At 43.8% G+C, this 109,122-nt stretch overlaps 3 protein-coding genes across 3 annotated transcripts; all 3 read right to left on the minus strand.

The window, feature by feature from the left end:
* Positions 1–13,908: 13,908 nt before the first annotated feature.
* RAX (retina and anterior neural fold homeobox) lies at positions 13,909–18,951 on the minus strand. The gene is made up of 3 exons (XM_089895264.1): positions 18,663–18,951; positions 18,121–18,410; positions 13,909–15,308 (listed from the first exon to the last, which is right to left on the minus strand). Exons 1-3 carry the CDS (start codon positions 18,949–18,951, stop codon positions 14,802–14,804), a joined length of 1,086 nt encoding a protein of 361 aa, XP_089751390.1. The 3' UTR covers positions 13,909–14,801.
* A 13,548-nt stretch (positions 18,952–32,499) lies between these two features.
* CPLX4 (complexin 4) lies at positions 32,500–64,715 on the minus strand. The gene is made up of 3 exons (XM_022584362.3): positions 59,131–64,715; positions 54,059–54,146; positions 32,500–37,075 (listed from the first exon to the last, which is right to left on the minus strand). Exons 1-3 carry the CDS (start codon positions 59,295–59,297, stop codon positions 36,848–36,850), a joined length of 483 nt encoding a protein of 160 aa, XP_022440070.1. The 5' UTR covers positions 59,298–64,715; the 3' UTR covers positions 32,500–36,847.
* Positions 64,716–64,831: 116 nt separating this feature from the next.
* Positions 64,832–91,576, minus strand: LMAN1 (lectin, mannose binding 1). Its single transcript, XM_022584360.2, has 13 exons — positions 91,317–91,576; positions 87,939–88,093; positions 87,748–87,855; positions 86,694–86,755; positions 85,639–85,738; positions 79,577–79,700; positions 77,703–77,761; positions 77,162–77,294; positions 75,554–75,747; positions 75,351–75,421; positions 67,022–67,175; positions 65,336–65,457; positions 64,832–65,028 (listed from the first exon to the last, which is right to left on the minus strand). Exons 1-13 carry the CDS (start codon positions 91,552–91,554, stop codon positions 64,992–64,994), a joined length of 1,557 nt encoding a protein of 518 aa, XP_022440068.1. The 5' UTR covers positions 91,555–91,576; the 3' UTR covers positions 64,832–64,991.
* Between the last annotated feature and the right edge of the window lie 17,546 nt (positions 91,577–109,122).

A 109,122-nucleotide genomic window follows, 5' to 3' on the forward strand; every position in this document is an offset into this window, starting at 1 on the left:
TTCACATACGAATCTCCCTGTGGCAGGGAGGGGCTCACATTCTCCACTTTGCCACAGTCCCCTCCACGCCCTAGTGCCCCCCAACCCCGCCTGCTACATTTGTTTACATTACCTGCCTGCCCAGTGAGAGCTGAGAGGATGCACAGAACCTGTCAGTCCATCATTCCTGTGCTAATCTGTGACACTCAGCATGCTATTTGGTATTTCAGCATGCCCCTATTAAAAAGCAACTAGTCTGGGGAAAGAAAATTATTTGCCCTTAATGTGTTAACCCCATAGCCCAGGCGGAGAAGACCTGCAAAGGTAAGGAGGTCGCCACGGGAACAGGCTGCCTCTGCCGCCTTCTCCTGCCCGACACTTTCATTCTCTGATGAGAGCCTTCTTTCTCAGTCCCCACTCAGCCTCCAGGATGAGCTGCTCCCAGACTCGCCTCCTGTCTGCCTCTCCATCTTCCTGACATACACCTGACTGGGTAGCTCCCTTCCCTGTTTTTACTCCTTCCTTTTTCCAGCACCAATCCTCCTGTCTCCTCCATCACTAGGGTCACAAAGTCGCCTTCTTCGCCATTGGGCACTTTACCATGAGCTACTTCCCCTTGGCTTCTGGCCTCATCATTGTCTTGGCTTTCTTCCTGCCTCTCGGCCTCCTTCTCTGTGTCTCCTTCACAGCCTCCTCCTCCTGCGTCCTGTTGAGTCCTGGGAGTTTCCAAGACTCCCTTTCAGGCTTTCTTCTCATCTTTGACCTTCTCTGTAGCAAACTACTCCCAAGACGCCACAGTGACCCCAGATTCCTGCCCAGCACAGATTTCTCCTCTGAATTTTCTTTTAAACTGAACAAGGGTATTTGACGTCCAGTTATTACATATAAAGTAAGCCTCAAATTTACTCTAGTTCTGGTCTTTATTCCTTCATTCTCTCTTTTTTTGTTTGTTGCATCATTTCTTTTTTTTAAAAGATTTTTTTATGTGGACCATTTTTTAAAGTGTTGAATTGTAAATTTACAATTGAATTGTAGAATTGTTACAATATTGCTTCTGTTTTACGTTTTTGGTTTTTTGGCCACGAGCCATGTGGGATCTTAGTTCCCTGACTAGGGATCGAACCGTTACCCCCTGCATTGGAAGGCAAAGTCTTAACCATTGGACCACCAGGGAAGTCCCACATCATTTTGATAATATTAGTGTAGATGACATTAAGTTCTGTTTTGTCATACTAAGTCCCACATTTGTTTCATCCTAGTTATATAGATTGCATATATTCATGCTCATCCACAGTTCTTTTTTTAATTGAAATAGTTGATTTACAATGTTGTGTTAATTTCCGCTGTATAGCAAAGTGACTCAGTTATAGGTATACACAATTCTTGTGCTGTGGTTTTCTCTGTTATCTCTTGATTAGATGAAATCCATCCTCTAATATTTATCTTAATAAAGGCTCTTAAGAAAGAATAATGTTCCTTGAATTCTTTCTCGTTCAAAAACTATTTGTCCACAGCCTCTATTCCTGGAGGAAAGTGATCTAGACTCAAAATCTTTCCTTGAGTATCATAAAGAGATTCCTCACAGCTTCCATGACAATCTCAGCTATTTGGAGCAGTATTTATATATTTTCTTTTCATCTTCAAGTCGTAACTATCTTCTAGTGACATTGCCATTGGCGTTTGAAGCTCTTGTTTCTTTGCATAATATCTAGGAAGAGTAGTGAGGAAATGGGAAGATGCAGTGTCCCAATACTAAGTTCATACAAGAAGTCTAGCCCATGGGACTTAAAAAAGAAGGTAGAGTGGAGTTCCCTGTCGGTGGATCCAGTGGTTAAGACTCGACGCTTTCACTGCTGTGGCCCAGATCCAATCCCTGGTCGGGGAATTAAGATCCCACAAGCCATGGGACGCCGGGGGGTGGCGTTTGGGGGGAGGAAGGAGGGCAGAAAGACATGCCTTTGACTTTTCCTTTACCGGGGTGGGGGGAGTGGGGGGTAGATACCGCTTTAGCATGAATAGAAGTCAAACTTGGAAACTCCAAATAGATTATCTTGTTCAGTTTTTCAGAACAATCCTTAACATAGATGATACTGTGCCAATTATATGCAGATTAGTTACTTGTGGGATACAAGTTAACAACTAGCTCAAGGGCACCTAGCTTATAAATTGGAAAAAGCGGAATAAAACCCATCCTTTAAACTCCGAGCCAAGTTCTTGTTTAATATACCACAGCTGTCTCCTACAAATACCCCAGAGTCAAAATGATAATTCCCTTCCTGGCACGGTTAATGTCTGTTCTTCTAGGAAGGAAGAATGAATAGAACAGTTCTTAATCTCCTTTCCCAACTCTGAGCCTTAAGTACCATCAGCAGCTCTGTCATTGGAGGGTGGCCAAAAAGATCACAGAGCTTCAAAGTATCTCCTCACCAGATTTCTTACACACTTAAATTCTGTTAATTTTTTGGGTTGGTCATTGTACCCCCAGAAATTGACTCTTAAAACATAAATATTTCTAGGTGGGTGATATATTAGGATATTTAAGTCATTAATACCCTGGTATTAAATACCAGGTATTAGAAAATAACCTGAGTGGCAATCCTATAGCATATAATGTCTAATGGTAGGACTAAACTTATTATCTATTTGTTGTCATTTGAAGGATACCAGGAAGAGAATACCATGTATCAAATATTTTTTACTGCATAGGCAGTAAAATTCTAAAATTTTACTTTTAGTATAATTCTAAAATTCTACCTTTGGTATAATTTTTAATTAACTAAATTTGAATTAAGAATTGCCCTATTTCAATATCGACAACAATATTGTACTACAATCGTCAAATTTGCTAAGAGACTAAAACTTAATTATATCAACCACTAAAAAGAGAGGAAATTATGTAATGTGATAGAGGTGCTAAATATCACTACGATGGCAATAATATTGCAATAATTAAATGCATCAAATTAACACATTGTACATCTTAAATTTACACAATGCTATATGTCAAATATATTCAATTTAAAAAAAAAGAATTTCCCTACTTCAGGGCTCAATTTATTAAAACACGCAAATATTTCCTCACTCATGCTTTGAATAAATTGATTTAGAACTAATTCCTTCCTAACCTGAATTATGGAGGGGCATGAGAAACTTGAAAGCATAACATTTCTTGGCCTTCCTAGTGGCTTTAATGACATAAGAATCCCCGGGGTTGGGTTGACTTGGCCTAAGTGGGAATCTGAGCAGAAAAGTAAGGGCTTTCCATCACAGGGGCAGCGTGAAGCCCATGGACTTGCGCAGACTCAGAAAGGAAGGCCATTCCTTGGCTGAGAAAATGCTTCTCATAGCTGGCGGTTCTGGGGAGTAAGGTTCTGTTGGAAAACTCCTAGTGCCCAATTAGAAGGTGAAGTTCTCAAGATGACCACCAGATGGCACCCTCAGCCAAATTACTGAAGTACTCTGCTGGATCAGAATGTTGCAGCTGGGAGGATTTTTGAAATGGTCCAACCATTTCTATTCTATTCTATTCTATTCTATCCCATTCCATTCCATTCCTTTTATGTTTAGGCCGTGGCAGTGAAAGTTCGGAATCCTAACCACTAGGCCACCAGGGAACTCCCTGGTCTAACCCTTCTATTTTACAACCAAGGGACCTCGGCCAGGGTGAAACTACCTTGCCGGAAGCCACATATCAAGTCGGCGGCAGAACTGGGGTTCCTGTGACCCCTTGACAAGGAATCCAATCATATCTCTATGACAGTAATCTCAAGGGATTCTCCTCACCCCAAATGGAGCAAAAGACAAAAACGACACAAGGAGCTGCTGTTTGAGTCTGAGGACAAAGTCTTGCTTACGCAGATTTTTGGCCAAGTGTCAGGCAGTCCGATTTACTGTGGGCTTGTTTGCTCTAGAAATGAGTCTGGGGTGGGGTGGGGCGAACACAAAGCAGTGGGATTTGGAGATACAACAAGACAGACTGCTCCCGGGAAAGTAAGAGGACAACAGGCAGGGAAAACCAAGGAGAGATGCCTGGAGATGAGCTTTTTTTTTTTTTTTTTTTTTAACATCTTTATTGGAGTATAATTGCTTTACAATGGTGTGTTCGTTTCTGCTTTATAACAAAGTGAATCAGCTATACATATACATATGTTCCCATATATGGAGATGAGCTTTGCACTAGGGACAGAACGATGCAAGGAGGGGAGAAAAGGCAATTTAGACAGAGGACGCTCAGTGAAAGAACAGGAATGGGTGCACCACTGCAGCAGGGCAGGCCCGAGGCAAATGGCATGTAAGCCCTGCTTCCCTGGGGCCCAAGGCCTCTCTCCCGTCACACTTGTCCCTCCCCATCCCTACCTCACCAACCTATCACTGCAGAAAACGTTCTCCAGCCAGGAGCTGACATCACAGAGTGAATTTCAGTGAGCGTCCTCTTTCCCGGGAGAGTTGGCATTTTAGGCTGGTCTCTCCTTTTGGATAAAAAGGTGTTGTCCACCTTAAGCAACAGTATAGAAGAGGGGCTTGGGGAGAGCGAGATGCTGTCAAAGTCACCGGTTTAGAGCAGAGGTTTTCTATTAACCAGAAGGTCAACAGGAAAGGAAGTGGATGAGTGAGATATGCGGGTGGAGCCTTGCAGGCAGAAAGAGAAGTTGAGATTTGAAACTGCAGAAGAAGTGTGTGGATGTATTGATCACTGTGCCTAGGACAGTAGGCACTCATTATCTGTTAGCTGAATTGATACGTCCTTATTGAATTTGAAAAGGCTCCCTGGCAAGGGAGCAACACGATGAACATGGTATTTAGGAAAATTCTTCCAACGTGAGTACCTGAAATGGATGGAGTTTAGTGGGAAGACTTAAAAAAAGAAAAACAAAACAAAACAACAGCTTTACTGAGATATAATTCACATACCATACAATCCACCCATTTCAAGTGCCTCATTCAATAGCTTTTAGTATATTCAAAGATATAGGCAACCATTTATCACCACAGCTGATTTTAGAACATTTTCTTCACATCAAGAAGAAATCCCATATCCTTTATCCCCCGCTGTGTCCCCATCCCCCTGTCCCCCAGCACAAAGCAACCATGAATCTATTTTCTGTGTGTATAGATTACCCTATTCTGGAATTTCCTATGAATTTCCATTTACGTGGTACGTGGTCTTTTGTGTCTGGCGTCTTTCACTTAACATAATGTTTTCAAGGCCCATCCATGTTGGAGCATGTATTAGTATCCCATTCCTTTTTATGGCTGAATAATATTTCATTGTACATATATATCACATTTTGTTTATTAATTCATCTGTCAATGGGCATTTGGGTTGTTTCCATTTTTTAGCTATTATGAAGAATGCATGTTATAAACTTTCATGTACAGGTTTCTGTGTGGATGTATGTTTTCATTTCTCTTGGCCAGAATTGATGGTTCCTATGGTAACTCTATATTTAATCATTTGAAGGACTGCCAGATTGTTTTCCAAAGTGGCTGCAACATTTTTACATTTCCCCATGAGTGTCTGTTGGGTTCTGATTTCATCACTTTCTCACCAGCATTTCTTGCTGCTGACTTTCTGATTCTAGTCATCCTAATGCATGTGAAGTGGTATTTCATCGTGGTTTTATTTTTCATTTCCCTGATACCTAATTATATCAAGTATTTTTTCTCTATTGTTTTTCTCTTCTCTATTTTATTCATTTCCACTCTAATCTTTTCTATTTCCTTCCTTCTTCCTTCCTTTCCTTTCCTTCCCTTCAAGTTTAGTTTGTTCTTTTTCTAGTGTGTTAAAATGGAAGGTTAGGTAATTGATTTGCAATCTTCTTTTTTTAATATAGACAGCATTAACAGCTATAATATTCTCTCTAAGCACTGCTTTAGCTGCATCCCATAAGTTGTGATATGCTGCATCTTCATTTTCACTCACCTTAAAGTATTTTCTGTGGGGGAAGATATTTCAGGTAGAAGGAAGAGCTTGGATAAAGGCATAAAGGTAGGAAAGCTTGGGTCAAGCTTCGTGGTCAGTTGAGTTTGGCAAGAGCAGAGGGTGTGTGCAGAAGAGTTTGAGTGATGGAGAAAGTTAAGTTGGAGTCATCTTGTATGAAGGACCAAAGAGTTTATTCTGAATGGATTTTAGATAATCAGTTGTCATTTCTAGGACAATTGCCTTATTTCACTTTCTTTCTAGATGTGGAATGAGTGGCTTTCTGAAGGTGCAGAAGACAGGCGGGGGAAAGTTCAGAAGGAAGGACAGGAATAGGGTCAATACAAACACAAAAATCGGCGAAGTCTGTGCAATTCCTGCCCTGCTGTCGCCATCTTAGAGAAGTGGCTGGTGGGGTCCAGCCACCACTGTGACTACTTCCCAGGCAGGAGGAAACACTGGCAGTGTTTCCAAAATAGCTGCATCCCATCCCCCTGTAGGAGGAAAAAATTGTATATCCTTGTTTCATCACTGGCTAAGTTTTAAGTTTTGAAAATTCTAACAGTCTTGTTGCCCATTCTTTCCCTTTTGAAACTCTCATTCTTTAGCTTCCATGTCACCACGCTTTCCTGATTTTCCTTCTCTCACTCCCCTGCCCTCCTCCAACACTGTCCATGAAACGCTGGAGCCTCTCAAGGCTGACTCTGTCTGCTCTTCTCACTCCACACTCCGTCTCTCTTGGCAAATCTCATCTCATCTCTGCCCATGGCTTTGATTATCATCTGTGCACCGATCTCAGAGCCCGGATAGCAGCCAGCTCTGCTCTGAGCTCTGAGTCCCAAGCCAGTCCTAGGAGTTGCCTACCCAATATCTCTACTCAAACTCATTTGATCAAGACTGAACTCACAATGTCCTCATTCAACCTCAAACCTGGCCTCCTTGTCACCACAGGAGGCGTTCATGCTCTTTCCCCTCAATTACTGCAATAGCCTTCTAACTGGTCTTCTAGAACGCTCTCTCGCCTCCTTTCCAGCTCTTCATACTGCAGACGAGCTGATTTATTTGAAATGACCATATCCCCACCTATAGCAGACATTAGTTAATTTTTGGCCATCCAGCAGGTGAAAACACTTCCTATGTTGGAAAATTCCCTTCCTTATGAGTCTTGGTTGGATGCAGAACTTGCCTCCTAAAATTGTTTTTAGCCACGTAGACTCTTACTTTCTCTTTCCTTTGGCCTCTGCCAGACCAGCCTTGTTCCAGAGCGTCAGCCTGGCCCCGGTTCCTCCTCCTTCGCGCATGCCGTGCCCACCTCCACCCCTCTCCTCTTGCCTGGCTAACTTGTTTTCCTTTCAGAGTTCAGACTGAGTGTCACTTCTTCAGAGAAGTCTTCTGTGACTGCGTGGTCTAGGGCCGATGCTTTGTTATAAGCTCTTACAGGATGGAATGCTTTCTCTGGGCCTCACATACCCCTGTACTCGTTGCGGTGCATCAGTTACTGGGTGCTTCTGTTGGGTCAGGCACTGAATACGCAGGGCAGGACCGGAGAGCTGCCTTCAAGGAGCCCACAGTCTCCCTTGGGGCCGTGGACATCACTATGGGGTGAGTGCTGGGGTAGCACTCCCTCAACAAAGTGCTCGGGGCGGGGTGGGGGGGAGAAGAACAAGGAACCGACTGTTGCAAAAAGGCAGGCCAGCTGCACAGAAGGCAGTAGCATCTGGGCCAGGTCCGGAAGGAGTCTGCCGGTGGGGGAGGGGGGAAGTCCTTCCAGGCAGAAGGAATATTCATACTCAAAGCCATAAAGTGAAAAAGCACGTGGTGGACCAGTGACATGCAGAGAACTCTGGTGTCACTTAAGCAGAGGATGAGGAGGGAAGGGGGTTGAGGAGGAAGGCAAGAGACAAAAGCCTGGAAAGATGGGTCGGGTCAGATTCAGAAGTGGCTCAGACGCCATACTCCTCAGTTGCACGGCTTTTGTCCCATGAGCCACAAGGAGTTGTTTTAAGCAGAGGAATTACTTGAAGCACCTAATTCTGACTACAATGTGAAGGACAGATTGAAAGGATTTAGGGACAGGAAGATAATATGGAAGCTGTATCTTTATAGCTCCAGAGCTTATCAAAAAGAGAACCCAATAAATATAATAGGCAGGGCTTCCCTGGTGGCGCAGTGGTTGAGAGTCCGCCTGCCGATGCAGGGGACACGGGCTCGTGCCCCGGTCCAGGAGGATCCCACATGCCGTGGAGCGGCTGGGCCCGTGAGCCATGGCCGCTGAGCCTGCGCGTCCGGAGCCTGTGCTCCGCAACGGGAGAGGCCGCAGTGGTGAGAGGCCCGCGTACCGCAAAAAAAAAAAAAAATATATATATATATATATATACATATATATAATAGGTAAATGAATCAATGGTGAAATAGTCCAATAAATGTAATGCGTAAGTGAATCAATGAAGAAGTAACCATAAACTGGGGCCATGAGGAGCACTGCGTGCCATGGGAGGCCATGCAGCCTGAGTGAGAGTTGAAAAAGCCCTGAGCTGGGGAGTTCGCTGGAAACACAGGGCTGGGTGAATTTAAGAGACATTCTGAAGTAAAATCAATGGGGCTGAGTAGTTAACTGCCTACAGGCATTGAAGAAAAGGGATGAATGAATTAGGGTTAGGTCTGCCTAACAGTGACCAAAAACTTAGACTTAAAACAGAGAGCCCAGGTAGCGGTCAAGAGCTAGCATGGTGCACCAGTGTCAGGGACTTATCGCATATGGTCCCTTCCATCATGTCACTCAATGTCCTCAACATGGGGCTTCATGATATGGTCCAAGATGGGGGCTCCAGCATCACACCTAACTTGTAGCCAACAGACTACAGGACAGAGACAAGAACAGGGTGTGCTGGTGACCTTTAAGAACTTACATCCTAAAAGTGTTTTCTGTTCCACGACATTAGTCATTATTTAATCATATCCAATTGAAAGGGAGGCTGGGCGATGTCTCTGTTCTGGGCAGCTAAAATTTGGAAGATGTATGGCTGAGAAATAAGGTAGAAAGGAAACTGGTAAATATCTTGCCTCAAGGGGTCAAGAACAATTTCATCGCATCCGTCGGGTGGCTACGAATGCAGAAAGAGAGAGGAGAGTTTTAAGAAGGTTTTTTAGGAAGCCACACTGTAAAGACAAATAAGTTTTGTTTTGAACATATCTGTTTTGGGGTGGCCTGTGGGACGCCAGGTGGAGAAAACCAGTAGGCACTTGCAAACGTGTGTACAGTTTCATTCTTATTTCCTCTACTTAGGCTATGCTCCTTGAGGGTGGAGACTCTTGTTTATTCATCATTACATGTCCACCACACCTTGCAAGTTTCAGGAATGGATAAAGATGACAGGAAAATCAAGAAGGTGAAAAAAACTAACAGCTAAGTTTTTAAAGTACAAATGGGGAGAATATAGAACCCAGCCACTGTTAGCACTGGAAAGAACTTTCTCAGACCACTTTGGACAGGAAGGTAGCCTCCTACGCAGTTCATTCAGAACCTACTAACCTAAACACACACACACACTTATACCATGTACAGAGCAGAAGAATACTGCTTTTAAAAATGAGGTGTTCCGGGGACTTCCCTGGAATAGAATAGAATAGAATAGAATAGAATAGAATAGAATAGAATGTGTTCTGTTTCAGGAGTCTATGGTGGGTGATGAGGGCTAAAGGGGGATTTTGGAGATATAGCTGTACAGGGGGACCTGTTTGGGGTCACATGACCAGGCAGTGTCACAACCTTGACTGGACCAGAGATCTCCTGACTTCCAGGCTGAGGGGTGACACTGCACCTGCCTTTAAGAAGATGACCCCATTGTAAAGCAATTATACCCCAATAAAGATGTTAAAAAAAAAAAAAAGAAGAAGATGACCCGCCAAAGGTAAGGGAACACGGCCCACTCCGTGCCTTGCAGGCCTGTGAGAGACGCGGCCAAGGGTCTAGACTATTTAACCCAGTTTTAGGAAAGGAGTTTTACAGAGAGCAATTAAGGCACAGTTAAGGAATTAATCACTAATGAGTCATTAACTCTGCCTCCTATTGTACAGCTAACAAGCTGAGGCCAGATGATTGGAGCCAGTTCCCAATTAAGGGGACGACATTGGCCAGAAAGCGCACCATCGGCCTCTTGAAGAGTCAGGAGTGCCTGCCTGCGGCTGCCGGCCCTCCCCTTTCCCAGGCGGGTCAGGACGCAGGCAGAGCTCGCGCTTGCAGAGCGGAAAGGAAAGGCCAGCTTTACATTAATATTATCTTCCCTGAAAATCTTTTTTTTTTTTTTTTTTTTTTTTGCTGGCCTCCTGGAGGCTGGAATTCCATTCGTGTAGTAAGGTTCTGTTGCCGGAAAGGCGCGCTTGGACCTGAGACCGAGAAGGGTGCGCAGCGAGGCTGGGGGTGCCGGAGCGGGCGGGAGGCGTCACGTTAAATGCTAGGTTCCTGGGGGCGGCTGTGTCCGGACTCCTGGTGTCCCTTCCGTGCACCTCCCGCGGGGAGGACGCGGCTCACTGCAAGCGGAGTCCCGCGCTGCCCTCGCTTCCCAAACCTGGCTACACCGAGGGCTCTCCGCCTAGGCTTTCAAGTAACCGATGAACTTGGCCGAGAGCAGGAAGGATGAGGATCCCCTGCCTCCTCCCGCCGGATTCTAGATTGTCGGGGACGGGCAGGGACTGTCTCCCCTGGTGTAACATTTCCCATCTCCCCAAACAGTAGCTATACGTTTAAAATAAGTAAAGACAGCGGGGCCGCCCCCGTTCAGTTGCTGACCTCTGGGCCGAATCCTGCCCCTCCCGAGGGGTCTCTCCCAGCCCTCCCACCCCCTCTCACCCACACCCGTCCCGATCACCCTCCCGGCAGCAGAGGTGGGAGCTCGGGCCCGCAGGAGGCAGAACTGGGTTTCGAGAGCGGGAAACCCACGTCGGATGAACAGCCGGGACCGGCCTGGGGTCGCAGCGCGGGGCTCCAGGACACCGAGCGAGGAAGACCCTCCGCTGCTGCGGCCGCCTCTGGACCCCGTGACTCTGGAGACCGGCGGTCTGGAGAGGCGGAGCCCTCAGTGCCCTGCGTGCCCGAGGGAGAGAGAAATCACCACCAGAAGTACGGAGCCGCGGAGCGCAGGACGGTCACGTCACCCTCACCGGCAGGAAGAGACTCCTCCATAAAGGGAGAAATGCCAAAACTGAAATGCCGCCAACGAGGCGGGGGTAGCTGATGGCGGCTAGGTTAGCGGGGCGCCCAGCTCCGCGCCGGCCCGGGATCTCTGCATCAGCCCTCGGTCCAGGGGGAGCGCCAGACAGTCTGCGCCCGCTGCACCGCTAGCCGTGCCTGACTCCGCCCTTCCCTCGGAGCCGTCCAATCCGAGGCGCCCTTCTCCGCCCCGCCCCCGCGGTCACACAGCCTGGCCCCTGGTGGCTCCTACCCCAGCTCCCAGGAGCCCGGAGGAGCGGTTTTGACGTCCCACCTTCTTTCCACCCCCCCACCCCTCCGCCGGCTGCCGTTCAGAACAGGGGTCGTCTTCCTGCGAGAGGGCCCCCAGGGCCTCCCTCCTAGTCTGACAGGATCCACGTCGGCCTGAAGCAAGGCCTGCTTAGAGCAACACAGTGTCTTTTCTCCCCGAACCCCGTAAGACCACTCCCAACTGGTTCCTGTTTCCCTTCAGTGGACAGTGGTAGCCTGAACCAAACCCGCAACCTCATCATGGAAGACTCAAGAACCATTTCCCAAGTGATGAGGATTTACTGGGGGAGTCCTTTCCCCCAGAGTCCCTGAAAGGCGTGTGTCCGCCCCAAATCAGAGCCAGCACAGCCCAGTTTCGGAAGGCAGTGCCGCACCTTGACCGGCACCTCTGCAAACTGCTTTCCGTAGCCGTGAGCTTGAGCAGCGGCCCCAGGTGTTTCTGGATCGTCTGGGGCTTTAACGCTCTTTATCACAAGCCATTCTCACCTCCTACCTGAGTTAAGTACAGTACCGCCTGCCCGCCTCACCTGCACCCCTCCTCCTGGAGCTGGGAGCTTGACTCACCGCGGGCCCAGTGGAGCTGCCCTACTAGGCAGCCTTTAGGAAGAGGGCGGAGAGGGATGCTGGGGCTGATGCTCTGTCCAGGCCTCCCCCAGGTAGCCCAGGAAGGCACTCACAACGAGCACCCATTCCTCAGCATCTCAATTCCCAATGTGGCCTAATGAGCTGTTCTTGGGAATTGGAATTAAGGAGCACTTATTCAGCAACTATTTCCCGAATATGCAATATGATCGTGAACGGACGGGACTTATAGTTATTCCAGCTCCAACGCTTACAAGCAGAGTTAATTGGTGCAACCTCTCTGTGCCTCAGTCGCCTCATTTATAAAATGGGGCTAGTTGAATCTTCCTAGTAGAGTCCTTGTGAGGCTTAACTGAGATGAAACCACTTCGAAGAGTGCAAGCACATAGTAAGCTTTCAATGATCATTAGCTATTAGTATTTTGATCATTTTCCAAGGACTTGTCCCTAAGTCCAGGTATGGTTCACTCTGTTGGTGCCTAAAGAGATGGTTTAGAATATCCCTTCTCAGACTAAACTAGTAAAAGAGGAGACGAAAATGGTGGAAAGCTGCAGATGCAAAAAGATAGGAAGAAAAATGGCAGAGAGAAGGAGACAGAATGAAAAATGGAAATGATCTAAGGGAATCGAAGAAGTTGCTGATGGTGAGATGCACAAGGTCAGAGGTGCCCAGGACTAAGGAGAAAGAGGGCAGAGCAAGTGTGAACAGCCGGGACCGGCCTGGGGTCGCAGCGCGGGGCTCCAGGACACCGAGCGAGGAAGACCCTCCGCGGCTGCGGCCGCCTCTGGACTTCCAACTTCAGGGCCACTGAAATTGGAAGTTCTCTGAATAAATCATTCCTAGTAAAACGAGGGCATTAAAGGATGAAAGAGAAGATAGGCCAAAGTGAAAGAAATTTACTTACACATCCATCCTGAGTTTACCTATTTTTTTCATGCCAAGATCTGATATTGCTTGGGCCACTCCATTCATTTCCCTATGGAACCTCCTTGTCAGAGAAAAGCGCAAGTATCAATATATTACTCCCTACCTATTGGGGGAAATAACCCATTCAGTAAATTCTTCCTGACCAGCCTACTATGTGTTAGGCTCCAGGTGAAGGTCTAGGGGTACACAGCTCTGGTTATGCCACAGGCTCTAAGGACCCACATGGCAGGGACTGAATCCTGTGACGACACTCCCTCTACTCCCAGCCCCGGGATAATCCTCCTTTTCCCAGGTAGGTTTCAGGAACCCAAGAACAGCACAGGGATACTCGGGATCAGAGAATCGGGATCACAATGTGTTTGCTTCATACCAGATCATTGGTATAGTTTACACAATGTGGTAAACTACCCATCTTTCCCACTTCCCAGGGAGGTGGGGCTCATTTACAGGAGGAAAGTGGGCTGTGGTGGTTCACTAACGTGCTAATGACCTATAGACAGTAAGTAGCTGGTTGACGCTAAGGCTCTGGCCGCGCCTTCCCGGGAGCACTCAAAGATAGGAGGCCGGAAGGACCTGCGTGGCGGGAATCCGGACGATTCATACCGCGGCCTCTCAGGCTGGGGGTTCCGGGCTCTCCTTCGCCCCGGGGACGCCGCTAGTACCCCGGGAGCTTCTGAAGCCCGCGGAGACTTCTGGATTGCTTTCCCGCCCCCCAGAGACGGCGCCAAAGAGCCACAATACTGTCCACAACGCGCCCGCGAGAATGTGCCCTCCGGGTCGCGGCTCAGAGCGCCCCAGGACACGCTCCCCGAGCGCGACTGCTAGCCCGACGCGCGTCAAGCGGAAGCACTGGGCTGCCGGGTGCGGAGCGAGCTGGGGAGGCGAGAGGGCGGCGCGGGGCTTAGAAAAGGAAAAGTCGCTCTGCCCCAGTCTTCGGAGCACTAATGTCATCAACCCTGGGTAGCAGGGGCGGGCCCCGAGCCGGTGACCTGGACAATGATCTGAGAGGGGCCTGGGGCCGCGGCGGGCTGGAAAGAGGGAGGCGGGGCCGCCAGGAGCTTCGGGGAGTTCAACTCTTACCCTGGGAAGATGGTGTAGAAGCTTCCTAGGGTCTGGCCTTCAAAGTAGCAGCTGCAGCTCGGCTTTTGGGGTATCGAGGGGCTGGGAACGCGCAGGCAGCTGAGCCTTCGGCTCCAGACACCCGGAACCCCACACACTCGCAGGCGCCCGCCGTGCCGGTAGAGGGGCGCTCTGGTCTAGGGCGTCGCTGTGTCTGGGACGCTGGCGATTCTCTGCTGCAGCACAGCTCCCCGAGGAGGATGCGCAGGAGGGAGCCCCAGCTCCTGCGCAGCCCTCTGCTTTCCCGCGCCCTCCACATGCAGCCCCTCCAGAAGCCGCCTTCATACACACATCTTCCTCCCCGCCACCGCAGTCCTGAGCGCGCTTAACCAGAGTCAAACCAAAACAGGTAAACCTTTAATTCTCCTCCTCAATTCTTCGAAACTACCTGTACAGACAGTCCCTCAAACACTTTCTCCGCCTCCCCTTCCTCCCAGTCGGCCTTTTCTGGGGTTGCCACGCCGCCCGGGAGCGGCCGAGGTCAGGCTCTTTGGGTGCCTTGAACTTGGAGGCTCCGGCGCCCGCCGGGGTGGCAGCAGCGTGGCCGCCTGTCCCCCTCCAGCAGCAAGGCCCGGGGTCCGTGGGAGTGTGGGTGTGGCCAGAAGGTCTCGGCTGGCCTGGGGGGTCAGCCCTCCGCGGTGAGTCGGGCGCAGATGCACATCCTAGACCCAGGTCTTCAGGCGGCGCAGGGCAAGAGTGGCCGAGTCCGGGGGACCCAGGGAGAAGGCGTGAGCGCCTGTGGCTCGGGGTCGGCTCCTAGGACGGGCGTCTGGCCTGAATTGGTCCCCGGTGCCCTTAGAGGGCCTGCCACGGCTTCCCGATGGCCTGGATGTGCTCCTTGGCCTTCAGGCGCAGCGCCGCGATGCTGCTGTTGCGCGGGTCCGCCTCGTCCAGCGGGAACTTGTCCCCGAAGCCGGGCCCGCACGGGTAGGCGGGCGGCGGCGGCGGCGGCGGCGGCCCGAGGGGCTGCAGGCCGGGCCCGAGGGGCGGGGAGTTCAAGAAGGGCGGCGGCGGCGGCGTGTAGCTGGCGGGCAGGCTCTGCGCCGGCGGCCCGAAGCCTGGCAGGCTCTGCAGCGCCGTGGCGCCCCCGCCCGGCAGCGGCGGCCCGAGCCACGACTCGAGCGGCAGGGCGCCCCCCGCAGGCCCGCCGCCTCCGCCGCCCGGGCCCGCCCCGAGGGGCGCCAGGGCCGCGGCGGGCGGGGAGCGGCTGAAGGAGAGCAGGGGCGAGTCCTGCAGCTTCATGGACGACACCTCCAGCTTCTCCTGCCGCCGCCACTTGGCCCGTCGGTTCTGGAACCACACCTGCGGAAGGCAGCACAGCGCCGTCGGGCTGCGGCGGGGGCAGGACTCCCCACCCCCGAGAAGGACCGGGGCTCGACTGTTTCACCTGCTCCTTTCATCCCCGCCGCCACCCCCCGCTCCCCACCCGCCTTATCCTTCTTGTCTGTCCCGTTTGCTCCAGTCTCCTCCCTCCTCCTCTCTCGCGCCGAGTCTCTTTGTCCCATCCCTGTCCTCCGTGGTGTTCCCACCCTTGTCCCTGTTTACCTCACCCTTAGCTGTGGTTGTATCTGTTTCCAACTCCTGGCACCGAGCAGGCAGAAAAAAAATGAAGTTAACCCTGGAATCGGACAGTGGGACTTGGGAAACCAGATCTCACCAAATTTCTGTGACCTGCTGGTTGGCGGTCCCTCCCGACCCTTCACTTTAGACCCGGCTTCCTCCCTGTGTGGTACAGTGGCTGCGCTTTTGTCGCAGACTTTCTGTGCTCTACCCACATTTTGCCTGTTATAAACATATGTATAAACAAATACTCTAAGTACTGTAACTGGAAACATTGGCTGTTAAAATAGAGCTATTTCCACAAATTACTGATAGAACAAAGTGGGTTGATTTTATCCCAGGCATATTTAATATGCATATTACTGTTCGTGAGATTTTCATTTTTATTTAATCGATATCTGACTAATATTTCTGATATTTCCTAAAAATGGCTTTCAATGATTACAATAGTTCAAGTTTAATAATCTACTTTTACTCCGTGGAGTTAGTTTTGACGTTAGCCTAAGATAAATTCAATGAGTTCAAGTTTTTCTTTTTTTCTTTACATAGAGAAAGTCCACACCAAGAGTGAAGTCTGGTCTCTTAAGGCTGCAACTTCCATTACTGATTTGATAAAAGCACAAGAAAGGGTGTAATTAAGGTTTCACTACCAAGTTACCACCCTCAGGAACAGAACAGAGCGAACTGGTCTAGTTTAGTGGAGAATCTAGAAAGAACTTTGGCCAAACTGGGGGGGGGGCTTCAGTGTTAAATTTATGAAGGAAAGTGTGGGAATAATTACCACCTCAGAAGGGAGACAGCAGTTCTGAGTTAATTATAGGGAGAGGGGACCTCATAGGAAAACTGAGAAAAAACCATCCAGCACCTGAGCAGAGCAGGGCAACTGTCTGCAAGGCTGGGATTTGGGGGGCGGGGGGGGGGAGAGAGAAAGAACAAAAATGCAGGTACCCCGCGTCCCTTTCAATAAAAGATTCATCAGCATATCTGAGGCCCTGATTTTCCCAGAAACATTAGCTATATAGAGAAACACTGGCACGGGTGAGGGCTTCCATACCACTGCCTCTCCCTCCCCCACACCAACATCCCACTCCATCCCCCAAAGTATCAGCTATAGGCTTCAGATCCAGTATCCAGAGTCAGAGGGCTAAAACCTGGGATAGTCTGCTCTTCTGCTCTACTGCTGTCCTCAACACAGTGGGAGACTCTGCCTACCCCCCCCCTGCAACCTGATTACATCATACCCATGTGTTAAGAACCCACCATATGCTGGGCCACTGTGCTGGACCTGTGATCACAGAGAAGTCAGACACTGTTCTCAAGAAGCTCACATCTTAAACAAGAAGCAAACATCCCCAAACAAGTAGAGAGGGAAGGAACAAGTAAAGAGGAAGGAACGTGGGACAGAGGCATGAAGGGAGCCCCTGTATTCTGGAGGGGCACTGGAGGGCTTTGCCCTTTCCTCTTTCTTCCTCTTCCACTTGTTTTCTTTCCCTCTTCCTACCCCATCCTTCCTCCCTGAAAAGCAGGTGCTAAAATGTCCACCCCTTCAATGAAATCCTTGCAGCTCTACTGCCCCAAATTAGGAGAAATTGAACTGTCCTTGCCAGTTAATCCTGAGTCACATTAGGGAACTATTTTTAAAACCATGACATTTACTCATTACTTTAACCCCTTAAACTAAACAGAAAAGACAAAAGGCAGGAGCCTGTCCGCTTTTACTTTTAAGACAAGGCTAAAAGCCCCAAACATCTGAGTATCCTCACTTCCTGGAAATCTAATTCATTAGACACACACAAAAATCCCATCTTAGTTCCACTGCCTTTCAGATGCAGTGAAATTTGTTCCGAATGTCTCCCTTTCAGGCCTCTGTAAACTCTCCCAATTTGGAAATTCTCCCGGATTTTTCACAGATGACTAGCAAATATTTAAGGCTTTCAAATATTTTAATGATCAGGGATTAAAGATAATTCAGCTTTAATTAAAGCGAAAACCCCTTTAAATAAAAAAGAAAAGGCCTCTGCTGCAGTGGGAAGTTTGGTTGGATGTGCACCCGAGAAGCAAAAGTCAGTTTCTTAAACAAATCCACCGAAAGTTTCAACTGCGAGGCGCCAGGCTCTCGTTAAGAAGATAGGGTTTTCGTTTTCAAGAAGGTGAGCGCCGTAACTGACTATGGTGGCATTTGGGGCCGCAATCCGGTTACCCTCGAGCCGCTGTCTACATTCCCTCTCCACTCAGTGCTTCCCGCCCCCCGCCCCGGTCCTGGACGCTGTCGCCTCTTCAGCTTGCCAGCCATTCCCAGTTCCTCTCTTTTAGCTTAGAACGAGGGAGACCTCAAAGGGGAGATGCTACTACAAATTGGAACAGACTGTCCAAGGGACGGGGCATGGGGCGCATGGAAAATCTGTGACGCTCCTGTGGGGCTCTGGGCGAACAAAGCGCAGGAAGGCCCGTGGGAAAAGTGCCATAATGAATGCGTGGACGCCCGGGGATTCAAGGGAGCTTTGGCTGCAGCTTGAGCTTCCGGCCTTCCCGTGGGCCCATCTGGGCGTTTTACCTGGACCCGGACCTCGGGTAAGTTGACCTTGCCGGCCAGCTCCTCGCGACTGTACACGTCGGGGTAGTGGGACTTCTCGAACGCGCGCTCCAGCTCGTGCAGCTGGTATGTGGTGAAGGTCGTGCGGTTCCGTCGATGCTTCTTCTTGGGCTGCTCCTCCTCTGACAGCTTCGAGTCGCTGGGGGCTGGGGGTCCGACAGGCAGCCCAGGGCTCGGCCGCCCCTCCCCTGTCTCCTTGGGGCAGTAGGGGCGAGGGGCTGGGACGACGAGACCCCGCACGGTCAGAGACACTCCTCGGAGTATCCGAAGGCCACCCCGCCCACCCATGCGGGCTCCGAGATGGCCCAGGGAGGTCGGGGGTCAGGGCTGCGAGGGTCCCCTTAACTTTCCCTGCACGCAAGTTGGAAGCTCCTGCTACGCATATAGCCCCCACCCCTGCGCCCAGATGCCTTAATAAAAGTTAAGGCAGGGCTCTCTCCTCTTGCAGAGCTCCTAAGTTTGGGAGCCCTAAGGGTCTCGGAGCAGCCAGGGTGCGTACTCACCTTCGTACTCGGGAGCCGGTGCCGGGGCGGGCGGCGAGGAGGACTCGGCGCCTCCTGCAGGCGCCTTGGGGCAGGAGGTCCGCGCGCCCGGCCTCCTATCCCGCTCTTTCGCACCCCGGGCGACCCGCTCCTCCGGGAAGGAACCGAGGATCCCGTCGTCCTTGGTAAATCCCAGGATGGCTTCGATGCTATGCAGCCGCGAGGTGCTTCCGCCCGGGCTGCGGAGCAGGTGGCCGGCGAGCGAGAAGCTGCCGTCGGCCATGGCTGGGGCGCAGCCGGGCAGGTGCATGGGGAGCGCCGGGACGCCGGAGGGCGCGGCCCGCGCTCTCCGCAGCGCCGCCTGCTTGGAAGACCGAGAGCAAGAGGCTGGAAGTCTGCCCCTCCCGGGTGCGGTCGTCCAACCCGAGGGGTCCTGACTCAAGGTCAAGCTCCGCGGGCGATGCGGGCCCCGGCCGCGCGCGCTAGAGGAGGGCGAGCGCTCGGCCAGCGGCCGCCTAGATCCCGGCGGGAGTCGGAGTTTCAACTCCCGGTGACTGGGTCTCCGGGAGCTGAAGGCTCCAAGCCGGGTCGCCCCGGCTCCTCCCCTCTCGCCCGGTACCCAGCCTCTTCCCTGGTCCCTCCCCCCGCAGCGGGGCGGGTCCTTCCCTCGCCCAGCCTCAGGGTCCTCGCCCACCCACCCCGGGCTGGGCCGGCACTCCGAACCTTCCACCTCCCACCTCTCGATCAGCTCCGAACACTGCTGAGACCGCTGGGGCATGTTTGACGGGCCCGGGGACCCGGGTCCGAGGGCCCGCTCCCCGCAGTCCTGCCACAGTGGGGCCGACGCCCTCGGTCCCACCTCCCCCTCGGGCTTGCCTCCCTCCTTCGGCTCCTCTCCCTCGGCCCAGGCTCTCCTTCTGCCCCGAGGCGCGCTTCCTGCGCCGGGCTGAGCGCCAGGAGCGACCCTTGGAAAGACCGAGAGCAGGCTCCCCGGCTTTCTGGCTTTGGAAGTCAGTCCACGCTTCTTCCCAGTTTGAATTTTCCCCTCTTTCTTCCTCTTTTTAGCCCCACCGGCAATCCTCTTTGGGCTCCGTAGTCCGAAGCCTCGGACTTCGGGTTTATTTTGTTTGTCTGTATCTGACTTAACTACTCCTCCCTGCCCCCTCGGACTTGCGCGCCCGCAGGCCCCCTGACCCCGGCGCCCGCCCCTGGAGACGGTGGGACCATCTGTGCTCGCAGGCCTGGCGACTTCAAGGGTCCCACGGCCCAGCAGGAGGCTGGAAGGCGCCGAATCGGACACGCTGCCGGGCTCAAGCCGGTGGGAGACCCGCTAGGGGTTGTCACCCTCGCAGACTATTTGTCCTGAGGGAACCCTCCCTCCAAACCATCTTCCAGGCCAAGGAGATGACCCAACCTCAGGCTGAGGGGGGAAGGACCTTCGTCAGGGTGCAAGGCCTCGCGCTTCTCTGGGGGCTATAGGCACAATCCGCTGGCAAAGGGGACCCCGCGAGGCTTCCGAGGCCCAGAGTGACTCATAGGCCAAGTGGGAAGATGATTTGTGCGGGCGGATGGTTTTGTTTTGTTTCTTCACATCCCCCCAGTGCTGTGAACTGCACTGTAAACGCCGGCTCTTCTCAAAGCTGATGCCAGACCCGAGGCAGCCCCTGCCCTCACTGAAATGTTGGCGGGAAATGTGAACCCAAATGCTTTCCTAATAAAATCTGCAGGACTCAGAGATTCTTTTTCTTTTGTTTCCTGGTTTTATTGAGATAGTGCACTGTATAAGTTTAAGGTGTGCCGCGTGATGATTTGACACATATACACACGTAAATGATGACCACAGTAAGTTTAGTTAACATCCATCATCTCATGGAGATACAAAACAGAGATTTTTTAAATCTCCTTTGCAGAGGCCCTCTGATCTCCACGCAGGGGCGTCTCCCCTTCCCCCCACCCCTGCCTCTACAACGTTGGTTGACTTCATTTTGCATTGAGACAAGCAGTTCATGAGTCCCTTCTGAGGGTCGGGCACTGATGTGGGCCTTGTCAACATCACAAAAGAAAAGAGAGGCTGGGGCCACAGGCCTTAAGGAGTTTAACGTCCAGCCTGAGAGACAAGACAAAGGAAACCAAAGAAAAACCTGTATCTTAGGGTCCTCCACCTTTAAATTAATGTTAGAAGGACATTTAAAAGGACATGTAACTATGTTAAGGATCTTTAAATGGAAATGGTTATTTCTCCGTGATGGGCACATGGGTGGGGTTCAGTACACCAATTTCTCTATTTTTAATAAAACTGTAAAAAGGTGTATTAAAACAGCAAATGTGAGTTTACAGTAGGTAGAATTAAGCTACTGGTTTAAGTGAGAAATTATTTTTCAAGTAAAAGCTAAATTAATGAAAATCAATACACACTACAGTTTTTGTGTATCACTTTATGGTATTCAGCACATTCTTCATGCCATCCTAGCCTCACAACCCTGTGAGGTGAGCAGGACAAATATATTTGTCCCCATTTTACAGAAGAGAAAACTGAGGCTCAAAGTGATACAGCTCTTAAGTGGAAGGGACAGGACTGGAACTCAGAGTGACCAACTCCTTGTCCAGTGCTCTCTGGCTGCCCCACATTTGTAATTCTTACGGCAGGGTGTGATATTTTTGAACAGAATCAAAACACATCTTAGTCTGCAGTCCGTCTTTAATCCTTCCTGGAGACTGGATCCTGCACGTAAGAGGCTGAGGAAGAGGCAGCTTAGTTTCCCAAAGAAACGCAGTCAGAGCTTGTAGACAGTGGTCTTTGGGCACTGGTGTCCAGGACGACAGGACAAACCCTCTGGAGGTTCCCGTCCCAGGGCAGGGGAAGCCTGCCACTTGGCCTCTTTTCGCATTTTCTAGGCTGTCAAAGACACTCTCCCCCCAAACGATCTGGTGGCACCCCACAAGGTCCCACGAACCAGTTACAAAGGCCAGGTGGTTGAGATGCTGCCGCCTTGGTGACCAGAGGGCAGCCATAGGGATAATTAATTGGTATTTGTTGTTTCCCCTCTGAGTATGCTTTTTATGTAAACTCCCCCAATATTAAATTGATCTCTATAATCACTGCTAAACAAAGATTGGCAGCATTTTCTTAAGCTCCTGCCCACACGCTAAGGGGCTTATGGCCTTGTTTTCCAAAGTTAATTCCCTCTGGAACTGCCCAGCTCTCCCTAATAGGTCCAGGTGAGGTTAGCTTTTATTTACTGTTTATTTCAGAGTCTCAGGAGAAAAGCAGCAGACTTCAACAGCCAGTGGCGAGGGACCACGGGGGAAACAGGGCAAAGCAGGACAAGGGGAGGTTGGGACTTCTTTTGTACATGACATAAAGAGCTAGTCAATACTATTGTGGGCACAGTGGAGGGTACTCCAAGCAATCAGCCGGGGGTCATTGTTAGGGGCTAATCTACATGTGTATTTCCCAAGAACTCGATTAGGGAAGATGAATGGGTTCGGCCATGTCCTTAATTCTTCTAGCCCAAAGCTGCATTTTTCCAGCAGTTCCGCCAGCTCATACCCAACCCAGCTTCGGCAAAAGCAAGCCTGGCTTCTGAACTCCACCTCTGTTTAATTCATTAATTCATTAGGTGGATCAAAGAAAACTCCCTCCTCACAGCTGCCAACACACGGGCTGAACTTTAGGCAGCTAGAGCCCCTTTCAACTTGGCATGGTTTGGAGAAACATTTCCAGAAGTAAGGAAAATGAGAGTGGTTGAGGCTTGCAGGGATGTTTAAGAAGGGGAGGCTCAGTTTGATGTGGGGTAGACAATCTAGAATGACAACTGGATTGGGGAGATTTTGAGGAGAAAGGGGCTAGGGACTGGCTAGCACGAAGAAAACAAAGTCTAAACATAACCAGCCATCAAGGTCGCTCTTTTATCTTGGATGTATACAGGAGGTCCCTTTTCTAGAAGCATTCTAGGTGGACTGCTTCACCCACAGCACTCTTGAGAAAATGGGCATATGTGGAGTGAATTTTCTGTACCCTGGGTGGGCAGGGTGCATACTCACAAGTGAGCTCATGGCATTTGAGTCTAGTAATTTCACCTTGAAGCAATGTTTTAGGTTTGGGCGAGAAAAGTGTCTATTGGAGGACTTATGGGTTATCACTCCATAAAGTGTATAAAACCAACTCGATGTCTGCATGGAGACTATCCTCTTAGTAGATGTATTTTAATCCTGGAATAACTCCATCTGTCTCATACCACACTGGAGGACCATCTCCTCCCACAAGCTAATACACGTTCATTCGGCCAAAGCAACTTAACTTTAGTTGTAACCAGAGCAAAACTCAACTCATGCAATCATTAAACACACACACACACTGAAGTTCAACAAATTCAGCTGTCAAGAGTTAAGCAAAATATATGTCTATATAATAGCAGTTATTATTTATTGAATACTAACAATATGCCAGTGGGCACTCTTCCAAGTCCTTTATGTAGATTACCTAATTAGTTCTCACAATAACCCTGTGAGGTAGACACGATTATTATCTCCACTTTACAGATAAGGAGTCTGAGACTCAGAGAAGATAAGTCACTCACCTAAGGTTGTACAGCTGGTTTCAGGTGGAGCCAGGACTTGAACCCTGGTGTTTTTTCAGGAATATCCATCTAATCACTGCGTATACCACCTCCCAATACGGTGGGTGCATATACATATTCACAGTTGATTCTCCTGTGGCTATATGAGAACTAGCAGATAGAGTAAAAAAATTGGAGTCAAAGGGCACAGGAATAATGTGGTTCAGAGTTTGAGGGAGGTGGGAATGAAAAAGGTGTGATGGGCAGTTAATAATTTATTTGGTCAATTATAATGATGCCAGATATGCTTAAAAAATAAGTATACCATTCAACTTCCCAAGGCTGCCTTATAAAGTTTAAGGAATTCTCTCTCTGTTCCCAGAGTTCCAATTCACTTTTAGGGTTTTGTGAACAATATATGTTTAAGCATTGATTCAATGTATTCTCCTCTATACTCTACTATTTTTTTAAATTAATTAATTAATTTGGTTGCACTGGGTCTTAGTTGCGGCTCGAGGGCTCCTTAGTTGCAGCTCAAGGGCTCCTTATTTGCGGCTCAAGGCCTCCTTAGTTGTGGCACACAGGCTCCTCAGTTGTGGCATGCAAACTCTTAGTGGCATACATGTGGGATCTAGTTCCCTGACCAGGGATGGAACCCGGGCCACCTGCATTGGGAGCGTGGAGTCTTAACCACTGTGCCACCAGGGAAGTCCCTTTACTGTTTATTATCGTATGTCATGAGCACAGTATACAAGCTGCTGACAGTCTTTGAAAAAAAAAATCAATAGCTAAACTCTCTTTAATATTGACATATTGAGTCCAGAGATAAAATATACTATGCTTGTTCATCTCTCACTATCAGATCTTCCCAATTGATGAAACATTTCCCTACTAGAAGCAGGACGGAAGGTATATCAAGAAAATGTCCTTGGAGATGCTTATCAGAAACTCCATATTTATAAGTAGACAACTTATATCCCTTGTCACTTCCATAAAATTGGCACAAATGATCAACACCCTTCCTATATACCAGTTTATTAGTCAATATGGACACCTGAATCTTCTCTACCATTTTCAGACTAAATTGAAATAAGTATTGGGAATTCCCTGGCGGTCCAGTGGTTAGGACTCCAGGCTTCCACTGCAGGGGGCATGGGTTCGACCTGGGAACAAAGATCACACAAGCTGATCTGCAGTGAATAAAAATCCCATAACATAATTGTGGCTAAAATACATAAATCAGTGAAGAGATGGGCCTCACAGGTATCTCTGGCTGAATTGAGAGCCCTATTGGAAGGGCATATGGAAACAGACATTTCATCTAAAAACAAAAATGAAATGTAGGTTAGTTGGGAGTGGTTGTGTTTTCCGGCAGTAATGCCCTGTTTGCAAGGCTTCCTTTTTTTTTTTTTTAACATCTTTATTGGAGTATAATTGCTTTACAATGGTGTGTTAGTTTCTGCTTTATAACAAAGTGAATCAGTTATACATATACATATGTTCCCATATCTCTTCCCTCTTGCGTCTCCCTCCCTCCCACCCTCCCTATCCCACCCCTCTGGGTGGTCACAAACCACCGAGCTGATCTCCCTGTGCTATGCGGCTGCTTCCCACTAGCTATCTACCTTACGTTTGGTAGTGTATATATGTCCATGCCACTCTCTCACTTTGTCACAGCTTACCCTTCCCCCTCCCCATATCCTCAAGTCCATTCTCTAGTAGGTCTGTGTCTTTATTCCCATCTTACCCCTAAGTTCTTCATGACCTTTCTTTTTTTCTTAGATTCCATATATATGTGTTAGCATACGGTATTTGTTTTTCTCTTTCTGACTTACTTCACTCTGTATGACAGACTCTAGGGCAACCTAAGTGTCCATCAACAGAGGAATGGATAAAGAAGATGTGGCACATATATACAATGGAATATTACTCAGCCATAAAAAGAAACGAAATTGAGTTATTTTTAGTGAGGTGGATGGACCTAGAGTCTGCAAGGCTTCCTTTGATGTAAGAACAGGGACCACAGCTCTCTGCAGACCAGCCAGTAATTAGCAAGATGTCTGTCCTCCTCTGGCACTCCCCTTGTTGCCCAATTACAATATTTTGGGAACAACATCCTTAAAATTCGCCTCTGATTTAGTTTTCTGTTATTTCAGAGGACCGTAGGCTTAAGAATTATAAGAGGAAGCTTGGTGAGGATCGTGTCTGCTCTTTCACTTCTAGCCTCCACTTTTCCTTTGTTGACGTGGAAATGTGGACCCAGAAAAGTTAAGCGATCTGCCCCAGATGAGACAGGGCATCTGCAGCAGGGCTTGGGCTAGAGGCCAGTCTCCAGACTCCGCCAGGCTGCTGCGGCTTTCCCACTGCTGCTCAGCCCTCAGGAGCCTCCACTGGATGCCCCATGCTTGCACGCAGACCAAGTCTGTGCTTGAACCCTGAGCAATATGCTTGTTGCACACATACAATGAAGTTACTCCTCACACTACTCCCCAGTCATTTATCAACACAGTTACCTTGGTCCTGAGCTTGCTTTTGCAGCTGACGCAGATTCAAGTAGCCTCTGTGGAGGAGAAAACTTCCCTTGGCAATAGATTTGCAGGGCGTTTGGGCAAACAACTGATATTTCTACCCACTGGTGTGCCGGAATCAGCTCGTCCTGGCTTGTGAGAGCCAACAGTTAGCATCTCTTCCCAGCTCTGAGTTCATATTAGTAGCTTGAAATCAGCCATAGTGGGAGTATTTTTACCACTGAAATTAGCAAGCGCTAAAAATCAGGACATTCTCCCCCCTCCCCAACCCCCATTAACGTTTTCAAAATATTTACTAGCGTATCAATATTCCTACTCCATTAAGGAGTGAAGAAATCAGAAAGTGCCATTACTATTAAAACTAAAATATGATCTCTTGGGCAAGAGATGGCCACCTTTTGCCAAAAAATGGGACATTTACATCATTATCTCAGAATATGTAAATAAGGGGAAACTTGGATTTCTGCCAAAGAAATGGCCTTTTTTGAGTTGTTAGAAGCAAAGCTATATTAAGATAATTCCTCTTTACTTGTTTTCTAATTAAACTAATTGAATTCAGAGTGACTGGGGGAAGTACAAGAGACATTTATCTCCAGGGGATGATGGTCTTGAAGGCCATCAATCCTCTTAGAGTGCTAAGAACGGCAAATCTGAGAATGCCCATTTTGCAGCAGTATTGACCCATCTCCCACCCAGAGTTTGGCCATCTCCAGGATTCTTCTCTCCTCCTCTTTTCGAAAGGACAGTTACCAGGGAGCCAATTCTCACTTTATCTTCACAGCACCCTGTAAGGTCAATATTATTATAATGCTTTCTTCCCCTGTACCACCCGTAATCCATAAGCCCTTTTAGCTCTGTAAGACTTACCTCTTCCCCACTTTTCACATGGCCTCCTTGAATACTTCTGACCACTCTCCTGTCTGCTCCAACTTGCTCACTGAGCTATAGCCACATTGGCCTTTTTTCTCTTCTTGAAATCGCCCAAGCCCCTTGCTGCCTCAGGACTTTTGCACTGACTATTCTCACTGCCTACGATGCCCTCACCCAAATGTTTACATGATCGTTCTTGTCATTTTATTTGTCTCATAGCACCTCTCCAAAACTATTTTACTTATTATTTGTTTATTTGTTCGTTACCTGTCTCCCCTCATTAGAATCTAAGCTGCATGAGAACGGGGACCTTGTTTTTAGATCCCTAGCATCTAGAACATATGTGGCGCATAGAGGTGGTTGACGTAACGAATAACTGCAAGGAACTCTATTTCACAGATGAGGAAACAGATTAAGTAAGTTGTCTCATTTCACACAGCTATTAATTAGCATGAGTATACATTTTTTTTTCACATTCTTTTAATCAGTCCTCTGGAGTTTTTCTAAAATACTATTTCCCAGATGTTTGGAAATGTCAAAGTGCTCTGCTCTCCTTCCCAAATAGTCCACAGAAATCATCTGATCACTTTCAAAAGTCAGTTCAGTCCACTCCAGTCTTGTTAGCATCAGCTCTGACCGGGGTTGCCTCCAAGGCCTTTGATGTGAGTGTTCATCACATGAGGAGACAGGGCTCTACGCAGTGCCTCTGCCGTCTGCTGAGAGCCCCCGCCACCCCGCTTCTCTCTTGCCGGGGTGCACCATCTTAGGGAATGCCATTCTTTTTCCAGAGTGGCCCCTGCATCTTTACTGCAGACTATTAGCTTTTACAGTTGACTGCAACTTTATGGACACTTGTTTGTCAATTTTTGTTGTACTTTCTCCTTTGACCCCTTAAGCCCTAAAAATGCTGATCTTATATGTCCTGACCAACCTAATTAGCCCCTTTTAACCACCAGATGCTTTCAATAGGGTTTTCAAGATGCTCCCCAGAAGTTATCTTTATTCAAATGTCAGGAGCTGACCCACACTTACTGCAGGGTGTATGTGTTGTAAGTTAAAGGAATGAGCTTTAAAGAAACACAACTTGGAAATCTTTTAAGCTTTCTAAAATGACTTAAGAAAACAAGCAAGCATCACTGTGTACACTTGTGTTATCCTTCTATAGCTCAAGGACTTAGACCCCATCTAAGAATGATGTCTTCAGTTTATAGATGAAATTGTGACAATATAGAGTTTTCCAAGAATAGCAACACTTTAGAGTAGGGTAAAGAGGCTAAACTTGGGTCCAAGTGGATTTGTTATACTTATATTTCTACTTTTGGTTAGGTTTGAAAGTTTTCCATAATAAAAGATTTTTGAAGAGGCAAAACAAATATCAAGATTTCTGAATCTGAATTTAATTTCAGATTAAATTTTCTTACCTCCTCCAAACAATTTTTGTGGCTCCCCAAACTGCCATTTCTAATGTAGACAAAAATGTAAGGAAGATCCAGCAATTCCACTTCTGGGGGGAATTCCACCCAATTTCACTGAAAAAAAATGAAAGCAGGGACTAAAATAGATATTTATGTTCATAATAGCATTATTCACAATAGCCCAAATGTGGAATCAAGCCAGTGTCCATCAGTGGATGAATGGATAAGCAAAATGTGGTATCTACGTACAACAGAATATTATTCAGCCATAAAAGGAAGGAAATTCTGACACATGCTTGAGGACATTATGCTAAGTGAAATAAGCCAGTCCGGAGGAAGTGGGGCAGGAGGAGGGAGGGGAAACAGAAAGACTGCTGTAGCCACATTCTGCATTTATCGTTGCACTGCATCTGAAAGTCCACACAAAACACGACTTTTGACTTGAACACCTAGAAGTGCTAGTCTTTTAAATCCCTAAGAGAACAAGAAGACATGATTTTTCCTTCCAGAATTCCTGTGGTTAGACAGTGAGTATATTTATTTTATTTTAACATATATATATAATGTTTATCCATTCTTTCATCAAATGTAACTTGAATACCTGTTATGTAGCAGACATATTCTACTCAGATTCTACTCAGGACCCTTCATTTATCTCTTAGAACCCTTTCTTTCTTTCTTTCTTTCTTTTTTATTTTTATTGGAGTATCGTTGATTTACAATGTTGTGTTAATTTCTGTACAGCAAAGTGAATCAGTTATACATATACATATATCCACTCTTTTTTAGATTCTTTTCTCATATAGGTCATTACAGAGTATTGAGTAGCACATTCCCTGTGCTCTACAGTAGGTTCTTATTAGTTACCTTTTTTTTTTTTTTTTTTTGCGGTACGCGGGCCTCTCACTGTTGTGGCCTCTCCCGTTGCGGAGCACAGGCTCCGGACACGCAGGCTCAGCGGCCGTGGCTCACGGGCCCAGCCATTCCGCGGCACGTGGGATCTTCCCGGACCAGGGCACAAACCCGTGTGACCCTGCATCGGCAGGCGGACTCTCAACCACTGCGCCACCAGGGAAGTCCCAGTTATCTATTTTATATACAGTAGTGTGTATATGTCAATCCCAATCTCCCAATTTATCCCTCCCCTACCTTCCCCCGCAGTAACCATAACTTTGTTTTCTACATCTGTGATTCTATTTTGTAAATAAGTTCATTTGCATCATTTTTTTAGATTCTACATATAAGCGACATCATATGATATCTGTCTCCCTCTGACTTACTTCATTTAGTATGATAATCTCTAGGTCCATCCATGTTGCTGCAAGTGGCATTATTTCATTTTTTTTATGGTTGAGTAATATTCCATTGTATATAAGTACCACATCTTCTTTATCCATTCATCTGTCGATGGACATTTAGGTTGCTTCCATGTCTTGGCTATTGTAAATAGTGCTGCTATGAACATTGGGGTGAATTAACTTTTATATTTTAATTGCATTAAGAGATATGAAATTCTTGTAGAAACTTTCATTTTTTGTGGGAGCAATATTTACATATTGTTCAATGCTTTGAACTCTTAAATGAAAGTCCTACATATGAACACAAGAGTATGAAACAAATATCTGTCCTTTATTTGAATACTTAGGCAGAGAAGAAAGTGAAAACTTAAAATGCACGGAGAATCCCAAACTTTTTTTTTAATTTAATTTTTTTCATTGAGTGTATTTTATTTATTATTTATTTATTGGCATATAGTTGCTTTACAATGTTGTGTTAGTTTCTGCTGTACAGCAAAATGAATCAGCTATATGTATACACATATCCCTTCTGTTTTGGATTTCCTTCCCATTTAGGTCACCACCTCAGAACTCTGAGTAGAGTTCCCTGTGCTATACAGCAGGTTCTCATTAGTTATCTATTTTATATATAGTAGTGTGTATATGTCAATCCCAATCTCCCAGTCCATCCCACCCCCCCCACTTCCCCCCTTGGTATCCATACGTTTGTTCTCTATGTCTGTGTCTCTAATTTTGCTTTGCAAATAAGTTCATCTATACCATTTTTCTAAATTCCACATATATGTGTTAATATACGATATTTGTTTTTGTCTTTCTGACTTACTTCACTCTGTATGACAATCCCTAGGTCCATCCACGTCTCTGCAAATGGCACAATTTCATTCCTTTTTATGGCTGAGTAATATTCCATTGTATATATGTACCACATCTTCCTTATCCATTTCTCTGCTGATGGACATTTAGGTTGCTTCCATGTCCTGGCTATTGTAAATAGTGTTGCAATGAACGTTGGGGTACATGTCTCTTTTCAAATTATGGTTTTCTCTGGGTATATGTCCAGGAGTGGGATTTCTGGGTCATATGGTAGTTCTGTTTTTAGTTTTTTAAGGAACATCCATAATGTTCTCCACAGTGGCTGGATCAATTTACATTACAACTTTGTTTCACTCGTTTGTTTCAGCCTTTCTTCCCATCATACATCTTTCACTAGAGCTGCTAAAGTAGAGAGGTTTATTCATTCTGCCCCCAAAATTTAAATATAAAATATGAAACATATATTTAGAAAATTTAAAAACATATAATAAAGTTGAAGGGATTGTAAACACCATGTATCCACCACCTAGATTTTAAAATTAATATTTTTCTATATTGTTCTATCATATCTATTCATCTACCCATCCCTCTATCTACCCATCAATCTCTTGTTTTTTGTTTTGTATTTCTTAAAGTAAGTTTCAGGTTTCAGTGCATTTCAGCCCCAAATACACAAGTGCAAGCATATCACTGGCTAGAGTTCAATAGTTTGTTTTTTTAAAAAACTTTTAAAAAATATTTATATGTTTTTATTTTTAAATTTATTTTATTTTTGGCTGCGTTGGGTCTTCGTTGCTGCATGCGGGCTTTCTCTAGTTGCACAAGCGGGGGCTACTGTTTGTTGCGGAGCACAGGCTCTAGGCACGCAGGCTTCAGTAGTTGTGGCACCTGGGCTCAGTAGTTGTGGCTCATGGGCTCTAGAGAGCAGGCTCAGTAGTTGTGGTGCACAGTCTTAGTTGCTCTGCGGCATGTGGGATCTTCCAGGACCAGGGCTCGAACCCGTGTCCCCTGCATTGGCAGGCAGATTCTTAACCACCGTGCCACCAAGGAAGACCTAGAGTTCAATAGTTTTTAAGGATTCTCTTTTTCTTTTTCAGTAAAACATACATATGGTGAAAGACATACATCTTAGTGTACTATTTAATGTTTCACAAAGACATATGGCTTAATATGCTTTTTTATACAGGGTGCATTATCATCACCCCAGAAAATTCACGCCTGCCCCTTCCCAGTCAGTGCTCACCACCATTCCCCTAGAGGCAAACACTGTTCCGGTATTTTTCAACATAGGATAGTTTACCTATTCAAGAACTTCTTACAAATGGAATAGTATAGCACGTACATTGCCCAAGACGTCTTTCATTAAACTTGATGCTTTTGAGATTGATCCGTGCTGTTTTATGTATCAGAGGTTCATTCATTTTTATTGCTGAGTTGTAGAATATTCCATGGCTATTTATCCGTTCACCCATTGATGGACCCCTGAACTGTTTCTACTTCCAGACTCCTATGAATAAAGCTGCTGTCAACATTCTTGGACACATCTTTTTTTTGAATTTTATTTTATTTATTTTTTTATACAGCAGGTTCTTATTAGTTATCCATTTTATACATATTAGTGTATACATGTCAATCCCAATCTCCCAGTTCATCCCACCACCCACCCCCCCACCACTTTCACCCCTTGGTGATTAGACACATCTTCTTGAGGACATGTGCTTTCAAATCCTGCGAGTAGAACGCTAGGTCAGATGCAGTTTAGTTTAGTATGTTACTTTTATATGAAACTTCCAGAACTTTTTTCAGAAGTGGTTCATTAGTTAACACTCCCTCTAACAATATACAAGTTCCAGTTGCACCACATCTTCACCGGCACTTGGCTGTTGTCAGTTTTTAAAATTTTAAATACTCTAGTGGGTCTGTGGTAAAATGTCATTCTGTAAAAAAAAAAAAAAAAAAAAAAAGGAAAAAGGAAGAAAAAGGGAATTCCTTGGTGGTCCAGTGGTTAAGACTCCATGCTTCCACTGCATGGGGCACAGGTTCGATCCCTGCTTGGGGAACTAAGATCCCACAAGCCAAAAAAAAGCAACACAAGCAGCGCGGCCAAAAAGGAAAAAGAAAAAAGGAAAGAAAATGTCATTTTGTGATTGGTTTTAATGTTAACTGACAATTACAGCGGGCATCTTTCTATATGCTTAGCCATTTGTGTACCTTCCTTTGTTAAGTGTCTTACTCAAATATTTTGCCTTTCTATTTCTGTTTTTAAAATTTTTATTACTGAGTTGTAAGAGTTTCAGATATATATGTTTATATAAATTATATAATTTATATCTGACAAAAGACTCCTGGAATCCAAGATATATATATGTAATTTATATAAAATACATAAACTATATATTTATATATAATTATACCTGAAAAAAGACATATATATCTCCCAGATTCCAGTCTTTTGTCAGATACACGGTTTTTGTGGGTTTTTTTTAAAATTTTTGACTCTTGATGGTGGGATTGTGAGCGATCCTTTTTTTAAATATAAATTTATTTATTGATTTAGGTTTTTTTTGGCTGCGTTGGGTCTTCATTGCTGCACGCAGGCTTTCTCTAGTTGTGAGCAGGGGCTACTCTTCGTTGTGGTGCGCAGGCTTCTCATTGCGGTGGCTTCTCTTGTTGTGGAGCACGGGCTTCGGTAGTTGTGGCACGCGGGCTCAGTAGTTGCAGCTTGCAGGCTCTAAAGCGCAGGCTCAGTAGTTGCCCATGGGCTTAGTTGCTCCGCAGCATGTGGGATCTTCTCCAACCAGGGCTCGAACCTGTGTCCCCTGCATTAGCAGGCGTATTCTTAACCACTGCGCCACCAGGGAAGTCCCAGTTTGTTCATTTTTAATCTTACTCCTCTCCCTGTCTCTGATGGTTCCGTTTGTAAGCGGTGATTTGGCAGATTTCTAGCATCAGGAGCGAAAACTGAAGTGCTTATATAACTCACAAACTGGATTAGTTGGCCTCTGAATGGCTGAGCTCACTATGTCAATATTCTTTCAAAAGAAGACCTCCTGTTTCATTATGCTGTAAGAGTGCATATCTAATTGAGGACTAGACTAAGTCCTGGCAAACTGGAAAATCCATTTAATTTGTCTTCTTGGAATTCGTTCTTCTGCACCTCTCTCCAGAGCCACTGTGGTTCCTTCCACCCGGCTAGAAATGCTACCTGACCTCCAGATTTCCTCTCCACAGGAAACCCTCTGTGTTCCTGGCTCTTCTCCCTTCTAGTACCTACCAAAACTCTGTCCCCTCACCACCCCTGGGGCCTGTTGTCTCTTTGCTCAGCTGGCGTTAGTAAAGGGACAGAAACCTAGTTCTGTGACGGTGACTGTTGCCAATCTGCATTGGATATTGACCAGCCCCGAAACCATAGCATGAATCATAGAATGTAAAGTAACCCAGCCCCTTCATTTTTACTATTGAGAAAATGAATTTCCAGAGACGATCAATGACTTGTTCAAGGTCTCACACTAGCAGAATTTGTGCTAGAATCCCAATTCCTGACTACCAGTTGGCTCAAAGGAATGGCTGCAAGCATCAAGTCCGGTGGCAAGGTGTGGAGAGCGATAGCATCAGAGTCTTCTGCAAGGTTGCCTTCACTAGTGGACAGTGGCAATCAGAGCAGGATCACCTGGTGGGTTAACAGTGTCGATACTGTGTGATGAGAATTGAGAAAAGAACTGAGGATGTCATCACTGGAAAAGAGGAAACTGAGTGAGAACTGAGGCATAGCTGTGGAGCGCCGTACAACAGAATCATGACCAAGGGGCCGAAGAAGCAGCCAGTTTCAGCTTAAGACAAGGAAGGATTTTCTAACAATTAAAGGTGTCCGCAGATGGAAGGGGTGGTGGCTGAATTCCCTTGGAGCAGCAGATGGTGAATTCTGTACCACTGGGAGCTTTCAGATAAGCCTCAACTAGGCTGTTGTAGAAGAGGCCCCTTTACTGGGTGGGAGTTTAGAATAGATTCCCTCCTGGTCCTTTACAGCTGTTGGAGTCTGTGCTTTTTGTCCATCCCACGGCATAGACACATCTACCCTTTAGAGGGAAAAAGGCCTTCTGAATGCCCTAATACAGGCCCTTCCCTGCCCCGACCCCATACACCTGAGACACTGTATTGATGGTGTGGGGCTGTATGGTGTAAAGTGGTGTGGTGTGTTGTCATATGATAGGAATCAGATAACCATGGCCAGAGTCTTCTAGGAGTTATACAGCCTCACTGGGGCAGGGACCAAATGGTATTGGAGCAATTTGGGTTGTCAAGGTGAAGTGCCAATTTAGTGATTTTTCTGAGCAGCATTGGCTACATCTTTGACAAGAAAGCAAGGCTTCTATGTCATCCTGCAACTGGTCTGGGAATAATTTGGCAGTCACAGTATTTTATGTCCCAACAAATTGTACAGAGTAGGGTCACGTGCATCACCCATTCACCAACGTTGTCAATTACAGGGCAGAGTCAGGTATTGAACTGAAAATAAATCTTATCTATTATTTATAGTTTTAAAATTGTGAATGTTTTAAATGTCTGCACTCTGAGGATGCTGATGTGGGGGAGGCTGTGTGTCTGGGGGTGGGGCAGGAGGCATATGGGAAATCTCTGTACCTTCCTCTCAATTTTGCTGTGAACTTTAAACTGCTCTAAAAAATTGTCTTTAAAAAATTGTGAATGTTTTAAAGTTTCTGGTATAAAACAAATCACAACTCACATGCCAGTTGTGATAAAAGATGAGCATGATTTTAAAAAAATGTTCATGGTATCTGGGGCTTATGGTCTGAATTTGTGTCCCCCCCCAAATTCCCATGTTGAGTCGTAACCCACAAGGAGAAGGTATTAGGATGTAGGGCCTTTGGAAGGCGCTTAGGTCATGAGGGTAGAGAACCTTATGAATGAGATTAGCGTTCTTATAAAAGAGATCCCCCTCATCCAAAGCTCCCCTGCCCTTTCCACCATGTAAGGATAAAATGAGAATCCTACTACCCAGTAGTAGGCCTTTACCCAACCATGCTGGCGTGCTGATCTCAGCCTTCCAACCTCAAGAACTATGAGAAATAATGTTTGTCATTTATAAGCCACCCAGTCTATTGGTATTTTATTACAATGGACTGAGCCTGAATGGACTAAGTGGACTTGAGGGATAATTATCCTTAAACACTGTACCAGAATTCTCCCAGGAACTTCTGAGAGGGGCTACACTTTGCCCAAGACCATGGATTCTGGACCCCTAATAATCTGTTTTATTTGCATATTTTCAAAACATGAAACTTGTTCTTACACAACACATTCAGGAACTCTGGGTAGAGAACAGATTAGCCCCTAACTTTTTGGTCTTAGTTCCTTTTTCCTCTGATAGAGCAGTTCTTCTTGATAAAATTGGTCTTTGAGAATTATTTATTCTGTGAAGGTTCATGGAGAAAACAGTATTTTGTTTTGGTTGGGTTGGGTTTGGTTAAACAGCTCTAAGTGCCTCAGAGGTAAAAGTTCTAACTCTTTTGGGTAATTTCCTTTGAAAGAGAGCAAACGTTAGGCAAAAGAAATCCATGTATACGGTCGTGCCTGGGTATCTGCCAGGGATTGGTTCCAGGACCTGCCGTGTATACAAAATCCAAGGATGCTAAGTCCCTTATATAAAATGGCATAGTACCGCCGGCTTCCATATCCCTGGGTTCCGCATCCACGGGTTCCGCATCTGTGGAGACGGAGGGTTGACTGGAGCCTGGAAGACTGCGGCACAGAATGAAAATAGCATGGTTTATTGGAATCCAGTCTGAAGGGGTGGGATGGGGAGGGACAGGAAAGAAAAAGAAGGAGGAGAGGTAGAGAGAGGAACAAGAAGGGGAGAAGAGGTTGAGAGAAAAAAAGGGGAGGAGAGAGATAAAGAGACACACACACACAGATGGGTGTAACATCTCAACGCTATTTGTCCACCCTTTTGGTCCCCATGCTATCACCAAGTTCAAGAGGAGATGACACTGAATACAGAAACAGCGGTAGCCTTTCCAGTTGCCCCCCTGCCTCTAGCTTCCACCTCCCCTTCCCCCCAACTTCCCACCTCCACCCAAATCCATTCTTCACATGCTTCTAGAATGATGGTCTCCAACGCAGATGCCGGCGAAGTCTAGTCTCTGCCTCCTTCTCATCTTCTACCCCATCCCTGCTCCTTGGCTTCACGCAAAACTTGACGAGAAGCATCAACGACATCAAGAAGCCTGGAGTGAGAGGTGGTGTGATCTTTGACAGCCCTTGAGCCTGCAGCCTGGGCTCCCCAGTGGGCGCCCTGACCTTCCACATCTTCCTCTGAAGGGACCTGGAGTCCTGCTAATTGTTGGACAGGGTGAGACCTTGCCCTCTAAGAAGGAAGTCACGGATGAAATGCCACGTGCTTTTGTTTTTTCCTGGCTATCCTGAAGATCTTTAAGCAGAGGTATGTTCTGCATCATTCACGGCTGAAAGGTCATGCTTGACCACATTTATAACTAAAAGGACAGTATGATTCCTGCTGTAAGGTGCTAGCTAATCGTTCTACCAGGAACATTTAGAACAACCAAGCTATGTGTCTGTAGAGAGCTTTTCATACGGTTTTCCTAACTGTTCACTGCGTTAAAGCCTACGCGGTTTGAAATGCTCCACGGGGGAGGGGTCCCCTCCACCCTCACCTGGCCGCCTCCTCCATGCCTGCCCTGCCCCTCACATCACAGAGCACTTCTGCTCCGCTGTCTGCCTGATCTCCGAGAAGGTGGCCTGGGCTTTTTCTTTGATGGAATCCAAGTCCATGTTCTGGAGATTCTGTAACTGCCCGAGAATAGAACCCTTATCTTCTTCCTCTTCTTCATCCTCATCTACCATTTTCCGGAGATCTTCGGGCAAATCCACATCATCTCCAGCCATCTGGATTTGGTTCTCGTCCATTTCACTCTGTGCGGCAAAACAAACACGGAGATGGAGAAGGCATTCCAAAACAAACACACAAATCCTGAAAGCAGCAGGGAGATAGAGGTCTGTTGCGGATGGATGGAGGGAATGGCACATTTGGCCACCTCGCAGCAGAGCCTGGGCCTGGTACCACCAGTTATGGAGGCCAGACATCCCGGTTGAGACCCCCCCCCCCACCTTTCACTGCACTTGGGTCGATTGGAACCTTCTAGCACAGTGGTTCTCAAAGTGTGGTCCCTGGACCGGGCACGTTAGAAAGACAAATTCTCCGCCTCCACCCTAGGCCTACTGAATCAGAAACTCCGGGGTGGGGGTCCAGCAATCTGCATTTGAAGAATCCCTCTCCTATCGTGCTGATGCCCAGAAAGTTTAACCAACTCTGCCTCAGGGCAGCTCTGCAAGCTTTGCTGTCTATCAGCCCCAGGCTGTTGTGACTCAGGGATCCCACTCTGGAGGGTGGGGTTTGGGTTCACAGGGCCAGACAGTGCTCCCTCGATCCAGCCATCTCTCTTCAGGGGCAACGTCTGTTTAACCATCGCCCCTTCCCTCCCTTCTACTAGACACAGAATCACCTCAAACTCAACTTTACATCCTTGTCACCTGGAAGCGAGTCTGGCGCACAAACCAGCTTATTAAGTGAATCGTCCAGCACCGCCTAGCCTTGCGTGTCGCCGATGCCTTACAATTTCCTTTTGTGGTCCTAGTTGTGGCTGTCCCACGATCTCTTAGTTCCTGCTGCCTGGCCTCTGAAATCCCTTTACCCTTAGGCTGCAGAGCCCTTTGTTTTGTAACAGAGAAGAATCTAGAGAAAAAGTTTCTCTGGGAAAGGCAAGGGTTTCCTTTCTCAGATGGCTGCTCTTGGATATAATTTTCTGAGAGGTCTCAGATATAAATTTCTGAGGTCGTAACGTGAGGGAAACTGGGCTTTGGGGACACAGAAGTTTAAAAAGAGCACCAGAAAAGCGAGTGATGGGAAAGATCTAAGTGATCTTGTGGTCTAAGTGGTGGGAAAGATCTAAGCAGACTGTAGGGCCCACCTCAAGGGTGTTGTGACCAGCCTGGAATTTGTTACCAAAGGGCATGAAAAACCACACAAAGGCAAAATGGTCATCTCAGTCTTAAGCAGACTGCATTGATTTGATTGGAGAAAGATTTGGGCACCTGCCAAGTCCCCACTTCTGATGCTCTGTAGCTCCAGACTTCTCCAATGGCCTTCGAGAGGCTGGAGACCACAGCCTTTCCCCAGAGCTCCTTTTATTTGGTTCTCTGGGTAAAGTGACAGCAAGCCTGGCTCCAGAAACAGGTTGAGAGACCGACTTTTTTTTCTTTTTTTTAACTCAAAAAGATTTATTCTAAACATTAAAAGTTGACATAATTTGTTACAAAAAGGGCTTTTGATATTTTCCGCCCAGAAAACTTCAGTTTAGGCAAAAACAATGTGAACTTCACTCAGGATGAGGTTGTAAAAACCCCCTCTGGGCAGGGTATGCCATCACGTTGGCAGCCCCAGGGCACCATCGACAGGTGAGGATGTGAGGCACCAGGGCGGATGCCTCAGCTCAGCCGTGATGGACAGGTTCCCCCATCGCTGGCCCCTGCTCAGTTATTTTCCTTTTGCAAACACAGTGGAGCTAGCTTCACAGAGGCAGTTAGCCAGCCAAAGAGAGAAGTCTCAGTTTTGTCTGGAATGATCTGACGTGGTGTCTCTGCCGATCCCGTTCAGCACCTCTGAGCTCTTTTTTTGTGTTGTCCACACGCCGTCATGGAGCTGAGCGGCTCAACTTCCAACGTGAAACTTCTAGATTACCTGCCCTGCCCTACACAGAGTTCCCTCTTCGTATTTACTTCCTTGCTTTCTTTCCCCACCTCGGGAGGCCGACTTCTGATGCTGAGAAGACGAGGATGCCTTTGGGCGGCGTGGTCTTCACCAGGCCCTCCCTGGAGACCCCTGGGAATGGCGACTCTCAGTGTCGACTCCCCAGGTGAGAGAAGCTTCTCTGTGCACTTGGCCAGGCCTCTTCCCCTCAAGGCGCTTAACGGATTAATTAGTTCCTCGTCAAACTGGTGTGGGGATTAATTAGTTAATCCCCAGGGGCTCCCAGCCAATCCTCCATTTCTGTTTATTTTTTATTTACCTACCCTCCAGGTTGCCCGAGGCATCCCTTTGAGGATGGTCCTCAGGGCATTTTTACAGGGACGGGAGGGAAAGCAGGGCCTCCTGGTGATTCTCAGTTCATGTAACTGCGGGACCCCTGCCCACACATACACGATTTGCAAAGGCATTGCTGGGAATTCTGGTACCCCCGCCCCTCTGGTTCGTAATAAGATCTCTGCACATGGACAGAGTAGCTGCTGGGGGCCTGGAGGGACAGGCAGCTAGAGGGGCCAAAGGGCCAGCGAGCCAGCCAGTTGGTGCCCAAAGAGACCCGAGGCACTCAGGAGGGCTCCCGGGCCAGTGCTCCCCAGCACCCTCTTCACCAGGCAGCTCACTGTTCTGCCTCTGCTGCTTTGGACCAGTTCGGGTTTATTTTTACCTCCTTCCACTGGCCCAGGGAAGGGAGGGTAGTGGGGTTCCACTTTGCCTCCCAACTCACAGAGGGGATCTGGGTCGGCACAACTTCTAGCCAAGTGGTTCTCAAAGCGGGATCCCGGGGCCAGCCACAGCAGCATCTCCTGGAATCTTGTTAGAAAAGCACATTCTCACCCAGACCTGCTGATTCAGAAGCTGGGGGCGTGGGCCGAGCCACCTGTGATTTAGCAAGCCCTCCTGGTGATTCCGGTGCTTGCTAAAGTTTAAGAAGCCCCACTCCACCTCCCTTGAAGACAGGGGGCTGTAACTTACTCATCAGTAAGTCTCAGAACCCAGCGGAGTGTCTGGCGTGTCGCCACGGACAATAGAAGTTTATTGAATGACTCGGTGAGCCCGTTGTCAGGGACTATAGCAGCCTAACAACACTTGAATGTGCAGGCCCTCTCTACTGTCAAGAGCTCTGTCTCATAGCTACTGACTTGTTTATCTTTACGCTCCGCTGGAGGCAGTGCAGCCTAGAGGTCAAGTGTTGGTTTGAGAATCAGATTACCTGAGCATGAAGGTTACTGCCACCACTTACAGGCTGTGTGACCTTGGGCACCTAACACTACCTCTCTGAGCTTTATTTCCTTATTTATAAATTGGGGTTATGTTATTTGCCTAAGAGTTACAGAAGAGTAATTAAATGATAACTGAATTATCTGGAAAATATTAAGCATATATATAATTATATATAATTAAAGGTAGATACTCCTGAATGTAATGACCTTCAGAGAGAGGGGGAGGGGGATTTGCACTGGATAGTCTTGACTCTGCACGTGGTGCTCAGCCCCATCAGAAGGCCTCGCTCTCTTGGCCCCTTACCTCTGGCCTGGGAATGAACCCTCCCTACCTTCACTCCAGAGGCTCAGCATTCCTAGCAAACTGGGCCTATTCATTTCCCTTTTAGCACTAGGCCCTCAATTTTGGGAGAAACCTGCCCAGAGGGTCCAGCTCCCCTTACCCCTTGTCAGGCTCACCCTAATGTTTGTGGGACACAGAGGATAAATACTGATAGAGGTCCCTGGCTTAGACCTGTACCTCTTTTTTCCCCAGTCCCTGGTTCCAGCCTTCCATGGCAAGCTTGTGTGTATGGTTTCCAGTATGCAGACCGCCACCCTACTTTTCAGGCCCAGTGGTACTCAGGCCAGCAGCTCAGTGTACCCTCGAGAGGACAGACCTGGTGCAGAGGCCTGGGCAGGCCCCAGAATGCATTTAGGCAGGGAGTTCAGGGCATTGGGCAGCCAGAGTGTGGTCTACAAGAGGGGTGTGGGCAGGCCTGTCCCTTTGGCCGCAGACTTCTCACCCCTTGTGAAGGTGTGGCCGGTGGAGGAACAGAGGAGAGTCTTCTAAAGCACAGGGCCCGGGGCAGGTGGTGCTGTTTGTCCGGGCTCAGGGCGGCACTGGGTGTGGTCAATGGCTGTGGTCAGAGAGTCCTGTGACCAGCATCCTTCCGGAAGGACAACGCTACTGACTGTGCATCAAAGCACCATGGCTGCAAGTGACGAGTCTAGTCCTGGAAATCAATTTTCTTGGGCTGCAGCCTGTGCCCTGGGCACATCGTAACTAAGCGTAAGACAACCAGGCAGGTCTAGAGGACAAAATGAAGTCCTCTGGAACCAAACCTGAACTCCCGGACTCGTTAGCACTGTGGGTCAGCTGTAGACCTAGGACAGGCCAAGGGTTAGGGTCCCTCCCATTTGCAAAAAGCTGCAGCCAACCCCGACCCCTATCCTGCAGAGGTGGCTATGACAGTGGGAAGACTGTGGGATTTAGAGTCGGGAGACCGGTTCTGTCCTTCGCCCACTGCATGACCTTGGGCAAGTCACCTTACAATTTGATGCCCACCAGGTGGGACCCTCAGAGGATTACTGAGCAGATTGAACGAGACATATTGTGAAACGGCCTTGTAAGCGTCTCAGCTCTGGACAAACAGTAGCTGTGGTTATTAATATTTTAGAGGAAAAAGCGCAGCACGGCGTCAAGATCCCTGCTGAAAGGATCCCTGGGAGAAAGGAGGCGTGCACAGTGAAAGACAGGGTGGGAGAGTACCAGCCCTTAAGAAAAAAATCGGGACAGAGCAAGCAATTCAGGCCCGTCTATGGGATTTATACAGTGGACCCTGGGCCTTGTCTCTCCCTTGCATGACAAACCACCCTGCCGATAGGACCTTGTCTACCATCCACACAATGAAAGTCTTCTCCTGACTTTCTGCTGCTCCAGGTTGGGAATGCTAGGAATATTTTGACAGAGTTCACGCATCAGGAAAAGGCAGCAATGCCTCATCACAGCCCACGAGCACAAACGCAGTTACAGCCAATACAAATCAGCTCCAGGGAGGGAGGGGAAGTTTGGCGCTGAGAACCGTGGTGTAGGTGAATAAATGAATGAATGAATGAGTGAGTGAGTGAGGGAAAAAGTGAAGTGACCCAGCATATAAAGAGGAACTATAGGCTATACTTCATTCTTCGGGGTTCTGTTTCAGAAGTCTCCTCTTTTCTAGAAAGCTTATCAACTTGCGCTATTGTTTAATGCAGTTAAGAGCTAATTATTTTTATGCTGGCTGACCAGAATCAGTTTTAATCTCTTGCTTTTTAACCAGATTTATAATCTTAATTGCCAGTGCTGAATGCCCCATTATTTAAATAGCCCCATAGCTTGCATTGCTATTCCCTGTGACTGATTTCTGACCTTTCTCTGAAGGGTAAGCACGACCCTGGATTCAGACTTCCTACATCCTCATCTTGATAAATTGGACTTCATCTTGTACCAAACTGGAGATATGATGATAAACTATCTTACACGGTTATATGATCAAAAGGCTGAGTATTTACCACTTAAGAGCCCAGTCAGTCAAGCTTGGTGTACAAGCACATACCAGTCTGTTTGATACAAGGTAGATTTGGTTTTGGTTTGTTTCCTTGTTTTTGGTCTACAGGATACCAAACCGCTGGATTAATGGATTTCTTTCCCATGGACGAGTGGATCTGATATTTGATGCTTTACCTATTCTGAGGATCTCCAATGTCAGCAGTTACCTGTTTTCACAAACCACCCCTCACTGTCCTGGTGATGAGTGAGGCAGCCACGCTGGCCCCTAGGCAAGGTGACAGCATCCCCTGGCTCCCATCCTGCCAGAGCTTACAAGACATTGGGAGGGTGGCGTGTAGATCGAAGGATACAGCCAGTCAAAAAACGCCCCTATAGAGAGGAAAAGGGAGCATGGCCTGCTTTGCCGAAAGCAAGGAGGAATTCGGGCTGGACCAGGAGGGAGGTGGGTGTGAGGCCCTTGGGGGCTAGGCTTCAGCAGAAAGCCTCATCCTTGCTCTGATCAGATACTGCTGAAGAACTGAGTTCATGTTTTCTCCCTGGGGACAGTGGTTCTCGCCCCTCTCTGTACCTCTGAATCCTTTGTAAAGTGTCGAAAACCACGATGGTCAGGCCCCACCCCCATATTTGGCTCTAGGGATCTGTGGCAGAGACCCAGGCAATAGAGTTTTTAAAAAGCTTCCCTGGGTGATTCTAACGCATGAGTTGGTGTTGAGACCTTGTCCCGGGCTTGCTAGCTGCAACTTCTGCTATACCACACCGTCTTTCCCTCTTTAGCTACTTAAAGAGCCCTCAGCACACCCAGAATGGGACAGAGGCTGTGGATTTGACTCCTCGAATACAGTTTTCAGTTTTTAAAATAATTACTTAATTAATTAGGTTGTGCCAGGTCTTAGCTGCCGCAGGCGGGCTCCTTAGTTGGGGCATGAGGACTCTTAGTCGCGGCATGCATGTGGGATCTAGTTCCTTGGCCAGGGAATCAAACCCAGGCCCCCTGCACTGGGAGCGCGGAATCTTAACCACTGCGCCATCAGGGAAGTCTCCCAGCCGTCAGTTTTTAATGTTTGATTGAGAGGGTGCACACATAGGGCCCCTCGTGGGATGAAATGTTCCCACTGTGTACATCTTAAACTTCTTTCTTTTACGCAGATGTTCCAGAGGAACTCAAGAAGCTCTTAGAGGCCGCTTGTCCAAGCCTCTCCTTTACAGATGAGGAAACCGAGGTCCTGGGAGGTGAAGATACTTGCATAAATGTCATTCTGCTTGTTAGGGGACAAGAAACCAGCCCTGCTGCCAGGTCTCGCAGGAAAATGTGGCCAGTGGGTCGGATTGGCTTGGAGTTGAATCTTGCCATTTACCAGCTGTGTGACCTTGGGAAGTCCCATTCCCTCTCTGAGCCACTCTTCTTATCTATGGAGGGGAGATGATATCTACCTACCTTCCAGGGTGGCTGTGAGGATTAAGTGAGAAAGTGCGGCTAAGCGACACATCCAAATCCGATGACTTTCTTCCCTTCCCAGGTTCCCCCAGGACCTTCAATCCACGGCTCTTTCAAGGGCGTGAGTAAAAGGAGCAACTGAACTAGGGCAGCAAAGGGAGGAGCAGGAAGGGACAGCCCCTAACGGGCCTCTGATGGCCTCCCTGTGCTGCCACCAGAAACAGCTGCTCAGAAGCAGGAGGTTTCAGTGTCTGGGACCCGGCCAGGCAGCCCTGAGAGCCCCTGATCTGAAGGAGGTGGGCAAAGAAAGCTTCACAAAATCCAATCTGTTTATAAGAGGCAACTTTCAAATTCAGTTCTAATGGAGCTTTCAATGCACTACATTTAAAGAAACTCTACTGATAGATTTTCTTCTATCTTCATCTTTGTTCAAAGTGAACGATGCCCTTAATACAGCAGACAAACACCAGGTGTAACTAAATCGTATAGCTCAGCAGGGAGCATGACATTATTTTTCAATGACTAACCTAGACTGACAATTCTGTTAATAGGATTAGGGTTCATTGTGGAACTGTTTTCTCTTATTAATTTGGCTTGACTTACATATACATTTTGAATTGGCTAGAAAGAGGGGCACCTTTGTTTTCAGAGAAAAATCTTGTGGCTTTATTTAAAATGTATTACTGCCTCTATTTGCAAAAAAATATGACATCTTAATTATTATATAAAGTAATTCTGTATTTTATACAAAATCATAATGTCGAATCCAGTCGTGCTTTTTTCATGAAAATTGATTTTAATGTAACTCTTATGGCTGATAGATTCCTTCTGCTGTTTTTGATACTTTGTTCTTTGGGTGTGTTTCTGTTTTCCTTTTTTCCCTATGACATCAATCATTCAGCAAGCCTTGTGTGTGTGTGTGTGTGTGTCTATGTGTTTGTGTGTAGTATGTGCATATGTATGTGTGTGTGCGTGCATGTGTGTGTGTGTATGTGCAGCTTCTACATGTCAGACACCATGCAAGGCCCTGATGACAGAGACAAAACCTCAGCCCCTTTGTTAAGAAGCACACAATCCAGCAGGTGAGACTATTCGGGTTGGAAAGATGGCATAAGAGACATGCACTCAGGTATTACGCGAGCATGGAGGAGGGGGAGGGGAGGGAGGTCATGGAAGTTTCTGGAAGAAGTGGCACTAGACCAACGTCTTACAGGAAGGAAAGAGGTCACAGGGAGCAGGGTGTAGGGGACGCGAAGCAGGAGAGTAGTATAGTCCAGGCAAGGGGTAGCAAGAAGTGAGGCTGGAAAGTTAGGAGCCACATCATGGTGTACAGGCCAAGGGGGTTGGACTTTATTCTGAAAAGTCATGGTAAACTTTCATTGTTTTTTTGTTTTTTTTAATAAAAACAGGGGAGGAGGGGACTTCCCTGGTGGCACAGTGGTTAAGAATCCACCTGCCAATGCAGGGGATACGGGTTCGAGCCCTGGTCTGGGAAGATCCCACATGCCGCGGAGCAACTAAGCCCGTGCGCCACAACTACTGAGCCCGCGTGCCACAACTACTGAAGCCTGCGCGCCTAGAGCCTGTGCTCTGCAACAAGAGAAGCCACCGCAATGAGAAGCCCGCTCACCGCAACGAAGAGTAGCCCCACTCGCTGCAACTAGAGAGAGCCTGCGCGCAGCAACGAAGACCCAACGCAGCCAAAAATAAATAAATACATAAAATAAAAAATAAATTAATTAAAAAAATATATATATATATAAAACGGGAGGAACAGAATCAGTTTGCATCTTGGAAACCTCACTCTGCAATTCTGAGGGAAGCAAGAGAAAGTCAACGACCTACTTGACGTATTATAGTAAAATTGCTGAGAAATGACGAGCCCTGCACTTGGGGATGAGCTGAGAATGACTTATGAGGTGAAATGACGGTGACCTGGTGCTTTGCTGCATGTGGGGCTGGAGGAGGAGGGACAAGGCAAGCGTGACTCCAGGGGGAGTGCTGGGGGGGAGCCCTCGGTGGAGGTGGAGCCTGCAGGAGGCGCAGGGCTGGGGGAGGATCGGTGTCTGTTCTGGATCTGAGCTAAGAGGTGCCCGAGCAGAGGTGGACGCAGCGGTGAAATTTAGGGAGAAGGTCTAGGAAGGCGGGATAGATTGGAGTCATCAACACCTAAGTGGCAGCTGAAAGCAATAGAAGACGCAGCCATTCAGGGAGAATGTGATGGCTTGAGTGGGACAAAGGGCAATGGAGGAAGCACCCTGGGATATTCGGAAATTTGGGGGCAGTCAGGGGAAGGGTAACCCTTGAAAGAGACAGAGAAGGAACAGTTTCAGGAGAAGGAGAATGAGAAGGATCGTATCCAGAAGCTGAGGAGAGAGAGGGCTCCAAGGAGGAAGCAATGAGCTAAAGGAGGCAAAGAAATTTCTGCCCCAGGAAGAGCTGCTCCAGGAGGAGGTCCCCAAAGGAAAGAGAGGAACCATCTACCGCGTTGAGACCGACCGCCGAGCGTCGGCAGGAGGCAGCCTTCGGCAGAGCAGAGAGAACAAGTCATTTAGGAAGATGCCCAGAAAGCCACGTTCAAAGTGCTGTTTGCTTTAGTTGGGAGAGACTTGACCTCTTTTAAAAAGGAGAGGCCCATAGGGAGGAAACCCTGAAGACACAGGACAGACGATCATTAGTGGAATGAGACCTAAATCTAACATGAACATCATGGGTTACTTTAGGCAGTTGAAGTCCCCTGATTACCTGGAATTTGAAAACCAGAGGAAACCAACATAAGGGTGGATGTGAACGTCCTCACGACACATATACTTTCCCACAAACACGTCCGATTACTGTGATTTGATGCTTGCGTTTATTTGACTCCTTATGTGATGAGTGCAAAGTGGTCATCAAAAGACAAGGGTACGACCAACGGGGTTGACCTTGACGGTGAACAATAAACCCGGAGAGGAGGCCTGTGCTGTTTGCCGGACACCAGGGCTACACTCCTCCTTTCAGAGGTCACATTTCCTTTGCTCCGTTGGCAATCGACTGAAACTCTTTTTCACAGGAAACACCAGCCAAATAATTTCTTTAGAAAATACAGCTCTAATTCCAAAATGTGACACAGTTATCCTCATTAGACCTGACGGCTCCTGGGAAGACATCTTCCTCAAATCCGCTCTCTGTTGGGCCTGGGTGAGGGGACGGGCCCAGAATCGGCTCCTGCCGGTTATGTAACTGCTGCAAGTGACCGTGAGGAACTGTGAATGAGGCCCCCAGGGGTTCCCCCTTGTTAGCTGGAGGACCTGGTGAATGTGTCCAACCGCCTGTGGGCTGTTAATACTATTAGTTCGGCTGTTTACCCAACATGGATTTTATAAGATGGCACCAGGGCTGAGGATTCTGCAAACCACGAGGGGAGGGAAGGTTGTTATCAGGAGCCCAATAAGGTCCTGGTGAGCCTTGCTTTCCGCCCAGCACCATTTTCTTTGTTAGACGGTTGTGTTCAGTTCTCAAGTCTGCCATCCTGGGTGGAGACACACGGTTTGGAGGGGGTGGGGGAAGAATGGAGCATGAAGAAGTACTGGGAAAAGACCAAAGAGGCTCAGGGGAACTTTGAGTCCTTGGGCAAGTCCCTTGATTTGCATGAGTTTCATGATGATGCATTGAGTGTACACCCATGATATGTGCTTTTCTGTATATCAAAAATGTTTAATAAAAAGAGAAATGCAGGGCTTCCCTGGTGGTGCAGTGGTTGAGAGTCCGCCTGCCGATGCAGGGGACACAGGTTCGTGCCCCGGTCCAGGAAGACCCCACATGCTGCGGAGCGGCTGGGCCCATGAGCCACGGCCGCTGAGCCTGCGCGTCCGGAGCCTGTGCTCCGCAACGGGAGAGGCCACAACGGTGAGAGGCCCGCGTACCGCAAAAAAAAAAAAAAAAAAAAAAAAAAGAGAAATGCAGCTCAGACCCTGGGACCAAGCAGCCAAAGTGCCGCGGCAGTGTAGGAATCCACACCTGCCCTGGGAAGAGTTTAGAGAGGCCAGAAGAAGGGGCGGAGTGTGTGCTTCTCCCATGTGCCCGCCTATCCTGAGGTCATGGTCGTTGCTAATGACGATACCATGTCTGTCCTACTCATGTCTTTTGATGACCTTTTTAAAAAAAAAAAAAATTAATTTTTTTTGGCTGCGTTGGGTCTTGGTTGCTGCACGCGGGCTTTCTCTAGTTGCGGCGAGCGGGGGCTACTCTTTGTTGCGGTGCGCGGGCTTCTCATTGCGGTGGCTTCTCTTGTTGTGGAGCACGGGCTCTAGGCGCTTGGGCTTCAGTAGTTGTGGCTCACGGGCTCAGTAGTTGTGGCTCGTGGGCTCTAGAGCGCAGGCTCAGTAGTTGTGGCACATGGGCTTAGTTGCTCTGCGGCACGTGGGATCCTCCTGGGCCAGGGCTCGAACCCGTGTCCCCTGCACTGGCAGGCGGATTCTTAACCACTGCGCCACCAGCGAAGTCCCTTTTTTTTTTTCTTTAAACAGTCACCATGCTATACATTACATCCCCAGGACTTATTTACCTTCTAACCGGAAGCTTGTATTTTTGACCCTCTTCACCCAGTTTTTTCCACGCCCCCCCCCCACCCCCTTGCTTCTGGCAACCACGAACGTGTTCTCTGTATCTATGAGCTTGGATTTTTTAGGTTCTCCGTATAAGTGAGATCTCCATTGATCTTTCTCTGTCCGACTTATTTCACTTAGCATCGTGTCACCAAGGTCCATACGTGTTGTCGCAAATGGCAGGATTTCCTTCTGTTTTATGGCTGGATAACAATCCATTGTCTATATATACCATGATGACCATCTTTTAATCGTGGTAATCAGATGAGTAATCCAATAAGTGCAGTAATCAAGATGGCAAGCCCCATGAAGGGGATACAAGGAATGACTTGGGAATCTGTTTCCCCACCTCCTCGCTGGCCCAGGCCACCCTCAGCCCTGTCCAGGCTGCCATAAGGGTCCAGTACTGACCAGCCAGCCCCTCATCCCTTTCCCTCCAATTCACTGTACACATTGCCATGGCCTTGGCCTTTCCCAATCACAGTGATGCCCATGGGCACTGCCTGGCCTTCCTGGGCCTCTTTGCTCCTTATTGGAATAACTAGGAGATGAAAACCTACCACTTATATTCCCATGATGCTTTTAAGAAGGCTTTCTAAAGGTTCCACTATGAAGGGTTCCTCTGAATAATTAAAGAAAGACCTAAGAGTTACAGCCGGTTCCATACCAGCCAGCAGCATGGGCCCCTCTAGAGAAGCTGGCTTGATACAAATATTAGAACCAAAGCATGACATTCTGGGCCTGGGAAATGACTATCCCCCATGGTCGTCATTTCCCCAAAGTCATCTCCTCTCAAGGCTGAATATTCCAATTCCTTCAGTGCTTCCTCAATTACAGTCAGTCGTTTTAAAATCTCTCACCATCCTGGTTGCTGCGGAGACAGCTACAGCGCTTGGTTTTCTAGCTGTTTCCCAGCGTGCCAGGGGAGGATCCCGCTGCTCAGACACTGCCCTCCCAGCCTGTACCCGCCACTGTCCCTCAAGTGTGCTGCCACCTCCTGCTTCGGGACAGGTGCTCATAGCAGAGCCCACCAGGCCTTTCCAGGCTCGCTAGTGCAGCGACCGCTTTAGAACAAAATGTACAATCTGGTCCTTAATATCAAAAGAATGGGCTTAAAAAAAAAAAGTCATGTCCAGAAATTTATTTCTGTTCCTCAGCACCACCACGGCCCTTGCTACAGCACACAGTCCCCAGGGGAGAACTGAGAACATCTGAGGGGTGGTTCTTCTGGGGCAGCCCGGGTGCATTTCCCTGTGGCTGCGTTTGGGGACACCAGGGAGCTGAAAGGACCCAGATTCCTGTCCCTGTGCGGGCAGCGGCTCCTACCACGAGTACCACACCAAAGCCAGAATCTGGCTTGGACAGGAGTGACCTGTCTGCACAGACAGGAAGCAGCCACCCTTGGGCTGATCTTGGCCTGGGAAAAGTGTCTGTCCCTCCTTGCGCCTTTCCAGCCATGGGTGCTGTCGAAGGCCCCCTGCACCCTGTGCCTCAGAGGGGTGGGAGGAGAGCATGTAACTTGTGACAGCCACTCAAGGCAAAGGAAGTGGGGCAGGTCTGCACTCCAAGCCCAAGGCCTGCATTGAGGTTGGGGTGTCAGCCACATCTGGTGAGAACTGGACAAGGCAGAATATGATCCAGGTGACGTTTTATGGCATTCTTCCTATTAATTACCATTGTTATGAATAGTGCACATTGCATTAGATAGAATATCATGTGCTTACAAAAAAGCAGAGGCAGTTGTATTGTTGGGGTTTTTCACACCATAAGCAAAGTCTTGCAACATTATGCGTAGCATCCATTTTTACGAAATCCAGCCATGTTATAAAGCGCCCTAGGGAGGCCTCCACCAGAAAGTAAACTCTGCAGTGAAGGATGACACGTGGAATGCTTTCAAGTCACACTATCACTGTTTACTTGAATTGTGTTGGAACTGCGTCAGCAACTCCCAGGTCTCCGGTCAAGCCATCAGCTGACACAGGGGCAGGAAAAGTGATGCACCTGGTCCTCTGGGGGACGGATTCTGCAACACTTTGCTGAAATAGTGAGCAGTGCTGGTTTCCCCCAAAGTCTCAGGATAATTTTAAACCACATGGAACTCCAAACCACTCTAAAACTTTTGGGACACCTCAAATATTAAGAGTAGAAATAGAAGAGGCCTTGGGGCCAGAAGGAGCTACATCCAAATCCTTTTGTGTGTTAAGATGCTCTTTTGTGTGGTTGAGAGGCCCAAGTTCCAATCCTGGTTCTGTCACTCCACAGCTGTTGGGTTTTGTGAAGTCCCTTAACCACAGCACCCCTACCCCCATCCCCCATTGGCTGCAGTTTCCTCGGGTCTAAAGTGAGGCCGCGGCATTAGATTCTTAGATGAACTCAAAGGTCTCCTTCAGGGTCTATGAAAACATCAGGTGGGCTCTCATGCATTGTGCACTTGAAACAGCTGTAGAAAAATGGGTACACGGGCAGCAGTAACCCAGGCAACGAAAGACACTGGGCTCCATCGTTAACAATGTATAGATTTCTTTGGGGTCCCCCTCCTCTAGCTGGCTTTAGGGAGCAGTAGCCTATGCAGATAGAGTCACTATCGCTCCAGGGAGGATATGAATCTGTACGTTATGTGGCTATAATTCTCCCTTCTTCCCATAGTTTCTGTTGGAAAGGCTCTTGTTTCAAAGGACAGCTTGGCTCAGAGATTTGGGAATTATTTTTTCTCTGAAGAGCATCAAACTCATTTTACAAAGCCCGAAGGCGTCCACCCCTGAGAACTGAGGTGAGCAGGACCGTGGACTCACCAACAAAGCTCAGATACTTGTGGTGCAGGGACCTCCAATTCTTGCCTTGTTTACAAACATCAGGGTGCCCACCCCAGGCCTCCAAGACCCCTGGTTGTTATTATCAAGAAATAAAACTTTTGTGCATGGAGATAATAACAGCAATTAGAGCGATCATCCATGGAGCGCTTTCCACTCGTCAGGCACTCGCCTTGTCAGGCACACCTTATTATCTCAGACAAAGACCTCAGGAAGTAGGTATCACTGCCCCCATTTTATAGATGAGGAAATGGAGGCTCAGATATATTAAAAAAACATCTGAGATTGCAGATGTCAGAGCCAGAATTGAAAGCCAGTTCTCCTTATATCTTCACCAAACAACAGAACAGTCGTCAAAAATATATCCTCAACAACAACAGATATATATGTATTCTTAAAAAGCCCCACCTTTGGGACTTCCCTGGTGGCGCAATGGTTAAGAATCCGCCTTTCAATGCAGGGCACACGGGTTCCAGCCCTGGTCCGGGAAGATCCCATATGCCGCGGAGCAACTAAGCCCATGCGCCACAACTACTGAGCCTGCGCTCTAGAGCCCATGAGCCACAACTCCCGAAGCCCGCGCGCCTACAGGCCGGGCTCCGCAACAAGAGAAGCCACCGCAATAAGAAGCCCATGCACCTCAAGGAAGCATAGCCCCTGCTCGCCGCAACTAGAGAAAGCCCGCGTGCAGCAACGAAGACCCAACGCAGCCAAAAATAAATAAAATTTAAAAAACACAAAAAAGCCCCACCTTTCTGGAACAGACACAGCCAGTTGATGGTGTGTGTGGGTGTGTGCGCAAGCACGCAAGTGCACTTAATTCCTGCTTCCTTCCAAACGAGATGTGTGGTGCTTTCATCAGATACCGGAGGCGGGAGGCGGGAGGCGGGAGGCGGGAGGGCGGGGCTTCAGTTGAGCGGCGGGAATCTGCTGTCACATTGCTAAACACAGCCTGGCCATCCCAGGGAGCTTCAGGAAATTCAGGCAACAGGAGCGGAGGGACCGTGTTAGAAGTGCTCCACACTCCCAAAATGCAGTCCCGGTGGGAAAAAGTACTAACCTGGAATAAGGTGGGCAAAAAGCAAGGCACTCTTTTCGAAACTCATTGGCTGCAAATGAACATGAGTTTAAATTTTATTGTGAGTTTTCCCCCCTCAGTGAGCACGTCCGTCTTAGGATCAATGTCTCCCGGGCGCGGGGCTCTATACCTCTTCAGTGGCTTCAGCAGTGACCTTGTGGGCAATGGGCTCGCTCCCTTTGTTTACAGCTTGCAGCTTCTGAAGTCAGTTTTCCCAGGGATCTGCAGGGGACCCACTGAAGCAACTGGTTTAGCTGCACTTTCTAAACCGCCCAGCCCGCTGGCTCTCATCCCTGCGAGAAGACCATGTGCTTTGGAAGGATCTCTTTGGCTTCTCCAGGTGGAAGATGTTCTCTCAGGGAGGGTGCCCCTCTGGAAGGGGGAGTTGGACAGCCAACCCAGAAGGTGGAGGTGGAGTCATTTAGAGGAGCTGGGCGATCCCCAGGTAGGGGAAATGAGATGCGAGTCGGGAGCAGGGAACTAGGCCCTTGGTCACCCCTGGATACAAGCCCTGGAGCAGTGCATCCGAGCCCTGTGCCAGATCATGTCAACATATCCTGTTCCCACCTCCCAGGCAAAGGTAAAACAGTTGTGCAGTAGAGGGCACTGCAAGCAGTTTTTTTTTGGTTTTTTTGTTTTTAATTTAATTAATTAATTAATTTATGGCTGCGTTGGGTCTTCGTTGCTATGCGCAGGCTTTCTCTAGTTGTGGTACGCGGGCTTCTCATTGCAGTGGCTTCTCTTGTTGCAGAGCACAGGCTCTAGGCACACGGGCTTCAGTAGCCATGGCACGTAGGCTCAGTAGTTGTGGCGCACGGGCTTAGTTGCTCCGCGGAATGTGGGATCTTCCCGGACCAGGGCTTGAACCCGTGTCCCCTGCATTGGCAGGCGGATTCTTAACCACTGCGCCACCAGGGAAGTCCTTGCAAGCAGTTTTTAGTTTACGAGTCAGACCCATGACTTTTGGAGACCAGCTACTTGACCAAAGCCCACAGGAGTTTGTCCTCTCAGCCAGGTGCTCGGTGATGACCATCACCACCACATCATCTCCAAAAGGAAGGAACGGATTGTTCCTCTGACGTGGAGGAAGAATGTCATAGAAGTTAAGACCCTGGGCTCTGTTTTGCCTGGCAGCATGGCCCTTGGCCGGAGGGTAGTTACTCTCTTTCTTCCTCTGTTTCCTCTAAGAAACCTACCTTACAAGACTGTCCTGAGGATTAAATGAATTGATATGTGCCAAGCACTTAGAACAGTGCCTGGCACTTAGGAAGGAGCTCAAGAAATGTCAGCTGTGATGATTATCCCCATTGTGCATTTATATATAAATGTTCTATAGTCTTTAGATAAATTTACATAAACAGGTATTACTCCATTTTGTTGAGAGGAAATGCAAGTTCAGAGGTTAATAGACTGGAATCTAGTTTTTATGAACAAGTTCAATGCTATTTTCACTATATCATATACCTCAATTACGATTAAGGCATATAAATATATTTATGTATTATATATATGTACATCTATGTGTGTGTATATACATGTTATATATATATATATATATATATACCCGTGAGTGTGACCCTTTGCTGATAATCAAACACTTTCCATTTCTTATTACGTAAAAAATGACTGGATGTTTACTGTGTTGAGTGTCTCACCTTTGGGAGTCTGTATTTTTCTCTGAGGTGAACTCTGAGGCACGCCCTCTCTGCCTTTTTTTGTGTAAATGCAGCATCTCTTTCCATCCTAAAAGTAAAAGAATAGAATAAAGGATCAAAGGACGAAGAGAGCTAAGGCCATTCCAGCCGCTGCTCAGGGGAGCCAGACACTGGGACACACCTTCTTAGTTCCCACTGCTGGCAGACAAATGGGAAATAGGGGAGTTTTTCCTACATCCCCAAATTTCTGCCTCTCTGTCTGTCATTCCACTATCATAACGCAGTACAGACCCTAAATCCCAAAGACAGCTCAGTTCTGGGAATCTCTTTCTGATGCACCCCGGGGGAGGGGCAGGGTGATTACTCCTGATGTAGACCCGACCTCACTATGTTTCTCTAAGTACAACCTGAGACCACAAGCGTCAGAATCACCCGGAGCGCTCATTAAGAATGCAGCTTCCCAGTCCGACTGCATTGTGGAGAGAAGCTACATTTTAAAAATCATTTTGTTTCTTATTTTATTATATTTATTAGGGGTTAACACATTTAGTTCTTCTAGAAATGCTAGGTGTATGAGCTGTGACAAAGGATGTTGAGTGTCATTCTTGGGACATAAGTTTTATTTATTTTTTAAATTCAAAAAATTGAAATATAGTTGCTGTACAATATTGTGTTACAGGTGTACAATATCGTGATTCACAATTTTTATTTTTTTGGCCATACCATGTGGCATGTGGAATCTTAGTTCCCTGACAAGGGATTGAACCCGTGCCCCCTGCAGTGGAAGCACAGAGTCCTAACCACTGGACTTCCAGGGAATTTCCCCCTCCCCCCTTTTTCCCACAATTTTTAAAGGTTGTACTCCATTTATAATTATTATAACATATTGGCCGTGTTCCCTGTGTTGTGTTACAATATATCCTTGTAGCTTATTTTATACATAATAGTTTGTACCTGGGACATAAGTTTTAAATTCTACAGAACACTTATTTTTACAGAAAAAAATGTTTGGAGCAAACCCCTAGCATCTCCTTCTACTTCCTTTCCTGATGCCCTTTATTAAACCCTCATGTGGACTTTCCACGTATCTATTTAAGGTCTGAGTCCGTCTCCACCCCATGCTGCCTTGATTCTGCAACATTCCCAAAGTGGAAGACATTTTTGAGTTTTTATTTTTTTTTGGCCACACCATGCGGCATGCGGGACCTTAGTTCCCTGACCAGAGATGGAACCCACGCCCCTTGCAGTGGAAGCGTGGAGTCTTAACCGCTGGACCACCAGGGAAGTCACCAGTTTTGAGTTTTAAAGGATGTTCTCCTTCAGATCTCTGCAGAGCTGTGTTTCCACAAGACAGTTACACTCAGTGACTGAGAGTCTGAGATTCAGTTATTATTCTGTTCATTTAATTTCACCAATAAATTGTGATAGAATTCAGAACTCTGAGCTACAATAATGTGGAACTTTTAAAAAGCACTTGAAATCCTTGACAGCTGAAGCAGGGACATTTAAACATACGGCAGGGAATCCAATTGTGAAATGTTCTCTCTGTAATCTTACCAAAGAGAGATGTGTTCTGGAAACGATGCCTTCGTCCAGGGGAGAAAACACATCTGCTCCTCTCTTCCCATTGTTGCCATTTATAAACCACCAAGTCTTGCAGACTTTTTCTTCCCAGCGTCTCTCATAACCATCCCTTTCATTTTAACTATAGCAGCTTCACGAATATTCTGTTACTCCATACCGTATCTTGTGCAGTGATTCTTTAAATAGTAGTCTGTTGACTAAAGTATTCTATCAAAAGAGCTGGAAGCAGTGGTGTGCTGGCAAACGTATCACAACCAGCTCTTTGGGGAAAGAAGCTGTTTGTAGAACTTGCCAATTTCCATGGTGTAAATACTCCCACCCAGGCGGATTTCAAACTATCAACTTGATGTCGCTGAATGAGGAATTGGGGAGAGATGAACACAGTCAGCTTTCATGAGTCAGTGCAGGCTGCTGTAGGTCAGCTCCAGCATATCACTGGCTGGAAGATTAATTTTTCTCAAGCACTGTTTAAACCAGCTGCTCTTGAATTCAGCAATCTCCCTGGGCCTCTACTGCCCGGCATGGAAATGGCCTGTCCACTTTTCTCTATCATAAATACTATGCCGGCCCACTTGATTGCAGAGGCCCTGGCCGTTTAAATGATCTCCCTGCTTCCATCGTAGCCCCACAGTTGAGAATCAACACTTTTAACAAACTCCCTTGGCGATTCTTACACAAGCTGAACAGGGTCACCTTCACAACACTGTCAATCAACCAGACTCCAGTAAAAATGTAAAAACATAAAATAAAATAAACAAGGTCACCTTCTAAGCCCCAACTTAGGTTCAGTGTTCCCTTCCCTGTTTGGAGGGAGGCATCCTCAAACAAGGTAGGGTATGGATTTCCATAATGCCCTGCGGGCGGCCTAATTGGACTTGTGATGGTGCTGGTTTGAAGTGGGCTCCCTTGCTCAAGATGATCCAGAGAGAAGTGGACACCTTCAGGGACGTCTGTGAAGCTCACATTCACCACCTCTTCTCCCAGCTGCCCAAAGAAGTGCATTATTGGAGGCTATATTTATGTACCTGGCCCCGCCCTCTGGCTGTACAGGATTGGACCAAGCTGGATAAATGGACTTTCTTCTCTGGGAATTCGGGTTTGGGACTGAGAAAGAGACCAGTAGTGTGGCTCGAGCTGTAATGGGTGAATTCGGGGGATGTCGGCTGCCATTTTTCACTGGCCACGTGGTTTGGGTAGAGGACCAAGTAGAGGGCTGACTGCCCCGAAAGAACAAAGCAGCCATACCGAGGTGGAAGCCACGGCGAGACTGAAAACGAGGGCTCGTGGCTTCTCAGCAATGCTCTGGTCCTGGTTCAGGCCCATATGAGGCCTGGGGGGATTTCTGTTATGGGTTTGGTGAAGCATCTTTGCATGAAGCATGATTTGCCTTAAAATAAATTCCGTTTTCATTTTCAGGTGGCTAAACTGGTTTCTATTTCTTGACTCCAAGTTTTGGAATCATCTTTTTTTTCACTGTAATAGTTGCTCTCATTTACACATTTTATTTTTTTATTGAAGTATAATTGATTTACAAGGTTGTGTTAGTTTCAGGTGTACAGCAAAGTTACTCAGTTTTATATATATACATATTCTTTTTCAGATTCTTTCCCCTTATAGGTTATTACAAAATATTGAGTATAGTTCCCTGATGCCTACTTCTTTATGTTGTATTCTATTCTAGGTGATGAAGCTCTTGAAAACTCAAGCAATGGACAGGAAGTCATGCCTCTTGCCATGGGAAAGCCGGCCAACCTCACCGTCCTGCTACTATTGCTTAAATTGGTTGATCACATAAATGTATAACACACACACACACACACACACACACACACACACACACACACACACACACACACACACACACACACACACCCCTGAGTAGCTGGTCAACAACCCAATCCACTGACTGACCATACCATTCGACTATTTCGGTCTTTCATCTGTCCAGATGTAAAATTAAGTAAAACAAGGTCATTAGTTAATCAAACAGATGCCGTATCTGTGACCAGATTTATTGCTGGGACATACTGAGTGATATTTTAATATCAGGTATATAGTCTATATTTCTGACCATTTTCTTTTTATTGGGCCCCTTGAGCTGAGAACATTTGGTGCTATTCTGCTTCTGTTTCATTATACATGTGTTCTTTTTTTTTTTTAAACATGCCAAGGAATGATGCCTTTTTTTGCCTAAGTATTATTTTAGCACAAACATTATTTTTGCAGTTGCATTTTAAAAAAAAAACTGATCTTAAATTTACCGCAGAGCCAAGCATAATACATTCTAGGTAGTTGTGTAAGTCACAATTTCTTTCAGGAAAAAATACAATAGACAAGGTTTCCATTAAATGCAGGCTTTTATGCTTTCTTAGTTTCCTCCAGGTCATTAACCCTTTCACCTCTAATCATCTTAGCAATAGGACCTAGGCAACTATTATGTAATTGATCATTAGCAAAACAGCCATGGTGGCAAAAAGAAATACTTTTGTAACATACAATGTACATTGAACTTCAAGATTGATGCTTCAATACTCAAGTTGATTTGATTATTAAGACTCAAATTAATTCTACCTTAAACTTTAAAAAATTACATCTATATTACACTTATTTAAAGATCAGTCTTCAGCAGTGAAAAATTGGTGATATTCACATTCCATAATACCCAACTGAAATGTTACTGTTTTATTTTTATTACATTTTATATAGCCAGAAGAATGTCCTTATTTTTTGGAGGTATATAGCCAAAGTATCTAGAGGTAAAGTATCGTGATGTCTGTAATTTACTTTAAAAATGGTTCTCTGTATCTATCTACGTTTCCATGTATCTGTCTATGATCTAACGAGATGATCATCTATAAGCAAATATGGCAAAACGTCAACTGTCAGTTTTATGCCATAGGTATATAAGAGCATTCATTATACTGTTGTGCTCTTCTCCATCTTTAAATTTTTCATAATAGGCAGTCCACACATTTATTCAGTCTTTGAGAAGCAAGTTTTATGACATAATTGTCATGTCGTATTTTCTAGCCTTTTTTTCCTGCACATGTAAGATCAAGAACACCGTACTCTACGTTCTTTAAGGCCCTCTTCCAAGTGCAAAGTCTGAATTTTCACAATTTGAAAGCTTTCTACTTGCTAGGAGGGTGAATTTCCTCACGACTGTAAAGTTATTTAGGCACAGTTTTTCATTTGAACAATTGAGGTCAATTAAAATGTGTCTGGATCAGAAAGTGTTCAGTGGCTTTCAGGACAACATGCAGATTTATTTCGTATTTTTCATTTCCCTTCATACAAGTAGGACATAGTAACTGCTGATGCTAGGAAATGGTTCACTTTAGCAGAACAGACTTTCCTCAGGTTAGAAGCAAACAGCATGAGGAAAGGCATCTAAAGAGCAAAGAGGTAGAAACTGGGGAGCTGAAGACAGTCTGGCCAGAATGAATTTCTTTGTGCTTTTAAAAGGAAATGAAGTTGCAGGTACTCACTTCTCCTCGATCACTTGCTTTTGGTATTCCTCATATTCCTCTCTAGTCATCCCCTGAGCTGCTGCAGGATCAGATGTACCTCCTTCTTCTTTTTTTTCTTCAGACCTGCCACCAAGTCCTAAATTCTTTACCTGACTACTTATCATAGTTTTCATAAGGAAAGCCATTGTTTCTGCCCCAGAAAAAGAATACCGAAAACTCAAGACAAAACCTGAAGGAAATAAAACCCCCACAAAACCTCTAAATATCTTCAACGACAGCAACACATTTAAAAGCAGAGGACTTCGCACAGGCTCATCTATTCAAGGGCATAATGATACAGAAGAGTGGTTTGTGCGCTGTAAGCTGGATTAAAGAGGTGAACTCCTTAGTATAGAGAGGCAGATGGTTCAGATTACTAAAGCATACGACCAGACGCAACCAACTACTTTCTGAATACACTAAGCTAATTTCAGAGGGGAAAAAATCCTTCACATTATCCATCCCTCTCCCTACCCATTTCTAAATTATAAGCCAGCAGGGCTTCATCAAGAGTTGGTTCAATTAAATTAATCAGAGCAGACCGATTACATGGCTGTAGTGAAATTTCCAAATTCCAGCCCTTGAGGACAACATCCTGTTGAAAACTGAGTCCAATGAGACTCAAAACCCGAAATGCTTCATTAAGCAAAAATAATCCTTTGATCCATCATTTTATCTCATTGGACTCTAAGTACTATGCAAGGATTTGCTTGAATTCTATACTGTTTCAGCGGTTACTGTGTCCTGTACATAAATACCCAACTGAGGCAAGAGGCAAGAGGGTCCTCCACTTACATCTGGATTACCCTAGCCTGCTCCTGCATCGTTACACTTTTGCATGGAAATGACGCGCTGGATACTTTAACTGCTCTGATCCAGAAGGTAAGAACACGAGTCAAATCATCAGTGTGTATCGAGGTCACCTTTTCCTCTTACACGCAGTCACTTCCTGGGTGCTCTATTTAAGCTCACTGGTGTTACTTGGAGAAAACTTTTGACAATGTTTTGTAACACAGATTCTCAGTGGCTGTGGTTTTCTCCAGGTCAGGGGAGGAATTTGAGCATGGCTAAGACTTTAATCTATGTTAGTATCTTTCTAATTAAAGCACTCCAAGAGCAGGTGGGGCAGAGGGAAAAGATACAGCCTATTAGTAACCTATGCTTATTATTTTATCTGTAGGCATGAGCCCTTTCAGGAAATAGATGACGATCCCTCAGATTGTACAGAACTATACAAACTGGATTTTTGCCTAAAATGCTTTTTTTAATGTATCTTAAGATCTGCTTTTCATCTTACTAACCAATTTAAAATTGTTGCTAAAATGGTCTCAATTTGAAAGATTAACAAAGATTTAGGGTGAAATAGAAACTTTTCTCGGTGCTCTCTGATTGAGAACGTACATTCATACTTAGCTCCACTTCCACTTTAAGATGTGTTGCCTGGGACTTAATACATTCAAACCATGATCTCTAAATTATTATTTAAAATAAAAATCCATTTTATAAGTTATTCTAAGTTATTAAATTATTAGATTTTAAAATTCCATTTTATTAGGAATTAGGAAATATTATGAATGGTGAGGGTCTCAATTCTAAACTCCAAAGCCAGTTGGTGAAGCAGCCTCTCCCTGTCCAGTCCTCTTCTGTCTGTCTGTGTGTGTGGGATGGGGGTAGGCTGGGGAGGGGTGGGTGTCAAGCATCACAGAAACTCTTACGTGGTAACTACATCAGTGTGACAAATGAATACTCCCTGGTGGTGCTTTGTGAAATCAAATCTTCCATTGTCTTCCCAAAAGATGATTCCATTGGAAGTGGGATCACGTCTTTAAAAGCTTTTTATTCCTCAGTTTATTATAATGGCCTTTCCACTTGGACATTCAGCAACTCTTTGCTGTGTGTGGAATCCTCCAGAAAGGGAAAATAAATACTCCAGGTGAAACAGGACTAAGCGTTACCCCTCCTCCAAAGGCTTCTCATCATACTTGAACAAAATCCCAAATCTTTACTATGGCCATGTCCCCAGTGCCCCAACCAGTGTCTAGTTTCCAGCACTGCCCCCCCCCACCCCCAACAGAAGGCTCACTGATCAGGCTTTAAGTTTCCTCTGATTTCTTTCAAACCTATCTAATTTAATTCTTTAATTTTACATTACTCAGTATTTTCTGTGGGCTTATAGCACAAGGGTCCATTACGTTAGTTTCCATATTCTGAAACCACTTTATAAAGACCATCTTTACAAAGCTACCAACCCTGAGACAGAAGTATTATGAGGAAACTGAAGGTCATCTTTAGTAAGTGGCAAAGTCAAGATTTAAACTCGGATTTGTTTGACGCTAAAGCTCTACTCTTTCCTTTTTATACCCCATGGACTCTCAGAATTGGAATTGCTTGGTTGAATGGTGCTTGCCAAAGAGAGGAAAAGTTATTTATAAAACTGCCATTAGTAATGACTAAAAGTTCCAGCTTAGCCACACTATTACCGGTATTTGGTTATTAAAGATGAAAACATCAAATACGTTGTTTTAATTATTTTGTGTTTTTCATTACCAGCAAGGGTAAGCATTGATCCATTATCATTTCTTATTCTCTTCTTATGCTTCCATGTATTGACTCTGCAGGTGGTAGGCCACCTAGGGCAGAACGCAAAGCACGTGACACATGAAATACTATCACAAGTCGGGGCCTACTTGGGAAATAAATAACTACTTATTACCCGAGACCCATGAAGGAAAAAAGTAAATTTACTAAAATATTTCTTTATTTGAATAAGGTCAATGTCATTTCTTGAATTCCAGCTAGCATCAAATTAACAATCAGAAAAAAACACTTGACAAAATGTTATCCAATTGAAATCAACAGTGGATAGAAAACCCTTTTAAACTTTAAAAGAAATAAACAGGCAACATACAGATCTAAAAAGTTGCAAGTGGTGATTTTACATTAGATCTTATAAATTAAAAAATCCCCAATATAACCATTTGTTCACTATCTCCCTGCGATAAGCACATGGACAGGAAAAGATAATCACATCTTAATATTCACAACTGTCACTTAATGTTCTTTACAAGGATTGTATCTCTGCAACGCAGAGGGTCAGGCAATCTCTTATTCAAGTAATTTTTGTTTTCCCCAAGTTATCAAAAAGTACAACTGTCTGAGATAAAATGTCACAAAAATCACAATGAGCAAAGCAAAAAGCTTTAGCAGGCCATCTTGAAGATGGGGGTTTTCATGGCTTGACCATGATCTGAAGATGCTTTTGTACGTTTAAGAGCTGTCAAGCAAAGTACCAAGAGCTACAAGCAGCAATCTGGGTTTAGTTTGTAATTGTAATAAACCAGGAGTTTTAGTAAAAAGAACATTAAGTAAAAAATTGTAAGTATAAGAGAATCAGTGCACATTTGCTAATGTCATTGACAATGAAAACGTTACATCAGCTCTCAGCTCACCTTTGAAGTTAACAAGAGACTTCTGTTCACCCCCCATCTTAGCGCTTCTCAACAGCAGTGTGCTCAGAATCACCTGAGGTGCCTGCTGAAGACTGATATTCTGAAGCCCCCACCCCTGAGTTCTGCTTCAGGTGGTTTGGAGCTGAGCATGGAATCGGTATTCTTAACAAGCACTCCAGGATCCAGATGGACCACAGACCACACTCTGAGAAGCACTATTATCCCTTTAATACGTAACAAAATATTGTGGCCTCACAGAGTTTCAAGCTGAATAAAACATTCAAACAATTACAACACGAAGAGTTACGTTAAATAAGAGTATTAACCATTATATTGAATATAATTGCATTTCTTTTTTAAAGTGGCATAAGCACAAAGACTTACACTAAAATTGTAAAATCAGTTTTGTTTTAATCCAAGGCACCTGTAAAATACTTGCTGGTGTGAGAGAAGTTAAATTCAATTATATAAAATAGTACAGAAATGAAAGAGTCCTGGCAGTGACTGATTTTTCCACAGAGAAAACATTTTTCTACAGAAATGAGCTACTTAAAGTTGACGATTTTGAGGAAAATAAACCAAATTTCCAATAATATGGTAACTTGTATGAACCGATTTACTGAGTGATTTTCAGCAAATTAAATCAGTACGAAAGAAAAGAAGGTTCATGCTCGTATACTGCATAGGTCTAACATTTCTTTAAGTTCAGGCACACGTGACCATGGATTTTATAATACTGGGTATTTTGCAACCTTTTATCTCAAGAGGATTTCCAAGTCTCACAGTCTACAACTGAAACATTCTTCTGAAGGTATTAATTTTTTTTTCATGGAATAAGAGTAAATTCTGTGATGATGATGTCTCTGAAATATGAATTTCAAAATGCTAACACTACAAGGAAAAATGCTAGCAAAGCAGTTCTGTGTTGGAGTGGCTGTTGGTATGAGAGTGATCGTTAGAATGTTCCTGTTCAGCGTTCCAGGATAAAGGCTACTGTAAGAAAGCCGTGCTAGGACCGTTTGCATATGTAGTGCTAGTTAGGTACTGCTATAATGCAGAGCTCTTTAGAGCCTTTGTATGGGTTTTCAGCAGTTAGTCCAGTCTGTAAATGACAACTAAGAGCAAATTTATGAAGGCTGTGAAGAATTAGATAGTGCTGTTTACAAAACGGTACTATTTTCGATTCTGTGACAAATGAAAGGTATCGTTTTAGCTAGCTAGAAGAGGTAAAGTAAAAGGATATTTTGAAGTCTACATCAGTCGTGAAAACAAAATGTCATTTACAGATTGTCTCTACTATACCTAGAACTATGTACAACAACCCCTTCCAGCCTGATGTTTCAAAGTTAACTTACTAACAAGTGCTTCACAATATCCTTAGTTCTGGCATTAAAAGAAAGAAATCAGAAGTGCTAACACTATTTTTCAAATTTTGCCTTCAAAAACTTTAACACTGCTTCTACTACTGCCTTCTTGATTTCCACAAATATGCAGCATCACAAACGCCAGGTTGCATGGAGTGATGTAAATCAGAATGCAGTGGTAGTTTTTAATGACCTTAAAATATACTCAGGACATGCAATCTGAGTTGAATTTAGAGATATAAACGCAGAGTAATTTTCCTAATATTGAACTGACACTGTTGGAACATAAGACATTCAAGAATATGAGCAATCACGAAATGAACACACCGCTAGGTAAAATACCCATAAAAACCATTGTCAGAGGAATGTTGTCACCTAAACGCGTTTTCAGGCAAAAAGCAGCTCTTAATTCTCCCCTCCAACTTCCTTTAAAAGTGAAATATATCATTGATAATCAGAAGGGAAAAAATACTTCAATAAACATTCTGAAGCCTATTATCCAGATCCTAACGCCCTCAGACAAAACATTCTTTGCTTTCAAAGGGAGCTGTATTAGGCTCAAGGACTGCAGGACTGAGTCTTCGAGTAGGAAATCCTGGCCTCTAAAAAAAAGGCTTTGGTTACAGAATAAACACGATGGGTAGCTCTCAGACCTCTTATTTTGGCGGGGGGCAAGGGGGCAAGGGTGCTTATGCTAAAGACAGAAACTTCCAACATCAGAGACTTAGGGGTAACTTTCATATACGGGGGTGCCCCCTTTCTGTTATTTACCCTCTGATTTATCAATATTCTGTTCAGTGGCTGTATTCTACTGGCCAGAAATTCACTGAAATTTAAATAGATTTATGTACTATGCACAAATTTACATATGGTTGTCTTTAAGGTTTATTCTTATTCAAGTCAATGTTTAAACAGTTATTTTATACAAAATTTAATAATTTAGACTACGAAGCAATTTAAATACTTAAATTCCCTCAAAAAGACATTTTGTACATACATACATGATGTACACATATGAAAATGGTGGTCAAAAGAATTTTTTGGCAGCTGCTTCTTGCTGAGTCCTACGGAAAAAGAGAACAAAAACAAAACAAAAAAACAAACTGAAAGAAGTTCTATACACTTTACATTGGAATGAAACAGGATTGCATAAAATTAAAAATGCCTTTTGAAGTATGAAATACATGAAGATAAACATATGTCCTACACGTGTATTCCCATGTGAACTGAAATAGACTAGACATAATATTTGCTTTGTATGAACCTAATTTTATAGGTATTGAAAGTTCTATTATGGACCTTGATAACCTTATTGAATATCTCAAGTTAAATAAATACAGAAAAATGTTGGGTCAAATTTTAGAGACTTACCTATACATGATATAACCAATGAATAACACCGTTTGTACCACTACAAATACAACAAAGTGCACCGTAGATAGACACGATGGAAATGGCGGTAGTTCTGGACATTTCAGTCTTTCATTTGCTGGCTATAAGGCAAAGAACTTTCTATTACAATTAGTCAAATCAGTATTTTAGAAAAGGAAATAAATGTGAAATCTTTATAAAACTCATGACTTACTGTATAAACTCAAGTATTTTCATTAATTCATCTCATAATTGCCTTCCACCCTCTTAACTTTCACCACCAAACTTTTTGAAAGAGCAGGCAACGTGGGAAGGCCTCCACTCTTTCTCTGTCCTGTCACTAACTCATTGCTGTCTGGCTTCTACCTTCATCACAGTGACAATGATTTTGGTGTCCTTGAAGGTCACAGGTCACCAGTTCCCTCGACACTCCCAGTTTATACTTGCTGTACTAGAGCAATTATTAATAGCAGCACCCTCACTCTCAAGTGTTCTATTTCACACAATTACACAGTTGCCCCACCAGTGAACTACCTGACAGAAATAATGGCCTTTTCTCAGCTCTCATCCGCCCCAATCTCCTAACATTCAACATCACTAATTAGTATCTTGGAAAACGTTTCTTTTCCTATTTCCATGATGATTCATTTTATTACAAGCAAGTAATTAAATACCAGGGACAGAGATTTCATCAAGGTATCCAGACAGAATGGCTTCTAAGGTTAGTTGTTCTCAATATGCTCACACCTATGGGACAAAGGTCTTCACTATGTATTGATATATACTACCCACAGCATCAACTTGGCCGTTGCAACAAAGGCAAAAGTTGGGGGGAAATAAACTCAAATAGAACTAAGGGAATAGATGACAATGCTTTGGATGGGAGGTAAAATGGTCAATAAGAAAACTATTAAGCTATATTTGAAAAACTGGAAGGGAAGAGGCAAACGCTACAAACATTTGTGAATTTTATAAGGGTTTTCAAAGCCAGTAAATAAGTTAGGAAGAAACTTAAAAGTTCCAGGGATCTGTCTTCTAAATAATATCTCCTATGCATGTTAAACTTCAAAAATATGCTACCTATTTTTAATATTTATTGCCTATCTCCAAAAATGTAGATGGGACTTACACTCCAAAAAAGACCTAATAAAGTAAATAAAATAAAACTTTAAGAAATGAACCAAGTAATACAGGAAAGTAGCTGGAAACAAACAAAAATCTTGCCTAAAGAAAGCTGCTATCTGTCAGCCAGTTTTAGATCTGCACTTCCTGAACAGCCTAGACAGAGAAATATGAATTACCTGGTGCCCGTCTGTCTAACAAATGGGTGTGTCGAGAGACATTTACCTTGTTCAGAGCCGTTTAAAGGTATCATTACTGATAACAAGAGACATGTTTTTAAAAGAGAACTTATAGAAAAGAACCTAGAACAAAAAAAGTCTGAGATTGTGATGACTCCACTGACTGGAATAGCAATTTATTTTTTAAAAAATTCTATTCAATAGGCTATGGAAGCATGATATGGAGCACGTAGACATTCGAATCATACGGAGTAATTCTACCTTGAATATTAAGAAGGAGCACTGGCATTAATTTAAAAGTTAAAATATTTTCAGTGGAATATGTGGTTTTCCTTTCCAAAAGAAGACTGTGATAATCATAAACTAGAAGAAAAAAAGAGCTTACCATATTTCGCTGCACTAAGCTATCTATGTCCCGCTTCACTATGTGGAGGTGCTCTTTGATGTCATTGAAGTGCTGGGTTGTCTCATAAATGCCCCCTGCAGATCCAGGATGCTGTATGCCACTGACCAGTCTGACAGTTTCACTCACGGAATTCCTGAAATAGAAAATCCTTTTACAATGGAATCACTAGAAAGATGATTTTTACAGTCAGAGATTTCAAATGGTTAGATATATTTCTAAACCCAATGCATCAGATCATTTTAAAAAAAAACAAAGAAAAAAAAACCCCAGAAACAAAATAAGTATTTTAAAAAATTGTCTTCAAGATTAGAAAATAGTTTATAAAAACTAGATTATGCCTTTATCTTTTACTAAAGGTTGTCTAACCACAGAGAATAATACTAAATAATTTGTGTTAAAAACAATATTATAAATGGCTTGAATAACATAATGGATGATACTCTTAATGAGCTTAAATCTTTCTAAGTGTTTAATGTTGTGCAGTAAAGGATTAACCCATCAGGCCTGGGCTGCCCAAACCCCGCACATTCCAAAGGTTTTCAGACCCGGCCCATGACTAGCCCCTGGGAGATAATCTCTATGCCCCTGGAATATCCTGCCTGTTAAGAGTGTCTCTGTCTACCTGGGGCCTTGGGCCAGGCCAACAATATGATTTATGTTTGTTTGCCTGGGGCCTTAGGCTGCAGTACCAGTCTGACCTCTAGGGGGACTGAAGATTGAGCAGTTAAGGTCAGTCATGTGGGTGCTCCATGCCTATGTGACTGACCCCTAATTAAAAAAAACCCCGAAACCAAGGCTTGGGTGAACTTCCTTGGTTGGCAACACTCCGCACATGTTGTCACGCATCACTGCTGAGAGGAAAAAACACTGTCCATGTGACTCCACTGGGAGGGGACAACTGAAAGTTTGTGCCTGGTTTCTCCTTAACTCCACTGTATGCACCTTCTTTCTTTGCTGATTTTATTATATATCCTTTCATTGCAATAAACCATGACTGTGAGTACAGCAGCTTTTCTGAGTTCAGTAAGCACTTCTAGAAGACCACAGAATCTAGAGGCGGTCTCAGGGACTCGTAAGACAAATGTATCAATAATTCAATTTCTCTTTACAGTTCTATCAGATATCCCGTATATACAAACCTAGTGCTTCAACCAGAAACCAACTAAAGAACATCTATCTGTTTCGGATATGAAGGAAAAACTGGTTGTTTGGCATACTGAGCAATGGTGTGGTAATCTCCACCATGGTATCTTTTTTGAAGGGTAATTCTGACTTTATACATTTTACCTTACACTCTGACTTCAGAATATAATCCCCATGTAAGATGTGATTCCACTATTCAGATGTAAGATAAAGAGCTCTACCACTGAGTACGCCCTTTGAATATGAGTCTGTAAGCATGATAGTGTAAGAGACTACAATTTTTTTTTTTTAAATAATGGCAGAAATGTAACAGGGCTATTTATTAAGAAAGAAAGGAACATATCTGAATTTCAGTTTACCTGAAAGTATTACTACTCCCTTTCACCTGTCTTGGTCCTGATGTTCCCTGAGAATATCCTTCACATAAAGCCTCTGTGTCTGGGATGCTTCTTCTAGTCCTGGCCCTTCCCTCCAAGAGGGAGGGTCTAAAATGGAAGGGCCAGTTCAAACTACTGCCTTTCCTCTATACTTTCCTCTCCGTGAGGCTTCCTTGTCAAATGCAACCATTCCCTAAACATCACACATACTTTCCTCCTTTGTATCTGTATACAGTCAGCCCTCCTTTTCTGTGGTTTCCACATCCACGGATTCAACCAACCATAGATCAAAAATATTCAGAAAAAAAAATTCCAGAAACTTCTCAAAAGCAAAACTTGAATTTGCCACACAGACAACTATTTACATTGTACTTACAGCTATTTACATAGCAATATGTTATATGAGGTATTATAGGAAATCAAGAGATGGTTTAAAGTATACAGGAGGTTATAAGCAAATACTATACCATTTTATATAAGGGAACTGAGTACCCCTGGATTTTGGTATCTGCAGGGCCCTGGAACCAATCCCATGGATATGAAGGGAATACTGTATATGGGTTTTCTCCCTCATAGAGCATAAGCTACGCGAGAACAGTAATGTCTCTGATTTTCTGACAGCCTTCAACAGTTACAGTGCAATTTGGATGAATGAATAAATAAGTTATCTACCTTATTTCCTTGAAGTAAAATTTGGTTTAAAAAGTATCAATAAAAGTTGGACTTCCCTGGTGGGTCAGTGGTCAAGAATCCGCCTGTCAATGCAGGGGACATGGGTTCAAGCCCTGGTCTGGGAAGATCCCACATGCCGCGGAGTAACTAAGCCCGTGCGCCACAACTACTGAGCCTGCACACTAGAGCCTGCGAGCCACAACTACTGAGCCCATGCGCCACAACTACTGAAGCCCGCACGCCTACAGCCTGTGCTCCGCAACAAGAAAAGCCACCGCAATGACAAGCCTGCGCATCGCAACAAAGAGTAGACCCCGCTCCCTGCAGCTAGAGAAAGCCCATGCACAGCAACGAAGACCCAACACAGTCAAAAACAAATAAATAAATTTATCAATAAAAGCTTTGCTAGAAGAAAACAACAAAAAAAAGGAACTCAAATATTAAAATTACTTAGTAGGTCAGGCTGAATGTTAAGTATAATAAAAAAATCTTCAAAAATTCTACTTGAGTTACACGAGCAATGAAGAGTTAAAAATTTGCTACAAAATAGCTCAAGTGCTTTCTGAATAAATGACATCTGTTGATTAAAACTTCTTTGAATGGCATACATGCTCAAGGAAATTCATGTGAGTCTAAGCTTTTCCACTTAAACCCAAATTAAGAATTATATTCTACTATCTCTAAAATACTTACCAAGAATAAAGCATCCCAGAATATACAACCTTCTCACACATCTGCATTTTAAAATATTGCTTCCCAGAGCATGAACTTGCTTATATATACATAAATGTCTTTTGAATACACAAAGACTGAGTCATCATTCATTCATTTGCCTGTTGATTCTGCTAATGTTTATTTGCTACATGTTACGAGCCAGGCAATTTTTAGGGATATAAACTGTGCAAGAAAAATATAATTCCTGCCCTGCTGAGACTAATAGACTAGCAGGAGAGCAATGTGATAGAGGCACATCTAGAGTTCTATGAAGAAAGATGCATTTAACTTAGCTGGGCACCCACTGCTGAATGTTAAAGGATAAAGGAGGGTTCTGTGAGGATGGGATTGTGACGGAAGGAGGGCATATGTAGCTTAGGGAATAGGTCAAGTGAAGAGGGCTGGATAGAACACCAGAGAAAAAATACCTTTTAAGGAATAATGGAAGGATGACCAACAAATGAAGAAAACTAAGAAGCAGCAGAGGCCGAGAACATCAAGAGTAAGTGGTATGCCAGAAGCCTTGGGAAAAAAAATGTCTCAAGATAGAGGGGGTGGGAAAGGTGTCAATTTCTACAGAAAGTCCAGCAGGATGAGGACTGAAAGGTACTCATTACAGGGCACCACTGACTGCAGAAAGAACAGTTTGGTGCTTTCAGGACAAATTACAGTGGTTTGGAAACGAAGACAGGCAGTTTGGTCTACTTTTTTAGAAACTCACTAAAAAGGAAGGAAAAAGAGAAGCAATAGTAAAAATAATAGAAAGTGTCAATTAAAGGTTTTATTTGATTAGTTTTCAATAATGGAAGAGCAAGCCCTTTTGTATGAGGTGTAAGTTAAAGGTAGAAGACAGAGAAAGGATCACTAAAGAGCAAGGGTCAGAGAAGTAGAAAGAACGGGATCCAGGGCTAAGGACTAGCCTGGACAACAGCTGTGCAGATGGAGACAAGTCTGGGGAGGGAGGGTGCAGCACAAAAGAGGAGGTGAAGGAGGAGACAATGTCATCTCCCAGGGAGAATGTCAATGGCAGGCTGAGTTATGGGGCCTGAAGAAAGTGGTGAAGATACAGAATGAATAAAGATCACTGAATAGCTTAAATATTATATTACAGGGACAGGCTGAAGGTACAGAAGATGATAATTAGGAGCAAGATCCCAGAAGAATATGTGAAAATATTCATGTGAAAATGCCTAGCACAGTACCCAGAATGCAATAGGTATTCAAAAAATCTGGTAAAGGTAAATATGAAATGCTAAATGCTGTCTGCTCACCAAAAAGAACTTATTAAAAAAAATTACAACCAATTAATAACACAGCCAACACATACAAATAGCAAAGTTCAAAGAACATTAGTAACTCTGTCCACTGAAAAGGCCCAGAAGCAATGACAATCCAGTAGCATTAAGCACGACACTGTCCTTAAATACCATTTCTCACTAAAAGACCAGGGCTCCAAAGAAAAATGCCTTTGACACGTGTGGGACAGAAATGTACAAGAGAAACCTGGAAAGTCTTACACCTGAAAGGAAGGAAGCTACCAAAGACTACTGGGGTTGCATCAAAAGGATGCAGAAGCTAACCTGTAGGGACAGCTAGCGCCCAAAGACGAAACAATCTGAACATCAATTATAAAGACTAATGTAAAACAGCAAAACATGTTAAACTCCACGAGTTGGAAAACAATCAAACAAACATCACCTCTCACTATCTCATCATTTAACCTTGGTCACTGCCAGGGGACCAACTCGTTATTCTAAAAAAATGATAAAAAAGAATCAAGTATTTATCCTGCCTTTCCTGAACTATTTCAGGATAACAAGTAAGTAATCAGAGAAATTCTTTTTACATGGAGAGGGAATTTTAGAATAAGAGTGTCATCCTTCTTCAACCTCTAATGAAATGATGGATTTAGGCTACGGCCATCACTGGCTAAAACTTAGGCTGATGGAGGCACTTTATAATGAATGGCTCAGGCTGACAAAATCTGGTTATTAGTAACTGCTGGACTGGGTGATGGGGATCTGAGAGAAGGCCCTTATATTAGCCTCAACTTTTTTGTATGTTTAAAATTTTCTATAATTAAATAAAAATTGGCAAGGACTTATGGTATGCTAAAAATAGCACCTGAGAGTAGAGATAATGAGTACTAGTTCTGTTTTCATATCATGATCTTTTATCATTCAGAGCCTTTTCCCCTCTTTCTGTAAACTGCAGACAACTGAACTACATGCTTCTGCTAAAAAAAATTCTATGATCCCCTAAGAGCGTGAAAATCCATGAAGACACAAACCACCCTTTCTATGGAAGGCAAATATTTCCTATCTCTTTGCATTTTTTTCTGAAGCTTATTCAGAAGAAAAAGCTTTAGAGGACAAATTCAGAAATTTGAGTTCAGCTTTTACATTAACTTATTGCACGCATGACATTTGTCCTTCATTAACAAGGGGGAATTTACATGGATTGCTAGCTACCCTAAGTAAGTGTTTGCATGGATAATACAACTGGATGGCTAGGCTTTGCTAACCACTAACTGAATCTTAAGATGTTCTAGTATTACTCTTAAGTAAAGCAAGCACAAAACAGTATCTAAAGCATGCTACCATTTACATCAGAAAGAAGGAGATCTAAGAAAATACACATGTGGAGAAGAAATAGAGGAAGAACAAACCAGAAATTAATGGGATGAGTTACCAACAGGGGGTGGATGGGAAAGAGCTAGAAAGAAGGAGAGAATGGATGGAAGTGGGGCAGCAGTGATGAAGAGGAAGTGATACCTCAATGAATATATTCCGGCCCCTAGAACCACAGCATTCACATACCCTTCATATACCCAAAATATAAACAATTAAAATCAACCAGGACGTAGGAGAAGTGCAAACACTAACAAAAAACCTACCTGTATTATAAATGAATATCATAACCATACTGAAGAGAGTAGGGAAGAAGAGAACTAAACTAACTACCTGGAAAATGGTGTCTGGACTAGATACTGTAAGGCTAGAGGCAAAAGGAGCTTTACATAAATCATAAATCCATCACTATATGTGTTTCTCATAGGGATATGGCTTAATAATTTGAAACCACTTTATGTATACTTTATGCACACACTAAAACTATACCAATAAGTAAATACATTATAGATAAGAACCAGGTTTCTCCCTTTTGGAGAAACAATTTTCAAATAGGGAAAGGAGGAAGGCTAAAATCAGCCCTTCAGTTTTCAGTTCAGTCCAGTCCAACCAAAGTATCTGTATAATCTCGTGGTATACAAATGTAGAGTAAGGGATTCAAAAATATGTGTATATGTGTGATTAGTATACATTCACATATTCCCTAGACCTGCCCACTGAGAGGGCCTAGAAGCAATGGCACCCCAGTAGTAATGAGTATACCTAGTGCCCAGATCTTGGTTTCTAAATACTTTTCTCCAATAAAAGGAACCAGGGCTCACTGAGAAGTGGTTGATTCTAGAGCTGGGGCACAGAAAATACAAGATGAGCTTGAAACATATTACAGTACCAGAAAGTAAAGAAATATTTTAAAAAGATGGGGGTTTGTTGAAAGAACACAGAAGCCAACCTGAAGGAGTTCCTAACGACCAGAGCTGGAACAATTTGAACAACAAAATAAATAATGATAGTACAGGATTATAACCCACAGAATAAATAATCCATGAGTCCACACTGATATAAGTAGATTAAATAAATAAATGGGGGAGAAGGAGGAGTGGTCCTTATAGAATGCCAGTAAGTAGATATAGAAGGAATTATGGAAATAGAAAAACCAGCATTTGGTAAACACCACATTCTTGTTTCAGATAAAACATCAATGGATGCTAAAATTAGTGAGCCAAAGGTTAAAGTGAAACAGGATATTTACAAAGACTCAAAGTATCTTTCCCCAAATATTTATTAACCACCAAGGGAAGGATAGTAACTTTAAAGTAGAGAAACCGGGAAGAAACAACAATATCCAAGTGATCACAGCCAACATCATCAGTTATAAGACATACCAACATCATGAACATGATGCACTGTTGTATTCTTGTCAAAAATGCAGAACCTCCATCCAATCATGAGTAAATACCAGACAAACCCAAACTGAGGAACCAAATTGGTCCAATGAATTAATCAATGTTCTTGAAAATTGCCATGGTCATGAAAGACAAGGAAATATGAACTATTTCAGACTGCAGAAGTCAAGAGAAATAACTAAATGCAACGTGCAATACTGGATAGGATCTTAGAACGAAAAAGGCACTGGTAGAAAACTGGTGAAATTTGAGTAGATCATTAGTTTAGTTAATAGTACTGTACCAATGTTAATTTCTCCATTCTGACAATTGTACTGTGGTTATGTAAGATGTTAACATCAGGGGGAAGATAAGTGAGGGATACATGGGATATATGAGGGATATGTCCTTATTTTTTCTTGCAATGTCTAAAGTCTAAAATTAGATCAAAATATTTTTTTAAATGTTATATTGATTTGGTCTGTTTCTAAAACAGTTTAACTATTCAGTTAACATCATAAATATTTTAATCATGAGTTTAAAAAACTTAAAGATTTTTTAAAAAGTGCCAAACAGTACAACTGAAAGAAATACAAATTTGCAGTTACAAGTTAGGCTGCCTGTAACCTCTAGGTGTTAAATGTTATCGCCTTCTGTTTAACCTCATTCGGTTTAATTTTCCAGTCCTGAAGAACTCACCTTAACATTCTAGTTTGTCAAGGGCTGTACTGGCTGGGGCAGTGCCCTAATGTATTAGCTTATGACATGTGACATGTCGGCTGTTTCTCTGCTTCAGGTGTTGAATGCTAATTATCTGATAAGTGAATCCTTTTCAAAAACCTATCATTCAATGTTCCAAGGACACAGTGTCTCCTCTCTGCAGCAACCCTTTGCCCAGGCTCTCTTAGGGTACAACACAGGATGAAAAAGAGGGAGTCACACATAGCATATTTCCTTCAAAATGGTTTCATTCCATCAAAAAGAAGTTCTGGCATCAGGTATGTTTGTTCTACAGACCTGTAATACTATGCATGCTTATTCCTCCAGTTATTTATCCTAGGATTGTTGTGTATTACCCATATTCTTTTTATATTTTAGAAATGCACAAATGCTGTCAAACAACTGTGACAAAACCTTTTTTTTTTTTTTTTTAAGATGCTAAAGCATCTTTTTCTTTTCTAGCTTGGAACAAATAAAAAAATTTAGACAGGTTTCCTAAATATCAAAAGTCCCCGTATACTTTACATTCCCCTATTTAGAAAATAATCTAGAACGTGACTCTTACTCATGCTGCAGTCTTACAACAATAATGTGCTTGCATATCTAGAGAAGTCATGAATTTAGGATAAAGGTATCACGCAATACTCAGACATTACTGTTGTATACTTACTTCATTTCATTTACTTGTCTCAGAATCTCATGCTGAGTGTTCACAACAGTATCCAGTTCTTGTTGAGTGGTCTGGAGAAAAAAACAAAAGATGACCACCCAGCTCAATAATCCCCGTTCTACAGAACATACAGCTTTTCTTTTCTACCTCTCCGCCACCAAAGGCTAATAACTAAGGCATATCTGCATATTTTCAAAGCTCACCTGTCCATGCTGCCCTGGGATTCCTGCTCCTCTTTTAGAGATCTCCTCCGTCAAGGAAGAGACATACCTTCTCTGTTCATCAAGAATCATATCTAACTGTCGGTTCAGCTGCTTGATTTCAAGATGAATACGATTCTGTCCTTCAAAGATTTGTCTCAGCTCACGATCTCCTACACTCTCAAATAATTCATCCGCTGAAATGGAAATTACAAATCAAAATTATTAGAATCACCTACACATAGTTTTCAAATTACTGTAAGTGACCAAAGCACTAACATATACTAGAATAAGAACATCATCAACACAGCGTTATGATCTTCCCACAGTGTTAAACATGCATGTAATTAATTCAATCGTGATTAAATTACTAATTGTTTTCACCATCTCTGGTGGTTGAATACTTATTATAAATTAGGTCTGAATTTTTTCACCTAAAAATTATTTTGTCTTTTAAATAGACTGTGTGATTCTATTTACAGGGGCAGGCAGAACTAATCTAATTGGTTGCCTCTGGAAGGGGGTTGACTTGAAAGAGGTAAGGGAACTTTCTGGGGTGATAAAAATATTCTATATACTGATCTGAGTGATGGTTAAAGGGGTATACACATTTGTCAAAATTCATCAAACTATTTTCTTAAAATTTATGCATTTTACTTACATAAAAGATTAAGAAATGGAGTTGAGAACAGCTGATTTTCCTTTTATTCCTGACCATGCTTAAATCAGATCGTTTCATTCAAACGCTTACTACAATAAGCTTCAGGATATATTCACAAATCATATGCGATGTTTAAAACAAACCCAAGGAAAAAATAAAACTTACCTTTCATTTTCATCTTCATTAAATCTGAATCACACTGCTAATCATTTATATTAACACACTACTTAGTTCAAAAGCTAGCCCAGGCTTTATTAAATATAGCCTTGATCATTTGTGCTCATAGGGAACCGAGATCATAAAAGTTAGCAGATTATATATAGTCCCTCTATTTGGCCTCATCTTGTTTTGTTTTTGACATGTAGCCCATGTAAGTTCTTAATTACATTAGCTTAGACTAATATTTTAAAATTTTCAACCTTTAATGTCCAGAATTCTGTTGAGTAGTAAGAGGAGTCGGTAATTACTTCACGTTACTCTCGCAAGTCTTGATAGTTTTCAAGTGTTAGCTCTATATTATAAGGTAATTGTGTGTCACTAAAAGGAAAGAAATAAACCTTGGACGATTTCATTCAACAAATATTTACTCAACCAATATTTACTGAGTCTCAACTACTACGTCAGCACCGCTGTTGTTTTTTTAGGCTTAGGGGACACAGAAGTAGACACAGCAAACAAAGACCCCTGCGCTCACAGAGCTTACACTCCAACGGTTCACTGTCTACATCATCCAGGTACTCCCGACTGCACACTGCACTAAGCGATACTCTTCCCGGTAAAAACATCAATCTCCGAGCCCTTTAAAGACTGAAGATTTGTTTAAAAATTATTTCTCGAAATTACTTGGAATGTGCCAGATCACAGAGCGAAGATAAAATGAATGAAGTGCCGGGTGACACATAAGCGCCACAGCTATTGCTGCAGCGGAGGACAGCTCTGCTCCAACTCACCAGGCTGCCCTTGAAGGTGAGGGTGGTCCTTCTGGAATTCCTCCTTTTTTTTATCCAATTCTTGTTGAAAGTGCTCAAATTCCTCCTGGTACTTTTCTTTTTCTTTCTCAGAAATTTCTTTATCTGGTGTAGGCTTTTTTGGAGTTTAAGAATAGATCATTAAAAAAATTAAAAAGAAAATAATAAACCTCAGTATATGTTCTTTTTCTCATTTTAACTACTCTACCACTAGGTGAAAGGTTAATTTACTCTTGCTACTAATATTACAACAAAAAATAAAAATAGCCACTACCATTTATTGAGTGCTTGCCAGAGGGCAGTGTCTTTAATGTTTACAACGTTAAGGTGGCCAGTACAAACATCTCAGTTTTACCAGTGAAGAAATGGAGCGTTACAGAGGTTAAGTAACTTGTACCAGGTCATAATGGCAATATCTGGCAGAAACAAGATCCAAACCTAAGTCAGTCTTCTCAAGTTTTCAGCTACGAGGCAGTACCACTAAACTACAGATAAACTTCTGGAAAAAAATGAGTATACTTACCAGCTCTTTCCCAGGCTCAGTCAACTGGAAAGTCAGAAAAGAAAGGACATCATGGTCATCTACAAAGTGAAAAAAAAAAAAAAATCTGAAAAAGTTCTGTAATAGATTATTTTTATGGTTGTGAATTTACTTTATAGACATCTGTTGCTTTAAAATAATAATCAATAAGGGAAACAACAAAAATTTGCTCTAATTTGGTAAAGGCAACAGTGCTCTGTGAGCTTAGAGACAAAAATTCATCTGACTTATATTAGAACTAGGTTAGAATTCACTTTTTAAAATCCTAAACCAGAACACTTAGCTGTGCTTAACACATGATAGATGTTTAATAAATGTCTGATAAGGGAATGAACAAACAAATGAAGGGTCAAAACAAGTCCAAACTCCTAATTCTGGCAGCAAGATCCTCCTTTATTTTTCCACAAATCTCCTTCATGCGCTGCGTCCCAGTCAAGTGAGACAAAATCCTGTTCTTCAGGTATTTCCTGTTCCTATCTGTCTCTGAACCTTTCTTATAGTACTTATCAGTCCCAGCCTTACGTTCCTGTTTTAACCATGACACTGCTCTGTCCTGGATTACTGGGACAGTCCTGATTTATCTGTGTTCCCCTGGCATTACTAATAGCATCTCCTGTTACTCCCAAAGCATCTCGATTAGAATATGATTACTTTTCTATATATTATTTATATTTGTTTCCCTCATACAGATTTCATTTCACCTAAAATCATATTAAAAAATCAAATTAGGGGCTTCCCTGGTGGCGCAGTGGTTGAGAGTTCACCTGCCGATGCAGGGGACACGGGTTCGTGCCCCCGTCCGGGAAGATTCCACATGCCGTGGAGCGGCTGGGCCCGTGAGCCATGGCCGCTGAGCCTGCGTGTCCGGAGCCTGTGCTCCGTAATGGGAGAGGCCACAACAGACAGTGAGAGGCCCGCGTACCGCAAAAAAAAAAAAAAAAAAAAAAAAAAAAAAATCAAATTCATTTCAAGCTGTTTAAGCTAAAAACAGCTAACAGATCAAACCTCATAACATCGAACTACAATACTCATCCTGGCTAGTGTCACATCCACAAAGCAAGACAGATGAATTCTCACTGCAGCAATCTCTTTGCTTTCTGCTACTTTTATGGAGATCTAGATATATAGCCAGATTAAAGAGAAAATTGTAATACCAGAGTGTAGGTTAGGTAACATTAGGAGAAGTCATGCAGTGTTAACAGAGCCCTAGACCCAGGAGCCAGAAATCTAAACCAAGTCCTGCCTGGGTCTGATTTATTGGCCATGTGATCTTTAGAAAGCCCTTTAATCCAAGATTTGGCCAAGTCACCTAAAAATTGGTTAAATATGATCTATCCTTTCTCCTTCCCTCCTTGTTCTATTGTAAGGAAAAATTCACATATTTGAAAATAATAAAAATATTATACAATATGAACACAAGATGGTGTTAACATCCAATGATAAGTTCATTTATCACCACTCATGGAAAAAAAAGGGTAAGTACGTCTTCTTTAAAGTTTAGCCCCCAATAATATTTCCTCAGGCTACCAAATTCATTTAAATGTGCTGTGACAGCTCTCAGGATCCTAAAACACTTGGCAGTTAACCTTTTAAATGTCTCCTTCACTATAAAATATCACACCCAAACTGACAGTCTAATTTACATAATTGCACACAGCCCCAGCCAACTGTAAACCTACAGAAAGTAGAGGATCAGCAGTCCCAAGAGACCCAAAGGACTGGCACCCCAGATCATGGAAGGTTACAACCAGTCTTAAAAGGTTAAAAGCAAACAACGCTACCCATCTCCAAAATACATTATTCCCAATAAAATTCAATTCACAACCTTTCAATATTAAAAGATACCAAGATTTTACCTGCAAGACCTCCAGTTGCAGCAGATATTCCAAAATGGCCCTGTGCAGGGATAATCATATTTTCCACTTTGGTGCAAAATTCATAATCATTTTTGTCTGGTGTGAAGCCATTATTGATCATTACCTAGAAAGACAAACTGTAGCTATAGCTTTTACAAAGATCTTGTAAAATGAATTTCAAGCAGTCAGTTTATGACTATTTGATCTTTATATTTGGTCTAATAACCAACAAAAAGCTATGAGCTTCAAATCATTACGCTGTATACCTTAAACTTACAGTGTCGTATGTCAATTACATCTCAATAAAATTGGAAGAAAAAATGAAAATAAAAAAAATTTAAAAGCTGTAATCCCTTGTCCATTAAATAAACTCGCTTATTTGGGATCATTATACAATGAGATAATTCACTTCAGAAAATGGTTTTTGCCCTACTGTGTGTCAAAGGCTTAAAAATAAAAATCTGATAACTTTCCATGAAAATCTTTCTAAAATAGAATGTGCTTCACCTTCTCTAGAGAAGACTTAAGGAACCAACCATGATTACTTTCTCTGAATGGTTCCTACAGAAGAGGGATCAGGCTTGGTCTGAAACTCCAGTGACAGAGCTACAACGAATAAGTTAAATTGACAATTTTTACTATAGCAAGTTGAGAATTAAACAGACTGCCTCAGCAAGTAGTGAACTCTTCTTCATTAAATTAGGGAGGTGGGCTTCCCTGGTGGCGCAGTGGTTGAGAGTCCACCTGCCGATGCAGGGGACATGGGTTCGTGCCCCAGTCCGGGAAAATCCCACATGCCGCGGAGCGGCTGGGCCCGTGAGCCATGGCCGCTGAGCCTGCGCATCCGGAGCCTGTGCTCCGCAACGGGAGAGGCCACAACAGTGAGAGGCCCACATACTGCCAAAAAAAAAAAAAAAAAAATAGGGGGTAACTGGACTGTACTAAGTTAGCAGAGAGTCAGCAAAAGTGACATGTCATATAGACAAAAAAAGGCAGAAAATGAAAAAAACAGAAAGACACATAAGCTTCTACGCTGCAGAATGTATTTTTGAAATAATGACCCTACACGTCTTAAACGAACTTCGGAATCTAAGCAAGCACAGGAATCCACCTGGCACATGAATATTCTTCTCATGAGCCCAGTCAAGCAGTGATCTGGCCTCTTCAATACCTTCCACTTCTAGCAACCCAACCACTAGCCCCACCCTAAAGAAGAGCCAGCGAGATAGAGTGGAAGCAAAGGGAGTAGGTACACGGCACCAGAGTAAGGGCACTTCTATCATTACCTCCAGATGCAAAGTTTCATTAGTGACACTTAAGACAAAGTCATACAGGTAAAATGTGACAGTACTTGATCCAAATTTTTAGCAAAAGAGTAAGGGACAGGGCAATATGAAGGGTTAATCTCTATATAACGTAGGATGGCAACATGGGAACTCCTACCAATTTTTTAAAAATCACCTGCCATTTATTGACCAATATTAATATTTCTGTTTCCTCTATTCAGTAATGTTCCTATTTGAGTTTATAGCATGTACAACTGATTCTCCTACAGTCTTTCAAATCGCCGATCAGTAAGACATTTGCCTTTGAGAGATAAAAAAAGAAATGTTAAGTTAATCATATTCTAAAATTAATACTAAGAACTTTCAACTCTTCAATATTTTTTCCTTGAGCCCTAAGAAATTGAAAATCCATCAGAAGTATTTACTATCCAGTTCTAATTCTTTAAACAAACAAAAAAAAGGTACAATATATTCACTGCACGATGAGTTTGGAGGAACCTTAGGGCTGTGACTGTACAGGTACAATATATCCACTGATTAATACCAGTAATGCTTCTTTGAGATTACAGATAACATCCCTTATTCATCTTACAGTTTCGACCCGTTGTTAAATACCATGCTTGCAGTATTTAAAATCCTGTTTTGGAATTCCCTGGCAGTCCAGTGGTCAGGACCCCACGCTTCCACTGCTGAGGGCGTGGGTTTGATCCCTGGTCGGGGGAACTAAGATCCTACGTGCCACACGGCGTGGCCAAAAAAAAAAAAAGTGTATAATATCTTGTTTTGACATATTTCCTCCACTAACAGCATTTCTTTTTCCCCTTGCTTTGTTTTTCCCTCCAAAGCTCAAACAACTGGGAGCTAAAGATGTAAGTATATTTAATAAACATTTCTTGAGTACTAAACACGGGCACAGTATTAGGGAGTATGAGGAATGTAGGATATAGTGCCTGCACTGAGATGTGTACAACCATATTGATGAGAAAACACATACAAACCATAATTAACTAGCAAGTCAAGACAACATATTTTAAAGGGCAAATAAGCACCAGAGGGAAAAAAAACACTTAGAGTTTAAGAGAGACAGATCCTTACGAGCTGATGTTTGGGAAATCTGATGGAAAGAGATCCTGAACTAGTATGTTCCAGAATGAGCACGACTCTGCCAGGCAGAGAGGAAAGGGGAGAGTATTACAGGAAGGGGCAGCAGACGGAGCAAGCACACGAAGGCTAGGACTGTTAAGTCACAACCAGATGTCCTGCCAAGTCTCTCTAAAATGTATTCTTCAGAACACTGGCTCTATAGACATTCACAGATACGAAGTGAAAAGAGAATTCCATGGCCCAGTAAGCCTAAAGAATGAGGGGTTTAATAAAGGTTCTTTATTTCGGGACTTCCCAGCGTCTTTAACGTGCTTGTATGCACAGACCTCCCAATCTTATCTGACCACGGAACTTTTTTTGGTGTTCTGCAGGATTACTGTTTTGCGAACTGCTGGTAGGGCTGACGGCCTCACTGCGTGGGGTCGTGTAGGCAGCCTCCCTGTGATCTGTGTGCTCAGGTGCGTGTCTGTACTCGCCATGGTTGGTATCTGGGTTCTGCCACATGAAGGTAAGCATGACCTACTGATGCCCCTGATGAAACTGTACAGGATGTATAATAATTCCAGCAGAACTCAAATCCAAGTTAGTCATAATAGACTGGACAGTGCCTCTATTCTGAGGTCTCTAAATTAGTTTGGAATTTAAGAGTAAGCCAATACAAAGTTTTCCAAATAACTGTCTTTTTCAGAGTTTATACAAAGGAGTGCAAGGCTGGCTCATGATTTAGGGAAAAGAAAAATGTATACAAGATATTCTTTACTTATAAGCATTATATAACCAGGTACTGATGGTATTGTTAAAAATGCAATGTTCACATGGTATTAGTGACCTTAGTTATTATAACTTAGTTATTATAACTGCCTGCTGGGTATATCCACCTAACCTAAATATTAACCCAAACTCAATTTGTCTACAACTAAACTCCTTACCAACTGTCTGCCTTCCCACTCCTCCCTCAAACACAAAGAAACGTGCTGCTTTTTGGCTAGTTAATGGTAACATTTAGTTGAACACTGGCCAGAAATTCAGGAACTATCTTTGACTCCACAACTATATTCACTCTCCCAGCCCCAAGCCAACTAGTACTAAGTTCTGTAGTCTCCACCTCCTAATCATCTCTTCTTTCCTCTACCCTCGTTCAGACCACAAGTGGAGTCTTGCCGCTAAAATTGTGCTGGGTTCAAATCACAGTTCTGTTACTTATGTGGTAAGACACTGTCCAAGTTACTTAAACTCTCCCATATTCAATTTCCCCATTTATAAAACGAGGATGCCTTCCCCATAGGGCTGTTGGAATAAATGAGAAATATTTGCAAACGATATATCTGACAAGGGGTTAATATCCAAAATATACAAAGAACTCATACAAGTCAACATCAGAAAAGCAAACAACGAGATTAAAAAATGGGCAGAGGATCTGAATAGACACTTGTCCAAAGACATACAGATAGTCAACAGGTACATGAAAAGATGCTCCACATCACTAATCATCAGGGAAGTGCAGACCAAAACCACAATGAGACATCACCTCACATCTGTTCAGAATGGCTATTATCTAAAAGGCAACAAATAACAGATGCTGGTGAGGGTGTGGAGAAAAGGGAACCCTTGTGCACTGTTGGCAGAAATGTAAATTGCTACAACCACTATGGAAAGCAGCATGGAGATTATTTCTCAAAAAATTTAAAACAGAACTACCATACGATCTAGCAACTCCACTCCAGGGTACTTATCCAAAGAAAATGAAAACACTAATGAGAAAAACTATAGGCACCCCTACGTTCACTGCAGCATTATTTACAACAGCCAACATATGGAAGCAACCTAAGTGCCCACCAACAGATGAATGGATAAAGATGTAGTACATATATACAACAGAATATTCCTCAGCCATAAAAAGATTGAAATCTTGCCATTTGCAACAACATGGATGGACCTAGAGGGTGTTATGCTAAGTGAAGTAAGTCAGACAGAGAAAGACAAGTACTGTATGATTTCACTTATATGTGGAATCTAAAAAACAAATGAACAAACAGAACAAAACAGAGTCATAGACACAGAGCACAAACAGGTGGTTGCCAGAGGGGAGGGAATTGGCAGGGAGGAGAGAAACAGGTGAGAAAGAGTAAGAGGTACAACCTTCCAGTTGCAAAATAAATGAGTCACAGGTATGAAATGTACAGTGTAGGGAAATCAGTCAATAATTATGAAATATCTTTGTATGGTGATAGATAACTGGACTTATCACGGTGGTCATTTTGAAATGTACAGAAATACTGAATCACTGCACTGTATACCAGGAACTAACATAGTGTTATAGGTCAATTTTACTTGAAAAACAAACAAACAAACAAACATATAGCACTGGATTTGTGGACACCAGCAGTAGGGGATGGGGGTGGGAGAATTGGATGAAGACAGTCAAAAGGGATAAACTTCCAGTTATAAGATACATAAGTACTAGGGATGTAATGTACAACATGGTAAGTATAATCAACACTGCCGTCTTACATATGAAAATGGTTAAAAGAGTAAATCCTAAGAGTTCTTATCAGAAGGAAAAAGAAAGTTTGACATTACTATTTTATTTTTTAAATTTTATTTTACATGTGCAGTTTTATTTCAGTTTGGAAATCATGCACGAAATATGATCTAATAAAAAATTCTAATCTAATATAAAAATTCTAACCTAATATAAAATTTTTTTTTTCTATTTAATTCTCTATATGAGATGATGGATGTTCATTAAACTTGTTGTGGTCATCATTTCATGATGTATGTAAGTCAAATCGTTATGCTGTATACCTTAAACTTCTACAGCGCTGTAGGTCAATTATATCTCAATAAAACTGGAAGAAAAAAGAAAACGTGAGAAACTGCATGTAGAGTACCAAGTACAGGTCGTGGCTCATTTACAGCAAGAAGGCTAAAATCATCCTATTTTTTGCTCCTTTCACAAATACCATTATAAAAACACTGCTGCCTAAGTCATCTTCCTCAACTGTAAACCTGATCATTTCACATTCCTGCTTAAAACTCTATAAACTGTTCTTACGGGATAAACTACACAGAGGGCTGCGAGACTTGTTACTGTCAACCTTTCAACCTCACTCTCCAAATCTCCTCTATCCTCCAGCCACACCAACTATTTGCCTTTCCCAAATCTTTTAACAGTCCCGATGCCTGTTTTCTCTGCCTGGAATATGCACTCCATCTAGGAAACTTCTACTTCTCCTTCAAGGTGCAGCTCAACTCTGAGAAACTGTTCCTGACTTTCACCTCTCCAGCCTGACAGAGTTACAGGATTCTAAGCTCCTGATCCCTTAAATTTACCACATAGCATACTAACATTACATAAGCATAATGTTACATAATGTCACCTCCATTAGACAAGCTCTTTGGAGGAAATGACCTTTGTCTTATTCATATTTGTGTGGCACACAGCAGAATGCCTAAACATTCACCGACTAAACACAAACCTACTGGCAAATTTGACAACACATGACCACTTACACCGAGCTTTGAAGCCACCTCTGCTCTCTCAGAGTAACACTGATGAGTATGCGAACAATATCCAGATTTAAAATGCATTGGATTTCTATCAAAGATTCAGAATGAGAAGTCATACTAGAATATTGTTCATTTGATTATCTCTAAATGCATGTTACTTACTGTCAATGTTTTCTGGTAATACGTAATCTTTGCCCGGACAGGATAGGGTTTATTACGAAAGTCCCTTTGGCAACTTGCTAAAGCTTGATTAGCACCATCACTATAGTGTGAGGGAAAGGAAGACAAACAAGAAACTTAAAGCTTCTCGATATGTTAAAAACTCACTATTTAAAATGATTAATGTCCAGAAAGGTCAAAACAAAATCAAGTTATGACAAAGCTTGGGATATTTGAAGTTATTTATGCAGAAAACACCAAGGACTCTGGATAACAAAAGGAGCCAACGTTACCACGGCTGCCTGCCGGCAAGGGGAAGGGATACTCTTCCTCTCCACAAGACTAGGGCAGGGTCAGAGTCACATACGGTGCTTTCAACAACGCAGATTCCTAGATCCCACCCTCAATCAGCTGAAGCAGAATCACAAGGGGGAGGCTTGGACCTCTTGTTTAAATATTTCAATGGGTGGTCATGATGAACTACCAGAGTTACAAATCACTAAGGTAGGAAAGTATTTTTCTTACAGTTCACTCACTGGCTAAAAGGTAATCCCCCCAACAAACATGTGAAAATTAAAAATGTACATACCTGATTCATACACATTATAAATATACTGAACACTCGGAAGTTTTGTAGCCCACTGAGAATCTTTTCAATACAGCAATACAAAGGCTGAATGACATGGCACACATTGCTTAGTCATTAGGTTGGTTAAGGCTCTGAACTTTATTTTTTAAAGATCCCTCTTAATAAAGATGAAAAAACATAACTATTGTTATCACTGAGAGCCAGGAATGTTTTATCAACCTTTAAAGGTACTATTTAATTTCAGGTTAACTACAACACATTTTTATGTTTGAAATCTAGGTGGTCCGCAGAAAGAACTTTAAAACAAAACCAAATTAAGATAAGACCTTTCCACTAAGTTACAAAAATCATCTCAAGGAAAAGAATAATATTACTTCATCTGGAAAATGTTCAGATTTGAAACAATATATTCTATAAGGTTTCTAAAAGGAAGCTGAAATCAGGAATAATGTAAAAAATATACACTTACTTTTGATGGTCATATTGGATTTGTCCATTGTTGCCTATAATCACTACTGCAGGATTATTTTTCTATAAATAAAGAGAATGTATTTGTTTTAAAGTCCTTAGACCAAAGAAGTATAGATCATTCTGTGTGTGCTATGTAAGTTTTCTTACACCTCTAAAATCCTAGGACACTGTGAGCATGGGACTGGTGTGGGACTTATGGGAGCTCAGTAACAGGAGGACTAACACGGCCTCAGCATTCAAGAAGCTCAACGTTAAAGCTCTCCTTTAAATTGCTAATCATGACCTCGGATAATCAGCGGACAAACTACTAAATGAAACAATGATCATCAGTTTTAGGGCTGCTAAAGCACAAGTTAATGTTTCCAATTCATAAGTACATTTTGCTCTTAACTATTTTAGAGAAATCGGCTGATCAAAAAGTGTGATTAACATATATGAAAACATATCAACATGTGAGCTAGTAGTTATGCACACATTTTCATGAAAACAAACAGTAATAATCTTCTAAACACTAACCACCTACATCTAAATGACTCATGCTGATCCATCAAAATTATTAAGCATAGGGCCTTCCCTGGTGGCACAGTGGTTGAGAGTCCGCCTGCCGATGCAGGGGACACGGGTTCGTGCCCCGGTCCGGGAAGATCCCACATGCCGCGGAGCGGCTGGGCCCGTGAGCCATGGCCACTGAGCCCGCGCATCCGGAGCCTGTGCTCCGCAACGGGAGAGGCCACAACAGTGAGAGGCCCGCGTACCGCAAAAAAAAAAAAAAATTATTAAGCATAAACAGGGTGATGGGGAGGTGGGTACTGAAAAGTTCTCAGACCTGAGGTTCCACTGTTACCTCAAGTTGGTACATGACAAATCATGAACTCCCAGCTTTAAATTTATAAATTCCCAGCTATGTAAAGACTAATCATCACACTTAAAATAGAGTTTGGGGAGTCCTCTACTATTAAACTGACAAAAGTGTTAAATAAGCTATATTGTTCACAGCCTAACTTTGTTAGCAAACATATTAAAATGGGTAACAGTTCTGAAAACAAATATACCTTTCCATCATTGTCAAAAGAATCAAAAAATATTCCAACACCATTCCACATATCAGCTGATCCAAATACAGGACCCTCCAAGCCTTGATTTTCTGTATACCAAATTGCCTGTAAATACATAACACGGGACATTTAGAGACTAGTGGTATATGCATTTACACAAATTTTCCAAGTTAAAGAAATTACCGTACCAGGCCATCAGCTCCAATCCGACCTCTTCCAGTCACTCGAAATGTCACCTCAACTTCCCAGTTCTCAAAGGCTGCTTTTGTCTTTGTCCACACCGATCCTCTTTGGCTTTTTAAAGATGGTGCTATTCGAATTTGATCTGAACTTGGAATAGCATCTAGAATAGAAATCAGGGAAGAAAAGTTTTGTTATAATTAGATAAAACTCAATGAATCACCACCAAACTGTTACATATACCTACTGAGACCTAAGTTTAACTCAGTTACCTGTATGGTAACTTTGTTAGGAAAAAATTTCATGTTGACAGTTTCAGCTTTTAAATTTTAGCGGGTTTTGATACCCCCCTCCTATCTTTGGAAGAGTGCAATATCTCTGCAAAAAAAATTAAAGCTGCAACCAAACACTAAAAATTCAAGGGGCAGCAGGGAGGAAACTACAGCTTGAAAGGCAAATCAACTATTTAATTCTCATGATACTCTTTTTCAAACACCTGAAAAATTTGCATATTTTCTTTTCTAAAACTGTATTTTTTTTTTTTACCAGTTTACAAATGTTAGAAATCTCAAACAGTGTGAAAAGAACATACCACTAGGAATCAAGAGACTTATTCCTAGTCTCAGTTCAGCTGTGTGACTTTGAGCAAATAATTCTCTTACTCTCTCGGGCTCACCATATGTTCACCTGTAAAATGAAGGGGCTGGGCTCAATCACTTATATACACCCTAGAAGTTATATGCAGAATTTTGAGCATATATACATTCTTCTAGGGAGAGGGTCAATCAACTGAATTTCAAGTCAATAATCAGTTCTTCAGCATCAGGAGATTCTCAGAGAGAACAGTGATCCCTAAAATGATGGCCTGCACCTCCATTCACTTACTAGCTGTTTGATCGTAGGCAAGTTACTCCATTTCTCTAACAACCTCATAGGCATATAAGTGCATATAAATATTTCAATAAATGTTAGCTGTTCCTATTATTGGACTAGATAATTATTAAAGCACCTATGAGGTCTATATTTGGACAATTCTGGCACACCTTTTCAGATATTAACCAGTTCTGACATTCTGACATCCACACTGGGACATAACTGTATTGTTTCTTTACAGGTAGGAAAAATTGACTAAAAGACAAGTTGAGATATTTTAGTAAGTTCAGCCACTATTTGTCACCATGACTTTCAAACACGTAAAGGTTTGGGGCAGTCATCACAGGAAAAGCACTGGATATAGAAATCAGAAGACCTGGATTTGAGTACTATTCTACGGACACTAGGTAACCTCTTCCAAGAACCTTAATCTTTCTGAACATCAGATTTTTTCACCTATAAAACAGATAACACCTGCCTTGCCTACCAAGGATCTAATCAGAGCATGAAGAAGGTGAAAGAGCTCTGAGAGCTATAAAGGCTTACAAATTGCTGTTATCATTTTTGCCCTTATGGACCCAAGGATGTGTACTGACAGTACAAAAGAACATGAGGGTTAAGAAAAAGAAACACCATAGATTTGGTCTTAATTTGGGGATGATGTAAGGGGACACGTTTAAACTAAATCTTAAAAATTTCTCTATTAAAAAAATTGTTTTAAATAATGGATCTCAGGGCAAAATGAAAGGGGAAAAAATGATCAGTGGAGTTAAGAAAGCTGTGAGACTGTAAAAATTACAGTGATAATGAAAGCAAGGGATACCCATAAGCAGTGATTCCCAGAGTCAACAGACAGAAAAGTCACTAGCTAAAATTCTAATCTCTTTATTTCAAATTCAATGTAGCCATACAACTTTCATTCACCCAGGTACATTATCTGACATTTCTGCAGCAGAAAAGTTTAGTTGGTTATAGGTTCTGAAAAGAAAGTCAATGTGACTAATTTAAGTAGCTCATTAACATTCCTAATTGGCTGATGTATGTGGTGTGAGCGTGAGAAAAAGAACAGCAAGCCGGCAATGGAGAATGACAGAAGCGAAAAAATGTCAACACATTTACCACCAGTGCTGAAAAATTCATCATCATTCCAAGAAAAGAAACAAAAATCCCCCAAACCTGTGTTTGGCACACCTGCATCGTCTTTGTGTATTAAAACAATGCTACCTTGATAACAGTTGCCCAGCTACATACCCTTGATGAGTGATCACATAATAAATGTCCGCTGAGTAACAAAATGCACTCTACTTCAAATATTTAATGACTTGGTCATTAAGTCAAATTGAAATTTATGCCTTTTAATTATACATTAATTTCAGTGAAATAGCACTTCCTAAAAGTGTGCTTCCTATTCAGCAACTACTTTCTAGAAATGGAACATTTTGTTTCAAGCACTCGACAATCTAAAACGATGTATACAAACCTTACATAAATGATTACTTAATAACACATAAAGATGGAATTCAAACTGCCAGTGCTTCTAACCCCAGATAAAGGCATTTGCCACTTGTTTCAAAGGTTGCATCTGATGGTCACTGAACAGAGTTTACAGCATGCCAAGTGCTACGGCTGATTCCTTAGTCAGAGGTGACACATCGGCACTAAAGTAGATACGTTTTCTTTCACATATGTAAATAGCTAGCAAGGCTCTCTTACCCACTAACAGTGCTTAACAGTGCCAAACACATAAAATCAGTAACACATGGCGCACAGGTTATTTCAATTCCCCCCCCCACAAAAACCCCAAAACAGCTGTATATATAATGCTATTCTTAGCCTCAAGTTCTCAGTCAATAACCCCCCTCCCTTCTTCTACTAAATAAAGCAACGAGTGTGACTATTAAATTACCTACTGTGTTAATACAAGAGAAAAGATCAAAGACCACACCAAGTCACTGAGAAAGGCAAACTTAACGTACAGTTCCAAGAGGGTGAGAAGAATGTCCTGTGACATAAAGACTTAAAGATTATTCTAAAGCCAACACATGCCACCTCTAAAGCCGTCAGGGGGCATCGGGTACAAACTGGAGCATTACCCACTGCTAACACCAGAGGAGAAAACGCAGGGGAGGGCCGAGGGGGAGCGGGAAAGAAGGTGGAGGGCTGCCAGACCAGGTCTCAGGTTCGGAGGAGACGTGGCGTTGGGGTGAGACGTGATGCCCAGAAGCGAGCTCAAGTTAGTACCTGGAAGTGCGGGAACTAACGGAAAAACCTCTAACCCAAACGGAAAGAACAGACAACATCAAAGACGGGAGGAGGAAGGTCGGGTGGAGAGAATGTGGGAAAGACTGGGGGGCTGGCGGAGGGAACCTTGCGGACCAGAGCCGGCGTGCAGGCGAGGCTGCTGAGAAAGGTCCCCTCCACCGCGCATACGGGGTGCAGCGGGGAGAAGGTGAAGAGGAGGAGGCTCAAGGCGGGGAGGGGACCCGGGCCCCCCGACCTCTGCCCTGGCTTACTCCCCGCGTGGGCCCAGAAGGGCACGGTCCCGTCGCTCTGCACCAGGTGCGGTCCCTTGAAGCTGTATTTGTACTCGAAACGCCGATGTGGCTGCGCGCCTGGGGTGCCCGTGGCGCCGGCAGCTGCCGGGTGGCCTCCCACGCCGTCGCCCCCGACGAAACGACAGAGCGACAGCAGCAAAGCGCAGAACAGCGGCCGAGCTCCAGCCCGCGAACCCCTTTGCCTGGATCCCGCCATCTTGGATTCTGGGAAACGGGAGGCCGGCGGAAGGAGGAGGGGGCGGGCGCTGCCGCCGGCCAACAGGGCGCTCCATGATTGGCGGAGCCCGGGGGACCCCGAGGGCAAGGGTGAGCTCCGCCCCCAGACTCCGCTGTCCAGGAGGCTGCTGGACCCAGAGCATCTGTGGGCGGGGCCTGGGGCGGCAGGGTCCGCCCGCTCCTCCTATCCTCTCCCAGGGCGGGAAAGGGACTGCAACATACCCTTCCTACCTGATGTGGAGTGTTGGAGGAGCAGACCCGAAGGCCAGGAGCTTCCTCCTGCCTCTTAACATACTTTAGAATTCTCGAGCCCTGACATGGAAGCCACCTAAGTGTCCATCGACAGGTGAATGGATAAAGAAGATGTTGCACATATAAACAATGGAATATTATTCAGCCATAGAAAGAAACGAAATCGAGTTATTTGTACTGAGGTGGATGGACCTAGAGACTGTCATACAGAGTGAAGTAAGTCAGAAAGAGAAAAACAAATACCATATGCTAACACATATATGGAATCTGAAAAAAAGAAAAAAAAAGGTTCTGAGGAACCTAGGGGCAGGACAAGAATAAAGACGCAGACGTAGAGAATGGACTTGAGGACACGGGGAGGGGGAAGGGTAAGCTGGGACGAATTGGAAAGTGGCATGGACTTATATATACTACCAAATGTAAAATAGATAGCTCGTGGGAAGCAGCCGCATAGCACAGGGAGATCAGCTCAGTGCTTTGTGACCACCTAGAGGGGTGGGATAGGGAGGGTGGGAGGGAGACGGAAGAGGGAGGGGATATGGGGATATATGTATACATATAGCTGATTCACTTTGTTATAAAGCAGAAACTAACACACCATTGTAAAGCAATTATACTCCAGTAAAGAGGTTAAAAAAATACTTTATTTAAAATAAAAAAGAATTCTCGAGCCCTGACACCTGTGGACCCACCACATCAATCCTCCCTGACTATAATAAACCTTTTCAGTATTAGGTAGAAGAAAGGCATTCCTTTTGATGTGATACCCATTGTTCAGTAGCTGGTTTTCATTAGGTGGACTTTGCAGAATCATGTCTTTCCAGAAACAAGGCATAATCACGAATACTAATGGTCCTAGCCCCTGAGCTCCACCAACGTGTGTTAGGGCATTTCAGACTGGGAACCAGCAATCCACAGGCCCGGAGAAACCTAAGGTCTTTTTGTTGGTGTTGAATCAGGTGTGAGTTTATCACTCAACATTTACCGTTCTCAAAATCTAATCCCAAGAGCTTTCCAAATTTTGAAACCATAGCGATAAGGCATTCAAATGAAACTGAGTTTAGTTTTGATAAGAGGAATAATGTGCTGTGAAGGGAGGGAGAAATAGAACCTGGACATTTGAGATAGTATTGGTCTTTGATTCAACAAATAAGTTCTGCATTTTAAAAGGGAATCTCCTTTGCCTTACCTAGAAAAAATATTGTCAAAATATTAATGATCATCCAGAGTTTTGTTTTTCATAAATGTCTTACTGAATTTTTTTTTCAAATCTGAGAATAAGCAGTATGATTTAAATAGCTTATTTCATTAGCTCTTCTAGAGTTCAGCAGGTGCTCTGTGCGAATTGTTCCATTTGTAGATTTCTTTTTTCTTCCTTTTTTTTTGGGCCGAGCCGTGTGCAGCATGTGGGATCTTAGTTCCCTAACCAGGGAACGAACCCACAACCCCTGCAGTAGAAGCTTGGAGTCCTAACCACTGGACCACCAGGGAAGTCCCTGTAGATGTATTCTCTTTTTTTTCTTTTTGCAGTACGCGGGCCTCTCACTGTTGTGGCCTCTCCCGTTGCGGAGCACAGGCTCCGGACGCGCAGGCTCAGCGACCATGGCCCACGGGCCCAGCCACTCCGCGGCATATGGGATCTTCCCGGACTGGGGCACGAACCCGTGTTCCCTGCATCGGCAGGCGGACTCTCAACCACTGTGCCACCAGGGAAGTCCCTGTAGATGTATTCTTGATGTACTTGTGGGGAGAGGTGAACTGCCCGTCCTCTTATTCCTCCATCTTGACCCCTCTCCTCATTAGCTCTTAATGTGGGCTGAGTACCACATTAGCCCTAGGAGCTGCATGCCCACATTATTTTAACTTATTTTTCATTGGCCTCCCAACTTACCTCCAGATTCATGGGCCATTACTATTAAATCTCTTTCTAGTGCTCAAATCAAACCTTTAAGTTGAATATGGATTTATAGCTCCCCATTCTTCAGTCTCCAGATGTAACTAAATGAAAGTACACTCCTCATTACCACCTCAGCAACAGCAGGAACAAACAAACATTTAGTGTCTGTATAGTACCTGTGGGTCATTGCTCCAGTCTCTTCAGGGTTTTCAATTCATAGGATTTAATCAGTTTACCTCCAATTCTTTCATCTCTGTGGGAACTAACTCTATGCCTTGCATAGAGTGAAAAATCAATAAATGTCACAGAAATATTAACGTTTATCTTTATGGCAAATACTTAATGAATGCTTACTATATGCCAGAAACTGCACTAAGCGCTCTGCACATATTAGCTTATTTATTTTATTTAAAAAATGTTCTTATTGTAGTATGGTTGATATACAGTATTACATAAGTTACAGGTGTACAATACTGTATAGTATTCACATTTTTTAAAGGTTATACTTCATTTACAGTTATTATAAAATATTGGCTATATTCTCTGTGTTGTGCAGTATATCCTTGTAGCTTATTTTATACAACAGCGTATTGAAATACTTGTTTCTCCAGCCTGCTGGGCATCTAATGAGAGGTAGGTAGAAATATTTGAGGAAGGAGTCACTTACCAAGTAAAAAGATAAAACCTCATGAGATGAAGGCTTTTCTTTTCCCTGTTTGTCCTTCCTTCTGCCTGAAATGTGTATGCAATGACGGAGGGCAGCAGCCATCTTGTGACCATCAAGAATGATGGCCCAGGAAGCCAGAGGAACCCCACCTTTAGCAATTTTCTTGAGCCCCTCTGGCAGGGGAGTTCTGCCTATCTCCAGACTTCTATCTTCTGAGATAAGACTCTCACTCATTTAAGCCATTGTTTCCAGGTTTTGTTACCTGCAATCCTAACTGGTACCATAGCTCACATGCATTGAGTGCTACTATGTATCAGGCACTGTTCTGGATGGTAAATATACATTCACTCATTTAAGAGGAAATTAACCCAATGTTTTCATTTACTCTGCTGCTAGCTGTTTCATGTATAAGAAACAGTCCTCTTAACATACTTGACTGCCTCCCCTAAAATAACACGTTGGACATCTTAAAAGCTCTTCTCCAAGTTTTCGCCAGTTATAAACCAGTGATGAAGCACAAAGGCTTTGGAGTCAACTGACTGGGGGGTGACCCCTGGTTTTCCCAACGTGTGGTCTTGGGCAAGGTGTTTAGCCTCTCTAAAGCTTGGTTTCCACATCTAGATAAGGGAGATTAATAACAGTACCTATGCCATTTAAAATTTTCCATTTTAGAAAGAATTCACTGCCTGGAAGCCAGTAAGGTCTCAATAAACGTGAACTATTCTGCTGACATCTTTTCCCTTTTCCACTGATAGCAAAGAGAAGCCTAACTCAGCCCCATTAAATCAGTCACATCACGGTTGCATTCATCAAGAAACACAGTCCGTCACTTCTTCCCATCTCTTATTTTCTCCTCAAGGTAAGAAAACACACCCAAGTTGCCGTCAGGTTTGAACAGTGAACACTGAAGGACTCGTGACCTCATAGTAATGTAAGCTGCCCAACATCTTTTAGGTAAGTAGCAGATCGTTTATGCATAGCCTCAGAGTCATGCCGCAGATGGAAAGAGCAGGGCTAATATGACTAATTTGGTCTATTTTAATTGTATCACAAATGCTATAGTAGTTAGTGCTAAAGAATTTGCCAATTACATTTAAATTTGCAATTTAATTTCTTCATGGTTACCTTTTGGTCAATGAGTAAAATATAGGTAAGAATTGCCTTGGATGCAGTTTAGGTTAGGACAGAGAAGGGAGAATGATGCTATATTTGGCACAGTATGTGTCGACATCGGTTGTCTATGTGTTAATATGTCACGTGTGGGTTAGGGATCCATAAGCTATCAAATAATATTTGTCTTAAGCAGTCAGTGTATGTGAAGATACTTTTCTTGGTCCTGTGATGTTTAAATAGACTAATTGACTCCATTCCAACCTTTAATATATAATTTTAAATTTGGAATTTCACCAAAATGTGAGATTTTTGTAAAATGTAAATTACATCTTGGTAAATGTAAAATTAGGCCTGACACTTGAAAGAAGATATGTTGTTCACCATAAAACAGAACTGTTTAACTTTTCTTCATATATGAAAAGGTCAGTCATAATATGACCCTTTATACTTCCATTGGGACAAAACATTATCTTTCATTCCTTTGACAAATTCAAGGTAAAGTTAAGACGGGGGAACAAAGGGAAGACATAGGAGGCAGGAGAACAGAAAGCAAAAGAAGAGAGAAAGAAATGTTTGGAGAGGGGAGGAAAATGTTCTTATCTGAACTGTGATATCCTGAACCATTTTTGACCACAGAATAAATATTTGTAGATACTGATTTCCCAATGCAAAATGACAAAGACCAGTAAAGGGAGGTTAAGCAAAACACTTAAATTGGGAGTCAAAGTTCGATGTAAAGAAAGGGGACATTAACATAGATAGGGAATAATCGCACCCCTCCACTATATATTAAAGAAGAATTGAACCAGAGCTTTTAGGAGTTTATTTCTCCATTCTCTGGAGATAAAGTCTTTTGCACACATTTGGAATGCTGGAGCGTATTCAATATGGAAACTGAAAGAAATCTCAGTGACATGTGAGGCAATAACAAAAATTTGTCAGCTACTGGCTAGCTCAATAAGTAAAGGATTTTTTATTTAATTCTTTCAAAGTTGTGGCACCTATGGCAAGATGATGCTGGAAAGAGAATAATTTGTTAATAACAAATCTCCAGCAATGCAAATCTCCCACCAGACCAAAAAAATGCTTTAAGCAATTTAGGTCAGAATTAGGGGTTTTTTTCTCTCCTCTCTCCAAAACAGCAAGCATATAGTAAAACCATATTATTTCAAACTTCCCACTTTATACAAAATTAAATTCCAGGTGAATTAAAAATCTACACGTGAAAAAGCAAAATTATAAATCTTTTAGAGGAAAATATAAGTGAATATATTTATGACTTCAGTGTAGGAAAATATTTCTTTCAAACAAACACAAAAGCTCAACTCATAAGGAAGAAATATTGATATACTCACCTACTGAAAATTCACAAAAAATTTTATTCAACAAAAGGTACACTAAACAAAGTGGAAGAAAATGTCACATACGGGAAGAATATAATTTCTGTGCATAAATCTGGCAAGGGATCAGTATCTAGAACAGAAGAAGAACTCCTTGAAATCTATAAGAAAAAACATACATCCCAATTAAAAAAGAAAAAAAAAAGGAGATTACAATCGGCCATTCCCCCAAGAGGAAATCTGAATTGCCAAGAAATAAATGTTAAGATTTATCCCAAGTAATGTGAATTAAATCAGAGAAATTGAAATTAAAACAATGGGATACCATTTCCTAGTTATCAGACTAGTAAAAATTTAGAAGTATGATAATATCAAATACTGGCTAGTATATAGAGAAATGGGAACTTCCAGACACTCCCCTCACCAAAGGCACATATTCTTGTTAGCAAAGAGTCGGGGATGAAATCTATAGTCCATGAGACACTTCAGTAGCTTTAGCATTCGATATGATAATCCTTATTTTTGCTTAAGCTAGCTGGAAAGGATTCCACTTAGCTGCAGCAAAAATGGTGTTAAAACTACGGTTACGTGTCAGTTCTTTGCTTGCATTAGTGGAACCTCATAATGACTTCGAATCAATTGTATTTGATAAGAGTAATGAAAATGGCATTGTCTGGTTGCTTCTTGAATGTGATTATCCATTCATGCATGCAAGCGTTTACTCCTATTTACTCATCAAATATAATTGAGTGCTCCCATATATATGGAATCTAAAAAAAAAAAAGGTTCTGATGAATCTTGGGGTAGGACAGGAATAAAGATGCAGACATAGAGAATGGACTTGAGGACACGGGGAGGGGGAAGGGTAAGCTGGGACGAAGTGAGAGAGTGGCATGGACATATATACACTACCGAATGTAAAATAGATAGCTAGTGGGAAGCAGCCGCATAGCACAGGGAGATCAGCTTGGTGCTTTGTGACCTCCTAGAGGGGTGGGATAGAGAGAGTGGGAGGGAGGTGCAAGAGGGAGGGGATCTGGGGATATACGTATATGTATAGCTGACTCACTTTGTTATACAGCAGAAAGTAACACACGATTGTAAAGCAATTATACTCCAATAAAGATGTTAAAAAAAAAAAAGAAAGCCACTATACTTCGAACTCCCAGTTTCGTCTAGTGCAGCGGTCCCCAAACTTTCTGGCACCAGGGACCGGTTTCGTGGAAGACAATTTTTCCACGGACCGGGCGTGGTGGTGAGGGGGTGGTTTTGGGATGATTCAAGAGCATTACATTTATTGTGCACTTTATTTCTATTATTATTACACTGTAATATATAATGAAGTAATTATACAACTCACCATAATGCAGAATCAGTGGGAGCCCTGAGCTTGTCTTCCTGCAACTATATGTTCCCCTTTGGGGGTGATGGGAGACAGTGACACCGAAGTGTGTTGCTTATGTCCATCTAACTCTGCAATCTCATTTTAGTTGTCGTCACTGCAGAAAACCCTGCTTCACAAAGATAGGATGATGGAAATGGAAGCAGGCTTTTCAGTGCTTTTGTGGCAATCTCAGGATATTCCGCCGTGACTTGAATCCAGAACGTGCGGAGATTTGAAGTTGTCTCAAACATACTTTTAAGGCCACCGTCATTTGCGATCTCAAGCAGTTGATCCTCTTCTAGCACGGACAAAGTCGATTCACCAGGTTTATTCACAAATGGGTCACAGATCCATTCCTTCCCAGTTCGGGGGCTCTTTTGTGGTTGGGAAGTAATGCTCAAACTCTTTTGAAAGCTGAGATAGATGAGCAGTTTTGAAGGTTTCATGGTCTCGTTGGATAGCTGGTTGCCACATATTGTACAAAGTGGGCTTGGAGAATGTGAATCACCTGTTGCAATGAACCTGTAATTTAAGTAGGACTCTTGGTATTTTCTTTTAAATGCAGCTTTCTTTTTGTTGGCAGCCTTAGAGTCTTCTGCTGTCTCATCATTGGGTCTTCCCCCTTTTCAAAGAAGCTCTCCAGCAACATTTGTTTTTTTTACCCATTTTGGCTAGGGTTAGCTTGTGGCCTTACCAAAACTGTGACTGAGACAAGTGCGCAGTGCGGGGAAAGAGGCGCAGATGGAAGTGGTAAATAAAATAATGGGCAGGCCATGCGTGGACTAAAATAAGTGTCGAATTCTGACTTAAAGCCTGCCACCAGATGCAGCTTAATTGTCACTTGCCACTCACTGATAGGGTTTTGATAAGAGCCTGCAAACAATTGATTTATTATGGTCTCTGTGCAGTCAAACCTCTCTGCTAATGATAATCTGTATTAGCAGCCGCTCCCCAGCGCTAGCATCGCCGCCTCAGCTCCACCTCAGATCATCAGGCATTAGATTCTCATAAGGAGCACGCAGCCTAGATCCCTCGCATGCGCTGTTCACAGGTTTGTGCTCCTATGAGAATCTAATGCGGATGTTGATCCAACAGGGGGCGGAGCTCAGGCGGTGGTGAGGGTGATGGGGATCAATGGCTCAGTCGGTGGTGAGGGTGATGGGGATCAATGGCTCAGTCGCCCGCCGCTCACCTCCTGCTGTGCGGCCTGGTTCCTATCAGGCCATGGACCAGTACCAGTCCATGGCCTGGGGGTTGCGGACCCCTGCTCTACTGGACTTTTTGTTTATAACAGCCCCTCCCGACTTTCCCTTCTCCTCAACAAAACGTTTCTTCTCCTTCTTTGCTGGACTTGCATGTGGTTTACTATAGTTGCGTGTCTTGAATTGCAGTTGTTTTCTGCTCCCAAATAAACTTGCTTTGCTGGTATAATAAAGAAAAATATTGAGTGCTCCGCTATACTAGAGGCAAGGTAGTAGGAATACAACTTCCTGGGAGATTTCAGACTTCAGCTTAAAAAATTGTTATAAAATGTTAATAGAGGCTTCCCTGGTGGCACAGTGGTTAAGAATCAGCCTGCCAATGCAGGAGACACGGGTTCGAGCCGTGGTCTGGGAAGATCCCATGTGCTGCAGAGCAACTAAGCCCGTGTGCCACAACTACTGAGCCTGCGCTCTAGAGCCCGCGAGCCACAACTACTGAAGCCCACCGGCCTAGAGCCTGTGCTCTGCAACAACAGAAGCCCACGCACTGCAACGAAGAGTAGCCCCCACCCACCGCAACTAGAGAAAGCCCACACACAGCAACAAAGACCCAACTCAGCCAAAAAAAAAAAAGAACAATTTAATAAATGGGATGCTTTCAGCTGCAAGAATGAAAAAACTCAATTTGAAACAATAGGGAAACCTGGCATTGGACAGAACTGTAAGTTAGAGGTAGGTAGGGCTGGATGCAGGAAGGTATAAGCCATCTCTGCTCTGCATCTTGGAAATGTCTGTGGCCCTACCTTGCATTGACTTTGTCTTCAGTTTTCTCTCCAAGTTCTAAGATGGCGGTTCCTTCCTCATGTTCCACAAGAGATAGAAAATCTCTCTTCCAACCTTGGAATAAAATTTCCACCCTTCATTTGATGAGGTCCACTTAGGTTACATGTCCATCTTTGGAACATTAACAGTAGACAGGGGAAGACCATGCACTGACTCAGTTACTGGTAAAGAGCATGGGATTAGGAGGTGTGGTTAGGAACAATGGTTCTCAAACTTTAGTGGGATTCAGAATCACCTGGGGAGCCCCATGCCCAACATTTCTAGATAACATAGTAGGCTGAGGATAGGATGTAAGAATTTGCATTGCTAACAAGTTCCAGGTGATGCTAATGATGTTTGTCTGGGGACTACGTGTTGACAATCACCAGCCTAGACAAATCATGGTCTATCCTAGGGGCTGAAGATGGGGTCGGCTTCCAAGCCACATGGGCTATATGTGTGAGGGGGTGAATATCTAACCAAAGTCAGGAACTCAGTTCAGAAGGAAGAAAGTTGAAATGAAAGACTGGAAGGCAATCAACAATGTCTCCACTCTTTAAGCAACAACATGATGTCTTATAGAGTTTATAGATTACTAAGGATACAAAATGAAAGAGCGATCTAAGTTAGGAGGATGTGATAACATGATTATAAGAACAAAGAGTTTTCAGTTCAAGATTACACTATCATTTAAATAATCAGTTTTTAATCAACAAGTATATATACAAGTATATATATTCTTTTTCATATTCTTTTCCATTGTGGTTGATCCCAGGATATTGGATATAGTTCCCTGTGCTATACAGTAGGACCTTGTTTATCCATTCTCTATAATAGTTTGCATCTGCTAATCCCAAACTCCTAATCCATCCCATATCCCCACTCTCCCCTCCCCCTTGGCAACCATAAGTCTTGAACAAAACTACTTTAAAACACTGTCAAAGAAAATCTCAGTTTCCATGGGTAACCACTCCAAGATGTACCAAACCTCTCTAAAAGCAAATCACTCTGATGGCTTATTGAAGGTGCCACAGTCAAAGTCAATTTCCTGGTTTTTCCCACATACCATGATTAAGCTATGAACAAATGTAATTAAATGATTCTCATATAACCTTTCTAAGAATTCCTATTCTGACTACTACAGTTGAACAGAATGAGGGCTGTGTGATGCCTTATACCCAATAGATGCTTAAATATGGTTAAGGCGGTACGCAGCTGAGGAATATAATCGCGAACACACAAAGCTCTATATGCAATCAGTCAAGCATTCTGAGAGACTAGGATTTTAGCAGTTTGCAGACAACTCCTTCAGGAATCTGAATGAATTATTTGAGGTGCCGAATCACCAATGATGTTTATTTCTAATTCGATTCAGTTCAACTTCCTAAACACTTTTTGGATGGATGCCTGTGAGACTCCAGGCTCTGTACTATTTAGGGTTTGATACTTTAATGTTGAGGACTATTAATAATATTTAAGATTTTAAGACGGTTTTTTTAATCTTCTGGAACTACACTCAATAATTTCATTATAGTCTAAATGAATAAAAACCTAGTAACGCTAAATGTACGTTTTCATGACAAATCTCATTCAATACCTGCACTTACTCGTATTTTCCTTATTTCCAAAGCCATCTCAATGCATTAGGTGCATTCTAAGAGTCCCTCCTTTCCACTAATCTTGCTTTGAGGCCTGTATAATGTTAGGGAAAATACTACAGGGCCCCAACGTTTTCCCCCAAAGTGTTTACTTTGTTTTTTTAAAAATAGTTTCTTCCATTCTCTTGTTTGTCCATAACTGGTCCATGAAGCCTTGTAATTGTGTAAATGCATAGAGCAAAAATCTGCAATTATGATAAAAATATGTCCTTAAGTTGAAAGCATGAGTTATCAAAGACAAATGGGTGCGGGCTCCTGCACCAGAATGAATCTGCTCAATATTGACATAGCGAATTGTCCGGAGGAGATTAAACTGCAACTCGAAAAGCAAGCAGAGGAACAGTGAGTGACAGGGCCTTTATGGGGGGGCAGTGCCTCCCAGTGGGAGAGTTCATCTTCTTCCTCAAAGAGACGCCTTCAGGGATCATGTAACTTGAATTCCCTGTGAATTCAGTGTCATCTTAGCTTGACCAGCTCTGGAAGAACATATTAACCTCCGCTTGTGATTTTCAGAAAACCATTCTAATTTAGCAAGTAATTAAGGGTCACATGCAGGATAAAGAGCTAGATAATCTTGGATTACCCACAGGAAGCTTTGTCTCCAAGGCAACCCCCCGATGGAAGGGCTGTTAATTCGAAGGCCAGTCGGTTAATGAACTGGGAATGGTAACTGGCTCTCAGACCCGGTCGAACCAGGGAAATGGAAATAACAATTATATTGCTATTGAATGATTCAGTGGTAGAAAATAAATGCTTCAAAAGCCAGCAGAGGCAGAACATTTCAAGAAAGGATATAATTGTCACTGTTCTGCTAGACCAAGCCTAGGGATCTAAAATTAGCTTATCTTGAATTCAAGCAATGCCAATCTTTATTTATGAATTTTAGCCTCATCTCCAGCTGAATCCTCTGGTTTCAGTGCTTTCTATGACCTAATTACCCCACAGCCTCATTTCTCCAGAGGGGCAGCCTCAGTAACCAGACCAGGCTGGGAGGGTGGCCCAAGGGACATTTGGAAGAAGAGACAAAAGTGGCATTGTCCATCAGAGTCTTTGATATCTCACGCTGGGCTAAAAAATAAGATAAGGTTGCACAGATGAGCACCCTAAGAGGATTTTTAGGCCAGGTTGGTAAAGGTGGAAGGGAAGCATGCAGCCGACCTAATGAGAGAGGCTGGGATAAGATGAGCAGAAAAACAAAGGCAGCCCCACTCGGAAAACTCAGAGGGACAGAGTGGAAAATTGAAGTGCCCTTGCTGATTTCTTATGGCTCCTCTCTTTTTATTTTTCCCAATGGCCAAGTTTGGGTCTTACGTTCTCCATAAAGCTTTCTACAACTCTTGAGCCCTTATTTACTTCTCTTCTCTAAACGTTCACTGAACCACATTTCACACTCAACTGTATATTCTGTTTCAAGGCTTATTAACAGTTTCACCTGCCCTGATTTTGTGTCTCATGGCTTGTAAGTCATGGTATATTTATTCAGTATTCTAGAAACATGTACTGAGACTCAAGGGTGAGGTGGGCACCATGCTAAATGCCGGCGATACAGAGATGAATAAAATGTGGTGTCTGACAGAAGGACCTCACAGTGAAGGGAGTGAAGGAGGCAGGTAAGCGAGCAGAAATGTGTCGTGAACTCTGAGAGGGATGTAAACACAGCTGGACGTACCTCTGGTGCTGTATAATTCTTGGATGTTCCGTACCAAGAAAGAGAGCTAGTGACACGAAAGATGATTTATCATCAAGGCCAATGGCATGGCTGACGACAACGCCGTCAAGAAAAGTTTTGAGTACATACTGGCAGTGAAAACTTTTAGCTCATAATCACCAAGTCAAGAAAAAGAAGAAAAGCAGAAAGTAGTGAATTTCTGGGTTAAGGTAGAAAAGGGTAAGGAGCAAGGAAGATATTTTGGTGAAGATTTACTCTAGCCTCCTTGCCAGGAATATAAGACCAGCACGATGTGTTTTCAGGGTCTGCCGAGGTATACATCCTTCTGAGCTAATTCTTCCATCAGGACGGATTTGAGTGTGTGAGAGAGGAAAGTGAGCCCAAACCGACCAGGTGTAGATGACAGGAAATGGAAAGAGAATTCACTTTAAATGTGGCACTAAATTGGAAAAGGACAGGTTTCACAGTCATAGGGAACTAGTATTAGGATTCCATGAAACAAATGTAAAGGCTGATGGGATTTATGAAGATTGGATGTTTATTTAGGAAACTGTTTTAATGATAAAAGAATGAAGGACCAATTTTGACAAAAAATGAGAAAGACCAAAGGACACCTATGGGAATCCCTCGGTGGTCCAGTGGTTAGAACTTGGCACTTTCACTGCTGGGCCCCAGTTCAAGCCCTGGTTGGGGAGCTAAGATCCCACAAACTGGGTGGTGTTGCCAAAAAAAAAGAGAAGGAAACGTATCTGACAGACTAAAGCTCAGAATGCTCTGGGGAGGTGAGACCCAAGTAAGATCACTGAGGGAGAAGCAGGGCGCCAAAGAAGGGCCAAAGAAATTCGGAGTCTTCAGGCCCAAAGGCAAAAACGAGAAAATGAGATGTCAGCTCTACCGAGGGAAATTGAAAACGCTTCCTTGTATAGTGAAGGCACTCGAGTGGGGAAAATGTGCTGCTTTATTAGATGGGGCACAGGAAGCTCAGACTGGAAAGAGATGACTCAGCTATGTTCACGCAGCCACGTGAGTTTACAGACGGAAATGGAACAGGCAGAGGTAAGGGGGCATCTTGTTTTCCTTTCTCTATTTGTAAACAGATATAAAAGCACTGGGGTGGGAAGGGAGGTAGATTGAGAGCAGAGACAACGAACACGCCTGTTGGGATGTACAGTCGGCCCTCCGCATCTGTGAGTTCTGCATCCTTCGATTCAATCAACTGCAGATCAAAAATGTTCGGCGAGGGGCTTTCCTGGTGGCGCAGTGGTTGAGAGTCCGCCTGCCGATGCAGGGGACACGGGTTCGTGCCCCGGTCCGGGAAGATCCCACATGCCGCGGAGCGGCTGGGCCTGTGAGCCATGGCCGTTGAGCCTGCACGTCCGGAGTCTGTGCTCTGCAATGGGAGGGGCCACAATAGTGAGAGGCCCGCGTACCGCAAAAAAAAAAAAAAAAGAAAATTTCAAATTGTGATATCAATAAATGCTGCAAAAACAAGGAACAACAATAACAAAACAAACAGAAATGGGGTTGAGAGTGTGATTGGTGGGGCTGGGTGGACAGGGCGACCCGGTGCTTTAGGTAGAGGGCTCTGGGAGGGCCTCTCTATGGGGGACACATCTGATTGGAGGCCTGAGGGGTAGAGAGGCAGCCAAGTGAGGATCAGGGGCAGAGTGTCCCAGGCAGAGGGGACAGAAAGCACAACGTCCCTGGGGCTGGAAAGGAAGCGTGGAATGACTGGAGTGTGACCGACGGACACAGAATCTGTATTTTAACAAGATCCAAGGGATGAATGGGTGTGTGAAACTTTGAGAAGCACTGCTGTCATCATATTTGTGTTTTTAAAAGACTCTAAGAAAAACCTACGAAGACGGTTATAATTTTCTTTCTTTTTTTTTTTTTTCGGTACGCGGGCCTCTCACTATTGTGGCCGCTCCCGTTGCGGAGCACAGGCTCCGGATGCTCAGACTCAGCGGCCATGGCTCACGGGCCCAGCCGCTCCGCGTCATGTGGGATCTTCCCGGACCGGGGCACGAACCCGCGTCCCCTGCATCGGCAGGCGGACTCTCAACCACTGCGCCACCAGGGAGGCCCGAACTCGTGGCTTTTTTAACATATTTGATGTGTTTCATTTTATTTTATTTTTTAACATATTTGATGTGTTTTCATCCACTTCAGTTATTACCCTTAATGATGCTCAAATCATTCTTGTGCCTCCTGAGTCCTGTTGATAGAGTCCCAATAATCTTTGATAGCTTTCTTGCTTTCTGAACTTTTCAAATCATGGAATCTTAATTTGCATTTCTTTTATTAGTAGTGATGTACAGGGGCTTTTCATGTATTTCACTGGGTGTATTTTGAGTTTGCAGCTAACCAATGCGTGGGCCAGGCAGGTGGTGGGCTGTTCTTAAGAGCACTGAACTGTAAACCAGGAGACCTGTTCTCTAATCTTGCCATTGGAATGACCTATAAGGAAGTCACTTACCTTTTAGGATCATTTCTTCCTTATCACATTGTGGGGGGAGGGTGCCTCTATAATCTTTAAATGTCCCTCTCAATCTAAAATGCTGAGATCTTAATTCCTGGATCTCATGTGCCCCAGAATTCCTATAAAGATGTTTATCCAATAAAGTCAATTGAGTAATTGTATTACAGAGTTCAATTTAATTTCTGTCTGGGAAAGTTACTTTACCAAATTTATTTGTAAAACAAAAAAAAATTGTTAGATCACATGTTCTGGTTTTTAAAATTATTATTAAAAAACATGGTCCCTCACAGATGTAGAGAACAAACGTGTGGACACCAAAGGGGGAAAGTGGCAGGGGTGGGTGGTGGTGGTGGGATGAATTGGGAGATTGGGATTGACATATATACACTGATATGTATAAAATAGATAACTAATAAGAACCTGCTGTATAAAAAATTTTTTTAAATAAAATTCAAAAATTTAGAAAAAGAATATGGTCCCCGAATTGGTAGAGGCTGCATTGATTGACCCTCGTGCTTGCTCTTTCAGAAGCTGCAGCCACCTGGCAAAGAGCTTGTCCAGCCTCCTGCTGAAGCATCTGCTGAGGCTCTGCAGATTGCTGCATGCCCTCCCTCCCCCAGCCCAGTCGCCCTCCATCCTCAGGTTGCTCATTAACTCATTAGAAGATGCTTTGATAGCAGCTGTTGGGGAGGTTCTGCTGTCTGTAGCTCAGGGTTTTCAAAGCACCTGCCTCAGCGTCACCTGGAGACCTCGGTAAACATCTCCTACAACGTCCACCTACTAGGGCATCACACACGGTGCTTTTCTTCCACAGCATTTATCACAGCACTGGGAATCAAAGCACTACTTGTGCAAATCTTTGTGTAATGCCTGCCTCCTGCAGTGGACAACAAGCTCCATGGGGGCAGGCTGTGTCAGATTTTGCTTCCCTTCCTAGCCCCAGCACTCAGCTTGGGCTTTGGCACCTTGCAGGCATCCCAGTATTTGCTGGATGCTGAATGCATGGGTACCTGAGTGACCAAATGAATCAATTTGATGGAGAGCCAACCGGACACACAGAGACTTTCCTCTTGATGTACGAATTGTCCATGTAAAATGAAAAAAGGATTTGTCCCCAACTTAGGGCTGACGTGTAGGTCTAGGTGTCAGTATATGTGTGTAAATGCACGTATGTGTATACTTCAGAGGAGGTGGCTGGCCGGCTCCTGGTCCTGTGGGGCTGCGTGTTATTAGGGGGAAAAAAAGCACTGAGCTGGAAGGTCGAAGATCTGGAGTCTGGTTCCAGTCATGGCGGCCCGGGTGATTGTGAGCACATCACGTCTTCATCTGCAGAACAGTGGCACCTGTAGGGATCCTTTTAGTGCTGTGAGTCTCAGATTCTGCATGTGAGGAGTGCTGTCTCACCGAACCAGAGCCAAGATGCTGGCAGGCTGCCCTCTCAGCCCATTAATGCCATAAATGATGTTCATCCGAAATATCTCCCCCTACACCAAACGCTTCCTTAGCTTTCAAACCGAATGCTGCATCTCTTTCCTTGCACATCATTTTTGCCTTTTGGAACTCTGCTTGCCAGGCTTTCCTCTCTCATTCTCAGTCTCCTTGTGTCAGCTTTAACTGACTGACTCCCAACTGTCAGCCACTGTTCCAAGCACCTGACGTGGATCAACTCATTTCACAAAGACAGAGTGCAATCCCACAAGGTTCTGTGCATGTATTTACAGGCCGACCCGAGGCATGTCAGTTTTGTATGTCATTGGTTGACAAGCTCTAGTGTGGCTGGATTTTACATTAAGGCCGCATGTTTTGAAAAGGTCACTTAAGCACTTGAATACTTAGGTGGGAATGGAAGACATCCTGCAGGGTCACTGCCCTAAAGTCAGTTATAATGTGTCAGGAAATAAACCTTCAAGAAATATTTGACAACAATACGAGATAATATATAAAGTGCTAAATCCCTTGGCATACTTTGTAAGTCCTCCAAGCAGTCACGGAAGGGAGAGTTGAATGAGAGCCTGTGTAACCCACGTGCTTGATGCTTATCTCTGAGTCTCCATGGCATCTTTACTTTCCATGAGGTCCTGTGACACAGCAAGAGCAGGCTAGCCAGGTGTGGCGCCCTCAGGAAGGTGCTTCTGGAAGAACACGCTTCCACAGCATCTTCTCTCCTCCCTGCCACACACTCCATTCTGATTTCTTTGCTACTTACAAAAATTAGACAACGTTACTTTGAATGAAGATATTAAAGTGCTATTTTTCTTATGATAAAAATGATGAAGCCTCATTCTAAAGATTTGGAAAGCATAAAGGAAACGCCAAAAAAATTTTTTTTAAATCAGAACACACCCAACTCTTAGAGGTACGGTGGGTAAGTTAATTCTGCCTTCATTTCCCCAAGTCATATTCCTTAAAGATATTTTCATAACCACGTTTCACTCTATGCCTGTGATGTAGAGGAAGGTCTGAAAGGAAGGGTCCTCTCCGCAGCCAGAAGAAGTGGCAAGTCTCATCCAATAGGCTCAAGAAAAACTTTCGCTTTGAGAGGAGGGACAAAGGTCAGCATGACGCCGGCCTGTCTCCATACAAATTTCTACAATTTTGAAAGGGACTCAGAGTTGGAACGTAAAGGTTTTAGCCTGAATTCAGGTCCACGATGGGAATTAAAGGGGCAGGAACAGCCAGTCTAACCAGATTATTCCCCTTCTAGCTAACCTGTGAAGATGCTTTGGAAAGATTTTTACATGAAATATCTCGATTGCGCCCCTTTCTTTCCCATCAAACCTTTCCCTTTCACCCTCCTAGATCCACACAAATGACAGCTTTATTTTTTGTCAAGCTACACTTTATAAGTTTTCTTTCTTTTTTTTGTCTCATTAACTCCACTCCCTTGGTCTCCCCAGATTTTCCAATGATTAAAGTAGTGGGCTTTTTAAAAAGGCCTCCAATTAGCACCTCATCAGCTCCAATTAGAGGAGACAAAAGCCGTGTAAAGATAACTCAATGAGAGAGGCCCGCACAACCTCATGTAATCACTTAAGACAAGCATCGGGCATTCTCTTTGCTAA

The sequence above is a fragment of the Delphinapterus leucas genome, chromosome 14 (genome assembly GCF_059928025.1).
Source record: "Delphinapterus leucas isolate spDelLeu-1000000601 "Yukka" chromosome 14, BTC_Dleu_Yukka2, whole genome shotgun sequence".
In the NCBI taxonomy this organism is placed as follows: Eukaryota; Metazoa; Chordata; class Mammalia; order Artiodactyla; family Monodontidae; genus Delphinapterus; species Delphinapterus leucas.

Bases quoted from the DNA above. Each gene is read 5' to 3' on its own strand.
- LMAN1 (XM_022584360.2), bottom strand. From the start codon at position 91,554: ATGGCGGGATCCAGGCAAAGGGGTTCGCGGGCTGGAGCTCGGCCGCTG. The intron at 77,762-79,576 runs GTAAAATCTTGG...TTCACTTTGTAG, and splicing joins TGCAACTGGAGGTCTTGCAG to ATGACCATGATGTCCTTTCT. The intron at 67,176-75,350 runs GTAAGTATACAA...TTTCTATTTCAG, and splicing joins AGACAAGTAAATGAAATGAA to GAATTCCGTGAGTGAAACTG.
- CPLX4 (XM_022584362.3), bottom strand. From the start codon at position 59,297: ATGGCTTTCCTTATGAAAACTATGATAAGTAGTCAGGTAAAGAATTTA. The intron at 54,147-59,130 runs GTGAGTACCTGC...TTTTACTTTTAG, and splicing joins AAGCAAGTGATCGAGGAGAA to GATGGAAAGAGATGCTGCAT. The intron at 37,076-54,058 runs GTGAGACACTCA...TTTGCCGCACAG, and splicing joins AAAAATACAGACTCCCAAAG to AGTGAAATGGACGAGAACCA.
- RAX (XM_089895264.1), bottom strand. From the start codon at position 18,951: ATGCACCTGCCCGGCTGCGCCCCAGCCATGGCCGACGGCAGCTTCTCG. The intron at 18,411-18,662 runs GTGAGTACGCAC...TACTCCGAGGAG, and splicing joins ACCGGCTCCCGAGTACGAAG to TGTCTCTGACCGTGCGGGGT. The intron at 15,309-18,120 runs GTAAAACGCCCA...TGCCTTCCGCAG, and splicing joins TACCCGAGGTCCGGGTCCAG to GTGTGGTTCCAGAACCGACG.